The sequence below is a fragment of the Chenopodium quinoa genome, unplaced genomic scaffold (genome assembly GCF_001683475.1).
Source record: "Chenopodium quinoa cultivar QQ74 unplaced genomic scaffold, ASM168347v1, whole genome shotgun sequence".
Taxonomy (NCBI): domain Eukaryota; kingdom Viridiplantae; phylum Streptophyta; class Magnoliopsida; order Caryophyllales; family Amaranthaceae; genus Chenopodium; species Chenopodium quinoa.
In genome coordinates, this window is record NW_018742523.1 from 1,976,400 (window position 1) to 2,098,204 (window position 121,805).

The 121,805-nt window shown below is 39.1% G+C and overlaps 5 protein-coding genes, 1 long non-coding RNA gene and 1 pseudogene across 25 annotated transcripts; 2 read left to right on the plus strand and 5 right to left on the minus strand.

The window, feature by feature from the left end:
* Positions 1–806: 806 nt before the first annotated feature.
* Positions 807–1,667, minus strand: LOC110719940. The gene has a single exon (XM_021898922.1). The coding sequence runs from the start codon at positions 1,665–1,667 to the stop codon at positions 807–809; it is 861 nt and encodes a 286-aa protein (XP_021754614.1).
* A 4,590-nt stretch (positions 1,668–6,257) lies between these two features.
* Positions 6,258–7,886, minus strand: LOC110719941 (annotated as a pseudogene).
* Positions 7,887–29,087: 21,201 nt separating this feature from the next.
* LOC110719971 lies at positions 29,088–31,396 on the plus strand. Its single transcript, XM_021898972.1, has 2 exons — positions 29,088–30,138; positions 30,319–31,396. Exons 1-2 carry the CDS (start codon positions 29,501–29,503, stop codon positions 31,052–31,054), a joined length of 1,374 nt encoding a protein of 457 aa, XP_021754664.1. The 5' UTR covers positions 29,088–29,500; the 3' UTR covers positions 31,055–31,396.
* Positions 31,397–46,301: 14,905 nt separating this feature from the next.
* On the plus strand, positions 46,302–54,429 carry LOC110719972 (ergosterol biosynthetic protein 28-like). 2 transcript variants are annotated; one of them, XM_021898973.1, is made up of 3 exons: positions 46,302–47,010; positions 49,556–49,762; positions 49,948–51,147. In XM_021898973.1, exons 1-3 carry the CDS (start codon positions 46,896–46,898, stop codon positions 50,121–50,123), a joined length of 498 nt encoding a protein of 165 aa, XP_021754665.1. In that variant the 5' UTR covers positions 46,302–46,895; the 3' UTR covers positions 50,124–51,147. The 2 variants fall into 2 exon arrangements, with proteins under 2 accessions (XP_021754665.1, XP_021754666.1); XM_021898974.1 differs by lacking the exon at positions 49,948–51,147 and adding an exon at positions 53,944–54,429 and having other exon boundaries at positions 46,453–47,010.
* A 16,988-nt stretch (positions 54,430–71,417) lies between these two features.
* On the minus strand, positions 71,418–74,723 carry LOC110719973 (26S proteasome non-ATPase regulatory subunit 4 homolog). 8 transcript variants are annotated; one of them, XR_002511202.1, is made up of 6 exons: positions 74,393–74,706; positions 74,139–74,244; positions 73,145–73,210; positions 72,792–72,879; positions 71,859–71,938; positions 71,418–71,757 (listed from the first exon to the last, which is right to left on the minus strand). XR_002511202.1 is itself a non-coding variant. In XM_021898976.1 (4 exons), exons 1-3 carry the CDS (start codon positions 74,471–74,473, stop codon positions 73,158–73,160), a joined length of 240 nt encoding a protein of 79 aa, XP_021754668.1. In that variant the 5' UTR covers positions 74,474–74,697; the 3' UTR covers positions 71,418–71,757; positions 73,145–73,157. The 8 variants fall into 8 exon arrangements, 1 of the variants encoding a protein (XP_021754668.1); XR_002511200.1 differs by having other exon boundaries at positions 71,859–72,879; positions 74,393–74,723; XR_002511201.1 differs by having other exon boundaries at positions 71,855–72,879; positions 74,393–74,723.
* Positions 74,724–79,209: 4,486 nt separating this feature from the next.
* On the minus strand, positions 79,210–83,887 carry LOC110719974. 12 transcript variants are annotated; one of them, XR_002511214.1, is made up of 4 exons: positions 83,055–83,887; positions 82,180–82,315; positions 79,940–81,907; positions 79,210–79,602 (listed from the first exon to the last, which is right to left on the minus strand). It is a non-coding gene; the product is annotated as an uncharacterized LOC110719974 (long non-coding RNA). The 12 variants fall into 12 exon arrangements; XR_002511216.1 differs by having other exon boundaries at positions 79,210–79,421; positions 79,515–81,907; positions 83,055–83,886; XR_002511212.1 differs by having other exon boundaries at positions 79,210–79,436; positions 79,515–81,907; positions 83,055–83,886.
* Positions 83,888–100,018: 16,131 nt separating this feature from the next.
* LOC110719976 (EPIDERMAL PATTERNING FACTOR-like protein 2) lies at positions 100,019–101,532 on the minus strand. The gene is made up of 3 exons (XM_021898977.1): positions 101,053–101,532; positions 100,871–100,905; positions 100,019–100,786 (listed from the first exon to the last, which is right to left on the minus strand). Exons 1-3 carry the CDS (start codon positions 101,171–101,173, stop codon positions 100,541–100,543), a joined length of 402 nt encoding a protein of 133 aa, XP_021754669.1. The 5' UTR covers positions 101,174–101,532; the 3' UTR covers positions 100,019–100,540.
* Between the last annotated feature and the right edge of the window lie 20,273 nt (positions 101,533–121,805).

A 121,805-nucleotide genomic window follows, 5' to 3' on the forward strand; every position in this document is an offset into this window, starting at 1 on the left:
ATATGTAGCCCCGGCATTCTTGAGGCCGAAGGGCATCATTTTATAGTTGTACACCTCGGCGCTTGTAACAAATGCCGTTTTTGCTCTGTCATCGGGGTGCATGAAAATATGATGGTACCTAGAAAATGCGTCCATGAAACTGAGCAGAGCATGGTCGCTTGTCGAGTCGACCAGCTGATCGATTCTTGGCAAGGGGTGAAAGTCCTTCGGACAGGCCCTATTCAGGTCCGTGAAGTCAACGCACATTCTCCAGGTGCCATTAGCTTTCTGAACCATTACTACATTCGCCAGCCATTCAGGGTATTGACAAGGTTCAATGAACCCTGCGTCCAGAAGTTTCTTGACTTCGGCTGCGATGTCCTGGTTCTTCTGAGCGGAGTAATTCCGCTTCTTTTGCTTAACTGGTCGACACGTGAGGTCGACATTAAGCTTGTGCGAGATGAGGTTCGGATCAATTCCCGGCATGTCAGCTGCTGAGAATGCGAACACATCCCTGTTGTCCCGAAGGAGTTGGATTAATTCAACGCGGAGGTTCGGATCGAGCCCTTGTCCGATGCTGACACATTTTCAGTATCTCCCTCGGTCAACTGTATTGATTCAGTTTGCTCATCTGACTCCATTGCTTTGAAGCCGGTCTCTTCTGGTTCAGGTCTACTGTCAATATCAGCAGACTTTCCTTTCTTCGGCTGGTCTTCGTCCGAATCTTTCGGTCCAGCCGAAGAGCTTGCCTTTCCAGTCCCCAAAGATGCTTTCTTTTTCGGGGACCCTTGAGCCGAAGCACTTAGGCCCTTCGACCTTTTAGTACCTCACTCCTTTTCTTTCTCTTTTTCCTCCTCATCATCCTTGTCGCTGCGGCGACTCTTGGATGGCTTGAGGAAGTTACATTCTCGGGCCTCTCTTTGGCTGCCCAATATTTTTTCGGAGCGTCCCTCCTCTAAAACATAGATCATGGCTTGATGGTATGTCGAGACAACTCCTTGAACATCATGGATGAAGGGTCTCCCCATAATGACGTTATATACTAATGGGGCATCAATGACCAAGAATTCGGCCATGATGCTTCGTCTTGCCCAGTCTTGGCCAAGACTGACGGGAAGAAGAATTTTCCCATCTGGATATGAAGAAGATCCGTTGATTCTAGTGACCGGATAAGGAACTGGGGTCAAATGCCTGCTCTCCAACTTCAGCTGGTCGAATGCCTTTCGAAAAAGTATATTCGCCCTGCTGCCACCGTCTACCAGTGTCCGATAGACGTTATGGTTTGCGATGCTTGTCATGATAACCAGGAGGTCATCATGGGGATACACAACCCCCCTGCAATCTTCGGATGTGAACATCATGTTCGGCACCGGAGACTGCGGTTTCTGGAACTGGGCATGATGGATCTGATGGGTGAGACCCCTCAGATGACGCTTCAGTGCATTTCGAGAAATACCTCCGAAAATGGTCAGGATGTCATTATTCCCTCCCTCGGGAGATCTGTCCCTTTTTCGGTGGTAGTCCAGGTCCTGCCGAGAATCTTTCTCAGCTTTCTTTTCTTCGCGGCGTTCCGCGACATATTTCTTTAAATATCCTTTTTGGACCAGCTCTTCGATCTGGTCCTTCAGCTGAAGGCAGTCCTCGGTGCGGTGTCCACGAGATTCATGGAACGCTTCGGCGAGAAACATTGTGGCTGTCATGAGGATCCTCGGAGTTCCGAGCTTTGGAGTTTTCAAAGTGACCTGAGCCCCTTCTCTGCTCCTGCCCGGACCCACCTGGATGCTCAGCCCTTCGGCTACCTTCCCCTTTCGAGGACGGAGCCTGCCTCTCTCCCTCGGTTCCACTTTTTCTCTTCCGATCATGCGATTTAGGAGGGGGAGAGGGTGATTTTTTCGTTGATGGGAAGCGTCCTCCCAAGGCATTCATAAAGTCCATGCATACAGTCATGGCCTTCATGACCTCTTCGGTCGACGGACCGGTAGGAGGAATTGAGCGCATGCTAGGTGAAGGATCACGCTTATGAGCCTCACTATTCCTCGGTGAATTCCCATTTTGGTAATCCCATTGGGAGGGAGATCCCTCACGCATATTTTCTCCCCTCGGGGAGTTAGAAGCAATTGGTTCAAGCGACGGCGAAGGTGTTCTACCGGCCTTACCATTATTAGGCCCATCTTCCTAGCTTTTTTAGAGCTCTTTGCACTCTTAGTCATTTTTTGTATCGGCTAAGATTGGTATGAGATTTTTGGCTGAATTTTTGTAAGCTTCCCCACAGACGGCGCCAAATTGTTTCGGTCAGGAAACAATGGACCTTCAGAAGGTCCTTCGGATGAGTGGAGATGAAGCCCAATTCGAGTGATGACCGAATTGAGGATTTCTTGCACAGCTAAACACACGTAAACTGGCCTCGGGGTTTTGCCGAGGAAGGCCCCTCCAATTTTGAAGTCGGTACGGATATAGGATAATGAGAGAAAAGCTATGCAAGAGAGTTTGTCGCTTGAGGCATTTAATGTGAATGGATGTAAATGTACAAAAATGTGAGCTTTTATACCTTATTCCAATTAAATGGATTGGGCTTGAGGAGTCAAATGGGCTGCCATTTGACTGAGCCTTGCTTTACCTGACTTGGCTTAGTGGATTGAGGGTTGAACCTTGCCATTTGGGCTTTAATTATTTTCATTGTGGGCTGGGCTCAAATACAAGCTATTTGGACCTCAAACAACAATTTTTCCTAATTTTTTTGATTAATTTCATAATTGTGTTAAATTGATAGAGTAGTTATATTTTGTGATTGTTAAATTTAGTTTGATTGTTGAATTGTAGTATGTATAATCGATTAGTTGTCTTAGATTACTGCTTTCTAGGTTTTGATTTTCCCTCTTTTGCTCTATCAATCAAATCTCTCCAAATAGATGCTAAATTGATTTTAAATTTCACTCTAGCTATTTGAAGTCGTCACATTGCTAGTACAAGCATGGTTATCCAAAAGCTACCTAATTTGAAAGCCTAGTACTTCCGGTACTCAAATGTCTCCCACTGAGCTATACTACATGATTAAAATAAAATAAAAAATGTTGGATGATAATCAAGGTCTCGTTTTCCAGGAGAAATCGTTTGGTGCTTCAATGTATCTATAACACTTTATCAATGTATTTATAATGTATCTTAACTGATTAGTTGATGTATCTACATGCATTTTTAATGTATCCATAACTAAAAGGAATTGATTCACGTGCAATGTATTTTCAATGTTTGGACTTTTAAAAAAAAGAAAGAAAAATTGTATCTATAATGTCTAGATTTTAATGTATCTAAACCAATTTTTAAATGTATATCTATAAAATTTAACTAATTTATATACAAAATATATTCAATGTATCTACACTGTCTTTTAAATGTATAAATAGTGTTTAGTTGATGTATCTACAATGCATTTTTAATGTAACTGATCTTCTCACGCTTTTCAGTTTTCACCATAGGAGCACTTTTTTTCCGAATCCCAACCTTATATATAACTGGGTTACCGTGAGAATTAGCCGTATAATAGAAACTAAGAACTCATTACAACCATTGGATTAAAAGCAATCTCTTCGAAAACGTTTGAACGTCATTTTCTCTCTCCTCAAGCAGTTTCTCTCTCCACATTTCTTCTCTCTCCTCACGCCATTTTCGCCTGCAACTGCCATTAAATTTCCATTCTGATTGTTTCAAATCTTCAATTGAGTATATAAATCATTAAATTTCATACGTTTTGAGAGAAATAACTCGAAAAAATTTCTAAAAATCATGAACTATTTGAATATTTTAATTAGTATGAAATATATAATGCTATTATAATTTTAGAAGATTATTGTTTGAACTGTTTGTTTATGCAAATTACTAACTCGTTTTGGTGTTTTCAGGTTAAATTTCATTAAAATTAAACGTTTTCGAAGTGAAGGTTGCGCGAAATTGGAAGTGTTTGAAGTTGAAATAAGCGAAATTGGAAGTGGTTGAAGTTGAATGAGATAAGCGAAATCAAGTAATATGTCCGAACTTTTCTATAATTTTGTTCATTATTATTTGCTGCTTTTTTTTAATTTTTTTTTTGTGTAAATTAGACTGGATTTGCTGCTAATTACATTTGGAATGTTTTGATAATTTTGTGTATGAATCTGTGCGAATTCTTTTGTTGAATTAAAACAAAGTGTGGACTTATAGTTGATTTAGTTGTGATAATTTTGTGTATGAATTTGTGCATATATGAATTTCAAATGTAGATAAAAACTAAGTAAAAGTAAATCAATTATATTTTAAAGTTAATCAAAAGACTAAAATCATCATATTGTTAGAGAACAATATGATTACAGGAAAGTTGCCACCAACTATGGGCTATCTAAGTGCATTGTATGATAAATTAATACAATGCAGGGATCAAAGGGAAGTTGTCAGATTGGTTAGCTGGGGCAGGGATCAAAGGGGAGTTGCCATATTGTTTTAGCTTAGACAGTAAACTCGATTTATCGTATAATCTACTGGGTTAAAGAACATACCAGATTGGTTGTTTTATTATTATAACTTACAAGATCTTAAGTTAGCTGGGGCAGGGATCAAAGGGGAGTTGCCACAATCAACGTCTTCCTCTGTATATTACCATCAGTCACCTCAATTTATCCAAGTAACGAAATCACAGGGAAGTTGCCAGTATGGTTAGGGAATATGAGTAATCTAGAGTCTCAACTTATCCAATAACAGATTTTACTCCACAATTCCAAAGGAGCTCACAAATATTTTCCTGTAATCAATTACTTGTATAATTTGGTGACTAAAATGTGTTAAAAGTAAATTAAAATTGTGCAAATGTAAATTAAATCACTTTATAAGTAAACAATTTCTTGGTAGAGATTGGTGAATGTCAGAAGCTAATGATTTTTGCAGCCTCCAACAATATGTCAATATGCTTTAAGGAAAGTACCTGCATCAATTGTTGGTAAGCTTTATTATTTGCATGGTCTTATGGCACAAAATTATTGTAAAATCAGCAATATGTCTGGTGTTCAATCTATATTGTCTGTTGATGCTTTAATTTATATATACCTTTGGATTGTATTCTAGTGTGTGAGCAGGCATGCTTTAATGTTAATTGTGTTTGCACTTATTTGAGGTTCATTACTTATTGTTGGATAGGATTTTTCCTACATATGCTCAGATAGCATGATTTGAGGTTTACCGACTTTGTTCACTCGATATGTATATGTCTATATATGCTTAGATAGCATGATTAGAGAATAATTTGTGTGATAAATGTACTGATATTTCTATGCTTCCAGCACCAAAATCAGAAGCTTCCTCGATAGAATCTTAAGACAAAAAAACAACTCCATCAAGTAATTTTTCAACAGATGGAACCATTACTTTATTCTCTAGAGTCTAGAGATGCAGTGGGTGCTTAAACATCCTCTTGAATGGGTTCTAACTTCTAAGCCTTTTGCCTTATGAGCAGGTGCAAGTATATCAGAACTAGAATCTCCAAGAAAAGTTTATTGCTCTTGCAGCTCAGAGATGTAGGCCATGGTAGTTTCGAAACAGGTTCACTAGACAATGAGACAGAGTAAAGCTTCCATACATTCTTGCCTCCAGCTCTGCATTTCAACATCACGCTAGGAATCTTCAAATTTAAAGACGATAGGAAGCAATATTGGGACTATCTTCTATATAGGTAAAAACTCAAAAGTAAACCAATATATCTTACAAGTAAATCATAATAGATCAAAAAGGTGAGTACATGATCTAATTTTTCTATAGGAATCTTTCGACCAAAAAGTGTGTTAAAACCTATTAGCTCAAGTGGTAGAGCTCTATGCGGATGCATAGAGGTGTAGGTTCGATTCCTACATAGGTTATCTCTTAAAATAAATATAAAACTCTAAACCTGTAAAGTTATACGAAATACCTCGAAAGTAAATTAAAATAACGAAAAAGTAAATCAAATCAACTCTAATATATACACTCAAATTAAGTCTAATGTATAAAAGCACACTAAAGTAACTGAAAATTTCTCAAAAGTAAATCAAAATAATTATAAAGTAAATCAAATTAGCTTAAAAAAATCAAAATTCAAAACCAGTGTTCTTCCAAAGTACCATTACATAGCATTTCATAGTAAGAAAGAGTAAGAAAAACTTGTTACACATGACCTCTTACATCGTACTTTGAAGTCATCCTCTAATATATCTCAAAAGTAGATAAAAAATACTAAAAAGTTAATCGAAATATTCTAAAAGTAAATAAAAAATCTCAAAAGTTTGGTAAATAAAAAAAAAAATTTAATGATTCAACAAAAGTTGGGTAAATAAAAAAATCTCAAAAGTTGAGTAAATAAAAATACTTCAAAAGTAAATGCAGCAACTCCCTGTACTTGGAAGCAGCTTCCTGTAACCTGGCAGTATCTTTGGTTTGTGCAGTAGCACCAATGCTTAGCACGGTAGCAGTAATTTTGTATTCATATAAATATCCTAGTCGGTTCAAGTCATAACCGGGTTACCTAACTAATTAAGGGTTAAGGTCTGGCTGTTTCGGGTTGGGTCAGCTTTGCCAAGTCATAGATATGAACGACTTGACTGAAACTAGTAGATGGCTGGGTTCCATGCTGAAAATTTGTCAAATGAATGCAGTGCATGCTTAGGGGGGGTATTAAGGCTTGTAAGACATCAACTTATCTTTTGTTTTCTGGCACTTGATTCATTGATTGAGTGCTGAATTGACAGTTTAAGATCCTTATTCTGATTATTTTTTTCATGCACATAGGAAATGGTGTAAACAGTTGGTTAAAAAAAAAAAAAAAAAAAGAAAGAAAAGGATACAGAGTATTTTACCTCCTTATGATCAACTGGCACTGAAGGGTACAACCTCAGGGCCTCTGAGATAACGGCGTGTAGATAATCCATCTTCTTAATCTCCTTTGCCAGAAATTGATTGGACCTCTAGTTCCTGCATTGCCGGTGACTTTCCTTTCGCGTATTATTCTGCCTATCTCAGGTAGAATCTTCTGCTCGATATTTGGGTGCTGGTTGATAAGCCAGAAAAAACCAGCTGAGTGCCACAGATGAGGTATCCCTTCCTGCAAGGATGAAGTTTACACCAATATCTCTTAAAAACTTGTCAGAAAATGGCTGACCCTTTTCATCCTTTAACCTCATAAACACAGTCAGTAAATCAGATCTCTCCTTGCTGTTCTCACATTGCAAGGAAAGCTCCTTCTTTCGTGTCCTGATAACTTCATCAGCAAATTTGTTTACTCCTGCGATTGATTCTTTTAGCTCTCTCTGGCCCAAGGTTAAGGTACCTCATTGTTTACCATATACAGGTTGGAGTGACAAATCAAAGAACTGTGGCTTCAGTAGCTTTCACAAATGCACGAGCAAATGGTATTTTAGGGAGTCCTAGGCCTAAACATCTAGGATCAACCCCGAAAGCTATCATGCAGACATTATCAAATGTCATCCTTAAGAGGACATCTTGTAAGTCAAGAGGCAAAGAATTTTTCTGTGATTCCTCTAGAACAGGTATTAGCCTCTTATGGACTAACTCGAACAAGGACTCAGCAGTCAGTTGTCGAAACCTTGCTGAGTGAAACTCAATGCTCATCGCCTTCCTTTGCTTGGACCAAGTTTCATTATCCGCGTTAAAGATCCCATCATAGGAGAAGTAATGTTGTGGTCTGCAGCAATATTATGACCAACATCGATAATTGTTATGGGCAAAAGCAGCGCAGCTCTATTGTGGTCAGTATTAGCCCCCATTAAGCCCACATCAGTAGTAGAGTGACTACTCCCTGGCCCTGCCCTATGCCTCGCAGAAACAAAAACATGTTGCGCATACCTCTCATAATCCTCAACAAGACTAGAGACAACAACAACAACAACAAGCATTACATAATTTGAACTTTCAAATTATCGACAGTAGACCTTCATACTACAATTACCCCAAAAGATTCATTAGAGCATCAATCAAAATACTTGCATTGTGAAAATGTTACTAAATATCTCTAGCCGGTTCACACTCAAACAACACATGTATGACAGATTCATTTGGATCTTCACAAACCTGACAAGAGGTGTTCTCAGCAAATCAAATATCTCATAAGCAAAGTAAATTTAAAAAAAAAAATATATATATATATATATATATTTCGTCTATAAACCTACGTGGGAGTCGAACCCACTTCTTTTGTGCATTTGCACAATGCTCTACCTATTGAGCTAGTAGGCTATAAAGTAAATAATATAAACTCAAATGTAAATAATATAAGCTTAAAAGTATATTACATAAGCTCAAAAGTTCAGTTTTAGTTATCACATAAGCTAATATAACCGACAGAAACTTAATACTCTGAAATTAATGACAACATCTAATTTACGGCAAAGAATTGAAGCTACCTAAGGCACCAAATAATCACAAAAGACTACAACTGCATACAACCAAAACAATGAACAAAAACGGCATCATTCAATATCGAACAAATATTTCTTTTATATCCATACTTCCTTGGCCAGCATACAATCAAATAAAACACGACAGAAATCTTTGCGAGACAGTGATGCAAAATCCCACTATTAGCTCATCAATTAAGTTAAGCCTCAAATTCATACTCTCCTTCCCCACTATAAGCTCATCAATTAAGTTAAGTTATAATGTATCTTAAATAAAAAAATAAAAAAATATACTCTCCATCCCCACTAGTAGCTCATCAATTAAGTCAAAGTGCAGCAACTACCACTCCATATTCCTAAGCAAAGCAGATTGATCTGAACAATGTAGGGCTAGGGTCAAATGATATTTATACTATTTTCCAGAGCTAAACTTGAAATTTATGTGGCAATGTCAAAGTAAAGCTAAATACTCAAAAGTAAATAAAAAATCTCAAAATGTAAGTAAAAAATACCTTCAATTTGCCTTGATCACCCTGCAACACACTACTTGGCCAACCCCCTCCTCACCCATGCTACAATAGCTAGTAACACAGCACCATACCTCTGATCAATCAAATAAAATCAACAAAACTAATCTAACATGCCAAGAATAATGTATAATGTCGATTAGCCAACTTTGACATACTTGAAAAGCAAAGAAAACTAAACATAATCATAAATCATCCACCCAAAGAACATACTAGGTATTAATAACTATTAACTTACACATGATGAAAATATTCACACTCAACAATATAAAAAACATAAGCTCATATTATATTATCGAATTCAGTCCCTTGAATTGGAACAAGATGTTGAATTCATAAACCAAAGCATACAAAATAAGAAGAAATAAAACAAGCAAATCAAACAAACAATGAACAAAATAAGACAGAATGAGGGTGGTGACCCTAAGCAAGAACAATAGCTTTGGTTTCTTGTTGCTGATTGAAACTTTGGAGCAGGGAAGCAGCAAGCCATGGCAGCTGCAGCAGCAAGCCATGGAAGCTGCAGCAGAAGCCTTGGCAGGGCAGCAGAAGCCTTGGCAGGGCAACAACCATGGCAGCAGCACTCAACCACTTCCCTGATTCAGAACTCCCCCATGCGACTTCATTACATACACCTCAATCCCCTTTAAGTGCAACAAAGTATAACATAATTATGAAACATCAACACCACAAAACAAAGTACAAAACTCATTCATTACAATCAACTCAAAAGTAAATAATTTAAGCTCAAAAGTAAATAATTCAAGCTTAAAAGTAACAACTCATGAAAAAAAAAAATCCCACTCGTTTAACACCTCAATCCTCCTGAATCAGATTTTGGTGAACATACATAAAAAAAGTAAAAAAACATGCATCACATAATCAAAAAACTAAAACAAAAATCGATTAAAAAGAAACAAACGAAAACCCTATCAAAATAAAATACAATAATAATCAAATTGAGTAAATAACAACAATCGAACAGAAATCGAAAAAGAAAGTCGAACAAAAACAAAGAAAAAACCCTAATTAAATGGGAAAAAAAAAAAAATTTGTAAAATTTACCTCTCCAGAATGATCGATTAACAGAAATCGATCAACAAACTCGAAGAATTGGAACTAAAGTGAAAATATCAAACAGCAAAATCCAAAAAATCGAGCAGCGAAATCGAACAATCAATCGCCGTTGAGAGCTTTCGAGAGAAGAGAGAGAAAAAAGAAGCGAAAAAATTAGAATATAGGTCATTCACTGACTGAAATTACGGAAATATCCTTAATAAAGCGGGTGAAATGTAGGCCGTGAGATTAAGCTCAATGAACGATCCAGCTGAGTTCTTTTAGAGAAAAAAAAAAAAAAGAGGAAGCGAAAAAATTAGAACATAGGTTCCGAACAATGCCCGGATTGTTGATAAAATTTTATAATAAACTTTTTGACTTGATAATGCAGAATATTTAGACATACGATATCCTATCTCTTATTTATAGAACAAAAACTTTTGTATACATCTGTACATCGAGGTAACTTTCATTGAGTTTTAGGGTAACTTTTAGACTTTTTTGGGTAACTTTTATCAATACAGCATAAATACTTTTACTTATATGAGGGTAACTTATATATAGTGGGTAAATTTCATTTATTTAAGGGTAACTTTTGATCATTTTAAGATAACTTTATAGCAAGTGTACAATATTTTATTGTACACCCGATTTTCTTTATATATATATATATAGTCGTGGCTTAATGGCATGATGACACGTGTCAGCCTCAGAGAGGCCCAATAGGATCCAATCCTCTGCTTACACGTGGCACCTTAACCCTAAAAGGGGAACTGATCCTCTCCCATTATACATAAAGGAAAATCCTCATTTATTAGACATTCATAAATACAAACACAAACAATCGAGCAATATTAATTGCAGAATTCTCTCTGAATCAGAGAAAATAACCTTTACATTCCGCACCTTTATTACACCCGGAAACGTTCTAACTTGATCGTCGGAGGCGGAACTCCACCCAACCGGAGTTTCGTGGTTTTTCAGGTACAGACGGTCGACGCGCATTCCCGGAATTGTAACTCTCCCGAGGGACTCCAAAAAACTCGAAACATTTGGCACCGTCTGTGGGGACAGTACTTCCAAGATGGCATCCGACTCTGTACCGCCTGGTGAGGGCAAGCGGCTTATGGTCGAGACCGAGGTCCACACGGACCAAGATAGTGGTGAGGATTATGAGACCAACACCTACGTGGCCCCAGACGGGTCATTCCGAACTAGGTGCACCCGTTCCAAAGAAACAAGGGAATGGGGCGAAGACAAAGCTGGTCCCCGCAACCCAACCGGCAAGCCGGCTAGGCAACCCCAGGCGGCGGAAGGTACTACCCCCGTCACCAGAGACGAACTCATGAAATTCATGACGAGTTTCAAAGGGGAGATCAAGGACATAATAAAGAAGTCAATTGGCTCCAACAAGGGTCAATCGGCCAAGAAGCCTTCTCCCTCCGGGAAGAAGCATATCAAAGATCGGTGCTAACCCCTCACCCTAAACCAAAGGGGGCGGATGGGCCCTTGATCGACCTATCCAGACTTCGTTTCCATGAATCAGGGCAAAGGAAGGCCATCCGGCAAGTTCAACCGGATGGGTCAAAAAAGACTTACTCGGACGCCCGGATGTTCATCCAGGAGAAGAGAAGTCAACAAATGTCTGAGTCGGCCTTAACGTCAACCTATCCAGACAGTTTCCGTAATACTTCAATGAAGTATTCGGAGACAAAACGAGAGAGTCAGTCACGTGGCATGTCCGCGCGTACTGGCCCTCAAATTATCCAGCCGGCTCCGTATGTGCCCCAACAGCCATACATGTCGTATGGATCACCATACATGCAGCCGACCCTCTTTGGGGGTCAAGCGACATAGCAGGTCCAGCCCATGGACTGGCAGCTCTGGCTGCTGAACCTTGGGGAACAGCCGTCCGCGTTCTCTAGGGAGATAACCAAGGCGGCTCAACCGGCCAAGGTTAAGAATGTGTTGGTTGGTACCTATGACGGTACCACCAACCCGGAAGACCACCTAATGGCTTACACCAACCTCATGTACTAACAAGGGTTGGATGATGCCGCCTGGTGCCGATGCTTTCCGGCAACATTGAAGGGAATAGCCCAACGATGGTTTGGCAATCTGTCAGCCGAATGCATCAACAACTTCAAGACGCTAGCATACCTGTTTGCGTCCAACTTCTTCATGAACATCCCTGCCAAAAAGACAAGTCTCGAGTTGGGGGCTATTCAACAAGGAGGCAAGGAGGGACTAAGGTCCTATGTCAGGCGGTTCAATCTGATGAGAATTCAGATCCAAGGGCTGTCTAACGAAGTCCTATGCAGACTTCTTCAAGGGTCTGAAAGACGGGTCGACCTTTAAGTTTGACTTGGTTAGAAAGAAGGTTGCTACCCTCCAAGAGGCGTTGATGGAAGTCGAAGCCTACATACAGGCGACGGAACTCTGTGCCATCAAGCACTCGTCGGAACCTAAAAGGTTCGACAGGAAAGAGAGTCGGTCTGCTAAGCCGGCAAAAAAAGAAGAGAGCAAGAAAAGAAGAGAAGTCTGGGCGGCGGATCATTCTGGTCAGCCGTCCCAGAAGAAAAAGAGAGAGTTGAAGTCGTACGTCCCCAAGTACAAGTTGAACAAGGACTGTTCCTCCATCCTCATGGAGATCAAAGACCGGTTGACCCTTGAAAAACCGGCAGCAATGAAGAGTCCCATTAACAGCCGGGACAAGAGCAAGTACTGTCAATTCTATGAGGATATCGGCCATGACACCAATGGCTGCTATTGCCTCAGGCGGCTACTAGACCGTCTGGCTGATGAAGGGGCTTTGAAGTCCTATATGGTGAAGTCCAAGGGTATCCCCAAAACAAACAATGGACAACCATCCAAGAAGCCAGTTGTGAGCTCTGACACCAATGACGAGAAAATCTTTACCATAGCAGGCGGCTTTGCGGGAGGGGGTCCTACCATCCGAGGTACCAAGGACAACATCCGGAAGCTGGTCAACTCAGTGGATGAGGGCCAGGCGTCGAAAGACACCTTCCCTGAGGTCCTCATCTCTAAGAAGGATCGGGCAAGGTTAGGCGGCCTCATGATGACCCTATCATCATCGAATGCAAGGTTGCCAATCAACGAGTAGGCCGGATCCTTATCGATACCGGGAGCTCGTCTGATCTAATAAGCTATCAGTGCTTGGAGAAGCTCAAGTACAAGCCTAGCAGCATGCACAAGGCCTCTCACCCCTTAGTCGACTTTGGGGGAGGGGTAGTGCATCCGGTGGGGAAGATTGACCTACCCATTCGGCTAGGAGAGAAGGGGGAAGGACGACACATGGTCGTCAAGTTCTTGGTGGTTTAGGAATTGACCGCCTACAATCTAATTTTGGGTCGTCTAACCCTCAACGAGTCCAAAGCAGTCATCATCCCATCCCTTATGCTGATCAAATTTGAGAGGGATGATAGAATGGTGGGTTCCCTGAACGGGGATCAGAATACGGCAAGGGAGTGTTATCTCTCAAACGTCAAGCCTACTGTGGCCGCAGCCGGCCAAGGCGACGAACCCATCAACCTTGATCTCCTGGTGGTCGGCAAAAAAAGAAAGGCGGACCACCTGGTGGCCGTCAAAAAAGAGAAGCAATAGCAATCAGTGATCGGGGAACGATCAGATGATCTCCGTCCCCAGCCGGCTGGTGAAAATATTGACATTTTTCTAGATGACAGTCGTCCGGAACGAACCATAAAAGTGGGGACGGTTTCTTTTGCAAAGTTGCGTCAGCTCGGATCTTGTTGTCCACAAACTTGTCGTGGATCCAAAAAAGAAGCCGGTAAGGCAAAATAAAAGGAACAATGGCGAGGAAAGATCTCAGGTGGCAGCCGCCGAGGTCAAGAAGCTACTAGATGCCAAGTTCATTCGGCAATGCTACTACCCGGATTGGGTAGCCAACGTTGTCCTTGTCAAAAAACCGAATGATACCTGGCGGATGTGTGTTGATTACACAGATCTGAACAAGGCATGTCCGAAGGATAGCTATCCACTTCCAAAGATCGAAAGCCTGGTCGACTCTACAGCCGGTCATGCCTTGATAAGCTTTATGGATGCCTACTCAGGCTTCCATCAGATACCCTTGTGGAAAAAATATCAAGAGAAGACGACATTCGTCACTGATCAAGGGTTATTCTGTCATACGGTGATGCCGTTTAGGCTGAAAAATGCGCCTGCTACCTTCCAACGGATGATTAATACGGTATTCATTAATCAAATTGGGAGGAATGTGGATGCATACATTGATGACATGATAGTCAAATCTAAGCTCCAAACGGATCACCTTGCTGACGTCCGAGAAACCTTCACCACCCTCAGGCGGCATAAGGTCATGCTTAAACCCAAAAAGTGTGTCTTTTGCATTGATTTTGGGAAGTTTCTCGGATTCTTGATTGATCAAAGGGGGATAGAGGCCAATCTGGAAAAAGTACAGACGGTAATTGACATGAAATCACCCCACACTGTCAAGGAAGTCCAAAAGCTTACCGGTTGTCTGGCGGCGTTGGGGAGATTCCTCAGCCGGTCAGGCGACAAGTGCCTCTACTTCTTCCAGGCAATCAAGAAGAAGACTAGATTTGAATGGGGGGAAAATGCTGAGGCGGCATTCCAGAAATTGAAAGAGCACCTTCACTCATTGCCACGGCTGGTCAGCCCTCTAGCAGGAGAGGTTCTCTATATGTATTTGGACGTCTCAGATCATGCCCTCAGTGTCGTTCTCCTAGCTAAGAGAGACGACATCCAGCTCTTGGTCTATTTCATTAGCCACGTTCTTCGAAATGCTGAGCTGCGGTACCCCTTGGTTGAAAATTTTGGTCTCGCCCTGTTCATGGCAGTCAAGAAGTTGAAACCATACTTCTTGGCACATCCGGTGGTGGTCTACACAGACCAACCCCTCAAGCGGCCAATGACAACCTTGGAGTCATCTGGTAGAATGCTCAAGTAGGCTATTGAAATGCAAAGTCTGGAAATCACCTTTGAACCTAGAAAGGCAGTGAAGGGTCAGGCGTTCGCCGACTTCATTGTTGAAATGACAAGGCCGGCTTAGCCGGACAATATCGATCAGGTCTGGAAGGTTTATGTAGACGGGAGCTCTACTATGAACGGTTGTGGTGCAGGTGTAATTTGCAAGTCTCCGGAAAGGGACCAGTATGAATATGCACTACGGTTTAAGTTCTAAGCCTCAAATAATGAGGCGGAGTACGAGGCCCTGCTAGCCGGTGTAAGGTGGCAGGGGCAAGAAAAGTTGACGCCGGGACACTTGACGATACCATGGTGACTACGAAGCCACCCATCCGACTATGATCAAGTATCTGCAGGCGGTCAAAGATGAGGTTGGGACACTTGACGAATTCCATCTAAGTCAGGTGCCCAGGTCAGAAAACAATCAGGCGGATGCGCTGTCAAAATTGGCATCATCTGCCACTTGTGATGCGCCTAAGTCAGTCTTTTGGGAAGTCATGGAAAAAAGGAGCATTGAACATGGTCCCATTGGAGTTCTTGACCGAAGCTCTACCTGGATGAATGCCATCCGGGCTTATCTGGCAGACGACACTTTGCCGGACGCCCCTTCAGAAGCGGCTGCGTTGAAAAAGCGAGCCTCAAGTTTTGACATTTACAAGGGGGAGCTCTTCAGAAAGGGTTACCTCCAGCCGTTGCTGAAGTGTGTTACCCTTGAAAGGGGAAAAGAGGTTCTAGAGGATCTGCACTTCGGCTTTCGTGAATCACATATAGGCGGCAGAACTCTAGCAAAAAAGGTCAGACGGCAAGGCTACTTTTGGCCCACTCTTGAGGCAGACGCCATGGAAATGGTGAAGAAGTGTGACAAGTGTCAAAGATTTGGTCGGCTCATACACCATCCGGCCACTAATCTAACAGCTATGTACAGCCCGGTTCCATTTGCAAAGTGGGGCATGGACATCTTAGGTCCATATACACTTGCTACAGGCGGGCGGAGGTACATACCGGTGGCTGTAGATTACTTCACCAAATGGGTGGAGGCAGAGGCAGTCAAGGGCATTAAGACAAAGGATGTCATCTCCTTCATCTAGAGAAACATCATCACCCGGTTTCAGGTACATATGTCTATGGTGTTTAACAATGGCCCTCAGTTTGAAACGCCTACTCTCAAGAGCTGGTTGGGAGATCAAGGGATCTCACATTGTTTTGCATCAGTCGGCCGTCCCCAAGCAAACGGCCAAGTTGAAGCCTTCAAAAAGCTCATCTCAAACGGCATTAAAAAGAAGATTGAAAGGGCTGGCGGTCTATGGGCAGATGAGTTGCCTCATGTCCTATGGGCCATCAGAACAACTGAAAAAAGGGGCAACCGGTGAAACACCATTTCTCATGACATACGACACTGAAGCCGTCCTGCTAATTGAACTTTATGAGCTAACACTCCAAATCATGCTCTATGATGAAGAGGAAAATTGGGAGGCCATGCGTCTAGCATTAGATTCACTCCCGGAGCGCAGGGGCAATGCCGCCTTGCGTCATGAGATATACTGTCTGAGAATGACAAGGGCCTACAACAAAAGAGTACACAAACGGCCCCTCAAAGTGGGGGACTTCGTGTTATGAAAAATGGAGGCAACCGGTAGGGCAAATGAGCAAGGAAAGCTAACCCCTAATTGGGAGGGCCCCTACCGGATTTTTGAACAAGTTAGAGGCGGCACCTGCCGCCTGGAAACTCCAGACGGCAGGCAGCTAGCCAGAACCTGAAATGTAGATAACTAGAAAAAGTACTACTTTTAAGGACTTGTAAATTTTTTGTAAATGGAGTATATTAATGAAAGAATGCTTTATTTTCATTTTATTTTGTAAGTCCCATATGTGCAATGCACAACCGAGCAACCGTCTGCTCTAAACTGAGTAGTAGGCTAAGTATCGAACTTAGCTATTCATAAGGCCAATGGCCGAACATGTTTTAAACCGCCTGCTCCAACATGAGCAGGCATCCGGCGATGCCCATTTGGGTGAATTCGTCGAATAGAACATCTCTCATTCGGGTGGTACATTGTTCTACAGATCATAACTCAAACGCCTTTAACCGATTATCTAGGTTAAAGACAACTCATGGTTGTTTGAATGATCAATTGAAATCAAGATACAACCAGTCGTTGCTACAAGGCAACACAGACGATGATTTAAATCTTGATCGAATGTAGCCGACTTTTGCCCAAGAGCACTACAACCGACTACAAACTCAAAATAAGCAAGGTCAAAACCTTAGCATTTAATCCACAACTTGGTTATGATGCATACGTCTAGCCAAAGGCCACCTGCATACCAACCAACGGCACTGCCGGATACCCAAAGGGTAATCCGCAACCGGTTAAAAGAATAATCTAGGTTGGCCTTAGTCGGCACCACCAGCAAATCCAACTTAGAGTAATTCTATTTTAAACGGTCAAGGACCGCCTATCTATTCGTCCGGATGCTTGTATGGACGGCTGCCTACTTAGAGTTAGATCAACTATAAGCAAACAACCGTCCAGGGGAAGACGGAGCCAATGCATCCGGCATACCGCAGGCATCAATTCAAATCGCAAAAAAAAAAAAAAGATTTGTACGAGACAAAAATTGCAAAAATTGAAGCAAATAATATCAAGACAAGACCGACTCAGTCGGAAAATATATTAGAAGTTAAAAATTGTCAGCCAGACCTATGTTCGGGGAAAGATACATTCTAAAAATACACGGCTCTCAGGCCGGAAGTAGAATTAAAGAAGAGCAAATAAGGCTAAGGCTACTGTTGATGCTGCTATTGCTATGACGGCTGCCCTTGGCCTGAAGGAGGACCATCCTGAGTTTGTTGGGCTTGGGCTTCGTCAGCCCCACCTGGCATCTGGTTGTCCGCTTGCTCCTCCTCCTCCTCCTCTAAAATGCCGGCCCACTCTTCAAAGGGCGCCGACTTCTCGGTTCCGAGAACCTGAGCATCGAACACCTTAGTGGCGTATCGGTACCGCAGGTCAAAGAAGGCATAGTCAGTGTCCGGATGGATCATGGACTAGGCCATCTTCATGTGCTCTTCGCAGTCGCGCTCGTTCTCGGTGACCAGCCTGTTTTGTTCAGCCGCCAGCTTGTCTTTGTGCTCCGCCTGGGTCTGGGCCAACTCGTTCTTCATCCGGTTGACCTCTGCCCGCAGCTCTGTGTTCTCCTTGTCAGCATCCCCTAAGGCTTTGACGTCAGCCTGGAGGCTTTTGACTTGGAGTTCAAAGTCGGCTGCTTTTTTGTTGGCTGTATCAGCAGCAGCCGTGAGCTCCTTGATCAGCTCCTCTTGTTTCATCTCCCGGCTTTTAGTTTGGATTTCATACATTAGGGAGTTATATTGCGTAACATCAATGAGTTCAGCTACCCTTCTCTAGGCATCCCTTACCTCCTCTTGCTTTTTCCTCAAGGGAATCTTGAGGCCTTCTATTCTGAGCATTGTCTGCAAAACAGCCGGAAAGGGGTTAAGTCATTCGATTAACGTACAACCGGCAAAAAGATGAAAATACATTGTATAGGTCAGCCGGTGGAAAACCAGATTAGCTCTCAATGCCCCAACCGGCAAAATTACCTCAGCAAGAAGAATAGTAAGGCGGTCTATGTTGACATGTTTTATACTCGGTACCGCCTCCTTTTCGGACCGGGTAAGGGTCCTTAGAATTCTCTTGGCGTAGTTTTGGAGATCCGGCCAACGAGAAGAGGCATCTGCATCAATAGATTTACCGCTTAAGTACTGACATATGCAGCGCCTATATTATGCCGGCTACCTGAATAATCCCCTGACTGGGTAGCTTGGGACTTGACTCACACAGGCCCAAGCGGCCAGGGGGATCAAAGGTGAGAGCAGTACCTTGATTTTCTAGCTGAGGGGTCACTCCACCCCAGCCGCATTGGAGCCGGATGCAACAGTAAGCACCCAGCTTGAGGGAACCTCGGGCTCCCTAGTTCTGACCTCAGCCGGCCCTAAGCCCAAGCCAAGATCCTTCAGGATTTTGCCTGCAGATGTAGGCCTCTCAGGCGCAGGCGGCCTTCCGGTTGAGGCAGGAGCGGCCGGTACCCTCCAGCTTTTTTAAGCAGGTTGGGAGGGCTCCTCTCTCAGCCTTTTCAGCATTTGCCTAATGGAGCAAAGAACATTCTTGCTCCCCATCTGCAAAAGAAAACAACACAACCGGTTAGTATTAAAATGAGCTACAAATAATACAGACGGTAAAGAGATCAGTCGACGCTTACCCCATCATCTTTGGCCGCCAGCTGAGCCCTCTTCTTCTCTAGTTGATCCTTCAGGATCTCAGCGGCGGATTTAGCCGGTGTTTTTTCTGGAGGCACCATCTCTAGTCCTTTCTCTACAAAGAAGAAGAATAAAAAAATCAGAAACCATTCAAGCATCATACAGACGGCATAAAGTGCCGGTTAACAATCAACATACGTTGGCTCCAAAATGTGCTAAGGCCGCAGGCGGAAAAGAACGCCTCGTCCTTAAGCCAATCCGGATGAGGGACCCATCCGGATGTGGTCTTTTTTAAAAGACCCGTCTCCATAATTTAGTCCCAAGCCCTCTCCGGTATTTTAGGAAGGGCACACTTTTTTCCCAGGAGGGCCGGGTGTTTGTTGTAGCAACGTAGCCGGTGGTTAACAGACGGAGAGGGGGAAAAGACCATGTAAAATTTGCTCTTCCAGCTGCTCCACTTAGACGGCTTTTCCAGCATTATCATATATTCCGGATGCGTGGTCAATGTATACCACGCATTCCAGCCGCCTGGGGCACGGCTGAGGTAATGCATATGTGCAAACGCCTCCCAGCTAGGCATTATGTTCTACATCTCGTTGGCGGCGATGTATCCAAGTATCTTCACCCATGAGTTGGGTGTTAGCTCCAGACGCCAAGGTCGTAACACCTTAGAATGGCCTTTATTATGTTGTGAAGGGGGAATTGAAGGCCGACTTTGAATGCCGCCTCATAGCAGCCGAAGTAATCATCGGCATGATCTAAGTCGTCATCCCAAACGACGGATGCCTCTACAGGCGGCACGACAATCTTCCATCCTTCCCCAACTGGGCGCTTTTCCAAAAATGCCGGAAGGGTGGCGTTTAAAGTGACTACGTCGCGGACGCTCATATGCGCCTCTGTTGGATTGTTTATGGAGGGCCACTTATATGCCTCCTCGTCCTCTTGAGGGGCATGCGGCTCCATGGTTGACTCAGTAGAGTCTGATTGTTGGACGGTCTCTTCAGAGTTTTGAGCAAAGAACACTCAGACGGTGTCCGGATGAGTGTAGAAAGAGGAAGTTGTTGAATGCAAAAGCAGCCGGTATCAGAGCTTTTTCTCTCAGGTAGTTTTTGCGAAAAATTTGTAAATGGTTGAAATGAGGGGGGGGGGTCTCTACTTATAGAGAACCCCAGAAGGCGAACCGTCGCCTCCCATTCAACTTCAAATTCAAATTCGAAATTCGAATTAAAAAAAATGGAGGGAAAGGTGACGAACAATGTGACACCTGTCACAGGTGCCACGTGGCAAGCCACGTCACACCTGTGAGTGGCAAATGTTTAGGGTAAAATTACCCTGTGCCACATGGCCTAATGGCATGCTGACACGTGTCAGCCTTAGAGAGGCCCAATGGGATCCAATCCTCTGCTTACACGTGGCACCTTAACCCTAAAAGGGGAACTGATCCTCTCCCACTATAAATAGAGGAAAATCCTCATTTATTAGACATTCATAAATACAAACACAAAAAACCGAGCAATATTAATTGCAGAATTCTCTCTGAATCAGAGAGAAAAACCTTTACATTCCGCACCTTTATTGCATCCGGAAATGTTCTAACTTGATCATCGGAGGCGAAACTCCACCCAACCGGAGTTTCCTGGTTTTGCAGGTACAAACGGTCGACGCGCATTCCCGGAATTGTAACTCTCCCTAGGGACTCCAAAAAACCTCGAAACAATATATAATTTTTTTCTGCTTATGTTCTAAATTATTTCATATATTCTAAATTATTTTTTCAGCTTATGTTTTAAATTTTTTTCCCTATATTCTATATTATTTTTTTAGCTTATGTTCTAAATTTTTTCCTATATTCTAAATTATTTTTTCAGCTTATGTTCTAAATTTTTCTTGCGTTCTAAATTATTTTTCATATGTTCAAAATGTTTGTTTGTTTATGTTCTAAATATTTTTTCCTATATTCTATATTATTTTTTCAGCTTATGTTCTAAATTTTTTCCTATGTTCTAAATTATTTTTCATATGTTCTAAATTTTTGTTTGTTTATGTTCTAAATTTTCCTATGTTCTAAATTTTTTTTCCTATGTTCTATATTATTTTTTCAGCTTATGTTCTAAATTTTTACCTATGTTCTAAATTATTTTTTCAGCTTATGTTCTAAATTTTTTCCTATGTTCTAAATTATTTTTTCAGTTTATGTTCTAAATTTTTTCCTATGTTCTAAATTATTTTTCATATGTTCTAAATGTTTGTTTGTTTATGTTCTAAATTTTCCTATGTTCTAAATTTTTTTTCCTATATTCTATATTATTTTTTCAGCTTATGTTCTAAATTTTTTCCTATGTTCTAAATTATTTTTTTAGCTTATATTCTAAATTTTTTCCTATGTTCTAAATTTTTTCCTATGTTCTAAATTATTTTTCATATGTTCTAAATGTTTGTTTGTCTATGTTCTAAATTTTCCTATGTTCTAAAATTTCTTTCCTATCTTCTATATTATTTTTTTCAGCTTATGTTCTAAATTTTTTCCTATGTTCTAAATTATTTTTTCAGCTTATGTTCTAAATTTTTTCCTATGTTCTAAATTATTTTTTCAGTTTATGTTCTAAAGTTTTTCCTATGTTTAAATTATTTTTCATATGTTCTAAATGTTTGTTTGTTTATGTTCTAAATTTTTCCTATGTTCTAAATTTTCTTTCCTATATTCTATATTATTTTTTCAGCTTATGTTCTAAATATTTTCCTATGCTCCAAATTATTTTTTCAGCTTATAATCTAAATTTTTTCCAATGTTCTAAATTATTTTTCATATGTTCTAAATGTTTGTTTGTTTATGTTCTAAATTTTTTCTATGTTTTAAATTTTTTTTTCCTATATTCTATATAATTTTTTCAGCTTATGTTCTAAAAATTTTCCTATGTTCTAAATTTTTTCCTGTGTTCTAAATTATTTTTCCTCTAAATTTTTTTCCTATATTCTAAAATTTTTCTTATGTTCTAAATTTTTTCCTATGTTCGAAATTTTTTTTCAGTTTATGTTCTAAATTTTTCCTTTGTTCTTAATTATTTTTCATATGTTCTAAATGTTTGTTTGTTTATGGTCTAAGTTTTTCCTATGCTCTAATTTTTTTTTCCTATATTCTATATTATTTTTTTCAGGTTATGTTCTAAATTTTTTCCTATATTCTAAATTATTTTTTCAGCTTATATTCTAAATTTTTTCCTATGTTCTAAATTATTTTTCCTATGTTCTAAATGTTTGTTTGCTTATGTTCTAAATTTTTCCTATGTTCTAAATTTTTTCCCTATATTCTAAATTTTTTCTTATGTTCTAAATTTTTTCTTATGTTTTAAATTTTTTTCCAACGTTCTAATTTTTTTCCAATGTTCTAATTATTTTTCCTATGTTCTATATTATTTATTATGTTATAAAAAATTTCTACCTATATTCTAAATTTTTTTCCTATGTTCTACAGAAGAACATACGTGGGATTCGAACCCACATCTTATATGCATTTACACAATGCTCTCCCGTTGAGCTTGTAGGCTAATGTATATAAAAGCTTTAAACTACAAAAAATTCCTAAAAACTAAATTAAAAAAAAAATCTCAAAAGTAAATTATGCATAAGCAATTTACGACAAAGAAATACAAATGACTAGCTGAACATATGCAATGATATTTTAGAAAACATGCAATAAAAGTTTGAACAACGTACCAATAATAATCGAAAAAATTGATTATATTCTTTAGAACATAGTAAGATAACTTTAGAACATAGATTGAAAAACTTTAGAACATATAAAGAAACATAAAAAAAATCAATCGAAATCACCAATAGAACAATCAAACACAGAAGAATCATTAAAAACTCGTACGAATAGAGCAATCAAATACAACTTTAGCTAATAAAGCATAAGAAAGTACATACATAATCGCCAAATTAGCATGATTAAATTCAAATATTCAACAAATATAATCGAAATTTGAAAATCAAACAAATCAGAGTTTAAACATCATATATCCAAAAAAATCGAAAAAAAACAATCTGAAATCTTAGCCAAAAGTTCTGAAAGAATAATCGCAAAAAAGACACGAAAAAAATAATCCATAATTACGCCAAAAAAATCATCAAATTCGCTAAAAAAAATCGCCTGAATATTCATATGAATTTCACATAATCGAACAAAATAGAAAATGAAAATAGTAAATCACAAAAATCAAACAAAATCAGTAAAAATCGAACATAAATCGCAACAAAAAATTGAGAAATAAACGCATCAAAATCGCAGCATACAAACCGCAAAAATCAGGGAAAATTTTGAGAAAAAATCGCATAAAAACGTAGCAAAATCACATCAAAATTGCAGCAAAAAATCGCATCAACATCGCATAAAACAAATTAAATTCTTCGAAATTTTTGGAGTATAAGTTACCTTTGCATTTCAGAACAAATTGTTGTACGAATTTATTGTTCTTCGCCTCCGTTCATTCAATTTTTCTTCGATTTCCGTCAAACTAGGGTTCGAATTTGCAAAATTTCTACTTAAATTTCTCAATTCAACTAGTTTATGCAACTTAATGAACAAATTTAGCTGAATTTGAGCAAAAAGTAGAAGAAAATCGCTGTAATTTGCTTCAATTAGGAGCGATTACGGTGGATTTCTGAGAAAAATTGGGGGTTTTAAGGGAGAGAAAGTGGTGGGAAGTGTGAAATGTGTTTGAGAAGAGAGAAAACAGATTAGAGTGAAAGATACGTGAAAGAGGAATATGAGAGGAGGTGCATGTATGATGCATGAAATTACAAAAATGCCATTACTATGGCTGTATTTAGGACGGTTAGATCAAAACTAATAAACAGCTAAGATTGGTTCTTATATAAAATTGGGTATATATATATATATATATAGGGTCGGGATCTGGTGAGAACCACCCTTTATGTGAGAACTCACACCTTATGTGAGGACAAACCTCAGCCGCTAAATTAGATCAAATCCAACAGCTGAGATTTTCTCTCTCTTCCTCCAGGTTCTCTGATTCTACGCTCTTTCATTTTTTCGGTCTTCACTTTCTTTGCTTTTGCTCATCAATTTCTCGCGATAATCTATTAAGGTATGTAAATTTCAGTTTCATTTTGAATTTGATTGATTTTGAAACATGTTTTTGCGATTTTGATTTCGAATGAGTTCAAGTCAATTTTTGATTTTCTGATTTGATTTTCAATATTTTTGATTCTTCTTGTTGGGGAAGGCTTGACAAATGAACCACGATTTGAAAGTCCGAGTTACAAGTTTCAAGCCCATATTTGAGATTATGATAGCAGATTTCTAAATGGTTTAGCTTGTTCTCGAATTCAATCAAGAAATATTTGAGTTTATAAGCTTATAGAATAGTTTCATCGGCCATAAAAACAAGCAACCACCACTGGCCGCAAATTAGGGTTCTTGTTCTTTGAATTGTTTGGATTTTGAGGATTATTCTAATTCTTACATGCGGGAACTCCAACTTCTCCATTTAAACAATTTCTGAGTTCCTCTTCTAATCCATTGAAACAATTCATGAGGTAAGATAATCTCTCGACCTTTTATTTTTAGTTTTTTTTCCCCTTTTCTACTACTACATGTCGATATGTTGCTGCGGCCTTGCTACTTCCCTGTTGTTTCATCCCTTCCTGTCTTTTGTGGTGTTGTGCGGTTATGTGATTGTGTGCTAGTTGTACTTGGTTTAAGTTATAGAGATGATGATTTTTATAAAGTTAATAGAATTATTAGTCGAGCAAATATTGTTTCTAGTTATATTGAATCCTGAGCTTTAGTGCGATTAAAATTATGGATGACTACTGATATATGTGTAATTGAGATTCCGAATGGCATAAATAGTTGATTTTCTTACAGCTTTAGAGAATTTAGTTATAAAACTATATCTGAATTTGATTACTGAAGGTTCCCAATAATTTTCTATACTCGGTGAGCCATCGAGGTTTGTACTTTTTCAAATTAACTATATCTGCCATTATTGAGATGTTCTTGTTTGAGATTCTTTCTTCTTGACATACTTTGCTAAGTGGTCGCTCAGTTTTGGCAACCACACACTCTTGACATGCTTGAAACATGGGTGCTTGGTTTTCACTTACTTTTTTTTCTTCTTCTTAATACTCGGGGTATCAAGTTTGAAATATGCTGCTGAGGTGTTCACAAAATTTATGAAAATTTATAGGGTAGGGCCCAAAAGAGGATTTTTTACAATATAAAGTATTGTTGGTAAGAGAGAGAAATAATAATAAAAAAAGTAGTATAAGTGAGGTTGGTAGGAAAGAGAAATAATAAAATACTAGATGAAACCCGTGCGATGCACGTTTTTTTGTATTTTCTGAAACAAATATTTTTTTGTATTTGTGTAATAAAATTTGTTACTTTATTCGTTGTATGTAGTATATCATTTAATATTTTATTTTTAAATAAATTGTGAATTTCCGGTTAACCATTTAGATAAAATTCCTAATTTCAACAAATAATATATTATATTTCATTAATTTAAACTTTAAAATATCATTCGCCAATTTTGCTTATGTGGCATTTGAATGATTTAATTCTACAAGAATTTACAAATCTCTTATTTGATTGGCTATCACTAAAATTTATTATCGTACATGGCACGTCAAGAAAATTTTATCCTATGTGGCTCTCTAAAAACTCGAGAAAAAACTCCCCTTTATATATATACTAGTTTTGTGCCCGGACGATGCCCAAATTGTTGATAAAAATTTTAAATAAACTATTTGAATTGAATGTTAAATACGATCATATAATTCCTTTTGATAATGCATGATATTTAGACATGCGATATCATATCGCTTATTCATATAATATTGTACATTTTGTAGGTTTGTTTGTAATTAGATATCTATATTATTGTTGACTTGAAATTATTTTTATTAAATTTAAATTATTTTTACTGAAGTAAAAGTACTTTTACCAAACTAAAATTATTTTTACTGATTAAATTTTTTTTTTACTAATTTTCTATTATTTTTTTAATAAATTAAATATATTATTATAAATGGATCTTATTTTAAAGAACTTTTCAAAAAAAATTTTATGATGGAAATAGAACCAAGTTTTAAGATATTTATTAAAAGTTATGATTAAATTTGTATATATGAAGTATTAGAAGTATATCGATAAAAAAAACTCTATACAATATTTTTATCTTAGAAAATCTATCTAAAATTCGCTTACTTAGCATCATATGTGTCATAATAATACCTATTATCGTCTACGTGGCGCAACACTTGGCGAAAAACTGAAATGCCAAGTTTCGCTGTTTCGTGGTCTGGCTGCAAGACCGGCTTTATTTATTAGTGATATGATATTAGATTTGTGAAAGTGGGGATAGTGGGAGAGAGAAATTATAAAATAATGGTGGGTCCTTGCCGAAAATAGTAGTGTTGCAATTATTATGAAACAACCGAAAATGAAAAGTGTTGCATTTAATATGAAACGGAGGGAGTAAAACATTAAAAATCAACATACGACATAGTGTATACAGTTGGGCTAATTATTTAAACTTGTTTTGGGTATGGATCTGGGGGTTCTGACTGGAGCAAGCTGGGTCCAGCTGGAAAACCTACACAGGGTGACAAACATAACTGCCCTCGGGGGTGGCTCGAGGAACCCCCCCTCCGATACTTAAGTTAGAATGTGTTTAGAGGGAGAAAGTGTAATTAAATAGAGAAAGAGAGTGTGTAATAACTCCTGTGTCTAACCTCTTTTTCGTTGTACTTGATTCCTTATTTATAAGTGTACGACCTCCTTTGGGCGGAGTCATACTTGGTCAGCCTGTGGGTTGACTTTATCGGGCTGGTAAACCCCTCTGAGTGTTCTTCTAGCGATGAGCGCGCACCCCGTGAGCTACTGGGAGCCTGGTGATAGCTCAGTAGGAGCTATCCTATACAAAACTTTATTATAAGTTAATGAAGTATTATTTGGCAATTTTTAGGGAAAAAATGTCGTCTCATTATAAACCGCAAATCAAATCGTATTATTACAATTTGGTTTGATCCAGTTTGGATACTAAGAGTCTGTTCTATTCAGCTTAATTTCAGTTCAGTTCACTTCAACTCCAATTAGTTCAGTTCAGTTCCTAATTCCCTTTTCTCATAAACAATTCATTTCAACTCTATTTAGTTCAGTTCAATTCAGCTTAGCCCCAATCAATTCAGTTCACTTATTTTCAGTAAATCGGAACTGACCCTAATACGGTTTGGTTTGGTTTGAAAAATAAACCAAATTGTATTTTGCGGGTTTTGGTTTGGTACTCAAATCGCACCAAACCGGACCGTGTTCACCTTAACAAATACGGAGTAGACCAAATTAGAGTTTATAAAATTCAACTAAGTTCAGTAAAGAAAACACATACCATTTTTTTTTAAACTTATGTATGATAATATATAAGTTGTAAAAAAAAAAAACCAAAAATTGGGCTTGTTTGGCATTGTTTTTCGATTTCAGTTTTCTGTTTTTTTTTTAAAAACAAAAAACCAAAAACAAGAAACAAGAAAAAAGTGTTTCCACTTTTCTGTTGTTAGTTTTTAAAATTACCATGATTTTAATAAGGGGTCGTTTGGTTCGCGCAGGGGAATCGGAATGGAATGAACAAAGGGAATGAAAGAGAATGGAATGAAAAACCATTCCATGTAGTGTGTTGTTTGTTTTAAAAATATAAAGGGAATCACCCCCACCACATCACCACCACCAACACCACCACAACACCACAACCACACGCGCCGTCGCATTCATCTCTCTCCGGCGACCCCCAAGTCCGGCTAGCCATGTACATAGCCATGGCACACGCCTTCCTCCTTTTCTCTCCTCACCGCCTACGGCGTTCGAACTCCTCGAAGGCTACCTTCGCCCCCTTCAATGGGCCATCCTTTGCTCTATCCCTTTACGTGGGATTAAAGAACCCTAGTTCTGTTCTGGAAAGATCCATTGCAAAAGAGTTTTACCGAAACGATTCTCGCAATACTCGTTTCGATTTTCCGGGTTTTCGTTGGTACAATCGTTGAGATCCGAGAGCTTGTTTTCAAAAGGAAAGAGAAGAAGTCGGATTCCGATGAACGTTGCCGGAATCATCGCCGAAGAAGTGGGTTTTTCCGGTGGTTAAGGTGGCTGGGTGGTGGTTGTGCGGTGGGGGTAGGGTAGAAGGGTGGTGGCTGGTGTAGGCACGGTGGTGTAATGCTGGCTATGAAAAGGGAATGGAAAAGGCTAGGGGGGTGGGGAATGAACTTAGAGGGATTTGGAGGAATGAAGGGGGTAAAGGGGATTGGAAAAGTAGCCTAACAAACAACAACAAAGGGAATGATTCAAGTCGATTTTCATTCCCTTTGTTGAATACCACCAACCAAACAGCCCCTAAATGTGTCTAATTTTTTATTCATTATATGCTATATATTATATAATTTTAAAAAATAAAAACCAAAAAACAGAAAACCACTAAAAAAAAGCAAATAAAAACAATCCCGAAATTTATGAAAACAAATAAAAACCTCCAATACTTGACAGCCGTAAGATTATCCACACTCTCTCATTCAATAAACCGCTGACAATGAATCTCAAATCCCACCCATACAAACACAAGAGTTAGTTTAACGCAATAGCTCATCATAGTGGGGTCCTCGTCCTCCTTCCCTCTCCTGTTCATTCATTCAAAACCTTCTTCTTTTTTCCCAATTCCCTCTTAATCCACGTGCCACACCCTCATTGGCCATTCCACAACCCAGAAATTGTACTTACAAACTATTTCGTAAATTTTTTTTTTTAAAAAAACAGTGGACCCCACTAAAGAGGATTTTTCTTCAGATACCCTCGGGGGTTGAGTTTGGGTTTTAGTGACAACCTGTATACAGCTGTACTCCATCTAACCCCACCCCCTTCCCTCTGCAACTAAATGCGCCCCTCTTCTTCTTCCTCTTCTCTTTTCCCCTTTTTCCACAAAAAAAGATTAACTACTCTGTAAACCTCTTCAACCCACAGATTTTCATGCTTTATTGTTAAAAAGATTTAAGGGTTTAAGAATTCATGAAGAAATTCTGGCATTGTTTTAGTAGTTCATCTCTTAACAGTATTCGCAATGCGCATCCCTAAAACCTCACCTATTCCTAGGCCAATTTCCTAACCTCCGCTTCTTCCTCATTATATACCATTTTTTTTTTTGTTTTTCTGGTTGTAGTGAAGTATTACTACTGCTAGTGCTCTGTAAAACGGGGTCGTTTTGAGGAGAGAGAAAGTGAGTATGGATCCTTGTCCATTTGTTCGTCTAACCGTCGGTAACCTCGCGCTGAAAGTTCCTGTACCAGCAAAACCAGCGCGCACTGTAATCCACCCAACATCCTCCCCCTGTTTTTGTAAAATCAAACTCAAAGGCTTTCCCGTCCAAACCGCTGTTATCCCCTACAATCCGTCGGAAACGCTCGTTTCTGACGGAAACCACCATCCCCAAACCGGTTTCATCGCCGCCGCAACTTTCCATTTAAGCAAGGATGATCTGAATAAAATCGCCGGAAAATCGATCTTCGTCGGAAAACTGTTTCTGAAGATTTCAATCTTTACTGGAAGAACAGGGGCAACTTGTGGGGTGAAAAACTCTGGAAGATTGTTGGGGAAAGTATCTGTACCGTTGGATCTTAAAGGGGCGGAATCAAGGGCAGTGGTTTTTCACAACGGGTGGACTTCTGTTGGGAAAGAATCTGGTGTTTCGCAGTTTCATGTAAATGTTCGAGCTGATCCTGATCCTAGGTTCGTTTTTCAGTTTGATGGTGAACCTGAGTGTAGTCCTCAAGTTTTTCAGATTAAAGGGAATATTCGTCAGCCTGTTTTTACTTGCAATTTTAGCTTCCGCTCCACCAACTCTGACCGTCATCAACGTTCCAGGTAACTTTTTTTTTGCGCTTATCGTAAAGTCGAAAATGGATTATTCAATTTGTCCGAGAAGAATTTATAGGAATTTTCATTTTTGTATGATAATATATAATATTAATGATAAATATATATATATTATGATGTAGTATGAAACAATTGAATTGGGTGTTGTTAAATTGTGATGTTGTACAGATCATCGGAGCAAGGAAGTGGAAGAGGATGGTTGAGTTCGTTTGGAAGTGAGAGAGAAAGGCCAGGGAAAGAGAGAAAAGGTTGGTCAATTACGGTCCATGATTTATCAGGTTCACCGGTTGCGGCTGCGTCAATGGTGACACCATTTGTGGCATCCCCTGGTTCGGACCGAGTTAGTCGGTCTAACCCGGGTTCGTGGCTTATTCTTAGGCCAGGTGAAGGTACTTGGAAGCCGTGGGGCCGTCTCGAGGCGTGGAGAGAGCGAGGGGCTCATGATGGGCTTGGGTATCGGTTTGAGTTGATTCCTGATATGAGCGCCAACTCTGGGGTGGTGTTAGCTGAGTCAACTCTTAATACGGCGAAAGGCGGGACGTTTACGATTGACTTGGGTGGGTGTAGTCAGGTCAATGCTGGTAGTAATGGGAATGGTTCGAATCGGGGTAATCAACGGTCGAGCTCGCCCGGGTGTAGCCCAAGGAGAGGGAGTGGGGATTTCGGAATGGGGTTGTGGCCGTATAGCGCGTATAGAGGGTTTGTGATGGCGGCGAGGGTGGAAGGGGAAGGGAAATGTAGTAAGCCGACCGTGGAGGTGAGCGTGCAGCATGTCACCTGCGCGGAGGATGCCGCTGCCTACGTCGCGCTCGCGGCAGCGGTTGATCTTAGTATCGACGCTTGTAGGCTTTTCTCCCAAAAGCTTAGGAAGGAGCTTTGCCACACTAATGATCTGGGTAGCTGACACTCTTGGCTTTTGGGTGTTTATCAATTTACTATTTTTAAAGTTTTGAGTAATTTTTACTAAGTGATGGAATTTGTACTCCATCGACTTTTTAGATGGTTAAGTACGTAATTAATTACTGCCTGATTATTATTAGTAACTACTGACTGGTTGTGGGAGGAGGGAGAAATGTGTATAGTAGGGAGTAGATTTTAGGAGATAAAACAAGAAGGTAAAAAAAAAATATTTTCCTTCTTTGATTTGTGTGTGGCTTGATTAAGATCTTTATGTTTTTTTGGAAAGTACTATCGGTTTTAATTTACTTTAGTATTTTCTCTCTTTTGATTGCAATGTTTGAACTTATGTTGCCTTTTGTGTTCATACATGTATATGGTCATATATTCATCAATTTATATGTGATTTTGTTATGAATCGAGTCTGGTTTAGGGGTTGAAGGCCCTTTTCCACTTTGTTAGAGGAGTTTCATCATCAGGCTTTGCAAGAGATCTCTAATATTCCGTGTACATTAACAAGATCGAAATTTAATAACTTTTTGTTGGATTCGTCTTGATATATTATTTTAAATAAAATAATATATTTATGTTTTTGAAAATTCATAACTTTCCATAACTTTCCTAATATGAAAAATGTGATTATACTTGATATATACTATTAATAGAAAGTTCTTAATTATAAAGCTACTGATTTTCATAATTATTTACATGTTCTCATCCTAACCCCTGCACACACCACCACATTAGCAAAAATGTATTATAGAGAGAGAGATTTGGAAGATTTCTTTTTTGTTGACAGGTTGATGATGGTTTGGTTTCTCAATCTTCATTCTTAGCTTCACCTGTTTGCTTAAGCCTATATTTTATGCTGATTAAGGGAAGATGATGGGATGCTGGTGTTGCTAGGATGAAGACGATGGGATGGTGGTGGTGGCTAGATTACAACGCTGGGACGTAGTGGTTGGTCCGGGATGGTGAGACTTCGGTTGTCATCGGTGGATAAGTGGTTTAATTAAATGTCAAATATTTAATCAACATGTTCTAGTGTGCTGCACATACAATTTCTCTCTCCACTTCCTTAGGTATCAATCCGTATCATGTCAAGCGCTATAAGTTAAGTACTACGAGTACATAAAAAAAAAAAAAAAAATGAAGCACGAACTATGATTTTTGGGTTGAGCTTGAGCAACTCGTGCATATAATGAGTAACTCACAAGCTAATTAAACTTCATACTTGTACTACTGTTTGTTGTGCATGCGCAAGTGCAAGTAGTGCAATTTTAGTGAAAATTTTGTTGATGGTTAGCATTAGAAAAAAGATAATTTGCCATCTAGGACTTGTCTAAATTTTACAGGAGGATCAATTAAAGGGATTATAATTTTATTTGCTCAAGTTAGCTTAGACATTATTTCTAGGTCAATGAACAAAGTTGTTTATAATGGAGAAAGAGAGAGAGAGAAGGGACATGAGTACATGACAGATGCAACCATCAACCATTACTACCAGCAACATCAACACCACCATCTCACAAACCACCGCAACAAAGCCCCATCTTATAAACCACTTTTGCGAACTATTGCCAAAAACCACCTCGAAATAGAGGAGAGAGAAATACCAAATTTGCAATTGAGAATATTTTTTGTGGGATAAATCCAACTGCAATTGAAGGTTTCGATTTGAAATCTTTGGTCAATTTCGATCACCAAAGAGTAAGATTTTACCTACTCGATTCATTTTGACGGCAAGCTCATTGAGAACTGAGAAAGCAAGGAGCTGAGAGAGATTGAGGTAGACACAGACAAAGATTGAGGAAAGGGGCGGTGGTGGTGATGGTGGCAGGGAGGAGTAAGTGACGTGAGGAAAGAGAAGGAAGCCGGGTAATTTGTTAAGGGAGAAGAGTTATGCTCAGGCCGTCGTAAATATTTTGGGGGCCTGTGGTGTTGTGTACATTTCGTTAGTTTTTTTTTTTTTTTTTACATAACAGCTAAACACCGTAAACCGTTAGCTATGTTTTCAAGTCACAAATAATATTTGAAATACTCTATTTCATACGAATATTAGGTAAGACACTTTTACATTAATTACTATTTAAAAAAAATAGGTAGTTCACTTATAAAATAACATAGATATAGACAATATGAAATGTATTATGTAGAGTTAATTATTGAAAAAAAATTAAAAGATTAAAAAAAACTAAGCGTAATAAATACATATAATATAACAACTCATTCCCATAAGAATAGAAGAAGGGAAAATTTGAAAGGCAGGGACCCTCAAGGATCCTATAAAGATCTTATACCAACTATGTTAGGTTCAACATCATATTTTTATCGGCGTTGATTTATAATTATACTTGATTAGAGGATTTTTTCCCGCCATGTGGATCACTCAAGCTCTGTCACGTGTCATCCACGTGGACCAACCAGAGTTTGCCACATGTCACCTCGCAAGAGGTCCAAGGTGGACCAATCAGGTCACGACACGTGGCTGACAGATAGCCAACCAGGAAACTGGCCTCTAATAGCCTAAATTGCTAGGCAAAGCCCAGTCAGTCCTAGGTTTATTGAAACCTAGTTCTGGGCACGTTTTCCAACACCCTATAAAAGGGAGATGTTTCCCCCTCGGGAACACACAATTAATTCACATTAACTCACAATCAGAGAAAGTCAAACATTTGACACCTCAAACTGAGCAATTACACATTGCAGATTCTCTCTTGGAATCCGAGAGGGACTTTACTTTCCGCACTTTACTCCTCAAACACGTTCTACCTTGATCGTCAGAGGCGGAACTCCCACCCACAGGAGTCTCCGTTGTTTTGCAGGTACAGGCGTCCAGAGGTCAGTCTTGGTGTTGTAACTCTCCCGCAGGACACTCAAAAAACCCCGAACATTTGGCGCCGTCTGTGGAGAGAGTACTTCTAAGATGACTTCACAAGAACCTGTACCGCCCTTAAACGAGAAGCGGCCCATGGATGAAGCCCAGGTCGTTTCAGACCAAGATACGGATGACGACTATGATGTCACCACCCACACGGCCCCTGACGGGTCCCTAAGAACATGGCGCATCCGTCCCACCGAAAGGAGGGAACGGAACCCCGACCAGGCGAGGCCTAGTGACACAGTCGGCCAGCCGGCTGGTCAGCTCCATGTGGCCGAAGGATCCACCCCCATCACTAGAATCGAGCTCATGACTCTCATGACAAGTTTCAAAGGGGAGATAAAGGATCTAATCGATAAACGGACGGCTGTCCCTACCAAGGAACAGTCGGCCAAAAAGCCCTCTCATTCTGGGAGGAATAAGTCGGTCAAAGACCGAGAGGCCACTCCTTATCCCAAACCAAGGGAGGGGCAGAAGCCCCCTTGATAAACCTAGCCAGACTTCAGTTCCCTAAGCCAGGGAAGAGGAAGGCCATCCGGCATGTACAACCGGATGGTTCCAAGAAAACATTTTCCGATGCTCGGATGTTAATCCAGCAAAAGAAGAATCTGCAACTGTCAGAGTCGGCCTCAACGTCGAACTTTAATGACAGCTTTCAGATACCTTAATGAGGTATTCTCAATCAAACTGAGAAGACCACGACATGTCTGCCCACTCTAGTCCTCAGATGTTCCAAGCGGCCCCGTATGCGCCTCAACAGCCATACATGCCGTATGGACAACCATATATACAGCCTACCCTCTTCGGGAGGCAGGCGACACATAACGTCTAGCCCTTGGACTGGCAGCTCCGACTGCTAAGACTTAGAGAACAACCCACTGCATTCTCCAAGGAAATAACTGAGGCCGCACAGCCGGCCAAGGTGAAGAATGTGTTGGTAGACACTTATGATGGTACCACCAACCTAGAAGACCACCTGATGGCATACACCAACCTTATGTATCTACAAGGGTTGGATGATGCCGCATGGTGTAGATGTTTACCGGCCACATTAAAGGGCGTCGCCTAACAATGGTTTGGCAACCTGCCGGCCGGGTGCATAAATAACTTTAAGACGCTTACATACTTGTTCGGGTCAAACTTCTCAATGAATATCCCTACAAAGAAAACAAGTCTCGACTTGGGAGCCATATAGCAGGGACAGAAGGAGGGGCTACGCTCATATATTAGGCGGTTTAATCTGATGAGAATTCAGATTCAAGGACTGTCTGATGAGGTAGCCTACACAGAATTTTTCAAAGGTTTGAAAGACGGGTCAGCCTTCAAGTTCGACCTTGTCAGAAAGAGGGTAACTACCCTCCTAGAGGCACTGATGGAGGCGGACGCCTATATACAGACGACCGAGCTCTGTAACATCCGTAATCAGACAGACTCAAAGAGGTTTGACAAGAGAGAGAGTCGGCCATCACAGCCGGCTAAGAAAGAAGAAAAGAAAAGAAAAGAAGTCTGGGTGGCTGATACTACTGAACAGCCATCCCACAAGAAAAAGAAAGAAGCAAAAACGTACTCCCCGAAGTACGATTTCAATAAAGACAGTTACTCCATCCTCATGGAGATTAAGGATCAGGTCACCATTGAGAAGCCGACCTCTATGAAAGGTTCCGCCAAAAATCGGAACAAAAACAAATACTGCCACTACCATGAAGATATTGGCCACGACACCAACGAATGATATAGGCTCAAGAGTCTGTTGGACTGCCTGGCTGATAAAGGGGTACTCAAGTCCTATGTTCTGAGGTCCAAAGTTACCCTACAAACTAACACTGGGCAACCGTCCAAAAAGAAGCCCCGCTCTGCTAATAGTTCGGATACTGATGAAATTCCGATCTATACAATAGCAGGCGGCTTCGCTGGAGGCGGCCCTACCATCCGGGGTAATAAAGACTATGTTAGGCAGCTCGATGTTAACTCAGTCGACGAGGAACAGGCGTCCAAGGACTCTTTCCGCGAAGTTGTTATTACTGAAGATGACAAGGGAAAAATCAGGAGGCCGCATGATGACCTTATTGTCATCGAATACAAAGTGGCCAACCAAAGGGTTGGCCGGATCCTCATTGACACGAGGAGTTCGTCTGACCTCATCAGTCACAAGTGCCTGGCCAAGCTCAGGTACAAGCCCGAGAGTGTGCACCCGGTCTCTCATCCCTTAGTGGGATTTGGGGGAGGAGTTGTACATCCGGTAGGTCGAATAGACTTACCCATTCGTCTGGGCGAAAAAGGGGAGGGACGCCACATGGTGGCCCGGTTCTTAGTTGTTGAAGAGCTGACGGCCTATGACATGATTTTGGGGCGTCCTACCCTAAACTCCTTCTCTTATGCTTCTCAAGTTTGAGAGGGATGATGGAACAGTCGGCTCCCTACGGGGAGACCAAAAGATGGTCAGGGAGTGTTATCTCTCTAATGTCAAACCCATTGTGGTCGGAGCCGGCCCCAGTGGAGAAACTGCTGACCTTGACCAAGTCAAGGAAGCCGCGCCTGCTGCAACAACAGCCAACAAGAAGAGAAAAGCCAACCAAATGGTGGCCGAGAAAAAAGACAGGCAATAGCAATTATTGATCGGTGAAAGGCCGGATGAACTTCGTCCTCAGCCGGCTGGTGAACACATGGACATCGTCCTGGCCGAACTATTAAGGTTGGGGCGACTGCTTTTGCTAAACTTGGTGCAGAATTGCACAACTTGTTAAAAGAATTCAAAGACATCTTTGCCTTTGAGGTGGACGAGATGCTAGGCATCAGCCCGAATCTGGCCGTCCAAAAGCTTGCTGTGGATCCCAAAAAGAAGTCGGTAAGGCAAAAGAAGAGGAACCATGGTGAGGAAAGAAGCCAGGCAGCAGCCGCCGAGGTGAAAAAATTGTTAGATGCAGGGTTCATTCGACAATGCTATTTCCCTAATTGGGTTGCCAATGTTGTTCTTGTAAAGAAGCCGAATGGAACTTGACGCATGTGTGTTGACTACACAGACTTAAACAAGGCATGTCCGAAGGATAACTATCCTCTCCCAAAGATCGACAGCCTGGTCGACTCTACAGCTGGCCATGCCTTGATGAGCTTCACGGACGCCTATTCAGGATTTCACCAGATACCCTTGTGGAAGAAAGATCAAGAAAAGACGGCATTTGTCACTAATCAAGGGCTATTCTGCTATACTATGATGCCGTCTGGTTTGAAGAATGCGCCTGCTACCTTCCAGAGAATGATTAATACAGTCTTCATTAATCAAATTGGAAGGAATGTGGAGGCGTACATTGATGATATGATAGTCAAATCCAAACTTTAGACGGACCATATTACAGATCTCCGAGAAACATTTTCCACACTCAGGCGGTACTAGGTCATGCTCAATCCTAAGAAATGTGTTTTTGGTGTTGATTCTGGGAAGTTCCTCGGATTTCTGATTGATCAAAGGGGGATAGAGGCTAACCTGGAAAAAATATAGGCGGTCATAGACATGCAGTCGCCTCGCACTGTAAAGGAAGTTAAAAAATTAACAGGTTGTCTAGCGGCAATGGGGAGATTCCTCAGTCGGTCAGGCGACAAGTGCCTCTATTTCTTCCAAGCAATTAAGAAGAAGACTATGTTTGAATGGGGGACGGATGTAAAGGCGACCTTCCAAAAGTTGAAGGAACACTTACACTCTTTGCCAAGGTTCGTCAGCCTTCTGACAAAGGAAGTGTTATACATGTACTTGGCCGTCTCTGATCATGCTCTCAATGCTGTTCTCCTTACTGAAGAATGCTGAGTTACGGTACCCCATGGTTGAAAGTTTTGGCCTAGCCCTCTTCATGACAGCTAAGAAGCTGAAATCTTACTTCTTGGCACATCCGGTCGTGGTCTACACTAACCAACCAATCAAGCGGCCACTGACAACCATGGAATCATCCCGCCGAATGATTAAATGGGCAATTGAAATGCAAAGCCTAGAAATTACTTTTGAGCCAAGCAAAGAAGTGAAGGGGCAGGCACTTGCCGACTTCATTGTTGAAATGACTAGGCCGGCTGATCCAGAAAATCTTGACCAAGTCTGGAAGGTATATGTGGACGCGCGGGAGCCCCACATTGAACAGTTGTGGTGCAGGCGTCATATGTCAGTCTCCTGACGGAGACAAGTATGAGTATGCACTACGTTTCAAGTTCCAAGCCTCAAATAATGAGGCAGAATATGAAGCCCTACTAGTAGGCATCCGCATGTGTAAGGCGGATGGGGCAAGGAAAGTGGACGCCTGTGCTGATTCACAGTTGATTGTTAGCCAATACCATGGTGATTATGAAGCCACACATTTGGCTATGATCAAGTATTTACAGGCGGTCAAAGAAGAGGCAGGGATACTTGATGAATTTAATTTAAGTTAGGTACCCAGGTCTGAGAATAACCAGGCGGATGCTCTCTCCAAATTGGCATCATCCGCCTCTTGTGACACACCAAGATCAGTTTTCTGGGAGGTGATGGAAAAAAGGAGCATTGAAGAGGAACCCATTGGAATCCTAGATCGAAGCTCAACTTGGATGGATGGCATCCGGGCATATTTAACAGACGACACCTTGCTGGATACTTACCCAGAGATGATCGTAATGAAAAAGCGTGCATCCAACTTTGAAATCCATAAACGGGAACTTTTCAAGAAAGGGTATCTTAAACCTCTTCTGAAGTGTGTTACCCAAGAAAAGGGCCGAGAGGTCCTCAAAGATTTGAATTCAGGGTTCTGTACCTCCCACATAGGCGGCAGGACCCTAAAAAGAGAGCCAGGCGGCAAGGCTACTTCTGGCCTACCCTAGAAGCAGACACCATAGAGATGGTAAAAAAATGTGACAAGTGTCAAAGGTTTGGCAAGCTCATCCATCGTCCGGCCACTGACCTGACGGCAATCCATAGCCAAGTACCATTTGCTAAGTGGGGCATGGACATTCTGGGTTCGTATACGCCTGCTATAGGCGGATGGAGATACATTTTGGTTGCCTCCGACTACTTCACCAAGTGGGTAGAGGCGGAGGCAGTCAAAGGCATTAAAACAAAAGATGTTATCTCCTTCATTTAGAGAAATGTCATCACCCAGTATGGGGTACCCGTGTCTATGGTCTTTGACAATGGTCCTCAGTTTGAGACACCTACTCTCAAGAACTGGTTGGGAGACCAAGGGATCTCTCATTGTTTTGCATCAGTCGGCCGCCCCCAAGAAAACGGCCAGGTTGAAGCCTTCAATAAGTTAATCTCTGATGGCATAAAAAAGAAAATTGAAAAAGCTGGCGACCTATGGGCTGATGAGCTACCGCATGTTCTATGGGCCATTAGGACGACTGAAAAAGGAGCGACTGGTGAAACTCCATTTCTCATGGTTTATGGGGCAGAGGCTGTTCTGCCTATTGAGCACTATGAGCCGACTCCTCGAGTCATGCCTTATGACGAAGAGGCTACCTGGGAAGCCATGCGGCTAGCATTGGACTCACTTCCAGAACGCAGGGGCAATGCGGCCTTGCGTCATGAGATCTACCGTCTGAGAATGACGAGAGCTTACAATAAAAGAGTGCACAAGCGTCCCTTGAAAGTAGGGGACTTTGTGTTACGAAAAATGGAAGAAGTCGGTAGGGTCAATGAACAGGGAAAGTTGACTCCTAACTGGGATGGCCCCTACCGAATCTATGAAGAAGTTAAAGGCGGCACCTACCACTTGGAAACACCAGACGGGAGGCAGGTAGCCAGAACTTGGAACGTAGACAACTTGAAAAAGTACTACTTCTGAGATTTGTAAATTATTTGTATATGTAAGCAAATATCAATAAAATTTGCAATTTATTTTTCAGTTTTTTGCAAGTCTCCTCAGTGGGGCCACATGCCAAATGATCAACTTAAGGCCCATGGTCGGATCATCCTTATAAAATTAAACTAATACGTCTGTCCTAAACAAGAGCAGGCGTCCGGCGACATCCATCCGTGGGAATTCGTCGCAGAGAGCATCTCCCTTTTGGGTGGCATATTGCTCTATAAACCTAAAACAAACGACCCTACCGAATGTCCCCAAGACAGCCTCGTAGTCGTTTGACATGAGACGAAGATAAACGTACCGCTTTACTACGAACACGCGGTAGACAGTTAAAATCTAAGTCAGAAACCGCCTGTTATTGCTTGAGACAATACAGTCGGCATAATTTGAGTAAATAGCTAAGCAAAACTTGGCGAATAAAGAGGTACCATGCGGCCAAAATCGTCTGTTTCTTCTACTCACTCAAATCAAAGTGACGGAGTTTTATTAACCTCAAAAGGTTAACTCATAGTCAACTAACCTATAATGGAACCTAAAAGGTACGAATGAAGCCGCCTGTCCTTGTAATAAACAGACGGCATTCGGCCACTATTCCTATTTAGGTTAGCAAGTCTGTTGAAGCTACCGCCTGTAACCCAATCGGCGGTTGCTACTTTGATTAAAAACATCCAGTTTGGCGCCTGTTCTGGACAAGGACCAAACAGACGAACTATTTACAATCAATAAAATAAACTAAGTACAAAACTTGGTGGCAAAAGCATGGTTCGTATAAATAACTATATTGAGGCCGAGAGCCGGATAATGCTGAGTGTTTGGCCGTCTGTCCAATGGCCGCCTGGTTTAGGGCAATCACCATAGTGATTGATTGACCTAGAAATCAGTCATACTTGTAAAAGTATCAAAGATTTCCAAGTCAATCCATCAACCTTAGAAAACCAGGCGCACAGCCGGCCAGGGGCAAGAACAGTTGGTATACCAAAACAATCGGCATTTTGAAAAATTTGCATTCATACAGAAAGGCAAGCTATACTTAGCAAAATTCATGAAAGGCAAAAATTCAAAGCAAAGTAAAAATTGGAAAATCCGTCAAAACTGCCAGATGTTTCATATTAACAGTCGGCCATAAGACCGACAGAATTGTTGAAATTGTAAAATAAACCCCGACCCCTTGGTCGGGTAATGATACAAAGCAAACGGCACGCAGGCCGAAGAAAAGTTGATAAAAAAGGGAAAGCTTAAGCAGCCAGAGGGGGTACATCAGCATCAGCAGCCGCATCCGTCTGGTTCCCATTCGGTCGCTGTTCTGTTTCATCAACCTCCCCCTCCTTCTCCTCCTCATGGTCCGACTCCCCGAGGTGGAATCAGACGACTCACCACCCGCCTTTTCTTCATCATGGCCTTGCTCCATGATCTTGTCATTGTACTCTCGGGTACAGTTGGCATATTGATTCTTCAAGCTGTCATAGCTGGTCTCTGGGAAGAGAGCCACCCAGGTAATCTCCATGATGAAGTTGGTGTCCTCCATCATGTCCTTGACCAACTCCTGTTTCTCCTCATCGACCCTTGAAGTGTATTTTTTGGCAAGCTGGGTCTTCTGGTTGGCCAACCGCTGCTTCAGTTTGTCTACCCGAGTGCGGAGGCCTGCTGCTTCACTGTCCACCTCCTTTAGAGGCGCGAGCTCAGCCTTGAGGTCCGACACAGACTTCTCCAGTTTTGAGATCCTTTTCTTAGCCGCCTCTAAGTCCGCTTTAACCTACAAGTTGGCAGTAGCCTGATAATACAGTATGTCAGTAGTATGAAGTTCATTTTAAGCAATCTGGAACATAGCTTTGTTAGAATCAGAGGCGGCCCAGGCCTTCGCAGCCTTTACCTCTTTGCTCTTTTTGTTTAGGGGCTTGCGGAGACCACACACTCGCAGTATAGACTGCACTCGGTCAAAAACAGTCGTCGGTTATAGGCGACCAAGGCAACTATTTAAACAACAAAAAGAATTTTTTACTAAGTATACCTCGGCCAGGAGAGCCAGGATGGCTTCAAGGTTAAGGGTGCTGACTCCCTTAACAGACTTCCTGTCCTCGACAGGGATGGCCTTCAGCATGGACCTAGCCATCTAAACCAGATCCGGCCTTTGAGAGACATCTGCACAATTAATTCCCTGTAAGTAATTAGTGTAAATTCGGCCAATAGACCAACTGCTCTCAGAGGTGCTAGACGACTGCTGATTGAATTTGACCCTCAAAGGGTAAGGGAAAGGACACAAGTCTTTGATACCTTCAGCAGTCGCCTCCTTCTCCTTCTCCTTCCCATGCCGACTACCAGCAGGGATGGCTGGAGATTTGGAGGAGGGTTGCTTCCTGGCCTTGAGGCCACATGTTTCCTGGCTCTCCCAGGGATCGTTACGTCACCAATCGTCTGTTTCCTAACTTTAGGATCCGGATGGGAGGAGGAGGAAGGCTTTGCTAAGTTTCCCTGCAAAATAATCACAATAAGTAAGAAGCAGGCGGCAGAAAAGCTAAATGAAATATGTTCAGTTGAAAGTTCACCTTTGACTCCTGCACAACAGGCGATTCTTTAGTTAGCCGCTTGCCCAAGATGGCCGAGCGATACTGGGCAGCAACTTTCTTTGAGGCCGAGAGCTTTTCCATGGCTTTGTCTGCAAAAGATGAATCAAGGAGTTAGTTTGACACAAAATAAATCAAGTTTCACAAGACACTTGAACAGGCGATCAGCTACCTCTCGGCATCTCTTCACTAAGGCCACAGGCGGCCAGATATGTCCCATCGTATAACCAGTTATACTTGGGAATATAGTTTTGAGGAATGAACTCCCTCGCCCCAGTCTCGGGGTTCGCCTAGATGTCTGCTTTGAAGAGCCCTCTGTCAAGGATCTCCTCTTCCGCTTTACGGGGAACAGGCGGCAGCTTAGAGCCGCTTGTTAGGAAATGTGGGTTCCTGTTCCACCTGTTAAATTTTTTGTTCCTGACTATGTCAGGGCTGAGACGATGTAGAAAGTGTCCCTCCAATCTTTCCACTTGTTCTCCTTCCCCACAGTCATCATATAACTCTTGTGGCTAGATAGCTGATACCAGCCGGTCCCGCTTGGCTTTGAGGTCCGGCTGAGGTAGTGCATATGAGCGAATGCCTCAAAGCTTGGCTCTACCTCATGCATTTCACATCCGGCAACATAGCCCTAGATGTTGAACCAAGAGTTTGGGGCTAGTTGCCAGACACCTAGCTTGTATTCGTCCAAAATATTCTCTACAGCTGGATGTAGAGGAAATCTCAGGCCAGCCTTAATTGCCGCCTCATAACAGCCAAAACAGGCGTCCCCGTAGCAGGACTGCTCGGGGCAGACTACAGTGTCCTCGACATCTGGCGTGCAAAGGACATACCCATGCCCCATGACATGGTCAGCTTTGAAGCTCCCAATTTTTCCGCTATCATTTTCCGCCTTCCGCGGGAACATGATGATAGTAGGCGGCATATTGCTCTTGGTTGGTGGCAGATGGCTCAGCCTAGTTTGCTCCCAAATCTACTGAGAGGGACTCTCATGCAGTCTCTAGCCGAGAGTGCCTCTCTTTAGACTCATCCGAAAATTTGCTTGAAGTGCTTGGCTTAGAGTCGCTATCTGAGCTCTCGGATGAGGGGTCCGCCTGGCGGGCCAGATCAACAAAGGCCGGCATATCATTTTCAATCTCCTCCCCTGATTCGTCTAAAATGAAATCACTAGGGGTGCTTGGGGCACCAAGCGGCACGTCAGACAATTTGCTGACAAGCGCATAAAAGGAAGAGCCGTCTGAATTTGTCACCCTTGCCGTTCTCTTAGTTCTGGCCATGGTGTCCTACACAGACACATAGTCAGTCGAACTTGGGGCAGTTCGTAAAGGGTGATCCAGCAAGGGGCAGTCGGCACTCCTAGTTCTAGATTGAGCCTTCCCCGGTGACCGACTGATCACTAACCTAGGCCGTGCAGTGTGCTTTTGGAAAACCATTTTCAAAAGAAAACAAAAAGAAGGTACGAAAAAGAAAAAAGAAACAGGCGGTTACCTTTAGTTGGTGAAGATGAAGGCGCTTGAAAATCTACAGCGGCTGTAAGAGCAAGCGGTCTGGTGCAGTCGGAAGTTTTCTCTCAGAAAAAGAAAGTTCTCTGGAATTTTTGGAAATGTCCAAACAAATGATTTGGACATCCCCTATTTATAAGGGGGTGAATTCCAAGAGACGGTAAAAAAAAAAAAAGAAAAAAACGGTAAAAAACCGTTAGCCAATCAGAGCGTGACATCTGTCACAGGCGCCACGTGGCAAGCCACGTTACCCCTGTGAGAGGCAAATGATTAGAGGATTTTTCCCCGCCACGTGGACCACTCAAGCTCTGCCACGTGGACCAACTAGAGTCCGTCATGTGTCACCTCGCGAGAGGTCCAAGGTGGACCAATCAGGCCACGACACGTGGCAGACAAATAGCCAACTAGGAAACTGGCCTCTAATGGCCCAAATTCCTAGGCAAAGCCCAGTCAGTCCTAGGTTTACTGAAACCTAGTACTGGGCATGTTTTTCTAACACCCTATAAAAGAGAGATGTTTCCCCCTCGGGAACACACAATTAATTCACATTAACTCACAATCAGAGAAAGTCAGACATCTGACACCTCGAACTGAGCAATTACACATTATAGATTCTCTCTTGGAATCCGAGAGGGACTTTACTTATCGCACTTTACTCCTCAAACACGTTCTAAGTTGATCGTCGAAGGCAGAACTCCCACTCATAGGAGTTTCCGTTATTTTGCAGGTACAGGCATCCAGAGGTCAGTCTTGGTGGTGTAACTCTCCCGCAGGACACTCAAAAAACCCCGAAACAATACTGATCTACTTTGACAGGCTTTTGAGGCCCTAAAAATTGCGAGGCCCTATGCTATTGGGCTGTTTGTACAGCCTAATAGCCGGCTCTGATTATGCTAGGGGGTTAGATTAACTATTACCCCAATTTCAAAGTCCCTTTATAACTTTATCTTTAATCCAAGAACGTCAAAAATATTAGAATTTTTCCTCCACTAAATTTTCCTCTCCTAATACTAGCATTCGAGGCATGTCCTTAGAGTGATCATCATACTCCATGGTTTTGTCTATGTGTTTACATAAGCATAATTGTGTATATCATAACAAACTTGTAAATCATTTTTTTTTTTTAAAAACTTTTTAACATAGCACAATTGTGTTTTGTATTCAACATATATTGTACAACATTTGGTTTTAAACATGCAACATTTATCCTTCCTTAGAAACTCCGTCAAATAATTAACAAGAATGTAACTAAATATCGCATGATAATATGATATACATTTGTTATTTGTATACGGAGTACAATAGATATATCCTCGAGCGCCTCACTAGATGTATGGTATTTTAAGCGTAAGTAATAACAACAAAAATCATCTATAATATAATCAGGACAAAATTAGAAACATTAGCTCGTTGGGTCAATTAAAAGGATAGGTTGTCGACAACTCATACGACTTGAGGAGAAAAGGAGTGCGTCCAAAAGGCTTAGATTCGGCCGATAAATATAGACCTTCATTATTTTTTTATATTCTTCTTGTTGGAGTCGTTTAAAATTAATTGAATTGAATTAAAAAAAATGAATTACATGGCCGAAAATAATTTGTTTCATATATTGGGGCTTGGGTAAAGGGAGGTGCGTGCACGTCTAAAGAAAAGCTTGAGTTGAATTTGTAGCTTCAATGTTAGTAGAATAGTAGTAATGGAGTACTTGTTTGAAAGTGAGAGAAGTGGATGATAGCTGTAATCTGCTGTCTATCCATTTTTTTTAATGTAAAATGTGTACTTATATTTCCTAATTAATTAAATTATACGTAGTACTTTTTACTTACAAGTTTAAGAGTTCTGTATAATTAAATAGGGTGTATGACTCGTTTGGGCTTTGTGTGCTTTGTGATAAAGAAATGGGGCATGTGATTCACTGGCCTTTGTGTGCTTGACGTGCTCACCAAACGCAGCAAATATGGATTAGGGGTCAATTTGATTATTCGGGTTGGATTCATTTAAGTCGGGTTGGGTCGGGTCAAATTAAACTGGATCTAATTCGAGTTTGAGCCTCTTTAAATTATTGTGTTTATTTAAATCGAAATCTTTGTTAGGTTGCTTTCAGATATGGCCGAATTAGTTTTTAAGACCTCTATTTGTAGTCCCACAAATCAAATGAGTAGTCCCCACTACTTTTGCTATACTAGTGCGGCTAACACGTGTGCCATAGTTAGACGACATATCTATGGAGCCCTTTTGGATTGACCATATGTCACAAATTTAATTGTTAGTAGCATTAATGAGTGATAATATGTACACAAATATTTTTAGAGGTACATACTGCACACTATTTTTAAGAGTTAAAAAAAATAAGAGACCAAACCGGTCAACCAGTGGCCCAACCGGTTTTGGCCTTGGCCACCAATTATGCTGGTCGTCGATAATAAAAAAAAAACCCCACCATCTTCCTGTCGGTGAGGAAAAGTAATGGGTCAATGTCGGGGGGGATGTGATGGGTCGCCGGCGAGGGAGAGGTGGTCATCGCTGGTTAGAAAGGATGTTGGTATCAAGGTGGTGGTGATTGGTGGCAAGAGGGAAGATGGTAGTGAAGTACTAAAGGCATGATGGTCCATTATTTGAAATGTTGGTGGTAATGATAAATTTTATTGGCGGTATTTAACACCTCTATGATGGCAAGATAGATTAATAGTCAAAGGTGGATTACAATGTTGCAAGAGGTAGCAACTATGTAGGGGTAGTTTTAAAATAAACAAAAACTATTAAATAAGTGAAAAATACCATTAAATGCATTACACCTTGGTGAATATAATTTTTTTTTTAACAAAATATTTGTTTGTTTGTTCCTTTTTTTTTTTTTTTTTCTAAGAAGGTTTCCATTAAAAAAAATAAATTTGTAATTCGAGTAAACATTAAATAAGGTCAGGACTGCAGGAGGGGTAGTGCAACTGTGCAAATGACAGAACTAAAAAAATAAAGAGTTCATCTAAGTTTACAGTCGTAACTTCGAAGTCAGCTGCTGGGAGTTCTCGCATCGTTAATCTTACAGAGTTCCACTCTCTCTCCTTCGCACAAACATAGAGATACGAGAGTGATGAAGCCATTAGGTTGGTGGCTGATGTTGGTGGGTTCATTGCGTTTAGCGTCTGTTTGGTTTGGCTTCTTTGATATTTGGGCTCTTCGTCTTGCTGTTTTCTCACAATCTGACAGTAAGTTTTTCATTTTTTTTTTTTTGCTGATTTCAGACTTTTAATTTCATGCAATTTTTAATTTTACTCCTCGATTTTCATGGGTTCTGCTTGATTAATTTTATAATTATGTGGTTGAAATGCAGACCCAATTATTTTTTTCAATTTTCTACTGCATTATTGATGTAAGTTGTGTTAGAACTATTCATATAATTGATATTAATTGCAATTTCAAGAAATTATTGCTTTAATTGAGGTTGTTATTGCTGATATTATATACCCAATTAATTCAATTATAATGTGGTGGAGATCCCAAAGTTTATGCATTGCTTAAACTGCGGATTATCTTATTTGATTGACTCCAGAAATCCTGTGGTTGTAAAATCTGTTTGCCGGCTGTTAAAAGAATAGTTCCATGTTATTTGTTCGATAAATATTGTGATGTAAGTTCAGAATTTAACTTGATTCCCTCTTTTATGATCACCAATTTGACCATGTTATGCTCATGCTGGACTTAATCTTCATTTTGATGGGCTATTAATGCTTTGATGTTAAAAATAAATCACCTCGTTTTTATAACCGCAATCTTCCTTGCTTTTGTAATTCTTGCCGTGTGCAAGACTTGATTTAGTTTGGATGCAATGCTTCTTTCATGTTGTTCAAGTTGATTCAAGCCCTCTTTATGTACAATATAACTAATATCCTGCAAAATGACATCAGTTTGTCTACAAACATCTTCAGCCATGATGACATTGTTAATTCTTTGCTTATAAATATTTGTCTCGTTTTCATCCCTCAAATCATGCTTATATTTGTGGGCTGTGCGAGATTTGATTTGCTTTTGAATTTGGATTGACATGTTGGATGCAGTGTTTCTTTCACATTGTTAAGTTAAAGTTAATGCAAGTCCACTTGATAAGATTACATCAGTTTGCCCCCCAACATCTTTTATGACAATGACATTGTTTAGATACTTATTAAGTAATCTCCTAATATAAAAAAAATAACTCAGTTTCGTAGATGCTCTTCTACTGTAAGAAGCAAGAGAGATTGCATAATGATTTTCAGAGGTGCTTCCTTTGCGTGGAAACTTCACTTCTGTTTTTTTGCACAAAGTTGAAGAATCATATTGTAAGGGCAGAGCATAGTTTGATTAGTTGATCAGTAGATTAATTAGTGAGTAAGATAGATATGGAAACATGATCATTTAGAGACATTATACTATTATAGAGGGAATGTTGGTGTAGTTCAAAGCCACTTATTATGCTCATGCTGATGGACATTCATGTAATGAAATTATCTTATGCTTCTTTTGGTAAACAATATAGTTGCCGATCTTTTGAGAGGTTTCGTTTTAGTGTCTTATCTTTATTCTTTTTCGATTAGAGACATTACTAGTGAGGAAAGTAGAGGGTTGGGATAAATCCAAAGATGACTTGGATCGAAGGAGTTAAGAAAGACATGGAGAAGTTGGGTTTGTAGGAGCATATAGCATTGGACATAGGGAATGGAATGAGCGGATCATTATACATGAGTACAAGAGATTAAGTCTTAGTTCATTTAGCCGACCCCATCTTTGGAATTGAGGCTTTAGTTGTTTTTTATTAGAGATATTACTTTCCTAACAATATGAAATACATATTCAATGTATGTCTTTGATAACAAATTTGGTACATGTATTAGTTTGGGTTCAAGAATTTGACATTTCTAAATTAGTAATAATAACTTCAAAGGGAGACGTTGTTGGGTATGCAGTCCAAGTCCCACTTGAAAGAATAAGAAAGTGATGACTTGCTTATTTGTGTTCACCAACTCCATTAGTATAGGGCCTTGTGGAAAGGTGCTCAAAAACAAATTTGTGGGCCCAAAGTAGACAATATCATACTAATGAGGGAGTCAAGGTGAGCATGCAACCCAACAAGTTGGATGGTCAGGGCCCAACAGACTTGATCAAAGAGAGAGTAATATTTTTTATTTTTATAAAGATGACTATGAGCTAATAGAATGTTGTACAAAATTTGACTAGTTGTTTTGGTCTTATTTAATGTGCTCTTAGTCTTTAAGTAACAATGGTGTAACAAGGATAAGAACAGAGAGTTGAATATGTTGACAACCTGATGTGTCCTTCATGAGTTTTCATCAATTTCTCACTAGCTGACTTTATTCCTTGCACTCAGGCCTTATGGCTTATTCTACCATACTGACAGGGATTGCGGAATTCATTATTCATAACCAGGATCAATTCTAAAAACTTTAGATCATGGACTTGTTTCTAAAACGGATGGAAAATATGAAAGATATTCTTACGCTGTTATCAAAGAAGATAGAGCTTAGAAGGATTCTTAAACTGTCTGTTAGTATATATATGTGGGAGTTGCAACTATGGAGACTTTAAACATCAATGTTGTTGCCACTTGCGAATGGAGCCTCAAAACTCAAAAAATCCATATTTATCCCGGGGGAGAAAATATGTCTGTTCTTGATCATGCGTCATTTTGAGTTTGCTCTTTGATTAATTTTCTGGATATAAAGCTGAATTGATTATTTTCCAAACTTTTGTTTGCAGTGACTGAAGTTCATGGGAGGACCTTTGGAGTTTGGACTCTTCTGACTTGCACACTCTGTTTTCTTTGTGCTTTTAATCTTGACAACAAGCCTCTCTACCTGGCAACATTTTTATCGTTCATATATGCTCTTGGTCATTTTGTGACTGAATACCTAATCTATCACACAATGACGATAGCAAATTTATCAACTGTTGGCTTCTTTGCAGGTAAATTCGATTAGCCTTGTCTTTCTTTCCTTTTATCAAATTTTTTTCTTTTGTACATATGCAATTATGAACAAGAATGAACAACAGTGCCTTGGACATTTATTCCACTTATGAATGAAAATGGTTACTTTTCTCATCCAGGCATACACGCATCCTTATATTTTGGTTTTTCTCTGTATTTGCAGCATTCCTATGCACTTATGTTTGTAGAAAACGTTGTCTAATCAACCTCTTCACTTTTTTTAACTTTGAAGTAAGGTTCTTGATTGTGATATTGATACGTTCTTCATTGCTATTGGCTTTTTTAAGTTTACTTTTTGTATGGTCTGCCAGCTGCCTCATCCATGTTAACATAGAGTAATGTAGGAGAGGTCTATCTATACATTTACAAAGCCTGCTATAAGGATTTGTATACTTTGGATCCTTTAACATTACTTGGGGTCTAGAGTAGGGGGTTTCTGCTTTTTGTTTTGTTATCCCTCCTTTTCCTATTTCTCCACTCCTTGGCATGTGATATAGAGAATTTGGTGTGCTAACTTTTAAATTTGAAATATAGTGAGCATGCCAAGCAGTGACACCCATATCATATACTAAAAAGTGGTAGAATTTTCAAACAAGCACTCGTGCCATACGCCATTTGACATTTACCTATTAAGATGCAGGACGTCTCAATTGACATTAGATTAGCACACCTGATTGTGAGAAATGTCTCTAGGTAGAATTATTTGCAAGATAAGGACACAAAATTATTTTGTTTGATGATCGCATACTGACTTAATGTCTGCTGACTCTGGAGTATGTATTTTATAAATTAAGCTGATTTTACTATATTATCCTTTCTTTCACTATATAAATTTTATTTAAACTCTGTTTTTTTTTTTAAATTTTTTTTTTTTTTCTGTTATTATTTTTTTTTTTAATAGGCGGTTCTCTTTGTATGGTTCGTAGTTTCTATTAGATTTTTAAGCAGTTGTCTTCACATTGTTATTTTGCACTTTGTTGCCTTATACAGATGAGTTTGTCATTTTGTGAATGCTCAGAATCGGAAGACGTGCTTGAAATAAAGCTTTGAAAAGTAGAAAATCAACCAGCCATCATATTTGTAAGAAAGATTTTTGAGGTCATTTTTTCCACTGTCAATGATGCTTCAAGAGTATGTAACGTTTTAGCCAAACAGTAGTTTTTTCTTTTACTATAGCTGTCTAAGTCCTTAGTATGAGTAGTTTCTTAGGTTTTGTTTTTTAGGTTGATAAAAAATAAGCAATCACATGGAATGTACTCTGCTTATTGTGATTGAAGTCATGGTGGTTTATCCTACTCAAAGGAGGTTCTCTCAATAAAGGCATAGCAAATTATCTTTACTAGTTGAAGCTTAAGGCCATCAATCACCTTTTGTATTGGTACGTATTCTATAGACAATAAGTGTTGGGAGAAACAATTCAATTAGTAGCTGGAGGTAGCAATTATAGGAATATACGTAGTATAATAGTATAAATACATGCAGGGGAGATTGTTGTTATTTGCCTTTGCAATAAAGAGTCAAAACTTCTTTTAAAAAAGAGCTTCAAGAAATTAAATAGTGTATGAACTGGTGTGGCACAAGAGTCTAATAGATTTACTTTTTCAAAAGGAGCTTCAAGTCCTTATGCTTTGTACAACTACATAATAATACGTAGGACCGCTCGAATGGCACCCATTTAAATTTTGTATTTACCTCATAATTTAAGCCCATTTTTGCTCTCAAAGCATCTCTTAACCGTGTTTCCCATTTCTTTGGCTTTATGAATCATATTTCTACTCAAATTTTTAAGAAGGGTTTCTCTTTGTTTCTATAATTCTTATTTGTACAAAATTCTTAAAGATTAGTCTTCACATTGCGCTTTAGTGCTTCGCTAGCTTAAATACTCCCTCCATGTTTAAATAAATGAAACGTTTTGATTTTCACGGAGTTTTAGGATGGTTAGTTGAATTTATTAAAATAATAGGTAGTAGGGTATAAGTTGAGGAGAGAGAAGAGAGTAAGGGGTTTTGTGGAGACCATTAGGTAGTAGAATGTTATTATAAAGTAGAGAGAATATTATTAAAAAATAGAGAGAAGTTACTAAAAAAGGAAATGTTTCATTTATTTAAACACGGCCGGAAAAGGAAACGTTTTATTTATTTAAACACGGAGAGAGTATATAGTTGGGTTATATATTTTACTCCGTATATTGATATAGTTTTTCTTCTTATTGAAAAAAATCTATGACATATGAGTTTGTGAATAGTCAAAGCGGGAAGACATGCTTGATATTAAGCATAGAACATTGTCAAACTTTTTTTTTATCTGTCTGAAAGGGTTTGAGTTGACATCATATTTTCGTTTGCCAATGCTGCTCTTAGTCAAAACAGTAGTGCTTTTATATAGCTTTTTTTGCTCTATGGTGCAACCGTGCAAAGTAGTTTTCTTAGTAGTTTTGTAGGTCACTCTTTTAGGTTGACTCAGAGTAGGCCCTCGAAATGTGCTTTGTATGATTGAAGCCAAAAATTTATCCTCACTATAGGCAAAGCAAAATACCATTTATACTAGTTTTGAAGCTATGGCCTTCAATCACCTTTCACGATTAGACAAAACAAGTGTTGGATAAATGAATTACTAGATGGAAGATTGGAAGTATACTAGTGATCATAGGGGTATGAATATCTGTATTTGAACATGCTGAAAAGACTGTCATTTGCCATTGCAACTAAATGTTAAAACTGATACTACAAGATCTTCAAAGTCTTGAAATACACTTATTGCTATGGGCCTGAAAGCTATATTTGATGGTTTATGAACACTTCTGCCTGAGGTGCAAGCCTTGGAGTGTGATCTCCTTTGGGCAGCTCAAGCATTTCAGGTGCAAGATATTTTCCTCTTTAAGAAACTGTGAATTCATGTATTTTCAATTCATGCTAAAATGGAGTCACGAATCACTTACTACTAGGAAAATTAACTAATCATTATAGTTTCTATATAACCTTTGTGTTGGCAAGCATGATAATTGTATGTTCAACTCAAGAACTAGACCCCTCACCTTTCTTAGGACTTGCAAGGACTTGTTCTCATAAGGTGTTTTGGTTTGAATTTTCTGGTATGTTTTGATTTGAATTGATATAATTTTGACCAATCTTTGACCTTATTTTTACACTTATGTATGAGAAAAAATGTAGTCGAGCGGGATCTTGTTAGATTTTTCTCATCGTTTACATTTCAAATATGTAATTTTTATAAATTTAGTAGATGAAATAAAAGCTATAAGTTAATTTGATAAGAATATATCTGGTCTGATTTGATTTTGTATAAGTTTCTGAAATAATTTGAATAAAACAATTTCTAAAATACTTTCCTAATATTATGGCTCTACTTAGCAACAACTTTTCATGTAGCCATGTAGGTTCTGCAATTTTGGCCTACTCTGAATCTGTTAAAGTTGAAAATTAGTGTATAAAGTATAGAATAGTTTCCTGTGGAAGTGGATGAATAGAGCTCTTTGTTCTGTAACTAACCAACTAGTTTTACTGAACATTTGTTAAATAAATATTTTAAGAGCTAATCTCTAACAGCCAACAACTAGTAGTGCGGTACAGTGGCTAATAACTACTATAACGACCATCAGATTCTAAGCCCCTCAGTGAAGATGTTATATAATTGAGCTGAAAGGCTTCGATTTCTGATTAAGCAACCTGATTTGGTCTCTCTTGTTAGGTTGAGTTTCAAATGACTGTGTTCGATACTTTTGTGTTTTTTCCAGTCTACTTTCTGTAACAATCAGTTGGTTACACCCTCAAAACTGTATAAATACAATGGCCTTCATCCCACAAACATGTCCTGTAGTATTAAGAGGACGAGAATCTAAACGGCTGAACAGTTCAGGGTCAGATGGCCCTCATACGTATAATTATCTCACTGCCTTAAGTAAGAAGACTAGAAGATTTCATGCTTGAGATAATGTGATACTTATCGTGCATTCGTGCATGCTTGACTTAGATTAGAAGATGCATAACTCACCTGTTGCAACACTTGTAATTGCATTTTTTTTTTTTTTTTTTTTTTTTTTTTGCATTAAAAATAAAATATCGATGAAATGGGTTATCTTGTGAGAATTGACCTTTGGGTTATTTTTTTATTTTATTTTATTTATTTATTTATTTTTTATTAGGTACTTCTATAACATGGATGTCATTGCAGTGGAATGCTCACCAAAACGTGTCAGTGAAGCAAATGTAAATCTGATACGAGATTCCAGTTTGGTGTTTTCTAGAGCTGGGATTTTTTTTTTTTAAATTTTTTTTTATTCATCTCATTTCATGATTTATTCTCGAGCACCGGCTTATGTCATTTTACAGCCACTGCGCTCATAACTTCAACGAAATTTTCGTGTTCTGTTCGAATCATCAGATTTAGGAGTGACCAGATATCAAATGGTCTCAAATGTATGCTTGCCTGCTTGGGTTGTGAAGCCTTGTAACTCATTAACCATTACGTAGCAGATTATATTTTTGATACTCGCAACTGGATTTCTGTTTGAGATCCATAAATCTGTGTATTTTACTTACTGTTGCTTCTGTTAATGATTTGTGTGTCCAACTTTTTGCATTTTCAATTACAAAGATCTGTGTAGATTGGCCCTGTCATTTGGGGTTGACGGTTTGGTTTCGGCCCGTGTTGAAATGGTTTTGGGTTTTGATTTGGCTAACGAGTTTGGTCGGTTCAGTTTCGATTATTATTAGTTCGGTTCAGTTTTGATTTAGTTTTGGACGATTTCAAAAAGGTTCGGTCTTAAATAGTTCGGGTTGTAAAGGATTTTGGTCATGATTGGGTTGGTTTGAAATGAGTCAGGTTAGGAGTGCATTTACCCAGGGTTATACGGTTTTGTAGGCGTCGTTCGAAGCACGCCTACTTAAGCATGTTGTGAATATGTTTGGGACTCGTAGAAAGTGAGAATTGACATTATACGATTAGGGACAAAGGTTCTCATATGGTTAGGAACTTGTAAACCGTTCACGGATCATTAAAAGGAACTTGTAAATCATTCACAGTTCATTAAAAGGCAACCACAATCAGGGGCAACAAAAGGCAACAACGATTGACCAGTGAAAATTACACCCTATTCATAATCCATGAGATTACTAACTCCATATGGTTCGGAACCACAAAAGGAGGATTGGGGATGATGGTACAAAGTGAGTCATGGAGTCACATCCGCCTGTATTGGCTTCTACTCGATTCTTATGGTGAAATGTGATTCCTGCGATATCAAAGACATACAAACAAAGATTCAATTTGCTTTAAACTAATATTAGGCTAAATTGGTTGAATGTTAATGCAACAAATAATTCTAATTATTAGTGATCACTTGATTAAATAACAAGATAAAAAGAACCAAAACCGATTTTCTAAATTATCTTATTAGGCGTTATATTCAATTACATATTCTCTTTAACATGCAATATGGTGATCAATAAATATAATAGAATAAACATTAACCTTGGAAGCAATTTAACCATAATAACAATGATTAGTATATGAAAAAATAACAAAAACCATTAGCAATATAACAGGAACAAAAGGACCATGTTTCCTTACTTTGATTGCTTTTGCTTGCAACTATAAAAAAATAAACGCGTTAGTTAATTCAAGGAAAATTAATAATAAAAATAGAAATTAAATAAAATAAAAGTAAAGTTGATTTGGGGCCAAACCCTCAAACAGTTCTACCTTTCACGCCTTAGTTTAAGTTTAGAATTTCGGGTAAAGTACGAACTTTTGGGAGTGCTTAAGGGATGTATTGTGGAAGAATAAGGAAGACTAGTATTTAGACTAGAGCATAAGAGAGAGAGCGAATGGTTTTTGTGAAAGGAATGGTGTATGTCCTTCGAACAAGTGTATTATTCCGATATAGGGTTCATAATTAATTAGGAAAGCTATTTATTCAGTGAGGACAAGTGATCGGAATGCCTAGCTGGAGATCGCTTCCGATCAGTAATATTAATGTATAATTAATATTACAGCTTGCTCCTGACTAAACCCTTCGGGTCACAGCTAATCGTGTAACAGAATTAAGGCGACGAATTAATCCGGAGGATTAAATAAGTCGATAGAGTTTTTACGAACTGAGATGTCGGATTCCGAGCTTAGAGCGTCGAACGTCGAGTCAATTTATGCAATCGACGAGACGAGAAAATTAGTCAAACAACAAGTCAACGCTCGCGAAAGTCCTAGCCTCGCAATGGCCTAGCCATGCGAGCGCTAAGTAGGCTAGCCATGCAAGACCAGCATGCATCGGATGCATTAGCTGGGCCTGACCAAACAACCATGTAGGCAAGGCTCGCCAGCATGGCCGAGCATGCATGCGGGGAAGGCGCACCAGCAAGGCGTGCTTAGCCTTGCTAGCAGCAGTAGCAACACCCAGTGCAGCAGCCCGCATTGCGTGCGAGGCTTGCTGGTTGGGCCACGCGCATACGGGCTGGCTGAAAGGCCCAGCCAAACACCAAGCCGCCAGCACGGCGCACCTTGGTGCCCAAGGCTAGCCGCTAGTTGGCCATAGGGGTTGGACCCGGTTTGTGTGAGGGATGCTTGGGGAGCAAGGGAGGAGCGGTCCTCCCTTGTGGTCCTCACCTAAGCTCTTTCTCTCCTTGTGACACTTATTGATTACTAATTGAAATGTTATTTAATTTAATTTAGAATTAAATTAATTCATTCTTTCTTTCTCTCATTTTAACAACTCTCCCACATGGAAAGTTTATGGAAACTTTTGGGAGCATTTCCCTATAAATACCTACCTTGGGTAATGGGATTACTCACTTTAGTAGAAAACAAAAAGTATCTACCAAAAGAGTGAGAAAGCCTTAAGTTCGTAAAACTTTAGTTTTATTTGGTCTAGCCTTGTCTAACCTACAAGGTAGGGGCCGGTTCGGTGTGCGAGGGTGTGAGACGTTGGAGGGCTTGCACTTGCAAGTCTCGAAGTTTTCCAAGTCTGAGCTCATGATACGAGCGAAGCACGCGTCAAGGGTGAGCTACTCTTATCCTTAGTTTCTCTCTCTTCCCTTTATGTGTTTATGTTTTCATTAATTCCATGCTATGTTGTTATTATTATGCATGCGATCCTTTTGCGGATTTTGTTTCCGCGGTGTCGGACACCACAAAACCCAAAAATGGTATAAGAGCCTCTTACATTTAATTTTTACAACTAAAAATTAAATAAGATGATTTAAAATGGTTTTATATTTCTGGATTAGCAACCTAATTAGATTAGGACCTCGGTTTTAATTGGATTAAAATCGTATTATTGCTAAAATATGACTACGAACCCAAATTTTGACTCAAAAATAGTGAATTTTGGGTGGAATCGATGTTCAAAATCAACCTTTACCCACAAAGTATTTAAAAATGGCTTCTAGAGGCCAAAATCTGCCCAAAAAGTGGTTTTTCATGGGGTCTTTCATTTGAAACGAAATTTTTTTAATCTTTAAACCTTGATTAATTAAGGCATGTAATTGTTGGATCATGTGGTTGATTATACCATTAATATTCTGTAATTTTTCTCCTTATGAAGCGTGTTTATGTTGTAAATTGGTTGCTTAATTTGGATATCTCTTAATTTCACATAAATTTGGAATTTCTCATTCTTGCAAATAAATTGCTTGTTGTGTGAAAGTTTATGGTGAATATGATTTTTGAAGCCCACAAAAGAGTTAAAGATTCAATCTTTAATGGTTTAAATGGTTGAATCTTAACTTGCTAAAATCCATAATGAATAATCATTTTGGAAGTTGATTAAAATCATGAATGTTCTTACTTATGCTTGAAATATTATTCTTCATATTGGAAGGTTGTAATATTCAAAAGTGCATGAGTAATTGTTGTATAAATTATTTCATTGGATGATTGATTATTTATTCAACTAATTTTGTCAAATCTCACTATTAATTTTGTTGGTTAAATTAGTTATGAGACTAGCCCTTCATTTTTCTTATTGCATCAAGTTGAGCCAAATTTTTTTTTTAAAGAATGGTTCTTCAATTAAATTGTGGTTTATGCGCCTTAATTAAATTTAATTAAGTTAGACTTGTTTTAATTTCAAAATTGCTCAATGTTGTTTCTAAAATTTAATTTAGAATTAAACTAATAGCCACAAAAAAAAAAGTTCACTCGAAGCATGCCTCTAAATCGAGGCATAAAGCCTCGATGCTAGTCTTGGCCAGCAGGGTTGCTTGCGTAGCCATGGCCTGCTGCCGAGAGCTGCTGCGGGTATGAGTGCGAGAGTGTGGCTGTGGGCGTACATTGATGCGAGGAAGGGCTAGGTCGAGGGCTACGCGCGTGCACGCACCAATGGCTGGGCAGCCGCAAGCACCTGCCTTGGTGCGCTGCTAGGGCTGTGCGGCCAATGCAAGCTATGGTGCCTTGCAACCCCTAGCCATTTGCTTAGGAGCTAGGCACTTGGCTCGGTTTTTTGCGTTTTGCGTTCTTTGTTTAAAACGAGGCTAGGGCTTGGTTTTTCACGCACTTGCAAAACTTTGTAGAAATTCTAATAAAACATGGATTCCAAAATTTTCTTATTAGAATATGTGGAACCCACAGCTTACAAGCAAGCTTTGGTAATCACCAACTCAAGAAATGGCTTAAGGCCATAAAATCCAGAATGGACTCCATGTCTGAAAGTGATGTGTTAGTCCTTGATAGACTTACAAATGGGGTCAAACCCATTAGTTGCTTAAGTCTATTCGGATTCTTCTAGCGATTGCTAATTTTTCAATTACGAAATTTGGCAGGTGGATATTAAAACCGCCTTCTTGAATATGTTCTTAATGGAGGATGTGTATATTACATAACCTGAAAGTTTTGAAGATCTAGAAAATCCTAGAAAGGTTTGCAAACTTCAAAAATCCATTTATTGATTGAAGCAAGCGTCAAGGAGTTGGAACATTCGTTTCGATGAAGTAAACAAACAATTTGATTTCCTTAAAGAACAAAAAGAATCTTGTGTATACTAGAAGTTTAGTGGGAGAAATCTGGTTTACTTAGTCTTGTATGTAGATGACATACTGCTCATAGGAAATGACATACCAATGCTTGAGTCAGTCAAGTAATGGTTAACGAGTTGCTTCTCTATGAAAGACTTGGGAGATGCCGAGTACATATTGGGAATTAAGATTCATCGAGATAGGTCTTGAAGGATGATTGCACTAAATCAAGAGACTTATGATGATAAGATTCTTGATAAGTTCGATATTCAAAACTCTAAAAGAGGATTTTTTCCCATGTTTCATGGTATTACACTCTGTAAAACTCAGTGCCCTCAAAAGCCAAACGAGTTGAGTTGTATAGATAGTGTACCTTATGCCTATGAAATAGGGTCCATTGTATATGCCATGATATCTACAAAGCTAGATTTTACAAATGCCTTGAGCATGCGAAGCAGGTTTCAAGAAAATCTAGGAGAAGTGCACTAGAAAGCTGCCAAGAACAAACCCTTAAGTATTTAAGGACTAAAGGAATGTTTCTAGTTTATTGTGGCAAAAGTGAACTAGTTGTCAAGGGTTATACGGATGCAAGTTTCCAAACAAACAAAGATGAATTTAGATTTTGATCTGGATACATTTTCTGTCTAAATAGAGGAACATTGAGCTTGAAGAGTTCAAAACAAAGCATAGTCGCAGACTCAATGTCAGAATATGAAGTATTTAGCTGTAGTAGAAGCAGTTAAGGAGTTTGACAAAATTACCCCTTTGTCCAATCAAAGTAGTCAGGGTCACATTACTAATCCAAACATGTTAAGATAAAGTATCACCTCATTTAATAGATCATTGGCTAGCGGGATGTCAAGTTTTGCAAAGTTTCATGAAACCCCGCAAGTGAACAAAATTCATAAATTATTTAAGCTCCCAGTTCGAAATCATTAAATTGGAAATAAATGATTTCATTAAATGGACTAGCATGTAAGATTGATTAGATAGCGTAGTTTCATGGGCTATAGGGGCATAGAGATACTCAGTCAATCACATGGGTATGCATGAATGATGCATGATCGAACTATTGACCTACTTTGAAGTTCAAGTATAGAGCTTCCGGATATATTAGTGGATTCCTTTGACATGAGTGGAACATTGATTTCATTCAATGATTGATTTAATTGGTGGTACATCCAAACGTCATTCCGTAAAAGGGGACTATAAAAGATGTTTCCTGGTTACTTTAAAAGTTGAGTAGGAGGAAAATGTGAATATTGTTTTTGTTAATTTTTATTGGTCACTCTCTTTCTCTTGGTTTGTTCAGCCTTTTCGCAATGAAAGGATTTTGCTTGGTCTTTCGCTTGAATTAAAATCATATATACAGGGATGAGATGTTTCAATTTTTGGAGTTCAAATAAAGATTGCGATAAAATAATTAATTGTTGGGGAAAATTGTCTAGAACTACCCGCAAAATAGGCCCATTTGTAAACAACTACCATTTTTTTTATTTGTTTACAACTACCCGTAAGTTTGAAAAAGTTTGGGTACCACTACCCATTAACGTTTTCCATCCAAAAAACCGTTAGTGGGCCCCACATTGTACACGTGTCAATTATTTATTGGATAAAAAAAAAAATCAGAAAATCCAACCCAACCCCACCCTCCTTCCCTGGCCACCCCATCCCCACTGCCCACCGGCCACCGGAACCCAGCAACCCCATTCCCCACTCCACGGGAAAACCCACAGTCCACAACACCAAAACAACCACCATCACCACCAGCTTAAACTCCAATCACCACCAATTTTTGTGAAGAACCCTAAAAAAATTGAATTGAGGTTTTTTGTTTGGTGAAGTAATTCACAAAATTGTTTGCTCTAATATTGTATGTTGAATTGTGAGCATTTTGGTACAAGTTTAATAAAATTTGGTGAAAAAATGATGTTCCTCAAGCTTTCATGCGTGAGTTTCAATGGAGCTTCAATGGCGTTTTTGTGCGTTTGGGAAGAGGAGGAGAAGGGGAAGGGGGCCGGCATCGACGGAGAAATGGCGGCGAGAGAGAAGGGGGTGGGGTTTCGGGGTGGTGGAGGCTGGTGGCTGGGGTTCCGGAACCATATTAGGGTTTTGGGGTGTTTTTCAGTGGCTGTTCGGTGGTTGGGGTGTTTTAAGGATGGGTTAGGTGGGTTTTTCAGTGGCTAGGTTGCTTTGAGGTCGGCTCCGGTGGGTTTTTCGGTGGCTGGGGGTGCGGACGGTGGGGCTAGGTTAGGGTTTAGGGGCTTCCGGCGGCAGTTCATGGTTGCCGGTAGTGGTTATTTTTCTTTCTGATTTTTCTTTTTCTTTTTATTTTTCATTTTTTTATCCAATAAAAAAATGACACGTGTACAATGTGGGGTCCACTAACGGTTTTTTGGATTTTTTTTAGTAACACAAGCAGTTTTGTTTGGTAACCACATATCTTAAACCGACATAGTAGTACTTAATATGAATAATTTTTTATTTTATTTTTTTGCAAATGTTGATATGGTGAATATCCCGCAATCTTGGTTACTAACGCAGGACATTAATTTGCACTGATGTTACATTGTTCCGAGTTCGATCCCTCGCAAAGGCATATTATACCCTTTTTTTTCCTTACCCTCACATTGATATTTGCAAGGATAGTAGCAAATATAGTATCATAAATCTTGTGATGAGTAAGTTATATTTATAAATACACTTTTGTAGTAACAAGAAATTGAACCCAAAAAAATTGTAAACATCTAGTTTTTAATAATAAATTATAAATTGATATATTGAATATAATTCTCAATTATTTTTCAACGAATCTGTCAAACTTTGAATACTATACGTAATTATAATTTACTTTCAAAATAACCAATTTACCCTTAATAATTTGGAATAATAAAATACATTGATCGTTAGGTAATAAAGCGACATTATTGATCATGTGTAATGCTTTTTGTTTAAATAATTAGTTTCATGTCCAAGAGAAATAAATGGCAAGTGCTTAGAGTTATAGATGATATAAAACAGACCCAGTTATTGGAAAGTCATAAGAAATAAAGTTGAATAAGTAAAGTGAAATAAGTAAATAACAATCGAGTTGCAAATCAATAACAAGCAATGAATAAGATCACAATTAATTTCATTTAAATTTGATTATAATTCCGACAAATGTTTTAATATTGCACAATACTAACTTGGCAAAATAGTTTTGCTTATTGCAAAATGAAATATCATGCATTAAGTTAAAAACTAAGGTTCAGATTATCTAACACCTTCTATTTAACAAGATTCACATTATCTAACACCTTCTATTTACACTAGATTCACATCACCTAACACGTATTTCCAATAATTTTACTTTCTATTTATCAGTTAATAAAAAAATAAAATAAAAATAAAAAATTGACACTTATACATGTTTTGCAAAGTATAAAACTAGCCTATATTTGTATCTGTTAAATGACTTAGATCCCCCCTTAATCAAATAATTTTTCCCTTTCTCGTTTTGGTTCTTTTTCTTAGTTCAATTATTAGTAACCATTTACATGTTAAAGTAAAATAATATATATATATATATATCATTTTTTTTAGTATCTACTAATTATATAAAAAATATTATCCTTTAACATTAGAAATTTTATCTAAATATATAGCGAATGAGCAGAAATTCATAATATATATTAAAAGAAATAATATTCAATGAATAAAGTTACAAATTATATCAAATATATACATAAAATATATTTAAAAAAATGATTTAGGATTAGAATAAAAAAGAATGATAAAATTTATGTTGAAAAGATTGAATTAATTTCATTAAATTAAGTTATATAAATATATGGAGTATAATTTTAAAACAATTATGAATACGGATTTGGATTGAAAATAAAATTTTGAACTTGGATTAGATAAATACAAGATAATTAAGATTATGAATCAATTTTTGTTTTTAAAAAAATACATCCTCTACGTCAATTTTTGTTTTTAAAAAATTTACACTATTCACATCATCTTTTAACCATCTTTTGTGGTTTATTCGCAAGGAAAACATAGTCATGTGGCTTTATTAATGCATAAAATAATTTGACACTTGTACTTGTTTTGCAAATTATTAAAGTAGCCTATATTTTAATCCATTAGATGACGTAGATCCACCTTAATCAAATAATTTTTCTACTAAAAAATATATAAATAAATTTTTAGTAACAATACGCTAAGTCAAAAATTTATTAATTAGTAACCACATACACGTTATAGTAAAATAAAAAATATATAAATCAATTTTTTAGTAATTATACGCTAAGTCAAAAAATTATTTTTAAACACAAGCTTAGGGATTATTTATCAATAATATGTTCTTTGTACTCGAAATAATTCATGTAGTGAATGATGTGATGCATATATAAACATTAACAAATTCTCGTAATTAAATATTTATATATAAAGGGTAGTAGTTTTCACGAGAATATAGAGTGCCATGTAGGACTATGGTGTTTTAAGAATATATAAAAGGGAATATTCACTATAACAAAAAAAATTCACAACTATTAATATAGTTATTAAATATAAATAAACTATATACTTGGGGCTATTTATTTATTGCTTTTACTAACCACTCGTTACTAAGAGAAATGTGATTGTTACTAAAAAGTTATCAAACTCGCATGAGTCAAGGATGTCGCAAGAAATGCAAATCGTGACATGTTTTTATCGAATATCTTTGTTAATAGATGATTTAATCAAATTCAACGGGAATTTAAAATTTCGTCAACATCTTGATAAATGAACAAAATGACATTATTTAAATTTAAATAATTATTTTAACTAAATCGATATCATGTACAAGAGTTCTTAGAATCTAAAATTCTGAGATAAATGACGTACAAAATGAACAAAGGTGAATTGTTGAACAAAATCGAATTTGTTTATCATGAACTAAACAAGCTCACGATTTCAAAGACTTTTTACTTCACTAGAACATTCGCCGACGATAATGAACTCCAACAGTATGTTCATTTTCTCCAGATAAACCCTTTTATTTTACTGTAACATGGTTGGAATTTGATCCAACATCAATGGATAATAATTTATGAATAAAAAAGAATAAATGATGCAATGTTTGCGCCACACAATTACCCCACCAAGAATCCCGCCCAGACACGAGACTGCCAATTATGTTGAAGGCGCCATAATGGGTGAACACTTTTCCCTCTTCTTTTTTTGACTAGTGCTAATGTGGCACCATCTTAATGGTGTTGTATGCTGGGACTGTTGGGTTTCGTAGTGTCCGAAATTACGCGGAATGAAACCCTCCCAAAATCCGCACACAAATTAAAGTAACTAAACATGCATATTAATTAATAACCACATAATTAATTAACTAAGAGAGAGACAGAAACGATCATACCCTTGATGCGTGCTTCGCTCTTTCTTAGAGCTCGTACTTGAAAGTGTAGAGTTTTACACATGCACAAGCCTCCAACGTCTCTCACCCTCGAGACCCGACCCAAACGGCCCCTACCCCGAAGCTTAGTCGTGGCTAGACCAAAAGTACTTAGAGTATTAGAATGAAAGTGTTCTCGCTTGTGGAGATCCTTTCAAATTCACAACTCAAGTTCCCTCTCCCAATGCCAAATGATTGGTATTTATAGGGAAAGGAGCCTTAGAATTCCAATCTCCCATCAATGTGGGAGAGTTAGTAAAAAGGAATTTATTTTAATTTAAATCTAAAATCAAATTAAAATGCAAATGAATCAACAACAAATTTCAAGTAGAGAGCAAGGGGTTAGGTGAGGACCACAAGGGGGAGACTACCCTCCCCTTGCTCCCCAAGCAAAACCTCATAAATCGGCTCCTACACTCAGCCAATGCATGCGAGCCAGCTGATGCTACCAACCTTGGGCACCAACGTTGCCTTGCTGGCGGCCTGGCCCCTTTGTTAGACCTACTAGCTGAGCGTTTTGCGTGCACGCAGCCCAACACACAAGCACGCACAACCCACAGCCTACGCACACATTGCGTGCTGCTGCGTTGCTTGTGCTAGGCGCAGCCCAGCACAGTGCTACCTCACACGCTAGACCTTCGCACCAGCCCGCAATACAGGCCTTAGTGATGCGGGCTGCTATGCGTGGCTGTGTGCTGCTATTGCTAGCAAGCTCGCACACTCGCTGCGACCATGTGCGAGGCCCGGCAAACACTTGCGTGCTGCTGGCCTTGCGATGGTGCGGCTAGCTCGCCTTGCATTAGAGTATTAGAGTGTTCGAAGGATTAAATAAGTCATTAGAGTATTGTGAACATAGACGTCGGATTCTGAGCTTAGAGCATCGGAAACCGAGCGTCGTAAGTCGAGTTAAATTTAGGAATCGAGGAGACGAGAAATCAAGCAAACAACAAGTTACAAATATAACCCTAGCCTCAAAATACCCCCGAGCAAACAACAATCATGTCCTTGTAGCACAAGAAACGGTGCTATAAATCATACTACACGCTAATCTCAAGTGGTCATCAGTCGTCCAACATCTAAATGACCTTGATCAGGGATAATTTTCGATTAAAATATTCAATGTTCACTTAATAGGTGTTTTAATATCCAAGACATTGTCTTAATACCCTATTTAGAATATTCTCAAAAATCGAATGGACTCGTTATTTAATTCTAAACCACAATTAAAGAGAAATGGAGTGATAATAATTTGCAGAAAATTAAATTACTCAAAAATCGAATGGTTCAACATAGTGTTTTATATTAAAATCCTCAAAATTAATTAAAACAAATGAACAGGGAAATCAAATCCAATCTCCAACGTGCCTCATTCCCATTGCCTCAACGTGCTTAATGTGTTTCACTTGAGGCAAAGGTTTAGTGAGTGGATCGGCTACATTATCATCCGTTCCAATCTTACAAATTCTGATTTCACCCTCGGACTTCCATTCCCTTATCATGTGAAATAGCCTCTTGACATGTTTGACCTTCTGACGTTCCTTTGTCTCCCAGGCCTGAGCGATAGCTCCATTGTTATCACAATAGAGATCTATCGGACCCTTGATTGAGGGTACAACATTAAGTTCACCAACGAACTTACGAATCCAAACTGCCTCCTTAGCTTCTTCTGAAGCTGCCAAGTATTCGGCTTCGGTTGTAAAATTTGTCGTTGCGCTTTGCTTAGCACTCTTCCAACTAAACGCTCCTTCATTTAAATAGAATATGTACCCTGATTGCGACTTGAAGTCATCTCTGTAAGTCTGGAAGCTTGCGTTGGTGTAACCTCTAACAACCAAATCATTACTCCCACCGTAGACCAGAAATTTATCCTTGTTCCTCTTCAGGTACTTTAGGATATTCTTGACCGCAGTCTAATGCGCCTCTCCTGGGTCTGATTGGTATCGGCTCGTAGCACTCAAGGCACACAATACATCCGGCCCAGTACATATCATGGCATAAATGATCGATCCAATAAGCGAAGCATATGGAATCTAATTCATCCTCTCTCGCTCATCAGGTGTCTGTGGACACTTCTTCTTGCCGAGAGTTATACCATGTGACATGGGTAGGTGCCCTCTCTTGGCCTCCTACATGTTGAATCGTGCCAGTACCTTATCGATGTAAGTACTTTGGCTCAATCTAATCATCTTCTTAGATCTATCCCTATAAATCATGATGCCTAATATGTACTGCCTCTCCCAAGTCCTTCATTGAAAAACACTTTCTAAGCAAAGCCTTTATAGACTCTAACATTGGAACGATGTTTCCAATGAGAAATATGTCATCGACATATAAGACGAGGAATGCGATGTCACTCCCACTGACCTTCTTGTAAACACAAGACTCATCTGGATTCTTGATAAAACCAAACTTACTAATGGCTTTATCAAATCGCAGATTCCAACTTTTGCTTGCCTGCTTTAATCCATAAATGGACTTCTTAAGCTTGCATACCTTCCTAGAATTGCTTGGATCCATAAAACCTTTCGGCTGTGTCATGTACACAGTTTCTTCCAAAATTCCATTTAGGAAGGCGGTTTTGACGTCCATCTGCCATATTTCGTAATCGTAATATGCAGCAATTGCTAGGATAATCCGGACGGACTTAAGCATTGCAACTGGTGAAAAGGTTTCATCATAATCAACCCCGTGAATTTTCATGTAACCTTTTGCCACTAATCTATCTTTGTATACATATACATTTCCATCTTTATCGGTTGTCAAATTGAAATCCATTTGCAACCGATTGGTGTGTAACCTTCGGGCAAATCAACCAAGTCCCATACTTGATTTTCAAGCATGGAGTCCATCTCGAATTTCATGGCTTCTTGCCATTTTGCAGAGTCGGGGCTCGTCATAGCTTGCTTGTACGTCGCTGGCTCATCTCCATCCACATCTAGGATGTCTTGATCCTCGATAAGAAAACACCGAGATATCTATCTAGTTGAGATCTTGGTCGTTGCGACCTACGCAGGGTAATAGTTTGAGCATTTGCATTGTCAGTTTAACTTTGCACATTGTCGGTTTGACTCTGACCAATGTCAACAGCTGCTTCTAAAGCACTTTGATTGTCAGTTTTGTCAGTTTGACTTTGTTGCTCATCCTTTCGAACTTCATCGAGTTCAATTTTCCTCCCACTTGTCATTTTGGAAAGGTGTTCATTCTCTAAAAAGACACCATCACGAGCAACAAACACTTTGTTCTCGGATTTTTTGTAGAAGTAATACCTTTTAGTTTCTTTTGGGTATCCCACAAAGAAACACTTGTCTGATTTTGGGTGAAGTTTGTCAAAAATTAACTTCTTGACATATGCTTCGCAACCCCAAATCTTAAGAAAAGACAACCTTGGAGGTATCTTCGTCCATAATTCATATGGAGTCTTTTCGACAGCTTTTGACGAAGCTTGGTTTAATGTTAGTGTCGCGGTTCAAAGTGCATGTCCCCAGAAAGAGATAGGAAGATCGCTAAGACCCATCATTAATCGGACCATGTCTAACAAGGTTCGATTCCTCCTCTCGGACACTCTGTTCCATTGTGGAGTTTCAGGAGGTGTCAACTCTGAGAGAATACCATGCTCTTTCAGATGATCGTTGAATTCATGGCTCAAATACTCGCCACCTCGATCCGATCGAAGCGCTTTGATTTTCTTGCCAAGCTGATTTTCCACTTCACTCTGAAATTCTTTGAATTTCTCAAAAGATTCAGATTTGTTTGACATAAGGTAGACATATCCATATTTACTATAGTCGTCCGTGAAAGTGATAAATAGCGATAACCATTCCTTGCGGGTGTACTCATTGGTTCACATACATCCGTGTGTATAAGACCCAATAGGTCACTAACCCTTTCTCCCAACTTGGAGAATGGTTGCTTTATCATCTTGCCTAATAAACATCCTTCGGAATTTTCAAACGACTCTAAGTCGAATGAGTCAAGAATACCTTCTTGTAGAAGTTTCTTGATGCGTTTGATGTTAATGTGGCCAAGACGACAATGCCACAAGTAGGTTTCATTCGACTCAATGATCTTAACTCTTTTGGTGGTATCATTAACACTTTTCTAGTCACATATAAAATGTGTGATCTCATAAAACATATAAGCAAGATATTCAAAAACAACCATTGTTATAGTCTTGTGATCAAATAACCCGGCGTCCAACGCCATAGATCAAAATATGTTCAACAGTAAGCATGATAAACAAGAATTAGTTATATTACAAGCCAAAGACAAATGATGTGCCTACAAGCATGACGGAAAGACCATCTTCATTGTCTGCTCGTGGTTGCACATCCACTTGTAAAGCCCTCTCACTTGGTCCCTAAAAATGGGAGCATGAAGTAAGTCATACATGGTATCCAATACCTATGAAAAGCTTATACACATTCTTGTTCTCCTCATCCCTTTGGAAGATCTTGCATTCCCTTTTGCAATGGCCTTTCCCACCACAATAGAAGCATCGCATCTTCGCTTTGTTCTTGAACTCCTTCTTTGGTCTCAACAGCATTTTGGTTGCTCCATAGGAGTTGGCTTTGCGAAGTAGCTACACCATATCTCTTAAAGAGTGTGACTCCTTTCCCCCAGCTATAAGAATCCTAAGTGCATCATAGCCCGAGTGGAGTGAGGCAAGCAAGATATTACCCGTCATCTCATCCTCCAATGGCATTCTAAGAAGCTCCATGTGCTTGAAGAACCTAGTCATTCTAAGCACATGAGGTTGGAGGGGCATACCGGGTCTCAATTTGGTATTGTAAACCCTTGACCAAAGCCGGTACCACTCCTTAGCAAGACAACCCTCTTCCAGTGGCTTTATCTTCATGTTTGAGAGTGAACTAGTCACATAAAACACAAGTCCATCATAGTTTCCATTGAGACTCTTGATGAATCTCACATTGACAATGTCCTCAAGTGCTTTGAGGAACATGTCCGGAAAATAGGAGAACTTTTCCTTCCATTCTTCCGGAATGGAATTAGCCATTAGTCGTGAGACTTTCTTGCAATCGGAAGATCGTGCATCATGAGCTTCATCACTCATGATTCCCTTAGAGAAGAAGCTTAGAATGGGAGTATCAAGAATGTACACTATAGAACAATTCCGAAGAGTTTTCCGGAGTTCCTCTTTCCATTCCTTGAAGTTTACCAAGTTTGCGCTAAAAGCCAACTTATCGGGGAGTTCCGGGCACATTAAGTTGTTGTTGTTATTAGTTGCAGGCATGATTCTACAATTGAAAGAATTTGAAATGAAAAACCATTCATAAAACAAATAAGTTTGAAATTTAAAGCATACATGCAAATTTTCAATCTTATTGAGCGTTTTATCCACACATTAAATTTGTCCCTTTTAGGAGAAAATGAAATGATTCCAAGATCCCAAAAATCAAAAAGTGATTAAGCATGCTTTGGCTTGTCTTAACACTTAATATTTTAAGGTAAACAATCCAATTGCTAATAGCTCTAAGCTACTATTGGTTCAATAAAACGTCGCATCTAATGATTTCTTGACGTTTTATCTCCATTTCCACGACATCTAAGGACTCCTTACTGATATCGTTGAGTTTAACCAAAATCAACTTGTATACCTAGTATACCTTACGTTCCTAGGGAGATAGTGATGCCTTGCTTTGGCATAGCCCATCACTATTCACATTAGTTCGGTAAGTGTTATTTTGGAATGGCAAATTTGACTCAATTTTATAGGGACCTAGGGTTTCTATGTTGGTTGATTTAAGTGAAATTAATCATCGCAACATTCGTAATCCTAAACATGCATCCAACATATCATTCATATATGAGCATAATTATATATGGAAAACATATGTAAAAGATGCATTTGGCAACTAGTATGACCCCTTGAGTCTTCAAGTCTTCAAGGGTCTTCATCACATCATCTTGGCCTCGTCTTCTAAGAATCGCCATCGTTGAGACATAACCATTTATAATGCAAATACTAGTAATTATGACTAGGACTAATCTAAATATTAAGGTACAAAAAATACACAACGGTACGCAGACCGTATTTATATTTACAAAAATACATAAAGGATCGCAGTCCGTATTTACTATCCTAATCGAGCCCCAGTAGTTGCCATTTTCGTAAAACCTGTGGTAGAATATTTATTCCATTCATCCATTCACTATATGTGAATGGATCATGCATTTTACAATGTAAAACAAGTAACAACGCAAAATACGCGTAAACTAGTAACTAACTTAGGTGGTTAATCCAATTAACGCGCCTAATTAAAACTAGTCAAAGTTGTTAACCGATTATGTGATTAAACGCTATAAAATTAGCTCAAGTAATTAACGAAGCTCCCAATAAATTCCGCATCCATCTTAATGGATTAATCGGTGCAATTGTACATGTATTAAGTAATAAATAAAAATGCTTTTGATACATGTGTATTACGTTTTAATTAATAAATTTATGATAATTATAAGTTATGTTCACTTAATAATTATCCTCAAGATTGTTTCATAATTAACATTAATAAGTTGTTCTTGTATAGTTTTACTAAAGAGCTTTTATAGGTTTGAATAATAGAGTATGTTGACTTTGAATATCGTTAGCTAATTAAACATTTAAACAAAGCCTATTTGGGTTATTTCACGAGAATTAAGTAGGTTGTAGATTCCTTAAAATTAATCATTGAGGGTACATATGTGTAATGTGGAGTTAGAGAGAGAAAAATTAGTTGGAAATTATTATAGAGACTTAGAGAGGGAGGGAGAAACTATTTGGATTGATATCAAAAGGCATCATTAGTACAAAAAAAGAAAAAGAAAAAAAGATGACAACTCATTAAAAGGAGGCAATATTGTCAAATGTATTGAAATAGGCTTTTAATTTGACTTACCTAAAAAAGAATGCAAACTTTGTAATATGAGACAGAGAAAGCAGTACCTAAACTTGTGCTTGATTAAATAAGTCTCATTGTAATCAAGCTAAGCCAATGTTGAGTGATTCCAAAATTCATCCTATTGTTAATGACATTAGTAATTAGTTAATGGGTACAAAATAAACACTCCTATTTGATAACAACTTTGAATATGGGGTATATTTCAACCCCATTGGACATTTTAATTTGTTCAATGACTCTAAGAAACTGATCTTTCCTGTTTGCTTTTCTATCTTTCATGTTTGCTTTTCTTATATGCATCTCTTCCTTCATTGAATTTTGGGAATTATATATGAAATTGACATAAATAAATGTTAATAGAAATTGATCAAAGAAATGAATCTGAATACATCTTAATCGCATTAAAAATCTACAAAGATTCACAATGGAAACATGGATCATTAAGATTTGTTCTAACAGTATGTAGGTGACAGCTGATATGTAATGGAAGTTCTCCAATTGCAGAATAGATGGTTGCAATTTCTGCATCTGAATCATCAATAGCCAGTTGTAGCTGAGCTCTAGAGTGGTTAGCCACATCAACTTTGCTCGTGTATACTTCTATGCATTCTTGTTCAAGCTCAAGCTCAAGCTTTGGCCCTAGATATTTCAGGCTTGCCCACTACATCCCAAATTATCTGAAAAAAAAGTAGAATAAAAAAAATAGAGCTAATCACTGATGAAAACACGATAAACAATTAGCTTCTATTATACCTAAAGTTCATAAAAAGAGACCTACAAGTAGTTTCCTCTTGTGAAAGAGGAGCATTCTAAATGTCACCCATGTTAAGAGATATTTGTAACCACCAAATTATTAACCTGCAGATATATCAGTTACAGAGATAAACAAACAAAAAAGAACAAATGTATTAACTTGCGGACATATATTTAAGACATCAATGATGATGAAGGCATATGCAAAAACTGATGCTTTAAATTCAAGATACTTAATTCTACTATTCTAGCTGCCTTTAACAGCTTTATACACTTTATCTGCTATAGAGCTCGGGGGCAAAGCATGGCCTAGACTTATATACACAAGGCACAAAAAAAATGAAAAAATAAAAAAAATAAAAAATAAAAAAAAAAACCTAATCTATATACACATCAGAAAACAAAGCAAAGAAATAAAACAAATCTGATATAACTAACATAGACTCGGCCTTTAAGATGTTTATGTGTGCAGCTTAAGCTAATTCACAAAGTCTATCCCATAACTTCCTGGCTTGCGCTTGTGAGTAGCTTGGTGTATTATATGTCAGGAAAATGAACCCTTTTAATTACCCTCCCCTTTTTTAAAATCAAAAGAGAGAATGCAATACATATATATTGCCTTTATTATCTCCCAGGCTCTTCCTTCCAATTCATCAACCCAAACACAAAGCAAAAGGGATTTGAAGCCTTATGTATCAAGTTAGTAGGATGTATGCAAATATTCAAACTAAGCATTTAAAATTAAATCGCCTATAAAATGTATGGAGGTTGATTTGCTTATTATAAAGTATTCTATAGCAAATTCGATAGCTCATACATTAAGTTATTCAAAGCTCATCCAAGCCTCATCTACTTTAGGTACATTATCTATTTCCTGCTTCTTTAAGAAGTGCAGACAGAACATACAATCAATACAAGTATTTGACAGCAAAAGTGAGAATATAATCCCAAAACTGACCTAAGTCTTTCTTTGCTTGCTTAACTTTCCCTTGTTCTTGCAGCTTCATTTATCTTTCATGATCCCTCTCTGTTTTTCTAACTCCTCCCTAAAAATTTAATACATACCATAGTCATATTATGAATAGTGTCGCAATCTTCACGCAAACAGTGCAAAAGCATCCAACAAATGCAATCAACTAATAACATCATTTTATGATAAGCAGATTTTCTTTCCCACTGATAAATCTAGGCTGGTTGCTGCAAAGTGTTACAAACATGCCAAACTTCATACATGAGGTGGCAATTTATACAACTACACAAAATGCTCAAGCAACTTAGTCTCGTTCTTGAATGTGAGATTCCTTTTCATACCTTTTCATGACCTTCACCTGCATTGAGAGTTTCTACTATCTTCACCACCTCTTCTGAAGTCCCATTCTATAACAAAAGCAAAAAAGTATAGCTAAAAATCTCAATATCAATACTGAAAAAATTAAATTCTGCAGTGATTGATTCAGCTTCCTATTCCTCCATAATAATTATCGAGAAATTAAATTAAATACCATAATTTTATAGGAAGGTAATTCTAAAAATGCATTCATGAAATAGTTTATAAGAAAAATGCCACTCAGCTCCTACTTATTTTCTCTCTAAAGAAAAATATATCAATACACGAGAATGGACTCAACGATCCACTATGCCTATATAGACTCGATAAGTTACAATGTAATCAAACATATTTCTTACTCCAGATTTTACCAAATTACTTCCAGAAATGAATCATATTATCTTATAACACTAAAAATGCCTATCTTTTGAGCTACCTTAACAGATTTAATAACATTCACAACACTAAAAATTCACTTATTAAAGTTCATAAATAACAATTACAGAGTATCAGCCATGTTATCAGCATGTACAGAAATTCTCAATTCAAGGTAAAGCTAATTTTAGTAACCGATCGTCAAGGTATGAGTAATCGTTTCCCCAAATCTCACTAATACTCGCATCAAAGTAGAGAAACTCAAATCAAAATAAACATGGATAATTGAGAAATCAAAGGACAACCAGATTTAACTATGAGCATAATGACCACTTTTGGATCAAATTGCACAAATAAATTCATTTTTTCCCCTCTAAACAGAAATCCAACAATACCCATAAAATAAACAAAACCCAAATCCCAGAATTCAAATTCATCAAATAAATACCCAAAAAAAACCTGAGAAATGGACTAAACATAAATGAACAAAGAAAGATACCTGCCAAAGAATTAAAGGATACTGAAAATTGAAGGCATTGGAGGATCGAGGAACTAACTTAATACTGAAAACGGAAGGCATTAGAGGATCGATCGAAAACTAACCGTGCATACAAGCCAATATCTTTCCAAGATCACTGGTGGGAGTGACAAAAACACGAACACCTTTTCCAGCCATAGTCAGAATTACGACAGTATTCTCCGGATTAGACTACAAGAAATCATATCAATAACATCAAACCCATCAAATACTATCCACAACAAACTACCAAATTGATGAAACCAACACCATTGACACCAAATTTAACCCCCTAATTGTAAATTAGGGTTTAAAAGAAGTGCAGATAGAGAAAGAAAACCTGAGTTTTAGCGCCGCAGATGAGGTTAACAGCATCGAAAAGAGCTTGAAATCTGGTGGGCGAGTAATCTCCATTACGCATCCAATCCTAATTATCGATGCAGATCATAGTCGATTCAATGGAGGAGATAGCTAGTGAGAGCGGGGAGAGGAGAAACGGGAGGAGAGAGAAAGACAGTGAGAGGAGAAGAAGGAAGAAGACTTGAGAGTTAAGAGATAGAAAGAACTGGCTCAGACAGCTGCCAAATGCAAGGCCACCAAAGAAACAGAAACAATAAAGGGACATCGGCAATTCATTGAATTCAGGGTCGCAAAGTAATAGCACCAAAAGTTACTGTTACTACGAATAAAATTTGTATAATACACTATGGTGCATGTGGTGATGCGGCGTAACTAAATTGTTGGAATCAAATTATTGGGAAAAAAAAATTCTAGCTTAATTACAAGGAGTTTTTTCCGTTTAAATAGCTTTCAATTTTCGATAATCATCCTTAATTGACATTTTCCATTTTTTAAACATTTTAGAGAGAGAAAATTACAGAGATCCTAAAATTTTAGAGAGAAAAAATTACAGAGAGAAATTTGTCGACCGATCAATAGAATCCTCTGTAGAAGATGTTAATAATGGTTTATCAATCTAAATTTCGCCATGATTTTGATGCTAGATTTGTTGGTGATGATGATGATGATATCAGTAATGAAGGTGAATTCGAGGATATCGTAAACGAAAATGAAGGTAAATTGGTTAATCGATTATCTTTTCATTTGTTAATTCTTATTTTTTATTGTTAAATTTAGGTATTGTTGCTAATTTAAATTTTATTATCGATTTATAATTATATATTTATTTTTACAGCAATATGTTTAAGGTTGAAGATGAAGTTATTTAATTATTTAGCTATGTTCGTTTATTTAACTTATTATATTTATTAGTGCTGAAATCAATGTTGATATTATATGAAAAACGCATGTACATTTACTAAATATATATGTACTTTGTTTTACTCTTTGTGTACTTTGCTAAAATCAAGTTGCTAAAATCAATGTTGATATTACGCATGTACATTTACTAAATATATATATGTACTTTGTTGTATTCTTTATGTACTTTGCTCAAATCAATGTGTTGTAATCAATGTGTATATATTACAGAAATTATTGACATCAAAGAACGTATTGATATATTAAAGAACATTATTGATATATTAAAGAACATACGTTCTTTCTCAGGAAAAAGAAAAAAAATATATGTCGGTAATTAAAAATATTCTTTGGGTTTCAATAATACCAAGAATGTTCTTTTTACTTCATAGTATGTTTTTATACTTTCATGTTCATGTTTTTTTTTTAGAAAAAAAGAGAGTATTATACATAAACATGTTTGTCTGGTTTAACCCTTATATTATTATTATTATTATTATTATTATTATTATTATTATTATTATTATTATTATTATTATTATTATTATCCACATTTTCCTAATTTATAGCATCTAATAATTATGTTTTTTTTTTCTTTTTGTAATCAGGATTACCGAGGTTGATGAGAAGTTTTTTGGGACAATGATGGGCTTTCAAATCTAAAGCATTCATCCATAATATTGATAAAGGACATTCATGTTATTAATAAAGAACATGATACTATCATGTAATGAACAATACGTGAATTAACCACTATGATCAAAAGACAAATTTTAAATAATAATTCACAACAAGCAATGAAGGGATAGTAAAAGTACATTACAATTACAATTGATGAACATGCATATTTAAAATGGTTTACCAAAAGATTGAATTAAGAACATGCAATATTATTAACTAATTAAGAATATATGATATAATAACGAACTTGCAAAATTAATACTCTATATTATTATTAAGTAATTATACATTACAAAAAAAATATAAAATACTACGTGTTTTCCGATAAAGAACATTATTAAATCATCTAATGAACATTACAAAAGATACACATGATCATAATTTAGACGACCATTACAAGATTTAATAAACTAATTAAATATAAAAAAAAGGATTTTTAAGTGAAAAATATGAACTTTTTTTTTTTTTGAAAATATAGGGATATAATTTTTTTAGTGAAAAAAAAAAAAATTCCAATACAAATTTGAACGTTTTGTCTTGGAAAAGATTGCATTTTTTTGGGATAAAACAATATGAAGAGAGATAAAAAATGAATTTGGAAAACTCAAATATTTTGAAAAGATATGACAGCTAATATGTGGGTAATTAAAGATCAATTAATAATTATCTTTTCCTAAATTAAAGGAAATTGAATATTCATATTTAATGTCGTGTATTTTGTATCTATACCTGATGTTCTTTCCGCCTTTCTCTACTCTATCTATACCTGATGTGGGTCTGTTGTTTTGATACAGGTGTACCATACGCATGGTACTCCCAAGTGTAGGAACCACACATTGTACTAAGAACAGTAGTTGCAGTTCCCACTTTAATATATATATATATATATATATATATATATATATATATATATATATATATATAGTTGTTGGAGCACGCGTGCCCCCCAACTGTAAGATATGTAAGTTTCGTGGCTGTGACCGTGTTTCGTAGTTCGAGGTGTTATTAACATGCTGATTAGGGGAGCTTAATTTAATGTATTATAAAAAATAGTTTGTTGTAGTGTTAATGTTAATCGTGTGTGATTATTTTGAATATCCGATATCTGATTTTTTTTCGGATCGAATATCCATAATTTTTGGATCATGTGCGGATCAAATCATCATATTTTCGGATTTTCAAATAGTTTTGCTAAGCGCTAATTTAGGGGATTAATCGGTGCAATTGTATATGAATTAAGCAATAAAAACGCTTTTGATACATGTTTATTACAATTTAATTTATAAGTTTATAATAATTATAAGTTATATTCACTTAATCATTATCTTCAAGGTCGTTTTTTAATTAACATAAATAAGTTGTTAATGTATTGTTTTACGAATGAGAATCTAGGGTTCTGAGTAGTAGAGTAAGTTGAATTTTATTCTCGTTAGTTAATAAACATGTCTCTAAAAATATTAAGCATTAAGTAGAGTACAACTACTCACTCGTCTTCTACAAAGTGTTTTATTAGTTTCGAAAGTATAGTAAAATGGAAATGAGTGGGAAAAAAGGATTATTTGAAAAAGGCGGTAATAAGCAAGTGATAGGGGAACAAGTACCACATTTTCATTTCTCTATTGCCCTAAATTGTCCCTCTCTTTTTCCTTTTCTTTTCCCCCTACCTTGTCTTAATTGTTCTTTTTCTACGGATTTGAAAGTTATTGGTCGACTGCTCTTCTCTCACTCATTCCTTCCTTTATTGGCCTAAACTCTCTCCCACTCTCTTTCTTCCCTAGTCTTTCTTGTCCTTGTTCCATCCTTTAAAAGGCTGTGAAAATTATTAGGTTGCATGCACTTGATCTCACTCCCCCGGCCCTTTAATCTCACCCGACTTCTCTTTATCCCCTCATTCTTTCAGCCTCCCCCCCCTGTCTCTCTTTATCAGTCAAGCTATCTCTTTCTCGATCCCTCTCGTTCATGATCACTCTATCTCTGTCTCTATTTATCTCTATATTTTTCTCTATTCTGATTCTCTCTTTCCCTGACCCTCCTTCTCTCTCTCTTTCTCTCTCACTCTTTTTCAATTCTCTTCCAGCTCTTCGTTCTCTCTCTCTTTCTCTTTCTCTTCTCTCGGCTTCTCTCTCCCTGTTCTTTTTTCTCTTATGCTCTTTCTTTTTCCCGACCCATATTCTCTCTTAGCCTGCCCTTCCTCTTTCTCTCTTGGCCCTTTTCTCTCTCTTGACCCTTCCAACTCTCAACGCATCTACCTTTCACCCATTCCCTCTATTTCTCTCTCTCTCTCTCTCTCTCTCTCTCTCTCTCTACTTCTTTATCCCTCCCTCTTCTCTCGATGCATCTTTCTTTCACACATCCCCCTTCTCTCTCTCTCTCATCCACTCCTTATCCCCATGCTTCCCCCTCACCATCTCTTTCTCTAAAGTTATCTATTGCTATGGTTGTATAAACATAAAAACAACACTTACAAAAAAAAAAAAAAAAAAAATCTAGCACGATTCTACCATAATGTTGAAATTTTCATTCTACAAGGTGTTACTATTTAGTTGACTTCCTCATAATTGTCACAGATCCATGTAGATTTAATCACAACATTTTTTTAATGAAAGGAGTTTGTTGAAACCTAATTGTTCTATGCATGAACAAACCGTACACTAATACTTTTATTTTTAAATGCTCAAACGCTCAATATTCCTCAACTTAACTTTAAATATGGTCTTAAAAGTGTTATCTTTTTTTAATCACAATTTCTCTCATTTTTTAAATAAATTTCTACTTGTATAAAGCAAATTTTGAACTTATATTTATCACCCTTACCATCCTCTAACTCTTAATGGGTACAACAATTCAAGGTATGAGGCATTTCTTAACACGCAAAATAAAGGTTTTTGTTAATTTTATGCCAATTTTGACTAAAAAGTAAACTCTTGGCAGCTAATATGATTCCCAAAATCTTTACCGAGTAACTTATTTGACATGTAATCAAAATGATTTTCGAACACATAAACTAAGGGATAATTAATAACCGAGGGATACATAAAACACACCATCACATTAGATTATCTAGAGGTTAAAACAACCCTTATTATTTCTCACAAGTTTTAAAAAAATCATCCATTTTTGCTAAAAAAAAGCAATTAGTTTAAATCCTAGCCATTATTTATTTAAACAAAGATGTCTTCCAGGGTTAGATTACTCTAACATTTAGTACGCCCCAAGTAGTTAGCAAAAGATTTAGATTCATAAACTGTGACACACTAATGTAAGATCAACAATATTTTTTGAGGTACAATTATGAGTTCTTCAAGGACTCATTATGATATTCTAGATAATCTGGCAAGGGAGCTTAAATAGAAAACATCTTACAAATCTGATCTAGAATAGCACTGTCTATTGCTTGTTCCTTGGATGCTTTCCAGCTCTGGACATCTCTACAACAATGTTTCCTGACGTAAAATTGTAGCACACCTTACATTTCATCAAAAATTGCATTCAGGTAATTAAAAAAATAAAACATACCATACATTTCAGTCATTAGCCGATAATCGGTTATTCAGGACACCATCTACCAATAAGCTGTATTTATTAGTATTACCTCTTTAATCTGCAATTCTGCTGCCCAACAATCAATAAAAAGAATAAGTTGTACTAATTGTTCACTAAGGCAACTATTTCTATCCTTATTAGTTACCTAATTGGTTTGGCAAATAGACAATTTCTAAAAGAAATGGCAATGTATGTCATAACAAAGCTTGAGCATATATAAAACCTAACAATTGTTAGATTAAAAGTTCAAATTCTAATGAAGCTGCTGAGTACAAACATAGTTTTTTTCTAGGACAAATCAATCATATGAAGTAAAATGGCTAATACAAAAATGCACGCAATTGATAGAAAGATAAGCATTAGAATACAAAACCCAAAGCAAATTTAAGGAGTAAGAGATAACCAAGAGAAACCCTTGCTTCCCAAGAGTCCGATAATACCAACACTGACTGTAGTTGGATCTGAAGAGGGCATCAGCAAAAAATCAATTCAACCCGCCATAGCAAATTTAAAACAAAAATATATTAACAACCTGCAAAATTACAAGAAACAGACACAAATCACAAACACATAAAAAGCAATTTACCAAAGGATGCAGAGGACATCAAGCTAGACTGCGTATAATATTGAAAGCATTTTGGAAACAATTGATCACTTAATCTCATTAAAATGGAAGACACTATATACAGGATATTATGATTTGGATGTCCCTAACAAAATGAATCTCATATCAACATTAAAATAAACTAAATATGGATGTTAGTGTTTCCTATGGTAATGGCTCCATCAAATGATCCACATTCACTGTTTGAAGTAAGCACAGTAAAATAAGATTAAACAATATGCTGCACCTAATCGACCTTTACTCTTGCATTCCTTCTAATATGCAGATTAAAATAGGATGGCTCGTGATTAAATAAAAGCACAATTGATTTTAGAATCTACTAAAACTTTTTTGAAGTTAAATTAAAGGATTAAGTATTAATAAAATCAAGTAAAGATTAAATAAGCAGAAAAGGGAAACAAAATGGACTCTTAAAAGCACTAAGTCTCTCTGCTCATATCTCCTAGGGCACTACATCAAATAGGAATTCATATATTTCGGCAGAAACCAGTGCTATGAATTATCTGGAGGCTTGGACAAGTGAGCAGAAAGTTCCAAACTATCCAGTGTCTAGTTCAGGTTAATGACGTCAACATAAGTGCACTATGATAGACAAAAGAACTCAATCTATAAAGGCTAACACAATAACACTTCCAGCAAAAGTGTGCAATTGTGTAAGCTTTAATTCCATCTTCAAGGTACATTTGAGAGTTAACAACAACAATAGGTGTATGGCAGTATGGCCTACTCAGTTAAATTAATAAATCCCCACCCTTAAGATTTATCAGAAAATGATCACACAACCCACCAAAAATATAAACATACGCTTCCCAATTCCCAAATAATGCAGAATATCCAACAAACTCAATAAAAGCATAATGCTGTCAAAATTATCCCCAAACATTAACTGCATGAACAAATAACATTAATTGTAAGAAAGTAAAGTATGAAACACTACACTTCTAAGTTTGTAACATAGAAACCAATTTCGTAATCGAATGGTCTTTACTGTAAGGATATTATGACATGAAATAGGGAAAAATATAGATGTATCACAATTTTAACAGAGCAAAGTATAGTATATAGCAGTTGAGACGACATATAATCAAACGAACTTATCGTGAATAATTTCAATAGAAAATGACAAGGATGATCCAACAAGATCCTCGCCATCATATACTTGTATCTGCAATAGGTCAATAGCTATTAGCTTGATTTTACGATACCAAGCAATCAAGGGTACTCACTTTGAGTTTTGTTTCATGGACAGTCAAAGCATTAAATAAGAAGTAATTACCTTCCCTAATTCAGCATTCTGTACAGTATCAACATCAATTCCGAATATTTACTCTCTTCAATAACTAATAACAAAACAATTCACAATCATTTTTACACTTCAGAAAACAGCCTGCAATAAGCATTTCAATCAAGTGCATTATGTAGTTAGGCTAAATTTCAGACATTTCAGCAAATCAATTTATGGAAATCAAACAATTCACCCAATGACACACGGATCAAACAATCAAAATCATACTTTTCACCTCAAAAACCAACCTTTATATGTTCCAACAAAGTAAAATCATATGCAAAACCCAGTAATCTTTGAGCAAAATAAAGATAATTTAGAGTGAAATCTGACATTTTACAATGACCCAGAAACAATTAAAATACTAACATTTGACAAAAATCTATTTCATATCGAAAGGATTCGATAAAAAAAATACCAGATTTTTGTGTAGCCTCGAACTGTTTCCGAAGCTCATCAACCTGCAAAACAAGAAGATCAAAAGAAATAGAAATTGAAATCAGAAAATCAGAAAATCAGAGCAAAACCCTAGAAAATGGGGACAAAATTAGGATTGAGATGGGATAAAATGAGATTGATTACATTTACATCTTCTAAAACCCCTGTTCTAGAGAAAGACAGCGAGATGAAAGAAAAAGAGAAGCAAAGACTCAAAAGCGAAAATTGAAATTGGTTTACTAATGCCCTACAGGAAACTAAGATTTCACTATAATGCAACAAAACAAGAACTTACATCCATGGCTTCCAAAACTCTATGAAGCTGACGCCATGAGCATCACCTACGCTAGAGCGATAAACAACCCGATTCCACCCAATGCAGAGTCAAAACTCACCACATTGCTCATTAACTTGACAAGCAAATCTCGAATCTACAAACACAAATGCAATTTATCAGACCGATCATCACAACACCTTATAAAAACCCCCAAAAATCAAATCAAACAAAATTAAAATTAAAACCCTAATCAACAGAAAGTACAATCAATTACTCTAATTTTATCTCCTCAAAGCAGGCAACCATTGCTTCCTGAGCAAACCATTAACAACAACCTCCTTATTTTCTCTCTCCTCATCAACATCACCAATCCTCAATGCCATTTTCAAGTTCTTAACCCCTTTCTCTGCTTCAACAAAATCCTCATTTTTCATCAACTCCTTCACATTCCCTAAATTCCCACTCAATTTCACAGTCACCCTTACTATCGAAGCTTTCTTCATTTCAATAAGGAGGAAAGCACATTAACCCAAAAACACAGTATTAACTTTGTGAGAGAGAGGGAAGAGCATACTGAAATACGTAGAAAAGGAACAAGCAATATAGCTCATTATTTCGAGATTAGCCATGATTTGATAAAATAAGCTACTACACCAATTAATTACATCAATTAGTTGAATATTAGAACAAAATTAGAGATGGATGGGATCAATTACCACCCAATTCTTAACTCCCGCTCACAAATTTTGCAACCACTATACTGATCAATCCAAAACAAGGATGAAAGCAACAACAATCAACGAATCAGCCGATATAATTCGCAGAAATTGAACATCAATAATTGAAAGTTTGAAACCGAAGTAAAATTAGAGAAATTGAAGGAGAGAAAATACCTTACAAGTTTATGAGATTCATCAAATTGATTCCAGGAACTTTGCCACCACTATTACCTCCGCCGCCGTTCATCGCATCTTCTCTCCACTTTTTCCCTTTCTTAGGTCAAAATCAAAGGGCAAAAATCCTTAAGAGTTTCATCACCACTCCTTCATCAAGAAATACTTCGATTTTTCAATCGATTTTGAGAAAATTAATTAATTAAGAAGCTTAACCAAAAAAAACATAGCACAAAAAAGGATTAGTGGACTTGTAGAAAATTAAAGCTATACCCTAGATTGTCAAAATTGATATTAGATGATTATAAAAAGGATGAAGGTCTTATCTCAAGAAGCTGCTTTAATGGAGGAAATCAAACCACAACCTCAGACCGAACGGGAACCTCAAAGACGGCGAGCCGAAACTGGAGAAATTGAAACGTTTAGAAGAATCGAAGCCCCATAACCATCGTCGAAGGGTTGATCGGTGGTTGCTGAAGGTGTCGAAGGAACTCAGGAAGACATCGTTTCTCTCTCCTTGTTTCTGAGCCTTTTTTCTGAGTTGAGAAGAGAGAGAGGGAAGGAATTCGGTGAGAGAGCAGCCAAGCATCAACCAATTAGGATCGAAATTCCATTATTTTTGGGGGTGGTAATGTATTAGCCAACTTCCCATTTTTATAAAGGTTTATTTATAGATTATACTTTCTCCGTCCCTATTTATAGTTTATGTTTGTGTTTTTTTTACATATTTAAGAAATGGGAGGAGAGAGTGGATGATGTACATTAAAAAAAATTAAAAAGTTTAATTATAGGCAAAAGTTAGAAATCTTTCAACAACAAAAAAAAAGGGGGAGAGAAAGTGAAAAAAAATACAAGGCATGTGCAAAATTCAAGTATTATTTAGGAAGTATAATAAATAAAGTAAAAAAATGAGGGTTTAATGATCTTTAAATACTATCCCAAAATAGAAATATGAACAACATTTGGGTCTCCAAAATAAGAAAACAAAAACTATATTGTGGGACGAAGGGAGTAAACTAATTAAAAATTGTCGGCCACTACGGAGTATAACATTGAATCATTGATGAGTGTAAATTATTCTAAATTTTCCAATTTTAATTTTCACCGATTTTATTTGTTACTCTGTATTCTATCATATCATATCACTAATAAATAAAGTCGGTCTTGCAGCCAAGTCATGAGACGGCGACACTTGGCATTCCAGTTTTTTGCCAAGTGTCACGCTACATAGGCGAAAACTAGGTATTATTGTGACACATATGATGCTAAGTAAGCGAATTTTGAATAGATTTTTTAAGATAAAATTGTTGTATAGAGTTTAATTGTCGATATACTTCTAATATTTCATATATAAAAAATTAATCATAACTTTTAATAAATATCGTATAACTCGGTTCTATTTGTATCATAAAATTCGTTTTAAAAAGTTCTTTAAAATAAGATCTATTTATAATATATTTAATTCATTTAAAAAATACTAGAAAATCAGTAAAAATAAGTTTTAATCAGGAAAAAATATATATAATTTGGTAAAAATACTTCTGATTAGGAGATTTTTATCCACCAATCACAATCTGGCAAGTGGACCAACCAGGTTCCGCCACGTGTCCTTCACGTAGGCCAATAGGAGCCTGCCACGTGTCAATCAGAGATGCGTCCTCCTTGGACTAATTGCGACGCGACACGTGTCCACCCATGCCAAATGGGAAAATCAGCCAACAAGGCCCAATCCTTGTGGGAAGCCCAGTCAGCCCTAGGTTAAGCCTAAACCTAGGTATTGGCACGCTTCCCAAGGCATATAAATATGCTCATTAATCCTCATTAAGGGGGATTACGCACATTAAACACTCTCACCTAGAGAGACTCAATTACAATATTCCGCATTAATTACTCCTTGAACAAGTACTAACTTGACCGTTGGAGGCGGATCTCCAATCACTCGGAGTATCCGTTTGTTTTGCAGGTACAGGCGTCCGGTTCCAGTCTCGGAATTGTAACTCTCCCGCAGGACATCAGAAAACCCCGAAACATTTTGGCGCCGTCTGTGGGGAGAGTACTTTTGAGATGGCATCCACGTCTGTACCAACTCCAGAAGAGAGGCGTCCCCTGGACGACCCTCAAGTTCAGTCGGATCACGATACCGAAGAAGAGGTTGAAGTTGAAGCACATACAGCTTCAGACGGGACCCTAAGGGCCCGGCGTACCCGTCATACCGAAAGGAGAGAACGGGAAGATCCTCAAACTGGACTCAGTGATCCAGTCGGCGCACCGCCTGCTAAGCAGCAGCCGGCTGAAGGATCTGCTCCCATTACACGAAACGAACTCATGACCTTCATGAGGGGTTTCAAGGGAGAGATTCAGAACCTGATCAACAAAAGGACGCCTGCTCTAGCTAAGGAGCAGTCGGCTAAGAAACCTTCCTCATCAGGGAAGAGAAAGCCTGTTCAAGGACGAGAGGCGACCCCTCATCCTAACTCTAGGAAGTGGGAGCCGTCTGCACTTGATTTCACAATGTACCACTTCCCTACTCCAGGAAAGAGGAAGCCCGTTCGTCATATACAGGCGGATGGGTCGAAGAAAACATATACAGATGCTCGGCTATTGCTAGAACAGAAGAGGAACGACCGACTGTCAGAGTCGGCCTCTACTTCAGATTTTCAGGATAGTCTGCGCAATACCTCTATCAGGTATGCTCAGTCAAATCATGAGAGTCAGACAGGCGGTACCTCCCGTCGGTCTGATTTTCAGAGTGACCAGGCGGTGCCAAACTTACCCTTTGTACCGCAACAACAATATTTTCTGCAACCCCCTCCGTTTGGAGGACAGGCGGCAAAAAATGTCCAACCTTTGGACTGGCAGCTACGGCTGCTTAGACTTGGAGAACAGCCGTCGGCTTTCTCCAAGGAAATTACTGAAGCCGCTCAACCGGCCAAAGTTAAAAATGTGTTAATAGGCGCCTGTGACGACACTACTAACCCAGAAGACCATTTGATGGCATTCACCAACCTGATGTACCTCCAAGGGTTGGATGATCCCACTTGGTGCAAGTGTTTCCCAGCGACTCTTAAAGGAATCGCACAACAATGGTTCGGCAACCTGCCGACTGGTTGTGTGAATAACTTCAAGGACGCTTGCTTACCTATTCACCTCCAACTTTGCCATGAACATACCTGCGAAGAAGACGACCCTTGATTTAGGGACGATTCAGCAGGGTGAGAAGGAGGGGCTTTGTTCTTACATCAGACGGTTTAACCTAATGAGAATACATATTTAAGGGCTACCGGATGAGGTGGCCTATACTGACTTTTTCAGAAGCCTTAAAGACGGGTCGACCTTCAAATTTGATTTGGTTCGAAAGAGGGTGGCGACTCTTCCAGAAGCCTTGATTGAAGTTGAAGCCTATATACAGGCGACTGATCTTTGTAATACTGGAAAGCAGTCGGACGGAAAGAGGTTCGACAAGAAAAAAGGGCGACAGAAGCAGTCGTCCAACAAAGAGGACAAGAAGCGAAAAAAGGTCTGGGCGGCTGATTCCTCTAAACAGTCGGCCCAGAAGAAGAAGAAAGAATTCAAACCATATTCCCCAAAATATGCGTTTAACAAGGATAGCCAAGCTATCCTAAAAGAAATCAAGGGACGGATCTCAATTGCGAAGCCGGCCCCCATGAAGGGTTCTGCGAGCAATCGAAACCAAGAAAAATTATGTCATTATCATGAAGACGTTGGTCATGAAACCAACGAATGCATCAGTCTCATGCGGTATCTGGACCGCCTGGCTGAACAAGGCGACCTTGACTCTTATGTAAAGAAATCTAAGGGGAACACTTCCTCGAAAAAGCAGTCGGCCAAAAAGAATTAACAGGCCGACAGCTCTGATACAGATGATGCAGTTGTCTATACCATTGCAGGCGACTTCTCAGGAGGCGGCCCCACTATCAGGGGCAACAAAGACAATATCAGGCGGCTAGACGTCAATTCCGTTCACCAAGAACGGCCCTCCAAATATTCATTTCCTGAAATTGTCATCACTGAAGAAGATTAGGAGGGGTAAGGGGGACGCATGACGACCCTATTGTTATTGAATGTAAAGTGGCCAACCAGAGAGTTGGCCGAATCCTTATAGATACCGGCAGTTCCTCAGATCTTATCAGTAGCAAATGTCTGTCAAAGCTCAAATACCAAACTGATTGCATAAACCCGGTATCCCACCCTCTAGTAGGGTTTGGAGGAGGAGGAGTCCACCCATTAGGACGAGTGGATTTACCCATCCGCTTGGGTGAAAAAGGGGAAGGTCGCCATATGGTGGTCCGATTCCTGGTAGTTGAGGAACTCTCGGCCTACAACATAATTCTGGGACGACCAACCCTGAATAATTCCAAGGCTGTTATAATCCCGTCTCTTATGTTGCTCAAATTCGAGAGGGATGATGGGACAGTCGGCTCCCTAAGGAGAGATCAGAAGATGGCCCGAGAGTGCTATCTCTCGGATATCAAGCCCACTGTCATGGCCGCTGGGTCAAGTGGTGGAAAAACAGACCTTGACAATGTCAAGGAGAGTGCGCCTGTTCAAGAAGCAGGCGGCAAGAAAAGAAAGGCTGCCCAGATGGGGGCCGCAAGAAAAGAGAAACAATAGCAATCATTAGCATAGGAGCGGTCAGATGAATTCCGCCCTCAGCCGACTGGTGAGCATACGGACCTCATCCTAGACGACTCGCGCCCTAACCGAACAGTCAAGGTTGGGACGACTGCTCTGAGAGTTCTGGGTGAAGACTTTCATCAACTTTTGAAAGAATACAAAGATATCTTTTCATTCGAAGTCCATGAAATGCCAGGCATCAGTCCTGACCTGGCGGTACATAAGCTGGCCGTGGATCCAAAAAAGAAGCCGGTAAGGCAGAAGAAGTGGAACCATGGCGAAGAAAGAAGTCAGGCGGCAGCCGCCGAAGTTAAGAAATTACTTGATGCAGGGTTCATTCGGCAATGTTACTTCCCAGACTGGGTTGCAAATGTAGTGCTTGTTAAAAAGCCGAATGGTACCTGGCGAATGTGTGTGGACTACACGGACCTAAACAAGGCGTGCCCCAAAGACAGTTACCCTCTGTCTAAAATTGATAATTTGGTCGACTCAACAGCCGGCTATGCTTTGATGAGCTTTATGGACGCCTACTCAGGCTTTCATAAAATTCCTTTATGGAAGAAAGATCAGGAGAAGACGACCTTCGTTACCGATCAAGGGTTATACTGTTACACGGTCATGCCGTTTGGTCTGAAGAATGCCCCGGCCACTTTCCAGCGAATGATAAATACTGTGTTCTTTGATCAGATTGGGAGGAACGTCCAGGCATACATTGATGATATGATTGTTAAGTCTAAGCTTCAGATAGATCATCTGTCGGACCTCCGAGAAACTTTCGCCACACTCAGGCGGCACCATGTCATGCTCAATCCCAAGAAATGTGTATTTGGGGTTGAGTTTGGGAAATTTCTCGGATTCCTCATCAATCAGAGAGGAATAGAGGAGAACCCTGAGAAAGTGCAGGCGGTCATCGACATGCAACCGCCTCGCACCGTCCGAGAGGTTCAAAAGCTAACGGGTTGTCTGGCGGCCTTGGGAAGATTTCTAAGCCGATCAGGCGACAAATGCCTATATTTTTTCCAGGCCATTAAGAAAAAGGCAAGGTTTGAATGGGGGCCGGATGCTGAGGCGGCCTTCCAAAAATTGAAGGTTCATTTGCATTCCTTGCCGAGGCTGGTCAGTCTTTTGCCTAAAGAAGTACTTTACATGTACCTGGCCGTCTTTGATCATGCTGTAAGCGCTATTCTTCTTGCTGAAAGAGACGGATGCCAGCTCCCGGTTTACTTTGTCAGTCATGTATTGAAAAATGCCGAGTTGAGGTATCCCTTAGTGGAGAAGTTCGGCCTCGCACTCTTCATGGCCGTCAAAAAATTGAAGCCCTACTTTTTGGCACATCCAATTGTTGTGTATACAGATCAACCTATTAAGCAGCCCCTGACCACCATGGAGTCGTCAGGCCGGATGATCAAATGGGCCATAGAAATTCAGAGCCTCGAAGTCATATTCGAGCCTAGAAAAGCAGTGAAGGGGCAAGCCTTTGCTGATTTTATTGTTGAGATGACTCGTCCCCCTAATTCTCAAGTTCCAGAATTGGTCTGGAAGGTATATGTGGACGGGAGCTCTACTTCAAATGGTTGTGGAGCAGGCGTCGTATGTCAGTCGCTAGAAGGCGACAGGTATGAGTATGCTTTACGTTTCAATTTTCAGGCCTCGAACAATGAGGAAGAATACGAAGATTTACTAGCCGGAATCCGCATGTGCAAAGCGGCTGGGGCAAGAAAGATAGACGCCTGTTCTGATTCACAATTGATAGTGAGTCAGTTCAATGGTGAATACAAAGCGACTCATCCGGAAATGATCAAGTATTTACAGGCGGTACGACAAGCAGTCGGATCCCTTGAAGATTTTCATTTGGTTCAAGTACCAAGGTCTAAAAACAACCAGGCGGATGCTCTTTCAAAGTTAGCATCCTCGGCCTCCTGTGATACTCCACGAACTGTTTTCTGGAAGGTGATAGAGAAAAGAAGCATCGAGGAAGACCCTATTGGAATCCTAGATAGAAGTTCAACCTGGATGGATCCAATCAGGGCATATCTGACAGACGACACCTTGCCGGATGATCATCACCAGGCGGCAGTACTGAAAAAACGAGCAGCCAGTTTTGAAATGATAAAGGGAGAACTTCACAAAAGAGGGTATCTTCAACCCTTCCTGAAGTGTGTTACTCCAGAAAAAGGACGAGAGATCCTAGAAGATCTCCACTCTGGTTACTGCGCTTCCCATGTAGGCGGCAGGTCGCTTGCTCAACGGGCAAGGCGGCAGGGTTACTTTTGGCCCACTCTGGAAGCAGATGCAATGGAGATGGTTAAAAAATGTGACAAGTGCCAAAAGTTTGGCAAGCTAATTCACTGTCCGGCTACCGACCTCACTACCATTCATAGCCCACTACCGTTTGCTAAGTGGGGCATGGATATTCTGGGTCCCTATACGCCTGCTACAGGCGGTAGGAAGTACATACTTGTGGGAGTCGACTACTTCACTAAATGGGTAGAGGCGAAGGCTGTCAAGGGAATCAAGACAACGGATGCGATTTCATTCATCTGGAAAAATGTCATCACTCGGTTCGGGGTTCCCATGTCTATGGTTTTTGATAATGGTCCCCAATTTGAGACGCCTGTCCTCAAAAGCTGGTTGGGTGACCAAGGTATCTCCTATTACTTTGCATCAGTCGGCCGTCCACAAGCAAACGGCCAAGTAGAAGCCTTTAATAAAATCATCTCAGACGGACTCAAGAAAAAGATTGAGCGAGCAGGCGGCCTATGGGCAGATGAACTATCACATGTTCTCTGGGCCATTAGGACGACTGAAAAAGGGGCGACTGGAGAGACTCCATTCCTTCTAACCTTTGGTGCGGAAGCTGTTCTTCCAATTGAACACTACGAGCCGACTCTTCGTGTAATGTTATACGACGAAGAGGCGAACTGGGAATCCATGCGCCTGGCCTTGGACTCACTCCCAGAAAGGAGGGGCAATGTCGTCTTGCGCCATGAAATTTACCGCCTGAGAATGACCAGATCATACAACAAAAAAGTACACAGGCGTCCACTCAAAGTAGGGGACTTCGTACTAAGAAAGATGGAAGCAGTCGGTAGGGCAAATGAGTCTGGCAAATTAACTCCCAATTGGGAAGCACCCTACCGAATCTATGAAGAGGTCAGGGAAGACACCTACCGTCTAAAAACACCAGACGGCCAGCCGTTGCCTCGAACCTGGAATGTAGATAATTTAAAGAAATATTATTTTTGAATGATGTAAATAGCCGAGAGCTACCTAATAAAAGTTTGCTGTTTCATTCAATTTGTATTAAGAGAGGCGTGCCTACTAACAAACAGTCGGCCACTCTCAATGTTTTATCACTCTTAATTAAGAGGGGCAGGCCGCTTGTTCCATACAACCGACTACTCTCCAATAACACAGTTCACCAAGAACTATAAAAGGCTCATGGCCGAAATGATCAGACCAGGCACCAGGCCAACTGATCCAAATATTAAACTAATTCGACCTGTCCCAACATCATAGCAGGCGTCCGGCGGCATCCATCCGGATGAAATTCGTCGCAGAGAGCAGCTCCCTTTTGGGTGGAACATTGCTCTATAAAATAATTACACGGCACCTATACGACTGTCTAACCAAGACAACCACGTAGTCGTTTCTCAGACAAGGATACCTCTCACTTAACCGACTAATTAGGACCAACAAGTGTTTGAAGTAACCATCCAAGTCAAATAACCGATTGAACTACTTGGGATAAAGAACATCCGGTACCTTATGAGTTAATAGCCAACAAACATTGGCGAATAAAGGGGAACAATCGGTACCCACCGCTTGAAACCTCTACTACTCAATCATTCGACGACTAAGTAACAATCATGTTTACTTAGTCACTCCTTAAAACTTGGTGTGAAACTAAAAAAGGTGTCCATATATCTCTTGTTCTTACTAAGTTTACACAGCAGGGACTAGCCGGCGTAGACCGCTTAGTGTCTCTTTTGCTTAAAACCATGGCAGGTAGGAAAACACCTTCCTACTTGGTTAATTCTAAAAATGACAGGACTGCCTGCCTAAAGGGGATCCAGTCTTCAAAATGAGTCAGATACCGGTTGGATAAATGGCCAACTTATCGCCTAGCCTGGAAACAGACAACCAGTCGTCTAGGGGCATAGGCAGCGTGTTTACATAGGCAGCGTGTTTACATTTTACCTGTCTACAACTATTGGCCATGCAAAACAGTCGGCATAGTATGCAACTGGATATCAGAGTTTCGATACTTAGCAAAATAAAAACACAAATTCGAATATATTTGGCAAATAAGGCAACCCGAAATGATGGTCGCCTAAGTTCTATTAACAGCCGGCCATAAAGACCGGCGAACTATTCAAAACCCCGGCCCCTTGGCCGGGTAAAGATACAAAAGAAGCCGCCCATAAAGACCGGCAAAATATTCAGAGCCCCGGCCCCCTGGCCAGGTAAGGAAAAACAAACGACACGCAGGCCGAAGAAATAGAAGACAAGCTTAAGATGGGGGCAAATCTTCAACAGTAGCAGCTGCCGCCTGGTCAGCATTCTTCTTGCTTGACTCGGCCTCAGCTGCATCTTTTTTCTATGCATCTACCCCAAGCGGCACTAGGGCCACTACCGGCTCCTCCTCCTCCAATGCCTCGTCCTCAACAGCCGCCAGGATCTCTTGATTATATCTCTTAGAGCACTGGCGATACGTTTTTCCCCATGAGGCAAAGTCGGCATTGGGGAAGAGACAGCCCCAGGTCAGGCGGTGGATCTGAGCCGAGTCTTCCATCATCTCTCGGACCAGATCCTTCTTTTCCTGCTCGGCCTTTGCCGAGAGCTCCGCAGTGAGACTCTTCTCCTGAGTCGCCAAGCGCTCCTTAACGCGCTCCAAGGATTTCTCCAAGGAGTCGTATGAGGTCAGTTTTTGGCGAAGAGGTTTCAGCTCGGCCTTGAGATTGTTGATGGTCGCCTCCAGCTCATTATTTCTCTTCTAGGCCGCCTCCAACTGAGTCCGGATGGAAGAGGTAGCCTGCGCCTGATAATAAAGAATATCAGTTGTCAAAATCTCATTTTGGGCAATTTGAAACATTGTCTTATCACAGTCAGAGGCGGTCATAGCTTTAGCAGCCTTTACCTCTTTATTCTTCCTATCAAGCGGCTTGCGAAGGCCGTTCACTCGGAGCAGAGACTGAGTAAAAGGAAACAGGCGTCAGGTTTCAAACAAAAAACAAGCGTCCTGGAATTAAACAACAAAAATATACTAAGTAGACCTCAGCAAGGAGCCCTTCAATTCCGTCTAGTTCAAGGGTGCCGACACCCCTGACCGCCTCTCTCTCAGCTGGAGGGACGACTTTGATCATGGACTTGGCTACCTCAACCAGGTCCGGTTCCTGAGGGCCGGCTGTATCAAGCATAAACAAGCACGTTAGACATAGTAAAAAGGAAGTAAGTCCGAATTCATAAGGACAGTTCCATACTTCTAGGCGGCCTGCTTAGAGTTTGAGAAGGAGTGGCCGGCTGTTTCTCAGCCGCCGCATGTTTCCTGGCAGCGCCAGGAGAGCTCGCAACAGTCGTCTTTCAGGTCTTGGAGTCCGGCTGTTGGGAGGAGGAAGTTCTTGGTGTGCCCGTCTAAAAAAAAAAAAGAAAAGAGAGAGCACACGGTCAGTATCTGCATAAACCCAACCTCAAAAAGGAGAAAGGGTGAAAGGCTTGGAACTTACCAAGGGCGCCTCCTTGTTAGGGGAGTCGGCCGAAGATTGTTGCATGATAGAAGCATGCAACATAGCAGCCACAGTTTTTGAGGCGGTAATTTTGCTCATGGCGTCCGCTGCAAGAACAAATACCAACGTTAATAAAAAGTCATAACAGTAATGTATGGCAAAAGAGTGTATTCGACAGGCCGACTACCTCTTGAGCACCGACTGCTGAGGCCACAGGCGGCCAAAAAGTACTCCTCATAGAGCCATTTGAAGCTCGGGACGCAGTGCAGGGGTACTTTCTCTCGCACCCCTGTAGTAGAGTCGACCCTCGCCTCCACTTTAAAGATTCCTTTGTCCAGGATCTCTTTCTTAGCTCTTGGGGGAACAGGCGGCATGCTGCGACCGCCTGCAAGAAAAGGCGGATCTCTGTTCCACCTGTTGAAGCGCTTGTTCAGCTCAGTGTCTGAACTCTCAATGATAAGGAAGGTGCTTCTCCAATCCTTCCATTTGTTCTCTTTACCTCTTGTCATGAGGTAGCCACGGTGGCTTGTCAATTGGTACCAGCTGGTACCGCCCGCCTTAGGGGTCCGGCTGAGATAGTTCATGTGGGTGAAAGCCTCGAAGTTTGGCTCCACCCCGTGCAGTTCGCACTCGGCCACATAGCCGAGAACGTTGAACCAGGAATTTGGGGCTAACTGCCATAACCCCAACTCATACCCATCCAAGATCCGCTTAACAGCCGGATGTAAAGGGAAGCGCAGCCCAACCCTGATGGCCGCCTCATAGCAGCCAAAGCAGGCGGTATCATAGCTGGTACCAGCCGGCCAGACAACTGTGTCTTCCGGGTCTGGCACAAAAACTAAAAAGCCAGGCCCCATTGTGTGGTTCGCAATAAAGCTCCCCACTTTCTCTTGCATGGCCTTGATCCGGCCTCTCGGAACTGTGCAGTAGTAGGGGGTGTTTTGTTCTCTATAGGAGGCGGATGGCTCCGCCCAATTATCTCCCTTCTCAACTGCATGAGAAAGCCTCGCCTCTTGTAGGCGGTTGTTTTTCTCTTCTGTGTCTAGAGAAGTATGACCAGAAGAACTAGATTCGGACTCGTCCTCTGAAGAGTCCGAAGAGGACGACTCCTCTCCTCTACCAGAGGGGCCCGCCTCCTCTCCTTCAATAGGAGCAGGAGAAAATGTAGACATGTCTACGGTAAAATGGGAAGGGACCACCTTGACCCCTCCCTCAGAGTTGTCGGCGGTCAAGCCGCCTTGGTTCACTTCAGCATCTGGCACCTGGTCAGATGTCTCACTAATCGGCACCTAGTAGGAGGAGCCGTCTGAGTTTGTGATCCTAGCAGTTCTTTTTTTTTTCTGGCCATTATGTTCTGCATAGACACAGAGACAGTCGGACTTTGTATAAAGGGCAAAGATTGGTTCGAAAAAGGGCAGGCGGCACTCCTAGTCCTAGATTCAGCCGTCCCCGGTGATCGGCTGATCACTAATCTAGGCCGTGTCGTGTGCTTCCGTGGTGCCATTTCAAAAAAGGAAAAAATAAAGAAAAGTTAAAGAGTGAGAGAACCGACGGTTACCTGAACGAGTGAGAAGTTGACGAAGTTCTGAAAATTCTGAGTAGCCGGCTTGTCAGAGCAGGCGGTAGGCAGAAAGTATCTGGAATGTTAGAGCAAGTTCAGGGGTCCGAATGTTCTCTTCAAAATTTCTCAAGTGTGAAAAAGACTGAAGTCAACGCACCCTTATATAGGCAAAAATGAGAAGGCGAAGGGTCACTCCCAAATTCAAAATTTGAGCGGGAAAACCTCCCGGCCTTTCATCGAGTGACACCTGTAGCAGGTCGTCGCCTGTTACGGTCCGACACCTGTCACAGGTAACACGTGACCAGTCACGTGCCACCTGTGAGGGGCAAATGATTAGGGGATTTTTATCCACCAATCACCATCTGGCAAGTGGACCAACCAGGTTCCGCCACGTGTCCTTCACGTAGGCCAATAGGAGCCTGCCACGTGTCAATCAGAGATGCGTCCTCCTTGGACTAATTGCGACGCGACACGTGTCCACCCATGCCAAATGGGAAAATCAGCCAACAAGGCCCAATCCTTGTGGGAAGCCCAGTCAGCCCTAGGTTAAGCCTAAACCTAGGTATTGGCACGCTTCCCAAGGCATATAAATATGCTCATTAATCCTCATTAAGGGGGATTACGCACATTAAACACTCTCACCTAGAGAGACTCAATTACAATATTCCGCATTAATTACTCCTTGAACAAGTACTAACTTGACCGTTGGAGGCGGATCTCCAATCACTCGGAGTATCCGTTTGTTTTGCAGGTACAGGCGTCCGGTTCCAGTCTCGGAATTGTAACTCTCCCGCAGGACATCAGAAAACCCCGAAACAACTTCAGTTCAGTAAAAATAATTTAAGTTCAATAAAAATATCAAAAATAATTTCAAGTCTATAATTACATAGAGTCATAGATATCTATTTACAAACAAAACTAAATTTTTTATATAAATAAGCGATATGATATTGTAAAGTGACTATATGATCGTATTTAACATTCAAACCAATAAATCTATGCTAAATTTTTTTTCAACAATCCGAGCATCGCCCGGGCACAAAACTAGTAACTAATATATAAAGCTAAACTTTTAGCCAGGTCATGAGACAGTGACACTTGGCATTTTAACTTTTCGTTAAGTGCCACGCCACGTAGGCAACAACTAAATATTAATATGACAAGTAGGATTTATTTGGACATATTTTTATGTTAGGATTACAGTGGTTTCAATCAAGAAAACACTTAAAACAAAGTGTGGGAACAAATCCTAAAATATGTTTACAATATAAATGTAAACATCAAATACAATTCAATGTATCACAATCAAGTATTAGATATATCTAAGAAATTACTGAAAATTACAAAGATTACACTAGTGTGAAGATGATCAAACTTGTCTTTCCTCCAAGCCATTAATTCCAAGCATGAACATGAGAAAACCGGTGTCCCGTAAGACAAGTACCTTGATACACTATCAAAGGCGTGTAAACACTTTCCTAAAGAGGTTTATTTCCCCCACACGGTGCTTGGGTTAAACCGAAAATCCTCTTTGAGATACAATTGACAGCAAATTTCGTTCTTAGCACTAGAATCAAAAAAACAATGAATAATTCACTAAGATTGATTAAATTTCAAGTGTTTTTCTCACAAAAGTTTGCAAGAAGTTTGAGAGAAAAATGTGGAGAATTACTCTTGGGAAGAAAGAAAACTGATACTCTTATCAAAACTTTCCTTCTCTTCTTTTGAAATAAAAGAACGAAAATCGCAACCGCTGAGGGCCGCGGGCGCGGCAGCCTTACCTGTGGGCGCGGATAGGGTGAAAATGGATTTCACCTAACTTTATGGAGATGCCAAGCCGCGCCCTGGGAGAGGGCTTTCCTCAAGCCCGCGGGCTCGGCTATATGGCTCTCCACATACACTCTATATATTGCAACATTTTAAGTTGTATTTTTTTTATTAGGATAAAGACTTAGATAAATTTTGTAGGATAAAAAAGGTTAGTTTAGAGTTTTATTTTCAATAAAATTTGGAAAGATTTATAGGATAAAATTGTTGTTTTAGAGTTTTATTTTCGATAAAATACCAATATTCTATAGGTACAAAATAAATTATAAGTTTAGCCAAACCACGAGACAGTGACACTTGACATTTTTTCACCAATGTCGAGCCACGTGGAAAGCAATTAAATAATTATCACATAAGTTTATTTTTATATCATACTTTTTTGGAGCGAAAGAAGTAGTTCAAAACGTACAACATTCATTTTTAATACTACCACTGATTTTTATTAATTGCAACTTTGAAATATTTTATATCTCACAAATAATACCTTAAAGTTGTAACTAATAAAAATCGGAGGTAGTATGTTCTACTTGATTGAAATAAAATACTTCACAATCTATATGTAGACTTGTAAATCAGGTCAGGACGCGGGTCATTTCAGGTCACGAGTTAAGAAATTTTCAACGCTAGCCCAAAGTTCCAACGGGCTTAGAACAATTTTTTTATTTAATTTATTTTTGGCTAATTTTTAGAAATTTCTAATATTTCTAGCTTACTTTGCTATTTTTTTTTTTAATAATTTTTTAAATCAAACATTTTCACTAATATTGTTATTAGTCATTACATGCCCAGTATTACCCACTACATAATTTAAATCGTCACAAAATCACATTAATTTCTAACTAAATATATTTTAAAACTTGGTGTATAGATAAAAAGTTTATCATAAAATTCAATAAACAACCCGGGCATCACACGGGGCACCAAACTAGTTGTTTATATGATTTTAACTTTGGCAATATTTATGTAAGTCACATTTTTTTCTATTCGGAGTACTAGAATAGAGAAAAATTACTCAGCCATAATTGTTAGAAATTAAATCAAATACCTTACTTTAATTCATTTTTTGATTTATATTTAAGTAAAAACACATTTATACTGCATCTTTTTTTTTTTTTTTAGAAAATATACTACATCTTTTTAGATATAATATGAAATACCTTGTAATAATTTCTACAATTCTATTTATCGATAATATTGAGAATTAGAATATGCATTTGCAAACGTTGTCAATTAAAATGAAATAGAGAAAGCATGTATCAATTTTATTTTTTTTTGTTGTTGTTGTTGTTTAGAGAGCCAGGAGGAAAGCGCTAACCACTTAAACTATCCCTCACTCTCAAAAAGAAAACATGTATTATTTTAAATAGTGCTTAAATTTCTATGATAACCTAAAAATTAACGTAAGAAATAAATTTACCAAATTTACAGTTTACCATAATTTACAGCATTAAAATAAGTAGTAGGAGTATACTACAACACGTTTGCAGTTTACACATAGTTCGAGGAAATAGTTTGTAAACTCGATCAGTTGTTGTAGTTCACAGATTTTTTAACTTTCATTCAATTTTCACAACTTGTACACGACACCACCATCAACTGCTCCCTTTTCTGACATCCATCCTACCAAACCAACTAATCTTCGTATAAAACACAACCATAACTAAGCATTTTTTAAATCATTAAACTAAAATAAACCAAACTAGTAAAAATATTTTAAATTTTATTGTTTAGGAAATAAAATAAGGATAGCTAGTTTACTAATGAAATTCAAACATTTATATATAAAAAGAAATAATAATAATAATAATAAAAAAAAAATACACAAGAAGTTAGACCAATTTTCTCTCAATACTACAACCCAACATATATGAAATTCAAACATAATTATTCGGGTGATACTAGGGGTGAAAGTTCGGTTTTCGGTTTGGTTTTTTGCCCAAACCGAAACCAAACCACCAAATTTCGGTTTCTTGATTTTGCAAACCACACCGCACCACTTTAGCTTTGAAACCGAACCAAACCAAACCACCTAAATTTCGATTTTCCTAAAAAAAACCAAACCGCACCGAATTTTCCTCTCAAGCATCCTAAACATCACATTTTGCAAAAAAACCGAACCAAACCACACCAATTAAAATTGAACCAAACCAAACCATACAAACATCCCACCTAAAACCCACCTACCACCCACCCTAACCTACCAAAAAACACCGAAACTACCACCACTAACCACCCACAACAATGCCCACTAACCACCACTAACCACCCATAGAAACTATCACCACTACCACCCACAACAACCACCAAAAACCACCTTATCACCACCCCTAACCCAGATCCGCACCCACCACAACCCACAACCCACCTTATTTCACCACCCTTCATCCTTTCCACCCAAACACTAACCCTAGATCGACCCACAACTACCTATCACCACCGCAATTCAATCTACACGGCTACGCCACCATAAAAATAAAGTAGGAAAAAAAATTCAAATCAAATTAAAATTAAGAAAAAGAGGACATACCTCACATTCCACCGAAAAACCTCGAATTTGGGTTTTAAAGGTCAAGTTCGACCATGAAAACACTAGATCTAGTGTTTTCATGGATGAATTTGACATGAAAAACCTTAGCTACTCAGTTGATGGCTTAATAACGTTGTAAATAAACTTATTCGCTGTGGGCTGGTGGGGAAAAGAGGAGAACAGAGTGATGGAGAAGAGATCAAAGAGGAGAAAGAAAGGACGGAGTTGAGAAGAGGAAAGGAGGGAGAGGAAGAACTAAGATTCTGAGAAGAGAAGAGAGGAGAGAAAGGGCGGAGAGGTGAGATCAGGAGAAGAAGAGGAAAGGAGAGGTGAGAGACTGAGAGTCAGATGAGGAAGTGAGGGATTAGGGTTTTTTTTTTTCCTTTATATACTTAGGGTAAAAGTGTTGGGCTAGGGGGCTTTTGGGCCTGAAATTTCGGTTCTGTTCGGTTTTGTTCGGTTTTTCGGTTTTTCAATTTCTAAAACCGAAACCAAACCGAAAACCGAAATATTTTTTTTTTCAAAACCAAACCGAACCACTTTCGAAAAAAAAACCGAACCATATTTCTTATTCGGTTCGGTTTTCGGTTTGGTTCGGTTTTAACCCAAATTTGTTTCACCCCTAGGTGATACATTGATAATAAGTTGTCAAAATTTAATTAAAGTTTGAGAAATATTCTTTTTTTTTTTTTTTTTTTTGACAGGTTGAGAAATATTCCTATAAATAGGGAATGAGTAGAGTATGGAGGACAGCAATAAACTACTAAGCGAGGAAAACAAAGTAACTACAGTATTACAAATTGTCAAACTATCTTATCTGACTTGGGAAGAAAAGGTTAAAAGACCAAATTTATTAAAAACAAAGCTTGAAAATAATCATCTTATCTGATAAAATACACCAGTATCGGGTTGTCAAACATTAATTACAATGCACAAATATTCTATAAGTAGTAATTATAATAGGCTAGAAATATTTTGTCAAACTATAATATAAATATTTTTATTTGGAAGAATATGGACCATGCTTACTACAAAAGCTCGAACTTAATAATTCTTTTAGATGAAATACAATTGTAACAAGTTGTCAAACACTAATTACATTGCAGAAACATTCTATAAATAGGTAATAAAAATGGAGGACAGCAATAAGATTACTAAATCAGGAAAAATAATGTATTTACAAAAGATTAAAATTTATGAATAATATAAATTAAGGGTTAAAAATAGTATTTCCACACTTGCATTTCCATTTCATAGGTTTATAATTAGACAATCCATCTCCTCTTGAATATGCAATTGTTGGAGTTGAATGCATAAAATGGCTTCTTGGAAAACCTTTTTGAGGTACTATTGGAACTTGAATTGCTTCACAATGTCCGCAATTGTTGCATCTTCCTTGGCATCTTGGTGGGCTTGATCCTATCAATGCTCTTCCTATCAATCTTTCTTCTTGCTCCTGAAAATATTGTAAATTACACCATTAATTTTGCAACAAATTTTTTGTTAAAATGTGGAAAATTTTGAACTTTTTTATTTTTACCTTTAGTGCCACATTTTGTTGTGGAATTGACAAGCCTGTGACAAATGCAAGAGAGGATGATATGTTAAAGTGAGAAATGAAGACAATAAGACTAAATTGAAAGGAGTTAGTTGTCACATTAATAGGGTATTAAAAAAGGTGACAACTAAACTCGGGCCGAGGTATGTAGTTTATTAGTTTACCTTGAGCAAGGAATGGATGTTGTTGTTGAAGTTGAGTGAATGTTGAAGCTAAGAAGAAGAGCAAAGAAAAGAGTAGAAGTGTATTAGTGATATAAAAGACATGATTTTGAGGAAAACCCATTTAAGAAAATGAAAAACCAAAAAAAAAGAAAGTGTTTTGAGTTAATAATAATGAGAAGTGAAATTGAGAATGAGTGATTGAATGGCAGGGGATTGAGAGAGTAAACTGAAGGGTATTTGGATGAAAGGTGGGAAGGCAAAAAGAGAAGAGCAGAAAGCATCTATTGAAACCAAAGCCTTAAATGGGAAAAAGACTTTGATTAATAAACTTTTTGACAAAACCTCGTTCAATGAGCCTTCAATACTAAACCCAAAGACTTCTGCCACCAAAGTTGTCTTGCCACGCAAAATTCTATGAGAAATTTGAGAGCATCGTCATCATGGTTGAAAATTTATGATTGTGAAAGAGATTATTGTCATATGGCCACCCATTTGAAAATTTGGGTTATTTTATTTCGTTTTGCATGTACTTATACTCTCTCCCTTTTTTAAGTCTCTATCCGTTTTTTAAGTCAATTTTAATTTTCTTATCTAAAGCTATCAAGTTTTATTGGGGTATTTAATAAGAGAATTAATTGTGAAAATATTAAAATAAAATTTATATTAATATTATCGATCGACGTATAATTTTGTCATGTATTTTGAACTTAATACTACTTTAAATAATATACTACTTAATTATTTAACGCCCCGAACACTTATTAGCAAAATCCTATTTTCATACACTTTGCCTATATTTTCTTTTCGGGTTATTTAAGAAACTTTGTCTCACTTTAAGTCTTTCACTCTCATTTATTGTAATTTTTAGCACCTTATTACGCTAAAACTATAGACCGAATATCGATACCCCCAATTTTCAACAATTTCTAAAGTTTACCCCTATAAGGTGGAAATGTTTTAAATTTTTTTGAAAAATAGACAAACTTGTTCCTCCAAAAAGTTAAATGAACATTTAGTCCCAAAAAATAATTTTCTAGCTCTGTCGTCCCTAATTAAAAAAAATTTCATTCACTATATGTTAATTAATTCTATATCCACACTATTGTTACACTCGCTTACTTTTTATTTCTCCTTCGACAACTTTGTAAGGTCAAAGTTAACATTTAAAAAATGGAAAAAAGTTATTAAAAAAAAAAAGAATTCTACTCTTAATTATCATCACTAATCCCACTCTTTTAAATCTATTGCAAATGCAGTTATGGAAAAGAAAAATAATAATAAAATTAATAGGGTTCTTATCAATAAAGAATCATAAATAATTAAATTAAACCACATCCTAATTTGAAAATATAATAGGAGTGGTTATAATAAAATTGAATATGGCTTAATCAGTTAATTAAAATCCACTTAAAATCAAGTCAAATTAACTCATCACTTAAATGCGAATAAATCCAAATAAACAAGAGCATAACTTCATCACGGGAAATGATTTTGGCACATTAAAAATTAATTTTAACACACTTTTACGTGAGAAAAGCCTAAAATAATGTACTCTAACAATGAGTGGCCAAAATTACCTCCAAAATCATTTCCCCATAATTACCACCACTAATCCCACTCTTTAAATCTACCACTAATCCCATTCTTTAAATTTAAACATTCCTCTTCTCAAATGTTACACATGAAAGAGGCAAACAAGCACAAATGACAGTATGGCACCGTCACAATCCTCTATTCACTTACCCTCATTACGCCAAGTAGGCAGCTGCAAGCCTACAATCTTCTGCAAATTTAGTTAACACACTTTTGGAGAGAGTTGATTCTGATTTCTCCCCTTTCTACACGCCATCGTAAGGTTAATTTTGTGAGTTAGTGAATTGGTTAAGAATGATATTTTACCTCACTTTTCACGCTATCTTAAGATTTTACTGTATTTTTCCATCTTTCTTTCTTTTACATTTGTTAGATCCTAAAATTTCGAATTAGACAACAAAATACTGCCAACTGTAAGAATCTCTTTCTGAATCTTTCCTTTTCTCTTTTTTAATTGACGTGACACCATTAATTCTTGTCATATTTCCACACAATCACCTTGATTTTTAATTTCTAGATTTTGTTGTATTTATTTGGAACATTATACCTACACTATAACGTAGACCTGACAATCTTGATTTGACCCGAATGATCCGATCTACAACCCAAAAATTGACTAAAATCATTGATCTGAAAATGACCCAAACCCGAATTAACTCGTTCGACCCGAATACGACTCGAAATAGAGTTGACCCGAATGTGACCTGATGCCCGAAATGACCCGACCCGAATGACCCAATCCGAAATTGACCCAAAACCCAAAGTGACCCGAATTGATTGACCCGAACCAACACAACCTGAAGTGACTTGACCCGAAGTAACCCGATAGGTGCTCACATTTTATTTTATTTTATTTTATTTTTTTAAAGAAATTTACTTTAGTTTCTAATTATTATATAAAAGTTACTCTTATTATTGAAATAAGACGGAATTTTCCCACAAAATGTTTAAGTGAATTTATCTTTGGCGACTCGATCCGACTCGAACTGACCCGACCAGAAGTAACCCGATCAGAATTAACCCGAAAATTAGCCTTGAAAATTGACTCGACCCGAATTGACACGACTCGAACTTGACCCAACCCGAACTTAACTCGAAGTGTTGACCCGAATTTGACCCAAAACTTGAACTGACCCGACTCGACCCGAATATTAGCCGACCCGACCCGAAATGACTTGACTTGAACCCGACCCGAACAACCTGTTTGCCAGGTCTACTATACCGTGTACAAAAATAAAATAATTCTCCTCTTTCTAAAAAAAATAAAATAATGTATCACTCCTTCCTTTACTAAAAAAAAAAAAAAAAAAACTACTCCGCTCTATATTACCTCTATGTGTACGTGATGTGTGCGTGGTTGATGTATGAAAGCGTAAAAGCATGTTATTATATGTAATCAGAGAAGTGCAGAGAAGGTGTGTGTAAGCAGAGCAAAGATGACAATAATGATGATTATTATATGTAATCCCATGTGCGATGCACGATTTTAGTTATTATCATATGTGGATCACTGTGTTTTTTTTTAAAATCATATTGGTTACTTACGTGCAAAACTATTTTTTCTAATATGAATCGTGAAAGATAGTTTTATTTTTAAATAACATTTGATTAATTTTGATTTACAATAATCTCATTCGGACATTGTAATAATTAATTCAAAGTTATAAATTATTTTTTTCACTTATATTAATGGATAAACAACTTTTTTTTTTTTAAAAAAAAATTTTACTAATTTAAAATTTCATTCATTAATTTGCTATATTTTAATTCTAAATTAAATTGTAATCCTTTATATAATTTAAGCTTTTGTACATTTTTTATGAATCTCATTCGTTGGATGTTTGGATAAAACTCCTTATATCATAAGATAATTTTTTCATTATTTAAACTAAACACTAAAGTTATTTAATAGTAATCCCCAATTATTATTTATTTTTTATTGGCACTTGAATTTAAAATTTCAAACCTTATTCGTTGATATTTCTTATGTGGCGATTGAATTTTTTTAATTTAGAATAAAATTACAAATCTCTTTATATTTGTTGAAATAAGTCTCTTGCTTATGTGGTGCGTCGAATGCTTTCGAAAATGCATACTTTATATATTAGATTATTATTATTAATAGAAATATAAATACATGAAATCTAGAATTACTAGCCGTCCTCTCATCTCTCCCCTTCTCTTCTAGGGTTTAAAATTTTTTGGCCGTTTACGTCGAAAATAGTCTAATTTCTTCGAAAATTAGACTATTTTTGACCCTTTAATCTTGTTTTTCTATAGTGTTGCATTTTAGGTTACAATAAATCTACACAAGTAGTGTAGATATTCATCATCTCCCTATGGTGGAGTCGTTAGTTTTTGTTAGTTTAGTTGTTTGTTTTTCGTTAGGGTTTATTTGTGTGTCAGGGATTATCAAAAAAGTAATCATCCTTTGCCCTATTATCAGTTCGTTGGTAAACATTTGTTTAGGATCGCAACGGTTGTTGAATTCTCAAATGCGTTCAAGCGAATCATATAATAATCCTCCTTACGGCTACAACAAATCGTTAGGCCGTTTATCCGATAAGGCTACATTTTTCAGCGATGTGTGCGAGGGATGTACCACATTGCAAGATTTTTTCAATGATACTACGTAGCTTTGATGAAGGAAACCTTTATATGATTCAATTTTATGGTTTTCTTAATTTAGATTTCATTTGTAGAAGCCGGATGACTTTTTATTAATGAATTGATTTTGTTCAAAAAAAAAAAAGATTTGTTTCGGGGTTTTCTGTGTCCCTCGGGAGAGTTACAATTCTAAGACAACACTCCGGGCGCTTGTACCTGCAAAACAACAAAGACTCCAGTTGGGTGGAGTTTCGCCTCCGACGATCAAGTTAGAACGTGTTCGGAAGATATAAGCTAAGATGCGGAATGTAAAGTGGGATCAGGTTTCTCTATGGAGAGAAATGATCATCCGGCTATCAGAGACAGCCTCAGTATCCGAGTGTTTCACTCTCGTATGTAATTAATTCTGCAATTAATGCTCTATCTGATTAATTAATCTAATCTCTCTTGATGAATAATTAATGTGTGTGTTTCCTAAGAGGAAACATCTCCCTTTTATAGGGTCTGGAAATACGTGCCCATACTAGGTTACAGAAAACCTAGGACTGACGGGCTGCCTAGGGATTTGGGCCTTGAAGGCTGCCAAGCCCTTGCTGAATATCCGTCTGCCACTGTCGAGCCATGGTAGGTCCACTTCGGGCTCTCCTTAGGGTGACACATGGCGGACTCTGATTAGTCCACGTGACGGACTCTGATTGGTCCACGTGGCGGGGTAAAAATACCCTAATCATTTGCCCCTCATAGGGGTGACATGGCTCCCACGTGGCGCCTGTGACATGTGTCACATACGGATAGGTGAACAATTTTTTACCGTTTTACCTTCTAGAACATCTTGCAGAGGTGCCCCCTAGAATTCTTACCCCCCTATATAAGGGTCATGCCCTCCATCATTTTCGCATATTCTCAAGACTTTTTCGGACATAGAATCTTGGACTTTTAGGAAAGAACTAGTCTTTTTTTTTTTTTTTTTTTTTTTTTTTTTCTGAAAAAAGCAACTGCCGCCTGCACTTGACCGCCTGTTTCTACAGCCGTCCAAGACTTTCTTCAAGCGCCTACGATACCTTTGGACTAAAGGTAACCGCCTGCTTTCCTCTCGTATTTTAACTTTGTTTCTTTTCTTTCTGAAAATGGTTTCCCAAAAGCACACGGCATGACCTAGGTTAGTTATCAGCCGGTCACCAGGGACGGCTGAATCTAGAACTAGGAGTGCCGACTGCCCCTTGCTGGACCACCCTTTGCGAACTTCCCCGAGTCCGACTTTCTCTATGTCTGTGTAGGACACCATGGCCAGAATTAAACAAACATCCAGGCAGCAGAACCCGGACGACTCTTTTAGGGCGCCTCTTAGTGTTCTCTCTGATGTGCCGCCTGTCACCCTAAGTATTCCCAACGATTCTATTTTGCAAGAATCAGGGGAGGAGTTTGAAAGTGATGCCTCTGGCTCTATTCAACAGGCCCCCCAGGCGGATGCAAGGTCCAACGGCTCAGACAGTGAGTCTGAGCCAAGTACTTCTAGCAGAGTCTCTGATGACTTTAATGAAAAGCGCTCTCGGCTGGAGATAGCGAGAGAGTCCCTTTTTGTAGAAAAAGGCGAAGGCTGGGCCGAGCCGTCTGCTACCCGCCGAGAGCAGTTTGCTGCTTATTATCATCACGTTCCCGCTGGCAGGCAGAAAACAATGGCTGACAAGGTGGGGAATTTCACAGCCGACCTTGTCATGGGACATGGCTTCATTTTGTGCGTGCCGGATGCTGAGGACACCTAGTCTGGCCAAAAGGGTCAAGCTACGTGGACGAGTGCTTTGGCTGCTATGAGGCGGCCATTTAGGCTGGTCTCAGATTCCCCCTCCATCCGGCCGTGGAGAGAATTCTTGATGGATACCAGCTGGGTATCTAGCAACTTGCCCCAAACTCTTGGGTAAATATTCTGGGCTTTGTTGCCGCATGCGAAATGTTAGAGGTAGATCCAAGCTTTGAGGCGTTCGCCCACATGCACTACCTCAGCCGAACCCCAAAAGCAAGCGGGTCCGGTTGGTATACTTTATCTAGCCACAAAGGGTATATGATGACAATTGGGAAGGAAAACAAATGGAAGGACTGGAGAAGAAAGTTCTACATTGTTTCTTCTCCTGACAAGATAAAGAACCAAAAATACAAACGGTGGAACCGGAAACCCCCTCTACTCTCAAGCGGAACTGAATTGCCGCCTGTTCCCAGAAAGGCCAAAGAGCAGATCTTGGACAAGGGTCTTTTCAAAGTGACCATTCGGTCAAATGAGGAGACTGGGGTGAAAGAGGTCATTCCCCAAAGTTATATTCCCTGCTATGATTGGCTATCTGATGGGGATTATCTGGCCGCCTGCGGTCTAAGTGTAGAGAGGCCAAGAGGTAGACGACCGAATGCTTAGATTTTTAGTAAGACTTGTTTGTTTTGTATATCTTACTTAACCATTTGCAATTTCTTATGCAGACAAAGCAATGGAAAAACTCTCGTCCACAAAGAAGCCTGCTGCCTACTGTCGCTCGCTTTTGGGCAAGTGGAAGGGCGAGGAGCCGGATGCCGCGAAGGCGTCCAAGGTGAGCCATACTCTTTAATTTGGCTAAGTTTGATTTATTTTTCCCGCCTGTTTATTACTCATTTTGGTTTATGTACAAGGCGGTTCCTCCAAACCTTCTCTTTCTTCTCAGCCGGACCGAAGCTTTAGAAGCAGACGACCGGCGATGTGGCAACTCCTGGCAGGTCCAGGAAACATGTGGCCAATAGGCCAGGAAGGACCCATCCTCCAATTGGGGGAAAGTCCCCAGCCGGCCCTGAGAGTAGCCGGCCCCCAAGGGATAAGGAGGTGGCCGAAGGTATTACAAGCTTTAATCCCTTACCCTACCCTTGTAGGGTCAAATTTAGTCAGCAGTCGACCAGTACTTCTGAAAGAAGCCGGTCTATAGGCCGAATTTACACCAACAATTTACAAAGTGTTGATTATGCAGATGTCCCTCAAAGGCCGGATCTTCAACAGTTGGCCAAGACCATGCTGAGAGCCATCTCCCTTGAGGACAGGGAGTCTGTTAGAGGAGTCGACACCCTCAACCTTGATGCCATTGCTCTCCTCGCCGAGGTACTTTAACTTGTTATTTTTTAATTTTTCACGCAACTCTTTGGGCCGCTTGTACTAATGTTTTCCTTTCTTTGCCGGATGCAGTCTATGTTGCGGGTGCATGGTCTTAGAAAACCACTCAGCAAAAAGACCAAAAAGGTAAAAGCTGCGAATGCTCAGGCCGCCTCTTCTCTAGACACGGCCATGTTTCAGATTGCTCAAAATGAATTATTGACCATTGACATACTATATTCTCAGGTGACCGCCAATCTGCAGGTCAAAGCCGATCTGGACGTAGCGAAGAGGCGGATCTCCAAGCTGGAGAAGGAGGTTAAGGACCTCAAGGCTAAGCTCGAGCCTATAAAAGAGGCGGACACTGAAGCAGCCGGCCTCCGCACCTGGGTGGAGAAACTCAAGGCAAGGCTGCAAAACCATGAAGTCCAACTTGCCAAGAAGTATACTTCAAGGGTTGAAGAGGAGAAGGACGCCCTGGTTAAGCAGATGGTGGAGGACTATGATGTCATAATGGAGATGACTTGGGGGGCTCTTTTCCCAGATGCCAGCTATGGCGGCTGGAAGAATCAGTTTGCCGCCTCCTCTAAAGAATACAATGATAAACTCTTAAATCAAGCTCAAGAGGAAGAAGGGGAGGAGGAGTCGTCTGATTCGGCCAAGGGATCATCCGGGAGGTTCGATTAGGAGGACGAGCAGGATGGTGAAAAAGACCGGGAGCCGACTAGGGAGGATAAGGATGCGGTTGCCGATATTGAGAAGCCCCTTTCTGAAGCTTAAGCCTTGTGTTTTTCTGCGGCCTGATGGTCATGTATTACTTTCACCAGCTTGCGTGCCGTGTGTTTTCTTTGTATCTTTACCGACTAAGGGATCGGGTTATTTGACACTTCTTGCCGGTAGTACCGATTAACTTATTTTAGTCGGCCATAAGGTCGGCTAAGTTTATTTATGAATCATTCGGCCATTAGGTCGGCTATGCCATTTTACACTTGTTGTAAATTTTTAATTTGCATAGATTTTAAGCTAAGTGTAACTTGATTTTTTCTATGAAATTTTTCAATTTTTTCACTATACCGGCTGTTCTTGCCCCTGGGCGGCTGTGTGCCTGGTTTTCAAAAGTAAATGGATTGACTTGGAAATTTTTTATACTTTGGAGAGTATGACTGACTTCCAAGTTAATCAATCACTATGGTGATTTCCCCAAACCATGCGGACAGTCGGTCATTGCACAGGCGGGTAAGCGTTCAATATTATCCGGCCATTGGCCTCATTATAGTTCTAAGACGAACCATGCTTAGTTGCTAAGTTTTTTGACTTAGCTTATTTTGTCATTTGTAAATTGGTCATTTGTATTGTACCTGGGCAATAACAGGCGTCAAACGGGATATCCAACCAAGATAGCGACCGCTTGTTATATTACAGGCGGTGGTTTTTAGTTATTTTGGTTTCATTAACCTAAGTGGGAATAATGGCCGAATACCGGTTAGTGTTAATGAGATATGTGGTTTATTCGTACCGTTTAGGTTCTATTTTAGGTTGTTAAGGTCAAACGATTGTGAGTTAACCCTATTAGGTTAATTAGTCTTTGTCGCTTGTTTTTGGGTTTATAGAGCAATGTGCCACCCGAATGGGAGATGCTCTCTGCGACGAATTCACCCGAATGGCCTTCGTCGGACGCCTACTCATGTTGGAGCAGACGGATTTGATTTTTATTCAAGAAGCAAACGATCAATGGTCGTATCTAGTTACTTTTAAAAGTTTAGCTGCTAAGTTTTGGACTCAGCTTATATCTTTAAATTTAGTCGTCTGTATTGCCCCTGAGAAATAACAGGCGGTATCTGACCAAGATAGCAACTGGTTACCGCTTGTATTAAAACAGTCGGCATTAATCATAGTCTAATTTGATCGAGTCAAACGGCTGCGAGCTTATCTTAATCTAGACAGTCAGCAGGGCCGTTTGTTTTTAAGTTTATAAAGCAATGTGCCACCCAAATGGGAGATTCTCTTTGCGACAAATTCACCCAGATGGGTGTCGCCGGACGCCTACTCATGTTGGAGCCGACGGATTTTTTTTTATATGTTATCCGGCCATTGGCCTCATTTAGATCATCCGGCCATTGGCCTTATTAATAGCTGCTAAGTGTTGAACTTAGCTTATATCTACTCATGTTGGAGTAGATGATAGAGTTTAATAAGGTCGTCTGCACATTGCACAGACGGCACTCCCATTGGGAGGATGTATATAAGTAAATAAATAGTACTGAAAACAAACAACAACTTTTTATTGATGTGCCTTTATTTACAAAAATTTTACAAGTCTCTGAAGTAGTACTTTTTCAAGTTTTCTACGTTCCAAGTTCTAGCTAGCTGCTTGCCGTCTGGTGTTTCCAGGCGGTAGGTGCCGCCTCTTACTTCTTCATAGATCCAGTAGGGGCCTTCCCAATTGGGAGTCAGCTTTCCCTGCTCATTGGCCCTACCGATTGCCTCCACTTTTCGTAACACAAAGTCCCCTACTTTCAAGGGCCGCTTGTGTACTCTTTTGTTGTAGGCTCTTGTCATTCTTAGAAGGTAAATCTCATGACGCAAGGCAGCATTGCCTCTGCGTTCCGGGAGTGAGTCCAATGCTAGCCGCATAGCCTCCTAGTTAGCCTCTTCGTCATAAATCATGACTTGAAGAGTCGGCTCATAGTGCTCAATGGGTAAGACAGCCTCAACACCATAAACCATGAGGAATAGGGTTTCACCAGTCGCACCTTTTTCAGTTGTCTTGATGGCCCATAGGACATGCGGCAACTCATCCGCCCATAGACCGCCAGCTCTTTCAACTTTCTTTTTAATGCCATAAATGAGATTAACTTGTTAAAGGCTTCAACCTGGCCGTTTGCTTGGGGACGACCGACTGATGCAAAGCAATGAGAGATCCCTTGGTCTCCCAACCAATTCTTGAGAGCAGGCATCTCAAATTGAGGACTATTGTCAAAGACCATAGACATAGGTACCCCAAATCGGGTGATAACATTTCTCTAGATGAAGGAGATAACATCTTTTGTCTTGATGCCTTTGACTGCCTCTGCTTCTACCCATTTGGTGAAGTAGTCAACAACAACCAAGATATACCTCTGTCCGGCTGTAGCAGGCGTATACGGACCCAGAATGTCCGTGCTCCATTTGGCGAATGGTACTAGGCTGTGAATGGCCATCAGATCAGTAGCCGGACGGTGTATGAGTTTGCCAAATCTCTAACACTTATCACAGTTCTTCACCATTTCCATGGCGTCTGCTTCAAGGATGGGCCAAAGTAGCCTTGCCGCCTGACCCTCTTTGCTAGGGACCTACCGCCTATGTGGGAGGCACAAAAACCCGAATGCAGGTCCTCTAAAACCTCTCGCCCCCTTTTTGTAACACCCTAGAAATTCCTTTCCGTTAAAATACTTATTTTTCCCTTTTAAAAATACGAAATAGGAAAATCTAAGACATTACCGCCACCGTGAAAACGGATAAGGCAAATATCAAAGACTAACACAGCGGAAGACTATCTTTAAAACCATTTAAAAACAAGTCAACTTAAAAGTCAAACCAAATGAAAGTTAAGTCAAACAAAGTCAACCTATAACTCGGAACCATTGCAGGCCCTTAAAACCAAACGATATTAAAACCCTTTGCGTTAGTCTCATGAGCAGAATAAAGTAAATAATATTTAAAGCAAATAAAACACATCATATTCCTATGAGAACTAAGTATGATCCGCTCTTCACTCAAGCCCTTCATAAAAATGCTTCATCACCTGAAAAGCTTCTCTCTACTTGTCCCCACTACTCGCCATTGGAAATGGGTCGTCGTAGTGCCAAGGTAAAGACAAGGCCAAAAAAACATACAAACACACAATCAGCAATGCTGAGTACATAACCGTAATAAAACACACTAACATGCTTTCATCCTATAATCACACAACTTACTGTGCTGCACCTGTTTACAAGTATACAAAACATTGAAGACCTAACTAGACCAATACCAATGTTCATTTAATTTTGATTACACATCGAAAGGGTTTCCAACCAAATCTCTGCCTCACATAAATTGAGGTAAACTACACCGGGAGCTAACCGGGTAGGAAAATGTCACATGAAGTGACTGGACGTCCTGCACATAAGATAAATAAAAAGGAAAATACAACGTCCTATACTCCTAATAGAAGTCATGGTTAAATATAAAACCCCATAACTCTCCCCCTTATGTTCTTACTCAAGGTATATACATTCCAAGAATTTTGGTGTGTAATCTCTTTCACTTTACGTTGTTTACATATTATTAGACTTGGTGATGACTCGCAAACCACAACACAATCAAACATTACAACTCATTCAAGCAATCAAACATGCCAATTTAATTTTTGAATAATTAGTGTCCACATAAATTTAACAGTTTAACCCTTTTTAATCTACCTCGGTGTCAAAGACACCTTAAACGCATAATGCGCCGCAAATCCTATCCCTCGGTGTTAGAAACACCTTAAGTGCATATAAGAATTACAATATAATTTGTTCCTGTGTACTAAGACACTTAAATAGCTCAATTCCCATGCTTAAAGTATCAACAAATATTATATGAACCATAATAAAATCCCTTTTCATATTCCAAACCAAATTAAACATTTAGTTTAATTAAACATGCTCTCTAACATGCCAATAATAAAAGTGTGGTTCATAATCAACATACCAACATAATTCATTCCAATCACCAATTCACCATAAATAATTCACACATCAGCAATCATTCACCAACATCAATCCAATCAACAAATTCCAACCAATACCTATCATGATACTACTTAGAATTAATTAAACAAAGCCTAGCATGCTTCTACATATTCAAGCAATTACTAAGTACGCGAACATACCTTGAATACCATCTCAAAATTGCCACGACTAAATAAAATTACTCACTTGAAAGTCTCCTACAAACCAAAATTACAAAGAAGTATTAATACCTCTTCCACACAAATTTCCAGCAATATATACACTCTTTAAATCACTCATAAACCCTCTAAAATAAGCTGAAATTTTATTAAAAACCCTTACTTTTGTTCCCAAATAATGGGTAATTAAAAATCCTTTCAAGAAACATAATTATAGGTTATAAATAAAAATTCAAGCATTAATCAAACTTGTAAAATTTTTGTAATTTAGTTTAAAAAATTAATTTCAGTAGTTTTAATGAACCACAATCAAATTCCATCAATAAACATTCATTTAGAAACCTAGGGTTTTCAATTTGGGGCTTTTTAATTCAAAATAGAATCTGAAAATTTATATACAAAATACTTATTATTAAACATCATAAAATCATCACAAAACCCAAAAACAATAATTAGGTTTAGGGTAGATTACATTAAAAATAAAAAAGAAATTTTTTTTAACACCACCGGCGCACACAACCACCATGGCTAGTTGCTGCTGCCGGCGAGGGCTGGTGGTGGTGGCCGCCGGTGTGTGGTGTGTGTGGGTGGTGGTGATTAAACATTAAAATTAAAATAAAGGGGAAAGGGAAAAATTAAGGGTAAAAGAAAATAAGAGGAGAGAGAGAGTTTACCTTTGGGTGGTGCACTCCACCTTAGGCATATGATGGGTATTTATACCCCCTTTCAATATCCCTCATACTTAAAATCCTTTACTACCCTTAATGATCCCTTTCTTAGTCAAACTAGTATTTTGACTTTCCTTAAATACCATTGACTTTAAAAATTATCTTTTTATAAAATAATATGCCCCAATATTTCCAAATCATAAAATAAAATATTTTAAGATTATTAAATAATTAAAAATAAAAATTTAATTAAAATAATTCTTTTTATATTAATAAATTTCATAATTAATTCATTTCGAATTATTTAAATACTTTAAGAAATACTTATTTAAATTAAAATACGTATAAAAATACGGGGTATTACACTTTCTGGGGTGATGCATTTCAATAAAGGTTGTAAATAACCCTTCTTGAAAAGTTCTCCATTATGGATTTCAAAATTGGCCGCAAGTTTTTTCATTGCAACCATCTCTGGGTAAGTATCCGGCAAAGTGTCGTTTGTTAGGTAAGCCCGGATGCCATCTATCCAGGTTTAGCTTCAGTCCAGTACTCCAATGGGATCTTCTTTAATACTTCTTTTTCCATAACTTCCCAAAAGACTGACCTAGGTGTATCACAGGAGGCGGATGATGCTAGCTTAGAGAGAGCATCCGCCTGATTGTTCTTTGACATGGGCACCTGACTTAGATGAAATTCTTCAAGTGTCCCAGCCTCTTCCTTGACCGCCTGCAAGTATTTGATCATGGCCGGATGGGTGGCCTCATAGTCACCATGGTATTGGCTAACGATCAATTGTGAATCAGAGCAGGCGTCAATTTTTCTTGCCCCAGCCGCCTTACACATGCGGATGCCGGCTAGTAGGGCTTCATATTCTGCCTCGTTATTTGAGGCCTAGAACTTGAAACGTAGTGCGTATTCGTACTTGTCCCCTTCAGGGGACTGACATATGACGCCTGCACCACAACCGTTCATAGTAGAGCTCCCGTCCACATATAATTTTCAAACCTGATCAAGGTTCTCTGGCTCGGCCGACCTTGTCATTTTGACAATGAAGTCGGCAAACGCCTGTCCCTTTACTTCCTTCCTTGGTTCGAAAGAGATTTCAAGGCTTTGAATTTCAATAGCCCATTTGATCATTCGGCCGGATGATTCCATGGGTGTCATTGGCCGCTTGATAGGTTGGTATGTGTAGACCACAACCGGATGTGTCAAGAAGTAAGGTTTTAACTTCTTGATTGCCATGAAAAGAGCAAGGCCAAACTTTTCAACCATGGGGTACTGTAGTTCAGCATTTCGCAAAACATGGCTGATGAAATAGACCAGGAGCTGGGTGCCGTCACTTTCAGCAAGGAGAACAGCACTGAGAGCATGGTCTGAGACGTCTAAGTACATGTACAACACTTCCTTTTGGCAAAGGGCTAACAAGCCTTGGCAAAGAGTGCAAGTGTTCTTTCAATTTCTGAAAGGCCGCCTCAGCATCCGCCCCCCATTCAAACATAGTCTTTTTTATTATATCTTGGAAGAAACAAAGGCACTTGTCGTCTGACTGGCTGAGGAATCTCCCCAATGGCGCCAGACAACTTGTTAATTTTTGAACTTCTTTGACAGTGCGGGGTGACTTCATGTCTATGACCGCCTGCATTTTTTCTAGGTTGACCTCTATCCCCCTATGATCAATCAGAAATCCGAGAAACTTCCTAGACTCAACACCAAAGACACACTTCTTGGGATTGAGCATGACCTTGTGCTGCCTGACTGCGGCGAATGTTTCTCGGAGGTCAGCAAGGTGATCCGTCTATAGCTTGAATTTGACTATCATATTGTTAGGATTTCAATGGTTTCAAACAAGAAAACACTTACACTAATGTGTGGGAACAAATCCTAAAGTATATGAAAACAATAACAATGTAATGTAATTAATCAAATATAACAAAAGTATTACAATCAAGTATTAAAATATCTTAGCAATTACTGAAAATTACAAAGACTACACCAATGTGAAGTTAATCAAACTTGCCTTTCCTCCAAGCCTTGAACAACGAACATGAACATGAGAATCTCGATGTCCCGTAAGATTACAACCTTGATACACTGTCAAATAAAGGAGTGTAACCACTTTCCTTAAGAGGTTTATTTTTCCCACACGGTGCTTGGGTTTAACCGGAAATCCTCTTTGAGATACAATTGACAGAAATTTCATTCTTAGCACAAAGAATCGAAATCAAGATGAATAATTCACGGAGATGGCTAAAATTCAAGTGTATTTCTCACAAAAGTTTGCAAGAAGTTTGAGAGAAATTATGGAGAATTCTTTTGGGGAGTGAACCAGAAAATCTTCTGTATATATTTTTCACGAAAAGTTTCTTTTTTTTATAAAAGAAGACAGCCGTCGCCAAGAAACCGCAAAAAAGGAATGCAGCGCGGGCGCGACAAAAATGACGCGGGCGCGCCACCCCAATCCTGCCCAATTTCCTGATTCTCCAGAAACCTTACGCGATTATGTCGCGCTTTAGGCGCGGGCCACGCCAAAGGGTGGAGTAGGCGCGCCACCAGGAAGAGCGGGCGCTCCTCCAAATCTTGCTAGATTTCCAGAGAACTAACGCGATTTTGTCGCGCTTTCGATGCGGGTCGCGCCAGCTTCGCGCGGTCGCGCTAGCAAGTGGAGCGAGCACTCCACTACAACACTCTAAATAATCAACACATATCATCAATGTACGCCTCTACATTCCTTCCAATTTGATTAATGAAGACTGTATTAATCATTCGTTGGAAAGTAGCAGGCGTATTTTTCAAACCAAACGGCATCACGGTATAGCAGAATAACCCCTGATCAGTGACGAATGTCGTCTTCTCTTGATCTTTCTTCCACAAGGGTATCTGATGGAAGCTTGAATAGGCGTCCATGAAGCTTATCAAGGCATGGTCGGCAATAGAGTCGACCAAACTGTCAATCTTTGGAAGAGGATAACTATCCTTCAGACATGCCTTGTTCAAATTTGTGTAATCAACACACATGCGCTAGGTACCATTCGGCTTCTTAACAAGCACAACATTGGCAACCCAATCTGGGAAGTAACATTGCCGAATGAGCCCAGCGTCTAACAGCTTTTTTACTTCGGAGGCTGTCGCCTGATTTATCTCCTCGCCATGGTTTCTTTTCTTTTGCCTAACCGACTTCTTTTTAGGATCCACAAAAAGTTTCTAAACAGCACGATCCGGACTTATGCCTGGCATCTCTTCCACTTCAAAGGCAAAGATGTCTTTGAATTCTTTCAACAGATTGTGCAAGTTTGCACCTAAGTTCGCAAAAGCAGCCGTCCCAACCTTTTGCTCTGGACGTGTGTTGTCCAGAGCAATATCAATGTGTTCACCAGCCGGCTGGGGACGGAGTTCATCTGACCGTTCCCCCGTCAGTGATTGCTATTGTTTTTCTTTTTTGATGGCCACCAACTGGTCGGCCTTTCTTTTCTTGCCGGCTGCTAATGGATCAGGCGCAGCATCCTTGACTTCGTCAAGGTCTATTAGTTCGTCACCCTAGCCGGATGCAGCCACTTTGGGCTTGACGTTTGAGAGGTAGCACTCTCTAGCCGTCTTCTGATCTCCGCTTAGGGAGCCGATACCCATTATCCTTCTCAAATTTATGAAGCATAAGGGATAGAATAATAACAGCCTTGGATTCGTTTAGAGTGGGACGATCCAATATCAAATTATAGGCGGTTAGTTCTTCAACGGCCAAGAACCGGACTACCATGTGGCGTCCTTCTCCCTTATCCCCTAGCCGGATGGATAGGTCAATTCGGCCTACCGGATGCACAACTATACCCCCAAAACCAACCAAGGGATAAGATACTTTGTGCATACTGTTGGGCTTGTACTTGAGCTTTTCCAAGCACTTGTGGCTCATCAGATCAGATGAACTGCCAGTGTCAATGAGGATCCTTCCTACCTTTTGGTTGGCCACTTTGCATTCAATGACTATAAGGTCATCATGCGGCCGCCTAACCTTGCCCCTGTCTTTTTCAGCGATGACAACTTCAGGGAAGGTGTTCTTAGACGCCTGCCCCTCGTCCACTGAGCTGACATCTAGCCGCTTGACGTAGTCCTTGGTGCCCCGGATGGTTAGGCCTCCTCCAACAAAGCCGCCTGCTGTTGTATAGATTGGTTCTTCATTAGTGTTCGAACTATTAGCAGGTTGGGACTTCTTTTTGGACGGTTGCCCATGGTCAGTTCGTAGGGTAACCTTAAACCTCAAAATATATGACTTTAGCACCTCTTTATCAGCCAGACGGTCCAACAGCCGCTTGAGACTATAGCAGTCGTTGGTGTCATAGCCAATGTCCTCATGGAAGTGACAATACTTTTTTTGTTCCGATTTTTGGCGAAACCTTTCATCACAGCCGGCTTCTCAATTGTCATCCGGTCTTTAATCTCTATGAAGATGGAGTAACAGTCCTTGTTAAACTCGTACTTTGGGATGTACGGTTTAAATTCCTTCTTTTTCTTCTGGGACGGCTGCTCAGAGTTGTTTGCTGCCCATATCTCTTTTCTCTTTTTATTTACTTCTTTTTTAGCCGGCTATGATTGTCGACTCTCTTTTTTGTCAGATTTCTTGGAGTCCGACTGCTTACTGATGTTACAGAGTTTGGTCGCCTGTATATAGGTGTCCGCCTCCATCAGAGCTTCTTGGAGGGTAGCAACCCTCTTTCTGACGAGGTCGAACTTAAAGGTTGACCCGTCTTTCAAACCTTTGAAGAAATCTGTATAGGCCACTTCATCAAACTACCCTTGAATCTGAATCCCCATCAGATTGAACCGCCTGATATATAATCGTAGTCCTTCTCTATCTCCCTACTGAATTGCACCCAAGTCAAGACTTGTTTTCTTAGCAGGGATGTTCATAGAGAAGTTGGAAGTAAACAAGTACGCAAGCGTCTTGAAGTTGTTGATGCATCCGGCTTGCAGGTTGCCGAACCATCATTGGGCGACGCCCTTCAATGTGGTCGGGAAGCATCGACACCATGCGGCATCATCCAACCCCTGTAAATACATGAGATTGGTGTAAGCCATGAGGTGATCTTCTGGGTTGGTGGTACCATCATAGGTACCTACCAGAACATTTTTAACCTTGGCTGATTGTGCAGCCTCGGTTATTTCCTTGGAGAACGTAGAAGGTTGTTCCCGAAGCTGCTAGTCCAAAGGTTGGACGTTGTGTGTCGCCTGCCCCCCAAAGAGGGCCGACTACATGTATGGTTGTCCATACAACATGTATGGCTGCTGAGGCACATACGGAGCCGAATGGATTATTTGAGGGCCAGAGTGGATGGACATGCCACATGACTGACCCTCTCGGTTTGATTGCGAATACCTCATTGAGGTATTTTGAAAGTTGTCTGGGTAAGTCGACGTTGAAGCTGACTCAGACAGTTGTTGACTTTTCTTCTGCTCAATTAGCATCCGAGCATCAGCATATGTCTTTTTTGAACCATCCACCTGAACATGTAGGATGACCTTCCTTTTCCCTGTCTTAGGGAATCGGATCTTGGACGAATCAATCAAGGGCCGATTCCCCTCCTTTGTTTTAGGATGTGGAGTAGGGACACGATCCTTGACTGGTTTATTCTTCTCTGAAAGAGAAGGTTTCCTGGCCGACTGCCCCCTGTTGGGGCCAGCCGTCCTTTTCTCAATTAAGTCCTTTATTTCCCCTTTGAAACTAGTGATGAATTTCATGAGTTCGTCTCTAGTAACTGGGGCTGCGCCTTCTGCCGCATGGGGTTGTCTAGACAGCTGTTTAGTTGGCTCACGTGGACCAACTTGATCATTGCCCCATTCCTTTATTTCTAAGGGACTGGTGCGCCTGGTTCTAAGTGAACCGTCGGCAGCTACATAAGTGTCGACGTCAAAGTTGTCACCACTGTCCTGGTCTGAGTAGACCTGGACTTCGGCCGAAGGCCGCTTATCAGTAGGAGGCGGTACAGACTCATGTGATTCCATCTTAGAAGTACTCTCCCCACAGATGGCACCAAATGTCTCGGGGTTTTCTGTGTCCCTCAGGAGAGTTATAATTCCAAGACTGGACTCCGGGCGCCTATACCTGCAAAACAACGGAGACTCCGGTTGGGTGGAGTTCTGCCTCCGACGATCAAGTTAGAACATGTTCAGAAGACATAAGATGCGGAATGTAAAGTGAGATTAGGTTTCTCTATTGAGAGAAATGATGATCCGCCTATCACAAACATCCTCAGTATCCGAGTGTTTCACTCTCGTGTGTAATTAATTCTGCAATTAATGCTCTATCTGATTAATTAATCTAATCTCTCTCGTTGAATAATTAATGTGTGTGTTTCCTAAGAGGAAACATCTCCCTTTTATAGGGTATGGAAATACGTGCCCATCCTAGGTTACAGAAAACCTAGGACTGACGGGCTGCCTAGGGATTTGGGCCTTGAAGGCCGCCAAGTCCTCGCTGCATATCTGTCTGCCATGTGTCGAGCCCCGATATGTCCACTTTAGGCTCTCCTTAGGGTGACCCGTGGCGGACTCTAATTGGTCCACGTGGCAGGGTAGAAATACCTTAATCAATTATATAGTAGAATGTGCTAACTAATAATCAAATCATAATTAGTATACAAACATGTTTTTAATAATGTATAATATAGAGATTGATTGACGTATTAAATGATTTTAATTTTGCATATTTTTTCTAAATTAATTTCTATTATCATTGTTTTCTTTGAAAACTTAATGCCAATAATTGTGTTTGATTGATATCAAATCTAACTTTACTAATTGTGTTCTAATATTAAATATTCCAATTTTTTAAATTTTAGGAAAATTTGCCAAGAATAATACGACCTTTTAGTGGTCTTTCAAGAATGGAACAACCTTTGGATTATTTCAAAATGTAACGACCTTTGATACGCATCTGCAAAAAAAATGGAATAAAAAACCTGTAACCTGTTTTACAGGTTACATTTGACATGTGTCAAATGCGTGATTGGTTAAATTTTTTTTTTTTTTATTTTAGCATTATTTTTAATAATAATGATTTACAAAAATTAAATTTAAATTAAAAAAAACTTTTTAAAAATAAAAGAATTAAAACTTAAAAACAACTGAAATTAAAAAAATAAAAACCCTCCCCCTTGCCAACAGCCCCCCTACCACCACTCGCTCCCTCTGGCGGCCAGAGCCCCCTACCCGACGCCGCAACACCCTCTTGACCCAGACCTCGACTACCAAGCCCCCTACCCGACGCCGACGACACCTTCCTCACCCAGACCCTGACCACCCAGCCCTTCCCCTTCCCCTTCCCCTTCCTCTAAACTACCTTTCCCCCACCCTAATATCCCTTCCCTCCCCTTGAAAAATTCTCCCCTCCCCACCGGCCGACGCCTAAACCCACTTCCTCGTGCCGGAGAACCCATTTCGCCCCTCCGCCTTCCCCCCTTGAACCACCACCCATAAACCCTAAAACCCCAAAATCGAGTGGTGGTTATAGGGTTTTTGACTTTTGGAAAGGTGGCTTAGGGGAAGGGGAGGTGCTAGATGGTCGGGATCTGGGTCAGGAGTGTGTCGCTGGCGCCGAGTAAAGGGCTCTGGCCACCGGCAGGAACGGGTGGTGGTGGGGTGGCTGCCAGCAAGGGGGAGGGGTTTTCTTTTCTTTAAATTTTTTAATTTCAGTTTCGCTTTTTTTTTTCTCTCTCTCTCTCTCTTTTAAAGTATTCTTTTATTTTGAGGATTTTTTTAAAAAAACAAAATTGCTAAAAAGAAATTTCAATGACATTGTGACACGTGTCGCAGGTAACCTATTTTTAATAGGTTACCAACAGGTCACGTCCCATTTTTTGCAAATGTGTGTCAGAGGTCGTTC

Coding starts and splice junctions, on each gene's coding strand:
- LOC110719976 (XM_021898977.1), bottom strand. CDS start 101,173: ATGGGTTTTCCTCAAAATCATGTCTTTTATATCACTAATACACTTCTA. Junction 100,906..101,052: donor ACATCCATTCCTTGCTCAAG/GTAAACTAATAA, acceptor CATTTGTCACAG/GCTTGTCAATTCCACAACAA. Junction 100,787..100,870: donor AACAAAATGTGGCACTAAAG/GTAAAAATAAAA, acceptor CAATATTTTCAG/GAGCAAGAAGAAAGATTGAT.
- LOC110719973 (XM_021898976.1), bottom strand. CDS start 74,473: ATGCGTAATGGAGATTACTCGCCCACCAGATTTCAAGCTCTTTTCGAT. Junction 74,245..74,392: donor TCTGCGGCGCTAAAACTCAG/GTTTTCTTTCTC, acceptor GATTTCTTGTAG/TCTAATCCGGAGAATACTGT. Junction 73,211..74,138: donor GATATTGGCTTGTATGCACG/GTTAGTTTTCGA, acceptor CTTTTGTTATAG/AATGGGACTTCAGAAGAGGT.
- LOC110719971 (XM_021898972.1), top strand. CDS start 29,501: ATGGATCCTTGTCCATTTGTTCGTCTAACCGTCGGTAACCTCGCGCTG. Junction 30,139..30,318: donor GACCGTCATCAACGTTCCAG/GTAACTTTTTTT, acceptor GATGTTGTACAG/ATCATCGGAGCAAGGAAGTG.
- LOC110719972 (XM_021898973.1), top strand. CDS start 46,896: ATGAAGCCATTAGGTTGGTGGCTGATGTTGGTGGGTTCATTGCGTTTA. Junction 47,011..49,555: donor TGTTTTCTCACAATCTGACA/GTAAGTTTTTCA, acceptor TTTTGTTTGCAG/TGACTGAAGTTCATGGGAGG. Junction 49,763..49,947: donor AACTGTTGGCTTCTTTGCAG/GTAAATTCGATT, acceptor CTGTATTTGCAG/CATTCCTATGCACTTATGTT.
- LOC110719940 (XM_021898922.1), bottom strand. CDS start 1,667: ATGTTTCTCGCCGAAGCGTTCCATGAATCTCGTGGACACCGCACCGAG.